Raw genomic sequence first — 144,179 nt, 5'->3', positions numbered from 1 at the left:
AAAACACAATTGAATGTGTCAGAATCACCTGAACCAGACGATCTACACCCAAAGGTGATTTCTGAGCTCTGTGATTAACAAACTTCAACTATTGATATTTCAGAAGTCGCTGGAGACATGTGGTACCATACCCGAGGTTTGAAAAGTGACCACAGTATAACGGCCATATTCAAGAAGGAAGACCAAAGTCCAGCCTAAAACTACAGGCCAGTCAGCTTGACCACTACAGTGGAGTAATAAGGACAAGAATATATAAAAAAAAAAAAAAAAAAAAGAGAACAACCAAAGACAATTAGGATATTTAGGTGGGAGGTCAACTGATCTATAATTACTGTATGCTAGATAAATGGACTTAAGATCTAAACAGAGGAGAAGCCATAAACATTGTCTACGTGGATCTATGAAGGCATTCAATAGAACGCCACACCTCCGACTTATCGAACGGCTTGGATAAGGAATACATGAGAACCTGTGTGAGTGGATCACCATTGTTTTCTTCCTCAATAGGAAACAACATGTTCAAGGCAATGGTACAAACTCCAATTGGCACAGTGTCACTGATGGAATACTCCAAGGATCAGTCCTGGGACCTGTGTTATTTGTGATATTTATAAACAAACTTACCAGTATCTGTTTTGTCTGAAGTGTTTCTATTTGCAGACAAAAGGTTTTTGAGAGATAGATAGAAGGCAGCAGTCATGTTGAAATACTTCAGAGAGATTTGGACAAGCTTTATCAATAGAACGAAAAATGGCTGCTGAAATTCCAACCAGATAAAAGTAAGGTTCTATCTATACACTACAGAGGGAAAAGTGTTGAGAAATTCCAGTACAGCATAAATAACTACGCCGGTGGTAGATGGTGAGAGCGAGATAGATATCGGAGTAACGAATGACAATCACTTCACATTCATTCAAATATACACACTTTAGTAAGCAAGGCCAACCAGATCTTTGGACTGATGACACGTACTTTCATTTACCTTGATAACCGAACATTCTGTCTTTTTATCAAAGCATTCGTTAGACCCCACTTCGAATATATAAGATCTGTATGGTAACCTAACAAGAAAAAATATATTTAAAAAAAAGAATGTGAATGTCCAGATGAGAGATACAAGGATGCTGCTTCCCCAAATAAAAAACATCGATTAAACAAAGTCTGCAGCATCTCAAACTGCCGTCATTGAAATTCGGGAGAATGCTTGGAGACATGATAGACGTTTTCAAGATCATAAAGGTAATATTTGACCATAAAGTACATGTATTATCTCATTTGGTGAAACTGGATGAGGTCAGTAACACCATGGGGACCCTCTGGATAAGGTCAGTAACACCATGGGGGTCTCACTGGATGAGACTAGTAACACCAGGGGGAACTCACTGGATGAGGCCAGTGACAACAGGAGTGACCCACTGGATAAGGCCAGTGACACCAGGGGGAACCTCTGGATGAGACCAGTAACACCAGGGGGAACTCACTGGATGAGACCAGTAACACCAGGAGTGACCCACTGGATGAGGCCAGTAGCAACAGAGGGATTTCGCTGGGTGAGGCCAGTAACAACAGAGGGATTTCGCTGGATGGGGCCAGTGACACCAGGGGGAACTCACTGGATGGAATCAGTGACATCGGGAGTGACCCACTGGATGAGGCCAGTAACACCAGGGGGAACTCACTGGATGAGGTCAGTAACACCAGGGGGAACTCACTGGATGTGGCCAGTAACACCAGGGGGGGACTCACTGGATGAGACCAGTAACACCAGGGGGAACTCACTGGATGAGACCAGTAACACCAAGGGGAACTCACTGGATGAGGTCAGTAACACCAGGGGGAACTCACTGGATGAGACCAGTAACACCAGGGGGAACTCACTGGATGAGACCAGTAACACCAAGGGGAACTCACTGGATGAGACCAGTGACATATGGAGTGAAACACTGGATGAGGTCAGTAACAACAGAGGGATTTCGCTGGATGAGGCCAGTAACAACAGAGGGATCTCGCTGGATGAGGCCAGTGACACCAGGGGAGCCCACTGGATGAGGCCAGTAACAACAGAGAGATCTCGCTGGATGAGGCCAGTGACACCAGGGGAGCCCACTGGATGAAATCAGTAACACCGGGGGTAGAACTCGCTGAAACTAATAAAGCAACATTATACAAGACATTAAGTAGCACAACTTCTCCTTCAGAATGGTGGACACATGGAAAAGTCTTCCCGAAACGTAGTCAGGGCAGAAACAACAAACCAGCTCAAACATAGGCTAGATAGACACTGGAAAAACCATCTGCTTAGGGAAATCTAATCTGATCGAGCGGGATGTATTTCCTTTTTTATTATTACATGTATATCTTTTTTCAGCACCTTAATGTTGAAAAAATATAGTTATAGTTAATAACTGAATATTTTTATAAGAAAGAAAAACACAACTGGCCGGTGAATAAATAAAACCATTGATTGTTCGTGACGAGTCTATATCAATCATGGTTTATTTCACGACAAGTCAACTTAATCAATGTGTTGTCCCAGATAGAACGTACAGGGGGTCTTAATATGGAGGAAGTATAAGAACACAGATAAATGAATCGGCGTAGTTGGAGAGGTGATTTGATTACTTTGCTCGTCCTATCGTGCCCTGGTTGTCTCAGTGAAGGCGAATGCACGCTTTGCCAAACAAATACAGCTATGCTCTTTATTCCGTCGCTGCACACTGTGCATGCCGGGATTTTAAACAATGGTATGGGCGAATTGGTATAATTGGAACTGTCATCGAGCGTAATTTGAAGTTGTTTCCGTTCAGTAAATAAAAATCATTATGGAAAATATGTAAAATCGTCAATGCTTTTCATATTGATTCATACTGTTACTCGACAACCAATAATCTTTTTGATATGTTTATTGACCATTAGCATGTGTGAAATGACGTTTCATTTCCATGTAGAATCTTCTGACAAAATAGGTAAACATATTTGAAAATTGCGTATAACCTGGAAGCTACTAGATGAGTTCCTGGACAAAAAATGTAACAAGGCATTAAACTCAATATTTAAACCCTTATGATCCTGGCTGTTGGTGTCCCTCTAGCCATCTGTCTTCACATGAACCTGGTCGTTGGTGTGAGCTTGCCACTTGTCCTCATATAACCCTATCTGTTGGTATCCCTCCTAGTCACCCGTCCTCATATAACCCTGTCTGTTGGTGTCCCCCTAGTCACCCGTCCTCATATAACCCTGTCTGTTGGTGTCCCTCCTAGTCACCCGTCCTCATATAACCCTGTCTGTTGGTGTCCTCATAGCCACCCGTCCTCATATAACCCTGTCTGTTGGTATCCCCTAGTCACCCATCCTCATATAACCCTGTCTGTTGGTATCCCTCCTAGTCACCTGTCCTTATATAACCCTTTCTGTTGGTGTCCCTCCTAGTCACCCGTCCTCAAATAACCCTGTCTGTTGATGTCCCCATAGTCACCCGTCCTCATATAACCCTGTCTGTTGGTGTCCCTCCTAGTCACCCGTCCTCATATAACCCTGTCTGTTGATGTCCCCATAGTCACCCGTCCTCATATAACCCTGTCCGTTGGTATCCCTCCTAGTCACCCGTCCTCATATAACCCTGTCTGTTGGTGTCCCCCTAGTCACCCGTCCTCATATAACCCTGTCTGTTGATGTTCCCCTAGTCACCCGTCCTCATATAACCCTGTCTGTTGGTATCCCTCCTAGTCAACCGTCCTCATATAACCCTGTCTGTTGATGTCCCCATAGTCACCCGTCCTCATATAACCCTGTCTGTTGGTGTCCCCATAGTCACCCGTCCTCATATAACCCTGTCTGTTGGTGTCCCCATAGTCACCCATCCTCATATAACCCTGTCTGTTGGTGTCCCCATAGTCACCCGTCCTCATATAACCCTGTCTGTTGATGTCCCCATAGTCACCCGTCCTCATATAACCCTGTCTGTTGATGTTCCCCTAGTCACCCGTCCTCATATAACCCTGTCTGTTGGTGTCCCCATAGTCACCCGTCCTCATATGACCCTATCTGTTGGTATCCCTCCTAGTCACCCGTCCACATATAACCCTGTCTGTTGGTATCCCTCCTAGTCACCCGTCCTCATATAACCCTATCTGTTGGTGTCCCCATAGTCACCCGTCCTCATATGACCCTGTCTGTTGATGTCCCTCTTAGTCACCCGTCCTCATATAACCCTGTCTGTTGATGTCCCTCCTAGTCACCCGTCCTCATATAACCCTGTCTGTTGGTATCTCCTTAGTCACCCGTCCTCATATAACCCTGTCTGTTGGTATCTCCTTAGTCACCCGTCCTCATATAACCCTGTCTGTTGGTGTCCTCCTAGTCACCCGTCCTCATATAACCCTGTCTGTTAGTGTTCCCCTAGTCACCCGTCCTCATATAACCCTGTCTGTTGGTGTCCCCCTAGTCAACCGTCCTCATATAACCCTATCTGTTGGTGTCCCCATAGTCACCCGTCCTCATATGACCCTGTCTGTTGATGTCCCTCCTAGTCACCCGTCCTCATATAACCCTGTCTGTTGATGTCCCTCCTAGTCACCCGTTCTCATATAACCCTGTCTGTTGGTATCTCCTTAGTCACCCGTCCTCATATAACCCTGTCTGTTGGTATCTCCTTAGTCACCCGTCCTCATATAACCCTGTCTGTTGGTGTCCTCCTAGTCACCCGTCCTCATATAACCCTGTCTGTTGGTGTTCCCCTAGTCACCCGTCCTCATATAACCCTGTCTGTTGGTATCCCTCCTAGTCACCCGTCCTCCTATAACCCTGTATGTCGGTGTCCTCATAGGCATCCTCCTCATATGACCCTGTCTGTCGGTGTCCTCATAGGCATCCTCCTCATATGACCCTGTCTGTCGGTGTCCTCATAGGCATCCTCCTCATATAACCCTGTCTGTCGGTGTCCTCATAGGCATCCTCCTCATATGACCCTGTCTGTCGGTGTCCTCATAGGCATCCTCCTCATATGACCCTGTCTGTCGGTGTCCTCATAGGCATCCTCCTCATATGACCCTGGCTGCTGTTGTGACCTTGACGCCCATCCTCATAAGACCCTGGCTATTGCGAGGACATTTAACAAAACCAAAACAAAACAAAACCAAAGAACTGTGTCACAATTTCTAACATTAAAGCTTTTAGTACGATGAATCAGAATAAGAGATTTATAACTAAGCACGGGAGAATGCTGTGATAATATTGAGCCTACATAAAAGGTTATTGTATTCTTATTTTCTTTTATTTTTTCTAATTATTCTTCTTTTTATTGATTTATTGATTTATTCTTTTATTTATTTATTTAGTTATTCATTTATTTATTTTCACTTAAAAGTGTTTTCGTTACCGTCTAACCGCCCGTGCATATTAGGGTTGTCTTTCTTTGAACTATTCTACATGTACAGGCTACCTGGCTATCGATATGAAGACAGTATCAAGACCCAGACAGACAATGCCTATTGTTTGGTGAGTGGTTGGCTTGCCTTCGCTGTGATCTCTCATATGTATGTATGCCTTCCAAGATGTTTGTGGTTTATCAAACATGCGATTGTGTTATATTCAAAATTCGATGATGGTGAGCTATTCATATCGCCTATTGGTAGTGGTTCGTCCTGTCAAACAATCTTTCTTTTCACTATTTCTTGCGAAGGACCAAAGGAATCTTTCTCAAATTTCATATGCATGGTCCACTTGACCGATGGAAAAACTAATTGGTCGACAGGTGCTTATTTTTAATTTTGACTGTTAACTTTGCTATAGCAATTTTTCAAAGATCTTTATCAAATTTTGTATATAGGTTCCCTTTAACCTCTAATAACAATTAAAGTTTGTAGTTGATGAGAAGATCAGAACGATATTTCTCAAAACGACCATAACGGGCCTATCTCAGATTTCATACCAAGGCTTCCTGTGGTCCACACAAGTACTTGCGCAGGCTCAATTTTGAGACTAATCAGGCCAAAAAAAGTACAACATGGAACTATCTTTGATTTAAACATCTGAAAAGCTTTATAAGATACAGAAAATGTTTCTATAATGATACTATCACCTTTTCATTTGTTTCTATCGATGGAATGACACAGCGATATTTCTATAATGACTGGGTGATATCTCTATAATGACTGGGCGATATCACTATAATGACTGGGTGATATCACTATAATGACTAGGCGATATCACTATAATGACTGGGTGATATCACTATAATGACTAGGCGATATCACTATAATAACTAGGTGATATCACTATAATGACTGGGTGATATCACTATAATGACTAGGCGATATCACTATAATGACTAGACGATATCACTATAATGACTAGGTGATATAACTATAATAACTAGGTGATATCACTATAATGACTAGGTGATATCACTATAATGACTAGGCGATATCACTATAATGACTAGGTGATATCACTATAATGACTAGGTGATATCACTATAATGACTAGGCGATATCACTATAATGACTAGGCGATATCACTATAATGACTAGGAGATATCACTATAATGACTAGGTGATATCACTATAATGACTAGGCGATATCACTATAATGACTAGGTGATATCACTATAATGACTAGGTGATATCACTATAATGACTAGGCGATATCACTATAATGACTAGGAGATATCACTATAATGACTAGGTGATATCACTATAATGACTAGACGATATCACTATAATAACTAGGCGATATCACTATAATGACTAGGTGATATCACTATAATGACTAGGTGATATCACTATAATGACTGGGCGATATCTCTATAATGACTGGGTGATATCACTATAATGACACAGTGATATCACTATAATGACACAGCGATATCGCTATAATGACTGGGTGATATCACTATAATGACTGGGCGATATCACTATAATGACTAGACGATATCACTATAATGACTGGGTGATATCACTATAAAGACTAGGTGATATCACTATAATGACTGGGTGATATCACTATAATGACTAGACGATATCACTATAATGACTGGGTGATATCACTATAATGACTGGGTGATATCACTATAATGACACAGCGATATCACTATAATGACCGGGCGATATCTCTATAATGACTAGACGATATCACTATAATGACTCAGTGATATCACTATAATGACTGGGTGATATCACTATAATGACTGGGCGATATCACTATAATGACTAGGTGATATCACTATAATGACTAGGCGATATCACTATAAAGACTAGGTGATATCACTATAATGACTAGGTGATATCACTATAATAACTAGGCGATATCACTATAATGACTGGGCGATATCACTATAATTACTAGGTGATATCACTATAATGACTAGGCGATATCACTATAAAGACTAGACGATATCACTATAATGACGAGGCGATATCACTATAATGACTGGGTGATATCACTATAATGACTAGGCGATATCACTATAATTACTAGGTGATATCACTATAATGACTAGGCGATATCACTATAATGACTGGGCGATATCACTATAACTAGGCGATATCACTATAATGACTAGGTGATATCACTATAATGACTAGGTGATATCACTATAATGACTAGGCGATATCTCTATAATGACTAGGTGATATCACTATAATGACTAGGCGATATCACTATAATGACGAGGCGATATCACTATAATGACTAGGCGATATCACTATAATGACTAGGCGATATCACTATAATGACTAGGCGATATCACTATAATGACTAGGCGATATCACTATAATGACTAGGCGATATCACTATAATGACTAGGTGATATCACTATAATGACTAGGCGATATCACTATAATGACTAGGCGATATCTCTATAATGACAGGGCGATATCACTATAATGACTAGGTGATATCACTATAATGACTAGGTGATATCACTGTAATGACTAGGTGATATCACTATAATGACTAGGCGATATCACTATAATGACTGGGTGATATCACTATAATGACTAGGTGATATCACTATAATGACTAGGCGATATCACTATAATGACTGGGCGATATCACTATAATGACTAAGCGATATCACTATAATGACTAGGCGATATCACTATAATGACTAGGCGATATCACTATAATGACACAGTGATATCACTATAATGACTAGGTGATATCACTATAATGACTAGGCGATATCACTATAATGACCAGTCGATATCACTATAATGACGAGGCGATATCACTATAATGACTAGGCGATATCACTATAATGACTAGGTGATATCACTATAATGACTATCACTATAATGACAAAGCGATATCACTATAATGACTAGGTGATATCACTATAATGACTGGGCGATATCACTATAATGACTGGGCGATATCACTATAATGACACAGCGATATCACTATAATGACTTGGTGATATCACTATAATGACTGGGTGATATCACTATAATGACTAGGCGATATCACTATAATGACTAGACGAGATGATATCACTATAATGACTAGGTGATATCACTATAATGACTAGGCGATATCACTATAATGACTAGGCGATATCACTATAATGACTTGGTGATATCACTATAATGACTTGGTGATATCACTATAATGACTGGGTGATATCACTATAATGACTAGGCGATATCACTATAATGACTAGACGAGATGATATCACTATAATGACTAGGTGATATCACTATAATGACTAGGCGATATCACTATAATGACTAGGCGATATCACTATAATGACTTGGTGATATCACTATAATGACTTGGTGATATCACTATAATGACTGGGTGATATCACTATAATGACTAGGCGATATCACTATAATGACTAGACGAGACGATATCACTATAATGACTGGGCGATATCACTATAATGACTAGGCGATATCACTATAATGACTAGACGAGACGATATTACTATAATGACTAGGCGATATCACTATAATGACTAGGCGATATCACTATAATGACTAGGCGATATCTCTTTAATGACCAGGCGATATCACTATAATGACGAGGCGATATCACTATAATGACTGGGTGATATCACTATAATGACGAGGCGATATCACTATAACAACTAGGTGATATCACTATAATAACTATGAAAAGGCACATTCGATCACTACAGTATTGATTTGAATGGATGATATAATTTAGTTAACGGGTTACTATAATGAATGTACAATTATAGCCTTTTGATGAGGGCAATACATGGTTTTATTAAAGTAAAAAATATATTAACTGAGGACGAAGTCTGAGGTTGATATTTTTTCTTGGTAATAAAGCGATGTATTAACCGAATTGAAAAGGCTATAATAGTTTTATTATAAAATGACTGTTTTGTTTTTAATAATCAAGTAATGAATACAAGTAACACTGGTGTATGTAATGCTAGAGACTGATTTGTGAAGTATTTATAAATATTTGATTATATACTTTAACATTACGGTACGCATTCAAAAGTAAACTAATATATAGAATTCCGGATCTAAGACCCATTCCGTTTTCAATATTACAATCAGTAATCAATATCCTGTTTGGACTGCAGAGTTGAAAGTAAGTGTTTTGAATATGTTCGATGTCTCTGTTTTACTATTCAGTTGAATAATATAATAAGAGGTGATGGGTCCTATATGCAAACGCAAGATGTATTTGGTTCAAATCAATTGATCGATAGTCGTGATACGGACACAGCCCAATATTGTACGACGCGCTGGTACTACTTCATTGTCTGGATCTGCCGACCGTTGTTTTAGGACGTTGTAAAAATATAATTTACAAGTATACTGGTTTTGGGTAAATTTGTGTACTGGTCAGGTAAGTCTATATTTGTGTACCGTAGGCCTACTGGTCAGGTTAGTCTATATGTGTGTACTGTAGGCCTACTGGTCAGGTTTATTCTACATGTGTGTACTGTAGGCCTACTGGTCAGGTTTATTCTACATTTGTGTACTGTAGTCTGTAGGCCTACTGGTCAGGTTAGTCTTTTAGTCAATATCAGTCTTCGCATTTGACAGTCTATTGGAAGCCTTCAAATCTGCTATCACTATAAATATATGTGTCATGTTTCTATTGTATAGTGCTTAAATTGCAATATTGGGAGCTGAATTAAAAATAAGTTATATATACACATATCAAAATTTTGAAAACTGATATATTACAAAATCAAGTACATTGCAGCTAAGTGAATGATAAGTTCACACATTACTGATTGTTAATCTGTTTCTCAATGCTGTAACTTTTTTTTTTTTCACTTTGATGTGCATCTTAGCTTCAATACCAAATATATTCTTCACAGAATAAAACTAGCCTGTAGAGTATAGCAGCTGATATTCAATCATGTCTGTAAATTACTCGGATGGCTTGTCTCCATACAACCACAAGGGACGCTGTGGTCTGCCGGAAAAATACGATTCACCTGAAGAAGTTCAAGAAAAAGTAAAACAATTGGCAGAATGGGTTAAAAAAAGCAGTCACTTTGTGGTTCATACGGGCGCTGGAATTAGTACTGCCGCTGGAATCCCAGACTTCAGAGGACCAAAAGGTATGATCGCAGAATACTAACAATTTCCAGTGTATGTATAGTGTAATTTTTGTGTAAGTTTAGATAGTGTAGTGTTTAGTCAATCGCTTCTCTATTGGAATTATTATAGGCAATCGGGACTGAAAGGTATGATCTCAGAATAGCAGTTGAACAAGGAGTTATCAAGGACCAGTGTGTACAATTGTGCAGACAGCTTATAATTACAGATCACATTATAATTACTATCCGTCTTGGTTGTAATATGACTTGAAGGATTCTTGATTATAGTGGATAAATGATTTGTTGAATTGTCAGTAAACTTGGTGTAAAATCCAAGGTAATCAGTTAATGTGATTTTATTTCACATATAGTAATGAGGTCAGAAAAAGTATAAATTGTAAATATTTAAATAAGTTTTAGGGTATTCAAAATCTTAGTGTACTACAAAATATTGTGCAGCTGTGTTAACATTGTAGATTTTAAAAAATGTTGTAAAGGAGAGGTTACAAAAAAACATCTAGTATTGTGATTCAACCTTCACTAATTTAACTTTAACTGATTTAACCTAACTGATTTAACCTTAACTGATTTAACTTTAACTGATGTTGTGACCTCAGAGCTTCACTAGCTAAAATATGTTAAATCTTGGTGTTTAATCTATTACAGGTGTTTGGACTCTGGAACAGAGGGGTGAGAAACCCAATGTGAATGTGACCTTTGATAATGCTCGCCCTACCCGAACTCACATGGCTTTGGTTGCCTTGGAGAGAGCAGGTAAACTTACTGATTTCATATCAACCAAGAAAATGTTGTCTACTATTCTTTTTTTTAATGCAGATGTTTCAATCGAAAGTAAATAATAAGTTAATATATCTCTTAGTACTTCTGAGAAATTATATGAAAATTGGATAAGGTTTTGTATGATTTTTAAGTTTAAATGAACTGTCTTTACCAAATTTATATGTGGATTTCATATGGCATTTGTAATATTTCAATTTTTTTCCAAGTCAGTAATCACGTTTGATTGTTTCCTTTCAAATGATGTCTAGTATTTGTATTTATTGAAGAGTTTTATTTAATCCTAGATTATAGAATCATCATTTTCCACCCTCTACAGGTTATGTAAAGTTTGTGATCAGTCAGAATGTCGATGGTCTTCAGATACGGTCCGGATTTCCTCGAAATCGTCTGTCCGAGTTACACGGCAACATGTTTGTGGAGGAATGTGATAAATGTGGAACTCAGGTTTGTAAAGTTATATGCTGTTTATCATTGAAATTCTGATTATGAAGATATTAACTAATCTGAATAATGCTTTCCATTTTGTTCTGATGCAAATGAAGCAAATGTAGAAATGAAGTTGGTTTACTGCAAACACAACTACAGCTTTAGATTAAAGGCCAATTTGATTTGTAACCATGATTTACCAGGTTAATGTCAGCATGACGTTGAACAGCCCATTCAAAATTATGCAGTCTTATTATAATGCCATTTGAATGACTGGTATGACCTCAAACACATCACTACTTAGTTCCCACAATTTTTCATCACAGATACATTCTCAATCATTTTGGAAATAATTAAAAGCTACATTGCAAGTTATGATACACCTAGTATGTATGCTGAATGCTATACAATGTTCTAGTACACATTTCAGTTTAGATGTCATTGAATAGTGCTTATATTGTGTTTTGTTTTCAGTACATAAGAAGCACAGCTGTACCGACAATGGGTCTGAAACCAACAGGGGGCTCGTGTCTGAAAACCAAGGCAAGAGGAAGTGTTTGTCGGTAGGCAGTTCTTATACACATACATATCTATAAACTGTATTTCTTTTACTACAATAAAAAAACATTCCAACTTACACTCATCACTCTTATTGGTTTAGATGGAAAATGTAAGTTGTCTTACCGTGAGAGGAAACCTTAGTACCCTGAAAAAAATCAGGGAATACTCAAATACAGTGTACAGTTTCTCAGTTTAGTCATTTTTAGCTCGTCTCTTCGAAGAAGAGTGAGAGCTTATGTCGTCGCTCCGGCGTCGGCGTTGGTTTACCAAATGTTAAATTTTTGGTGCATGTGTTGAAAGGCATAGTAATTTATGGTAATATGGTCCCTGTGGGGGTCAAACTATCCCTGCCGGAGTTAAACTAAAAGATTTTTTGGGAAAAAAAAACAGATTTTTGAAAATTTTTGGACTAAGAACATTTTTGCGTTAAGTTTTTGGTGCAAGTGTTGAAAGGTATTAATACATCACTTCATAATTGTACTATGGTGCTGATAATTGGCAATAGAGTCCCTCTGGGGTTAGACTATCCCCTGCCAAAGTTAAACTAAAAGATTGTTTTGGGAAAAAACCAGAATTTTCAAATGTTTGGACTTATAATGCTTATAGTGCTGATAATTGGTAATAGAGTCCCTATGGAGTAAGACAATCCCTTCCTGGAGTAAAACTTTTAAAAAAAATTGGATTTTTTCTTTTTTAATCTGTGTTTTTTTGTTTTTGTTTTTAAATCTTTGGACTTTGTGTTAAGTTTATATTGTGAGTGTTGAAAGGCATAGTAATACATGGTATTAGGTTCCCTTTGGGGGTTAAACTATCCCTTGCCAGAGTTAAACTGAAATATTTTTTTGGGGAAAAAACACATTTAAAAAAAAAAATTGTGCAAATGTTGAAAGCTATTTAACACATCACTTTATGATTGTACTAGGGTGCTGATATATGGTAAAAGAGTCCCGATGGAGTTACACTATCCCTTCTTGGGGTGAAACTGAAAATAAAACAATGTGAAAATGCTCACAATAGACAATTTATACCGGTCCACATTTTTAGCTCGTCTCTTCGAAGAAGAGTGAGAGCTTATGTCACTCTGGCGTCGGCGTTGGTTTTCCAAATGTTAAATTTTTGGTGCATGTGTTGAAAGGCATAGTAATTTATGGTAAAATGGTCGCTGTGGGGGTCAAACTATCCCTGCCGGAGTTAAACTAAAAGATTTTTTGAAAAAAAAAACAGATTTTTGAAAATTTTTGGACTTAACATTTTTGCATTAAGTTTTTGGTGCAAGTGTTGAAAGGTATTAATACATCACTTCATAATTGTACTAGGGTGCTGATAATTGGTAATAGAGTCCCTCTGGGGTTAGACTATCCCCTGCCAGAGTTAAACTAAAAGATTGTTTTGGGAAAAAACCAGAATTTTCAAATTTTTGGACTTAGAATATTTCTGCGTTAAGTTTTTGGTGCAAGTGTTGAAAGGTATTAATACATCACTTTATAATTGTACTAGGGTGCTGATAATTGGTAATAGACTCCCTCTTGGGTTAAACTACCCCCTGTCGGAGTTAAACTAAAAGATTATTTTGGGAAAAACCCAGAATTTTCAAATTTTTGGACTTAGAATATTTCGGCGTTAAGTTTTTGGTGCAAGTGTTAAGAGGTTTTAATACATCACTTTATAATTGTACTAGGGTGCTGATATTTGGCAATAGAGTCCCTATGGAGTAAGACAATCCCTTCCTGGAGTAAAACTTTTAAAAAAAAAATTGGATTTTTTCTTTTTAAATCTGTGTTTTTTAGCTCGTCTCTTCGAAGAAGTGTGAGAGCTTATGTCCGGCGTCGGTGTCGGCGTCGGCGTCGGCATTGGTTTTCCAAATGTTAAATTTTTGGTGCATGTGTTGAAAGGCATAGTAATTTATGGTAATATGGTCCCTGTGGGGGTCAAACTATCCCCTGCCGGAGTTAAACTAAAAGATTTTTTGGAAAAAAAACAGATTTTTTCAAATTTTTGGACTTAGAATATTTCTGCGTTAAGTTTTTGGTGCAAGTGTTAAGAGGTTTTAATACATCACTTTATAATCCTACTAGGGTGCTGATATTTGGCAATAGAGTCCCTATGGAGTAAGACAATTCCTTCCTGGAGTAAAACTTTTTTTTAAAAATTGGATTTTTTCTTTTTAAATCTGTTTTTTTGTTTTTGTTTTTAAATCTTTGGACTTTGTGTTAAGTTTATATTGTGAGTGTTGAAAGGCATAGTTATACATGGTATTAGGTTCCCTGTGGGGGTTAAACTATCCCTTGCCAGAGTTAAACTGAAATATTTTTTTGGGGAAAAAACACATTTTTTAAAAAATTTTGTGCAAATGTTGAAAGCTATTTAACACATCACTTTATGATTGTACTAGGGTGCTGATATTTGGTAAAAGAGTCCCTATGGAGTTACACTATCCCTTCTTGGGGTGAAACTGAAAATAAAACAATGTGAAAATGCTCACAATAGACAATTTATACCGGTCCGCATTTTTAAAGGGAGACAACTCTCATTAGGATAATATTTTGTCAAAAAATTGAAGAAATATGTCCAAAAGCAATTACATTTGTATTTAATATATTCATTTAATCTACAACAGCATAGCTTGTCTCCTGAATATTTGTCAATAAATAATTTATATATATATAAATTGGTATGGTTTTGAAAATTGCATGAATTCACAAAGCATAATCTGATCAAGTAAACAATATAAATATTATTAATGCAATTTGCGAAACCATTCCAATTAAAATATTTTAATTATTTATCGACAAACATTTACGAGACGAGCTACATCGTTTATGCTGTTCTCCAACAGCTCTTGTTTTTCCTTTTGTCAATTTTTGTGCATTAGAAATTGACTGAATGCAAGGAGGTCTATGATATTAGTAAAATGATGTATTACAGTGAGTTTCACTCTCAAGGCAGAGTTATATTTGTCACAATAGGTTTTGCTTTGCCAGAAAGAAGTATGTGAACTTCCAACTCAGTTAGGGTACTGAATAATTGAAATCTCTTGATATAAAGTAAAGTGAAAAGTGGATTTATTGTCATATTATTAATTTAGATTTTGTTTTTTTGTAGAGGTAGGATGAGAGACACCATATTGGACTGGGAAGATGCCTTACCAGAGAAAGATTTGGACATGGCAGATCTGAATTCTAGGTACAATTAAAAATTCATCTTTTGATTTTACAACAATTTCAAAACAAGTTATATTAACAGATATTTCTTGCTCCTAGGTGAGTGTTACCATCAGGCCACCCATCAATTTTCCTGTTATTCATTCATCCCTAAATAATTGATGTTATCATTTTTCTCAGAAAGTGTACGTGTATCTTCGTAAAATTTCATATGCAGGTTAAAGAATGTCTTTGCCCACAGTTGTATTATTTTGTTATGATTGACAAAATAAACACCATGACCAGTAGGTCCCCATCTTGGATTTTGACATTTTTTGAATTTTTATAGCTACACTTAATTGCTCCAACAAACAATAATTTGGCATCAATTTCTCTAAATAGCCAAAAAGTTGTGGAAATGAGACCATGATGTTTTTTTCTGATGGCAAAAGTGTCAATGGTAAACTATCAAGCATTGCATTCAGAAACCTTGCTCAAAGTGTTTGTCAAACTTTACCTGAACTGAGTATATACTAGGGCAGATACAAGTACTGGAGTACCCGAACACAGGTAAATCAATTGGAATATGTGTACCCTGGTACCTGTCAAAATAGGAAACACTGTCATCCTGAATTGGAAAGGCAACAATACCATATCCTGGTCATTCAGTTTGTTTTTACTCATACGATATATGCTTTATCAACCTTGTTATAATTTTCAATCTTACAATCGATTATACTGTGTGAACCTTTGTTCACGTCAGGGGGCCACGGTGGCTGAGTAGTTAAGGTGTCCCTACACTTTATCACTAGCCCTCCACCTCTGGGATGCAAGTTCGAAACCTACGTGGGGCAGTTGCAAGGTACTGACTGTAGGCAGGTAGTTATTCTCTGGGTACTCCAGCTTTCCTCCACCTCCAAACCTTGCACGTCCTTAAATGACCCTGGCTGTTAAAATGAAGTTAAACAAAAATAAACAAACAAAAAAAAAGTTCACGTCAGCTTTCCCAGCCTTTGGATAACACAAGATGCTGTCCGAATGATTATGTCATGCTTCCTGCTTTGCATGCACAATCAATATTTCTTCATTCACCGCAAACTTTTTAACTAATTTAATGCATAGTTTTACAGTTACATACTGTCAATTAATGCATCTGTTATAAACAACATGACTGGTGTATGGTCAAAATATGTCATGTACCCGAGTATGGGTTGAGTATTAAAATTCAGGTACCTGGGGACACAATTCTGTACCAATGACAGCCCCAGTGTATACTTAGATAATGTGCATTTAAGTGTATAACACACTTAATAGGGTAATCATCATGTCCTTCTGTCCGTCAGTCTGTCCGTCAGCACTTTTAGTTCCATGCAATAACTCAAGTTTCCTTTGGAAAGTGCGTGCATGGGATAGCATTTCTATGTCAAAGGTCAAGGTCACAGTTACTACAAGAAGAAAATCAGTTTCCAAGCAATAAAATGAGTTTTCCTGGGCCTGTGTAACTCAAACTTCTTAAAAGAGTTTCCTTAGAATTGCTTTTCAGTGTCAAAATTCAAAGGTCAAGGTCACTATAACTAAGTATTCATAAACAAATCACCTTCCATGCAAAATCTAATGTTTGCTTTGGCTCATCAAATGAATAGAAAATAAGTTTCCTTAAAGTAACATGAGTTTCTTTTTCGCCTATCAAACACAAACTTCATTAACAGTGCTTTCTTTTTGAAAGTACTTGCTTTTCTGTGTCACTGATCAAATGTCACTGCTGCTAAATATAGATAATCAGTTTTCATGTAATAACATGAGTTTTTCTTTTGTCTCGAAAACTGATACCGCTTCTTTCTTAAAAGTGTTGCTTGCAATTGCTTTTCAGCTTTGAAGGTTAAAGGTCAAGGTCTCACTTGTTTTGTTGACTTTGATGGCAGGGTGTAACTTAAGGTTTGCCAGTAATATAATCTGTCAGTCTGATCAGCCATCCTGAATTTTGACTTAAATATTTAGTGTGCTGTTGTTCATTGAAACTTTAACCTGGCGTTACACTGATGTGCAGATATGCAATAAGGGTTTAAAAAAAACTTAGGTCAAGGTTACTAATATTATAACCCAACATATTATACTGTCAAAAATCAATATCTAAGGCCCTTTACTGAAGTTCAAACTTTCTGAAACTTTGCATGATAATTATTTTAAGAAATGCAACTAGGAAATGCTGATGCACATTATAGGTTTGAAAACTTCCTTAAGGTCAAGGTCAAGGTTGCTGTTACTCAAAATATAACTAGGAATATACTTTAAAGTACATCATATAAGGCCCTAAAGGAATGCAACATTGTAAGGTCAAGGTCATAGTTTAGTTTGTGTATTTGCAGTGTATGAGTTGTAATTCTGTGTCAGTGTATGAGTTGTAATTCTGTGTCAGTGTATGAGTTGTAATTCTGTGTCAGTGTATGGGTTGTAATTCTGTGTCAGTGTATGAGTTGTAATTCTGTGTCAGTGTATGAGTTGTAATTCTGTGTCAGTGTATGAGTTGTAATTCTATGTCAGTGTATGAGTTGTAATTCTGAGTCAGTGTATGAGTTGTAATTCTGAGTCAGTGTATGAGTTGTAATTCTGTGTCAGTGTATGAGTTGTAATTCTGTGTCAGTGTATGAGTTGTAATTCTGTGTCAGTGTATGAGTTGTAATTCTGTGTCAGTGTATGACTCTGTTTTAGTTCAGGTTTAGAGACACATACATGGTTGGGCCTCATTGAAGTGTCAGTAATCTATAGCTAGTTATTGATGTAATATACACATTTGATGTTGGAAGGGAAATTTTCAGTATTAACACTGAATTCAGTATTTTAAAAAGATTTCCTCCTGTTTGTGTCAATGTTATTTTTTTTTTTTTTCATTATTTCTTTATTTTTATACTTAGAGATGCCTCAAAACATAAATGTTTAGCTTCACTTCTTAGAAAGTACCAGTGTTCTATCAACAAAAACTTGGAATGTGTTTACATTTCAGTATTCATTAGACATCACAACCTGTGTTAAAGGTGGCATGGATTCTATTTTTAGTTGAAGTTCCTGGATCAATGAGAATTGACTCTACACACAGGAGTCATAGCTTGATCAATTTTTATGTTAAATTAGACACATATATATTTCTGTATCTGTTTTAATTTTGTCTTTCTTGGATTTTCAGGAAAACTGATCTAAGTCTGTGCCTAGGAACATCTTTACAGATAATACCTAGTGGAAATCTACCTCTTCTTACTCGCAAAAATCATGGCAATCTTGTCATCGTCAACCTTCAGGCAACCAAACATGATCGTCATGCAGATTTACGAATACATACTTATGTTGATGATGTAATGATGAAGTTATGTGAAATCATTGGAGTAGAAATTCCAGAGTATGAGCAACCAACTGTCAACCTGGAATCAATTCACACAGTTAAAGGTGAAAAGAAATGGAATGTCCTGATCAAAGATGCAGTCTTAAAGTCAGAAAATGTAAAATCAGAAAAAAAAGTGAAGAAAAGACATTTGGAAACAAAAACGGACACCCAAATTAAAAATGATACCGTTAACGTTGAAGTCAAGCAGGAAACACAGATTCCGAATATCAAGTTAGAAGAAGTGAAATCAACTAGTGTGACTAATTTAAATGTTCAGAACAAAGCTGAGGACTTGTCTGGGTCTGAAGATAATAAAACGGATCTCGCCATCTCAATAGGTACATGTATAGAGGATTCTGAATCTCTGTGTTGTCTCCCTTCAAGTACAGATGTTGGAGATAGCACAACTAACAATGAACAACAGGCAAAATCACGAGACTTTGGATCAGACCAGGGACAAGTCACTCCAGATTTACACAGAGATCTTGATGCTCCAGTTACAAAATTCAGGAAACTTGATGACATTTGATTTCAATTTTTTATCCTGTAGATATGAATATCAATAAAAAATACATCTATTTTATCATAGATGTATTTCTTCACTATATACATCCAGTCTCCGTCCATCCTTCCACCTGCACAAAGCTTGTGTACAAGATATGTCATGAATCCTAGATCAGGTTCATATCCACACAATACCTGGTTATATCATCCCAACAGAATCCTATATCAGGTTCATATCCACACAATACCTGGTAATTTCATCCCACCAGGATCCTAGATCAGGTTCATATCCACACAATACCTGGTAATATCATCCCACCAGAATCCTAGATCAGGTTCATATCCACACAATACCTGGTAATATCATCCCACCAGAATCCTAGATCAGGTTCATATCCACACAATACCTGGTAATATCATCCTACCAGAATCCTAGATCAGGTTCATATCCACACAATACCTGGTAATATCATCCCACCAGAATCCTAGATCAGGTTCATATCCACACAATACCTGGTAATATCATCCCACCAGAATCCTAGATCAGGTTCATATCCACACAATACCTGGTAATATCATCCCACCAGAATCCTAGATCAGGTTCATATCCACACAATACCTGGTAATATCATCCCACCAGAATCCTAGATCAGGTTCATATTCACACAATACCTGATAATAACATTCCACTAACAAAATCTACATCTGATTAGATTTTAGCGGTTAAGGTTGAAGGAGAATCTGTATTTTTAGTGATATACATGATGTTTAAAACTTGCTAGGAATGACTTGTGATGGTTGTGATCAACTGTTGTTATTCTTCAAACTGGTTCATATTTTAACATGGATGATACAGCAGCCATTAGTTTTAAGATTTGATTGGCAATCATAGTTTTTGTAAGAAATATCCATTTCATACTTCTTCCTTAGTTCTATTGATTATATTTTACTAGGAGTGATTTCGAGATAGTTCTGAACATGTATAAAGTTATTTTTTTGGAACAACATACAGTTTTCGGTACCCAAGATACCCAGAGTGATGATATTTTGTCAGAAGCATGGCGGGATGAAAGGCTATCAAAGCATGACATTGACCTACTTTAAAGGTAACAAGGGTCAAATTGGTTAAAATATCTTAATTACTTATCAATAATCAATAACCAAATAAGCAAGAGGCCCAGGGTCATGATATTGGGACAGTGGCATGCTTTGACAACCGACTGAAAAGTTTGTTCATCAATTATCAGTATGTATTTCAGACCAATAAGGCCTATTGCGATCTTGTCTACTTCAATATTTTTAATATTGTTTTTTCATTTCTATGAGAAATAAAGCTTTTTACAATACTATCAGCACCTCAAAGTGATAATTTCTAACAACTTAAAAATTCTTTAACAGAGAATGTGCATGTTCAAAATTTCATGCCAAAGAAAAGAACATTTGTACACTTTCTCTTCCCAATCTGCAATGAAACATCTACTGATTAATCACATTAAGCTAGGCGGACCTTTATAAGATTATGACAAAAAAAAAACCCGAAAAGATTGAGGATAATTCATATCTAAATTCAGGGTTCAAAAACAGTATCTGAGAGTTAGTTGTAAGAGTTGTCTTTCCTACTCTAAGAACTAGAAGTGCGGCAAGATCTAGATCGCTCATCACAGAAAATGTAAATACTTTTAATTCTGACGAGGAAATACACATCACTTAATATAAAACTAACAGGAAGTATAAGAATTGTTTCCTTTACATGCATTGTTCCAAATGCAGTTTTAATACATTTTTGTCCATAACATGTTTCATTCAGATACGTGAACTGCCCGAATGTCCGTCATGATCAGCTGTTTGAGTAGAACTTGATGTAAACAAAATAAAACTGCTCCAGAGAATTGACATAATTCAATTACAACAAAATTACTAACATAATAACGAAACCATGATTTGAACTAGAAATCGATTAAACGAGGGCAATGTATAAACAAAACGGTAAATTCGGGTGGAGACTCATGAAAAAATACAAGGAAAACGATAACGTGTACCGGAGGAGCAAGCGTCTTCTGCTTCATCGACCATACCCGCTATACAAATCTAGGTCACGGCGACATCCCACATATAAATCTAGGTCATGGCGACACCCACTATACAAATCTAGGTCACGGCGACACCCGCCATACAAATCTAGGTCACGGCGACACCCGCCTTACAAATCTAGGTTACGGCGATAACTGCCATACAAATCTAGGTCACGGCGACACCCGCCATACAAATCTAGGTCACGACGACACCCGCCATACAAATCTAGGTCACGGCGATACCCGCCATACAAATCTAGGTCACGGCGATACCCGCCATGCAAATCTAGGTCACGACGACACCCGCCATACAAATCTAGGTCACGACGACACCCGCCATACAAATATAGGTCACGACGACACCCGCAAAACAAATCTAGGTCACGACAACACCCGCCATACAAATCTAGGTCACGACAACACCTGCCATACAAATCTAGGTCACAGCGATACCCGCCATGCAAATCTAGGTCAGGGCGATACCCGCCATACAAATCTAGGTCACGACCACACCCGTCATACATACATGTATATAGGTCACGACGACACCCGCTATACAAATCTAGGTCACGGCAACACCCGCCATACAAATCAAGGTCACAACGACATCCGCCAAACAAATCTAGGTCACGACGACACCCGCCATACAAATCTAAGTCATAGCGATACCCGCCATGCTGATCTAGGTCAGGGCGATACCCGCCATACAAATCTAGGTCACAACCACACCCGTCATACATATCTAGGTCACGACGATACCCGCCATACAAATCTAGGTCACGACGACACCCGTCATACAAATCTAGCTCACGACGATACCCGCCATACAAATCTAGGTCACGACCACACTCGTAATACAAATCTAGGTCACGGCGACACCCGTCATACAAATCTAGGTCACGGCAACACCCGTCATGCAAATCTAGGTCACGACCACACCCGTCATACAAATCTAGGTCACAGCGATACCCGCCATGCTGATCTAGGTCAGGGCGATACCCGCCATACAAATCTAGGTCACAACCACACCCGTCATACATATCTAGGTCACGACGATACCCGCCATACAAATCTAGGTCACGACGACACCCGTCATACAAATCTAGCTCACGACGATACCCGCCATACAAATCTAGGTCACGACCACACTCGTAATACAAATCTAGGTCACGGCGACACCCGTCATACAAATCTAGGTCACGGCAACACCCGTCATGCAAATCTAGGTCACGACCACACCCGTCATACAAATCTAGGTCACGGCGATACCCGCCATACAAATCTAGGTCACGTCGATACCCGCCATACCAATCTAGGTCACGACCACACCCGTCATACAAATCTAGGTCACGGCCACACCAGTCATACAAATCTAGGTCACGGCGACACCCGCCATACAAATCTAGGTCACGGCGATACCCGCCATACAAATCTACCTCACGTCGATACCTGCCATACAAATCTAGGTTACGGCAATACCCGCCATACAAATCTAGGTCACGGCGATACCCGCCATACCAATCTAGATCACGACGACACCCGCCATATAAATCTAGGTCAAATTCGGGTGGAGTCGATTCTGAATTGAGAGTTGGTATTTAACATAACGGAACCTGTAGGCATATCATCAAGTTTCAAACACGTGTAACTTCATATCGTCTTACAGAATATTTATAGTTCATGATAGATCATGATGTCGGCCATATAACGTTCCTATACTAGTCATTATCCTACATGTACATCTCTCGATTGTTTTGTGAAGTTTTCCGCCAGTAATCGACACCTGTCACGGAGATCTGGTCCCCAAGCTCAACAAAGACGTCGATCAGAAACTCAGGTTTGCTGACAATTTCATCTTCGGTGTACTTATCGCCATTTGCCTTACTTGGGCAATAAATCTTATTATAAGAGAATGAAGGCGTTATTTTAGTTTCGTATGTGAAATCGTAGTGTAACACTTGTACGTTTTTCAAAATCACCTTCCATAAATTCAAATTCTAGAGTAACTGATATCCAAATATGACTATAATTGTATAAGAATGGTCGTAAGAAGTTTAGATAAAGGCTTAGTTGAACAAATAAGCAATATCATTGCCAAAATCATCCCTTAGAATATTGATGTAGGAGTTGAAGCGCGCCACTGAAATATCTCACCATTTCTTCTGAGAAATATTATATATATTTGATATTTGACGAGTTTCAGCGACCTTTACACGCGTGCCCTTTACATTAGAAGAAAAATGTGTTTTGAGATTGAAGTCATACAGTATATCAGTATATATATATGGTTCTGTTGAATTTATATGAAATAGCTTGATACCGACCCTAATGATGCCGACTATAACCGGATATCTTACACTACATACAGTATTAAAGCAGACAACCCGAACCATTCCGACTGTGTTGACCCATGCACGACTTTCTAAGTGTTATTTCGTGTTCTTTGCGCTGTATGTATTTATGTCTAGAAGTACAGACTGAAATCATTCGTCGATAGTTTTGACCCCTCGGACTAAGTGTTCAGTAGGCCCGTGGGGCTATTATTTCCTCCTTATTAGGGGGTTCATGAGTATTGACCTTTGGTTACAAAGGACACGTTTTTTTGTTTTTTTTCCCTTAACCGTCCAAATGTTAGGTGAATTCGAATTAATTTCTAAATATCAATGGCAAACGTGAATGTCAAAAAAATGTTATAAAACCAAACTCAATTTTCTATAGTACAACGAAATGTTAATTGTCTTGATATTTTCCCATCTAGATACTGTAAACGAATTATTCTTGCGGAATCCAAATCTAGGCTACAGTCGAATTCAAACGGATTAGTGCAGTGAGGAATTGCGTCGTAATTTAGCGGAATGCTTTCAGTGCGAAAAACAAAAAAACTAATAAAATAACATTACCTCTTACTATGTCTGTTTACAGTACTTGGCATTTAAACTCAAAATTGACTTTGGACGTACAGACAGAGAATTCTTGTTCTGACTTGTTTTATACTGTAAGTTGTTGATGATATAAATATACCTCGGTTGGTCCTTAATGGACATAGTTACTTCAGCAGGTGGCAGATCTGGACTGGTACACCGACATATCGATCATATCATAACAATATCACCGACATATCGATCATACCATAACAATATCACCGATATATCGATCATATCTATAACAATATCACCGATATATCGATCATATCTATAACAATATCACCGATATATCGATCATATCTATAACAATATCACCGATATATCGATCATATCTATAACAATATCACTGACAAATCAACAGAAATTAAAACAAAGGCTTGGTATCTGTTTTACCTGTTTATTACATAACGAAACCAGATCACAACTACTTATTTAACAACAACATATCGGGATGATGACTGTCAAAATAATAACTATGTCAATTAGTGAGCGCGTGGTCCTTCAGCGATAGATTACAATCATATGTACAGTACCACTAAACACTGGACATGTTTATTAATGTTATACTACGTAGTTATAGCGATACCTTATACATGTATATATGATTCCAGGAAATATAGGAATAATGTGTCAGACCCTAGTCCAAAAATAGAACAGATCACAAAAAAACCACGGAAATGTGTTCATGTTTTTTAATTTACAAATGTGTGCCTACAATAAAGCTCGCAATGTTTTAAATGTTTTGTTTACGTCAACTAGATTATATTGACGGCACACTCCAGTGATTATGTAGGCAATTGTGTCCTTTTGTTTTTTAGTTTCTAATACTGATACTATCGACGGCCAAAAGACTCCTAAAATTATATGAATAGATAAATGTAGAATAAACCATATTAATTGAATAGAGCGACATTATTTTTGTTATAGTTATTTTGTGTGAATAAAATATAAAATCAGCTACCAGTTAATAAAGCATATTTTTGTTTGCAAAAAGTACAATTAAATTATAGAAGTTTACATGTTATATCCTCTATATATATACTACAATGTAATGGAAAATAGAAACGCTAGTTATTTTCGATACTTACATATTGTATAATTTTATATAATTCTTTGATGATGAGCTCATGGTGTCGGTTTCTCGATTATTTCATCATTACTGAATACATGGTTATGGTTTTTGTTTTCCTATCGTAGACAGTGTTTGAGTGAATGCCGTTAAAACAAGGGTACCCTACGCCGTTTCCTGATCTAAATCAGTAGCGTGGGTACCCACCCCTTGAATCAGTCACTGTGTTTATTGCCTTTGAGGGATATTATTCCACTCCTGAATAGGTGCCTGCGTGAGTTGAGCGACGTTATATGGGACGTTGACGCGCTTCCTAACCCCCGTCTCGCTCGTCCCACAAATGCTCAATTGGGAACATATCTGGACTGTATGGTGGCCAATCAAGAACTGGAACCCTACCGATACGGGGCCTCGGTTAGCCATGCCGCCACGTAAGGTCACGTTTATGGATGAGAGAAAGAACGTGTGGTCTCGAGACCTGATCCCGATATCTTATTGCTGTAAGATTTTCACGCCTTGAGATATACCTGCCCATACCATAACGGACCCTCTCCCGAATCTGTCGCTTTCCGTTAACTACACAAGGGTCAGCATATCGGTCACCATCTGACCTGAAAAGCATAAAACGAGACTCGTCAGTGAACGACACGCGTCTCCAATGGGCCAAACGAAACCGATTAGATGCAAGCAGCCACTGCATTCGACGTTGGCGTCGCCTCTGTGTAAGTGGCGGACCAACATAGGGACGTCGTGGCTTTAAATGAGGCTCCCGCAGCAGATTTCTAACAGTACTTAGACACACTGGTCGCCATGAGTGCCGACAATTTGACGTGTCGTCTCCGTCGCCTTGTGAAGTCGGTTACGTCGATGCGAGAGACGTATACCTCTATCTTGACGTCACGGCGTAATGCGCGGGCATCCGCTCCTGGGGCGGTCATCCAATCTCCCCGTGACTCTGAGACGCCCAACTAAACGGAATATTGTTGTTTTTTTTTGTACACCATATTGATGGGCTACATGACGTTGCGAATTTCCCTACTTTATCAGAACAATGGCTCTACAGTACCCCTATCGACTGAACTCAAACACGGTATTTCGCTGTGCAATCGCTCCCAAAAGACATTTACCAGCACCTTTGGTGCAAGAGTACCCCGGATGCACGTTTTCTTGAAAAAATTGCTGAAAGCATGCAGCGTCGAGCGGGGTCACGGTCGACTGAATTTTATCTGAAAAACATTTTCAAAATTAATTCACGGAGTTAGCTCAGTGAGAAATTTAATTGAATTTAGACCACGTGTCTAAAAGTTGTATTAGAAAAATCTGACTTGCGTCTCTTTTTTCCGCTAGTGTAGATTGCCTGAAATGCTACAATTTCTATGCATAACGATTGAATTTTTCAAGATTGTTGCGAAGACGATGCCGTGATGAAACATACAATTAGCCGATCAGATACTCTCACAAAGGACCCGTGACAGGAACAACGCAATTATGTCCACGAACCAATTTGACCAAAACCATAACTTACAGCGAATCAGACTCATTTAAGATCATTTTACTGCGTGTGGCATTTTGGTTTGAATAAAAGATGTATAAACTGTAATGTACAAGTCAGCTCTGTCGTACACCTATGGTGAGTAGCACTAAGTAGGCCAGAGCACAGGCCCCTGGGGACTTTTGACTTTAGTAAACATACCTCATTGGTTGTCACTAAGGTTGCTATAAATAGCACAGGATTTTTTTCTAATTGGTTCCATCGTTCGTGTAACAACTCTTCACATTTTCAAACAGATGCCGGATATACGTGATAATTTGTTTGCAAAAAATATATTCAGATATGTCAAACAATAAGCAGAAAATGCAGTGATGACTAACTTGACAAAATAATTTAGAGCAAAGATTTCAGAAAAAGAAAGAAAAGAAAGATAAATTATATAACCGTTTTAAATATGTACATGTACATGTACATACAATGAAACAGTATATATATAGGCTTGTTACGACGTACAGATCAGGTTCTAACATCCATCAAGCTCAACTATATACATATTTACATTATGAATATTAACATATTTGTAAGCAGAGCATTTGGATAACTTGAACCACAGTTCTCTACACATATTTAGATTTACGTAACTATCTTCTCGTGAAGACGCTAAACCAGAATATTGTTTTAATGTAAAAACCTCTATAAAATCCTCAAGTTCCAGACACATTCATCATCGCTTTCAAAGTAAAACTAAACGAGAACAAGGTTTCCGAGTAAAATGTACATTGTCATCATTCAGCCATACTGGGTCTCGTTTATTTACTGTTAGGATTTGTATTTACATTATGTCATATTTTAGATTATTTCTAGGATTGATGAATAATCATGATAGTGTAAATAGTTTAAACTAAATTCGTAGGGACAATTAAATCCGATTAAACACACCCTTTTGCTTCAATTTCGCCGATAAAATCGTTAAAAAGATATGTAACGTACATTGCAAAATATATACAATCGAATATAGACATGTACAGTAAGCAAGACAACAACTAACCGATATCAGGTGTTAAACGATATTTGTGAAAAGGAAACACTTCAAACAGATTAGACAGAAAAAAACATTGATGTAATAATAGAAATAATGATGAAAACATGTCTGACATCTAACAGGATTAAATGTGGAAAAATATGATAAGTTTTAACATTAAAACGCATGAGGAAAACACACTCAAACTTACATAATATACACTCTTTCACTCCACACACCTAGTTCTGTAAATAAGGAAATGTCCGCGAAATTTATATTCAACTTCTTGCATGGAGTTGGTATTCAACGATTTAGTGTTTTTTGTTCATTTCATATCCAACTTCACGTATGGAATTGGAATGAAGGAACGAGTATTCTTATTTTCTTTTTAAATTGATCTTTAACATCTTGATAACTATAAGCATTGTTATGATCATATCTTAAACGTTGCACATCTAGTTTTGGTAGTCGTACGTCAAAAGATATCATTCCATACGGATTAGTTAAAAAGATATTCACTTTTGGCTAAGTTTTTATGGAACAACACAAATTCAACGGGCATTGAATCTCATTATAGTAAAGAAACGTATCAATAATTTCTTAGCTTATTTTGTTTTTCAAAAATATTTGTATCGCGAATATTTCTAACTGTACAATGAACTCATTATTAGATACCATTAAGGGCTTGTTGTGCTTATAATATCAAATTCATATTTACACAAGAACCGATAAAAATTTGATTATAGCCGTAACACATTAGGACTATAATGTATAAACTTGAATTAGCAATAACCACAACATTTAAATTTAACAAAATGCACAACGTCAACTAGATTTTGGTTTTAGGTTTCCAATATATGCTTGGTCTGATACATATATTACATTGATAGGATCATTTCCTTGCCTGAAGATACGAAATAATTCTGCATCTTCAAAAATGTTCGAGGGTGGCGTTTTATGGGCGTTCGTTATTCGTCCAGTATGCGCGCGCCACGGGTATCATATTCTCAATTCTAACACTGTTTATTGTAATGTATATTGTATTTTCACAAAATTGGTTAAAACACTGATTTGATTTAATTGTCTATTTAATGATCACGTATACGATTTGTTTTATCATTGCTAGACAACATATATTGTAATTTTGATATTAATTGTACTTGGTACATATATACGTAAGTCACTTTCCGGTTTAGCACGCGCTAGCCGGAAGTATTGATGTTTCTGTTTAGTGGTGAAGAAACACTGATATATTAACCATTACTTTGTCAATGTGATTCTCTCAATAGAACATTTCGTTTAATTGGACCACATACAGCGCATGCTCAGACAATATCTCCCTTTCTGGAGCCAATTACTGATCACTTTGTTCCCATTTCTTCGTTTTAATTATAATTAGTTATAGCCATGGATAAAAGACAATACAATTCCTACATTGCTATATCTACATTATCTTTAACAATATATACAGGTATATGCTTTATATTATCACGATTTTTAAACAATTGACAAAGATAATTTCACAGGTAAAAGATCAATTATTCGACATAGTGTGAACTGTAGACATTCAAACAAAGGAAGCATTATAAAATTATTCTCATTTACTACATAAAATATATTGTGATTGTCAAATGTATCAATTATACACACAGGCCTCCATTAAAAAGCTAATGTTTACATATAAATATATATCTATATTATAAAATAGTTCCCAATCCATACAATAATGTAATCCATTATCGATAGACAATACTAACTAAAAGTAATGAACCTACACTTTAGACGAACTATCGACAGTTACCCTGCGAAATTGTGGCATATTTCCATTTTCAGACTTTTGGACCAAACTACTAGAATGGCACGACAGCACTACCCATATATAGAATACATATATACATATTTACAAATATCTTATATGGTTACAATGAGCAAAATCATATCAGCTTAAGTTGTTTTAGACGAAGTCATTAAAAATTGAAATCTGCCGATCTGGTTCAATAAGTTCCAACGTACATTTTTTATTACTCCCTATATAACTTAACGTAGCCTTGACATCCGATATAAGTTTACAATGTAATTATGGTCTCTGCAGCAGGTAATTGGGTTATCAAATGACGCACAGCAATTCATATTCCATCAAACATAACCGAAGCATTAAACGACCCTTACTACATGACAAAATTATTTGCCTTACACATGTACATAGATCCAATTGATATAAGTAGTTATTTTTTGCGCAATAATTGGACGTCAAAGTTTTACCTTTCTGTTTTAAATAAGATTATTATAGACTAAACTAGAGAAAGAATGATGACAATTCCAAGAAATACCTCCATGTCAACGAAGTCTTCTAACAAAGAATAAACAAAACGAAGACGAACTATGACTAGAATATATATTGATATGGACGCATCTGCAAAACGTAAAGGAAAGTAATGCGAGGTGTTCCGTAAGGATAGGTAAAGTGAGATTAATGCGAGGTGTTCCGCAAGGATAAGTATAGGGAGACTTATATCAGGTGTTCTACAAGGATAAGTATAGGGAGACTTATATCAGGTGTTCTACAAGGATAAGTATAGGGAGACTTATATCAGGCGTTCTATAAGGATAAGTATAGGGAGACTTATATCAGGTGTTCTACAAGTATAAGTATAGTGAGACTTATATCAGGTGTTCTATAAGGATAAGTATAGGGAGACTTATACCAGGTGTTCTATAAGGATAAGTATAGGGAGACTTATATCAGGTGTTCTATAAGGATAAGTATAGGGAGACTTATATCAGGTGTTCTATAAGGATAAGTATAGGGGGACTTATATCAGGTGTTCTATCAGGATAAGTATAGTGATACTTATATCAGGTGTTCTATAAGGATAAGTATAGGGAGACTTATATCAGGTGTTCTACAAGTATAAGTATAGGGAGACTTATATCAGGTGTTCTACAAGGATAAGTATAGTGAGACTTATATCAGGTGTTCTACAAGGATAAGTATAGTGAGACTTATATCAGGTGTTCTATAAGGATAAGTATAGGGAGACTTATACCAGGTGTTCTATAAGGATAAGTATAGGGAGACTTATATCAGGTGTTCTATAAGGATAAGTATAGGGAGACTTATATCAGGTGTTCTATAAGGATAAGTATAGGGGGACTTATATCAGGTGTTCTATAAGGATAAGTATAGGGAGACTTATATCAGGTGTTCTATAAGGATAAGTATAGGGAGACTTATATCAGGTGTTCTACAAGTATAAGTATAGGGAGACTTATATCAGGTGTTCTATAAGGATAAGTATAGTGATACTTATATCAGGTGTTCTATAAGGATAAGTATATGGAGACTTATATCAGGTGTTCTATAAGGATAAGTATAGGGATACTTATATCAGGTGTTCTATAAGGATAAGTATAGTGATACTTATATCAGGTGTTCTACAAGGATAAGTATAGGGAGACTTATATCAGGTGTTCTATAAGGATAAGTATAGTGATACTTATATCAGGTGTTCTACAAGGATAAGTATAGGGAGACTTATATCAGGTGTTCTATAAGGATAAGTATAGGGAGACTTATATCAGGTGTTCTACAAGGATAAGTATAGGGAGACTTATATCAGGTGTTCTACAAGGATAAGTATATGGAGACTTATATCAGGTGTTCTATAAGGATAAGTATAGGGAGACTTATATCAGGTGTTCTATAAGTATAAGTATAGGGAGACTTATATCAGGTGTTCTACAAGGATAAGTATATGGAGACTTATATCAGGTGTTCTATAAGGATAAGTATAGGGAGACTTATATCAGGTGTTCTATAAGTATAAGTATAGGGAGACTTATATCAGGTGTTCTATAAGGATAAGTATTGGGATACTTATATCAGGTGTTCTATTAGGATAAGTATAGGGATGCTTATATCAGGTGTTCTATAAGGATAAGTATAGGGAGGCTTATATCAGGTGTTCTATAAGTATAAGTATAGGGAGACTTATATCAGGTGTTCTATAAGGATAAGTATAGGGAGACATATCAGGTGTTCTATAAGGATAAGTATAGGGAGACTTATATCAGGTGTTCTACAAGGATAAGTATAGGGATACTTATATCAGGTGTTCTATAAGGATAAGTATAGTGAGACTTATATCAGGTGTTCTATAAGTATAAGTATAGGGATACTTATATCAGGTGTTCTATAAGGATAAGTATAGGGAGACTTATATCAGGTGTTCTATTAGGATAAGTATATGGAGACTTATATCAGGTGTTCTATAAGGATAAGTATAGGGAGACTTATATCAGGTGTTCTATAAGTATAAGTATAGTGAGACTTATATCAGGTGTTCTATAAGGATAAGTATAGGGAGACTTATATCAGGTGTTCTACAAGGATAAGTATAGGGAGACTTATATCAGGTGTTCTATAAGGATAAGTATAGGGAGACTTATATCAGGTGTTCTACAAGGATAAGTATGGGGATAATTATATAAGGTGTTCTACAAGGATAAGTATGGGGATAATTATATAAGGTGTTCTATAAGTATAAGTATAGGGAGACTTATATCAGGTGTTCTATAAGGATAAGTATAGGGAGATTTATATCAGGTGTTCTATAAGGATAAGTATGGGGATAATTATATAAGGTGTTCTATAAGGATAAGTATAGGGAGACTTATATCAGGTGTTCTACAAGGATAAGAATAGGGAGACTTATATCAGGTGTTCTACAAGGATAAGTATAGGGAGACTTATATCAGGTGTTCTATAAGGATAAGTATAGGGAGACTTATATCAGGTGTTCTATAAGTATAAGTATAGGGAGACTTATATCAGGTGTTCTACAAGGATAAGTATATGGAGACTTATATCAGGTGTTCTATAAGGATAAGTATAGGGAGACTTATATCAGGTGTTCTATAAGTATAAGTATAGGGAGACTTATATCAGGTGTTCTATAAGGATAAGTATAGGGATACTTATATCAGGTGTTCTATTAGGATAAGTATAGGGATGCTTATATCAGGTGTTCTATAAGGATAAGTATAGGGAGGCTTATATCAGGTGTTCTATAAGTATAAGTATAGGGAGACTTATATCAGGTGTTCTATAAGGATAAGTATAGGGAGACTTATATCAGGTGTTCTATAAGGATAAGTATAGGGAGGCTTATATCAGGTGTTCTATAAGTATAAGTATAGGGAGACTTATATCAGGTGTTCTATAAGGATAAGTATAGGGAGACTTATATCAGGTGTTCTATAAGGATAAGTATAGGGAGACTTATATCAGGTGTTCTACAAGGATAAGTATAGGGATACTTATATCAGGTGTTCTATAAGGATAAGTATAGTGAGACTTATATCAGGTGTTCTATAAGTATAAGTATAGGGATACTTATATCAGGTGTTCTATAAGGATAAGTATAGGGAGACTTATATCAGGTGTTCTATTAGGATAAGTATATGGAGACTTATATCAGGTGTTCTATAAGGATAAGTATAGGGAGACTTATATCAGGTGTTCTATAAGTATAAGTATAGTGAGACTTATATCAGGTGTTCTATAAGGATAAGTATAGGGAGACTTATATCAGGTGTTCTACAAGGATAAGTATAGGGAGACTTATATCAGGTGTTCTATAAGGATAAGTATAGGGAGACTTATATCAGGTGTTCTACAAGGATAAGTATGGGGATAATTATATAAGGTGTTCTACAAGGATAAGTATGGGGATAATTATATAAGGTGTTCTATAAGTATAAGTATAGGGAGACTTATATCAGGTGTTCTATAAGGATAAGTATAGGGAGATTTATATCAGGTGTTCTATAAGGATAAGTATGGGGATAATTATATAAGGTGTTCTATAAGGATAAGTATAGGGAGACTTATATCAGGTGTTCTACAAGGATAAGAATAGGGAGACTTATATCAGGTGTTCTACAAGGATAAGTATATGGAGACTTATATCAGGTGTTCTATAAGGATAAGTATAGGGAGACTTATATCAGGTGTTCTATAAGTATAAGTATAGGGAGACTTATATCAGGTGTTCTACAAGGATAAGTATAGGGAGACTTATATCAGGTGTTCTATAAGGATAAGTATAGGGAGACTTATATCAGGTGTTCTATAAGGATAAGTATAGGGAGACTTATATCAGGTGTTCTATAAGGATAAGTATAGGGATACTTATATCAGGTGTTCTATTAGGATAAGTATAGGGATGCTTATATCAGGTGTTCTATAAGGATAAGTATAGGGAGGCTTATATCAGGTGTTCTATAAGTATAAGTATAGGGAGACTTATATCAGGTGTTCTATAAGGATAAGTATAGGGAGACTTATATCAGGTGTTCTATAAGGATAAGTATAGGGAGACTTATATCAGGTGTTCTACAAGGATAAGTATAGGGATACTTATATCAGGTGTTCTATAAGGATAAGTATAGTGAGACTTATATCAGGTGTTCTATAAGTATAAGTATAGGGATACTTATATCAGGTGTTCTATAAGGATAAGTATAGGGAGACTTATATCAGGTGTTCTACAAGGATAAGTATAGTCAGACTTATATCAGGTGTTCTATAAGGATAAGTATAGGGATACTTATATCAGGTGTTCTATTAGGATAAGTATAGGGATGCTTATATCAGGTGTTCTATAAGGATAAGTATAGGGAGGCTTATATCAGGTGTTCTATAAGTATAAGTATAGTGAGACTTATATCAGGTGTTCTATAAGTATAAGTATAGGGAGACTTATATCAGGTGTTCTATAAGGATAAGTATATGGAGACTTATATCAGGTGTTCTACAAGGATAAGTATAGTCAGACTTATATCAGGTGTTCTATAAGGATAAGTATAGGGATACTTATATCAGGTGTTCTATTAGGATAAGTATAGGGATGCTTATATCAGGTGTTCTATAAGGATAAGTATAGGGAGGCTTATATCAGGTGTTCTATAAGTATAAGTATAGTGAGACTTATATCAGGTGTTCTATAAGTATAAGTATAGGGAGACTTATATCAGGTGTTCTATAAGGATAAGTATATGGAGACTTATATCAGGTGTTCTATAAGGATAAGTATAGGGAGACTTATATCAGGTGTTCTATAAGGATAAGTATAGGGAGACTTATATCAGGTGTTCTATAAGGATAAGTATAGGGAGGCTTATATCAGGTGTTCTATAAGTATAAGTATAGTGAGACTTATATCAGGTGTTCTATAAGTATAAGTATAGGGATAATTATATCAGGTGTTCTATAAGGATAAGTAAAGTGTGACTTATACCAGGTGTTCTGTAAGGATAAGTATAGTGAGACTTATATCAGGTGTTCTATAAGTATAAGTATAGGGATGCTTATATCAGGTGTTCTATAAGGATAAGTATAGTGAGACTTATATCAGGTGTTCTATAAGGATAAGTATAGGGAGACTTATATCAGGTGTTCTGTAAGGATAAGTATAGTGAGACTTATATCAGGTGTTCTATAAGTATAAGTATAGGGATGCTTATATCAGGTGTTCTATAAGGATAAGTATAGGGATACTTATATCAGGTGTTCTATTAGGATAAGTATATGGAGACTTATATCAGGTGTTCTATAAGTATAAGTATAGGGAGACTTATATCAGGTGTTCTATAAGGATAAGTATAGGGATACTTATATCAGGTGTTCTATTAGGATAAGTATATGGAGACTTATATCAGGTGTTCTATAAGGATAAGTATAGGGAGACTTATATCAGGTGTTCTATAAGGATAAGTAAAGTGTGACTTATATCAGGTGTTCTATAAGGATAAGTATAGGGATACTTATATCAGGTGTTCTATAAGGATAAGTATGGGGATAATTATATAAGGTGTTCTATAAGGATAAGTATAGGGATACTTATATCAGGTGTTCTATAAGGATAAGTATGGGGATAATTATATAAGGTGTTCTATAAGTATAAGTATAGGGAGACTTATATCAGGTGTTCTATAAGGATAAGTATAAGGAGATTTATATCAGGTGTTCTATAAGGATAAGTATAGGGAGACTTATATCAGGTGTTCTATAAGGATAAGTATAGGGAGACTTATATCCGGTGTTCTATAAGGATAAGTATAGGGAGACTTATATCAGGTGTTCTATAAGGATAAGTATATGGACACTTATATCAGGTGTTCTACAAGGATAAGTATAGGGAGACTTATATCAGGTGTTCTATAAGGATAAGTATAGGGAGACTTATATCAGGTGTTCTATAAGGATAAGTATATGGACACTTATATCAGGTGTTCTATAAGGATAAGTATAGGGTGACTTATATCAGGTGTTCTACAAGTATAAGTATAGGGAGACTTATATCAGGTGTTCTACAAGGATAAGTATTGGGAGACTTATATCAGGTGTTCTACAAGTATAAGTATAGGGAGACTTATATCAGGTGCTCTATAAGGATAAGTATAGGGAGACTTATATCAGGTGTTCTATAAGGATAAGTATAGGGATGCTTATATCAGGTGTTCTATAAGGATAAGTATAGAGTGACTTATATCAGGTGTTCTGCAAGTATAAGTATAGGGAGACTTATATCAGGTGTTCTATAAGGATAAGTATAAGCAGACTTATATCAGGTGTTGTATAAGGATAAGTATAGGGAGACTTATATCAGGTGTTCCGCAAGGATAAGTATTGGGATGCTTATATCAGGTGTTCTATAAGGATAAGTATAGGGAGACTTATATCAGGTGTTCTATAAGGATAAGTATAGGGAGACCTATATCATGTGTTCTATAAGGATAAGTATAGGGAGGCTTATATCAGGTGTTCTATAAGGATAAGTATAGGGAGACTTATATCAGGTGTTCTATAAGGATAAGTATAGGGAGACCTATATCATGTGTTCTATAAGGATAAGTAAAGGGAGACTTATATCAGGTGTTCTATAAGGATAAGTATAGGGAGACTTATATCATGTGTTCTATAAGGATCAGTATATGGAGACTTATATCCGGTGTTCTATAGGTATAAGTATATGGAGACTTATATCAGGTGTTCTATCAGGATAAGTATAGGGAGACTTATATCAGGTGTTCTATAAGGATAAGTATAGGGAGACTTATATCAGGTGTTCTATAAGGATAAGTATAGGGAGACTTATATCAGGTGTTCTATAAGGATAAGTATAGTGTGACTTATATCGGGTGTTCTATAAGGATAAGTATAGGGAGACTTATATCAGGTGTTCTATAAGGATAAGTATAGGGAGACTTATATCAGGTGTTCTACAAGGATAAGTATAGGGAGACTTATATCAGGTGTTCTATAAGGATAAGTATAGGGAGACTTATATCAGGTGTTCTATAAGGATAAGTATAGGGAGACTTATATCAGGTGTTTTATAAGGGTAAGTATAGGGAGACTTATATCAGGTGTTCTATAAGGATAAGTATAGGGAGACTTATATCAGGTGTTCTACAAAGATAAGTATAGGGAGACTTATATCAGGTTTTATAAAAGGATAAGTATAGGGAGACTTATATCAGGTGTTCTATAAGGATAAGTATAGGAAGACTTATATCAGGTGTTCCGGGAGACTTATATCAGGTGTTCAATAAGGATAAGTATATGGAGACTTATATCAGGTGTTCTATAAGGATAAGTATAGGGAGACTTATATCAGGTGTTCAGGTAGACTTATATCAGGTGTTCTATAAGGATAAGTATAGGGAGATTTATATAAGGTGTTCTATAAGGATAAGTATAGGGAGACTTATATCAGGTGTTCTATAAGGATGAGTATAGGGAGACGTATATCAGGTGTATTATAAGGATAAGTATAGTGAGACTTATATCAGGTGTTCTATAAGGATAAGTATAGGGAGATTTATATAAGGTGTTCTACAAGGATAAGTATAGGAAGACTTATATCAGGTGTTCTATAAGGATAAGTATAGGGAGACTTATATCAGGTGTTCTATAAGGATAAGTATAGTGAGACTTATATAAGGTGTTCTATAAGGATAAGTATAGGGAGACTTATATCAAGTGTTCTATAAGGATAAGTATAGGGATACTTATATCAGGTGTTCTATAAGGATAAGTATAGGGAGACTTATATCAGGTGTTCTACAAGGATAAGTATTGGGAGACTTATATCAGGTGTTCTACAAGGATAAGTATTGGGAGACTTATATCAGGTGTTCTATAAGGATAAGTATAGGAAGACTTATATCAGATGTTCTACAAGGATAAGTATAGGGAGACTTATATCAGGTGTTCTACAAGGATAAGTATAGGGAGACTTATATCAGGTGTTCTATAAGGATAAGTATAGGGAGACTTATATCAGGTGTTCTACAAGGATAAGTATTGGGAGACTTATATCAGGTGTTCTACAAGGATAAGTATTGGGAGACTTATATCAGGTGTTCTATAAGGATAAGTATAGGAAGACTTATATCAGGTGTTTTATGAGGATACGTATAGGGAGACTTATATCAGGTGTTCTACAAGGATAAGTATAGGGAGACTTATATCAGGTGTTCTATAAGGATAAGTATAGGGAGACTTATATCAGGTGTTCTACAAGGATAAGTATAGGGAGACTTATATCAGGTGTTCTATAAGGATAAGTAAAGGGAGATTTATATCAGGTGTTCTACAAGGATAAGTATAGGGAGGCTTATATCAGGTGTTCTATAAGGATACGTAAAGGGAGATTTATATCAGGTGTTCTACAAGGATAAGTATAAGGACACTAACATCAGGTGTTCTGCAAGGAATCTAGTTCGAATCGAAGTAATGTCATGTTCTCAGAATGAGAGACGCGTCGGTGACTATTGAACTACGAGGCATACGTCTGATATTCCGTGGCTGGTAAACAACTCTCTTTATTTGAACTTTTAACCATTATACCCACAGAGTCCGATTTACATTATAGAAATATACATCTCTATACATATATATTCACATGTACTATAAACATTTATGTACTATTATGACTATGCTTGTACAAATTTTTTTTCTTTAACACATAGCATGTTTATATCATTATTCATGCAAGTATGATGAATACAAAGTTATGTACAGCGGCATTATCACACATGCGTGGTAAAGGTATGGTTATATATAGATCAAGTAAATATATTCTATAAACACATATAACTTGTCACGTGGCAGGTGCAACAATCTATCTGCTTTTTCATTCCATATCATGTACTGTTTTCAGATAAGATTGTAAATGATAAATATTTTTCTATATATTGGCGATGAGCTGACATACTGACATCTTTTGCTCGAGGTCATCTTAAATAAGAAAAACGTACACTGATCATCCACATTGTCAGGAATTCTCAGACAACCGACATCTTTGTCCTTCCCTCATATACAATAACACAGGGAACTCATTATAGAATACTTTATCGTTGGTGCCAGGGGCCATCAAAGTACGGTCGCCGGTAATTGGTTCTCCTCCTTGGTAGATCCTTTTTAACGAAACGTAAAACTTATTACGAAATATGTTTTGGAAATAAACTCTCAGAAACTATGACTTAAAGCAATTCGTTGTCAAAAAGTAAAAGCACCTCGGTTTTGATAATAATTTTTGTTTAGGCAATATTGTTCTATAAAACGTGAAAGCATACGGGTCCAAATATAACAGTAAAGCAAACACACGGATGTGTGCAAATGACGAGACGATTCACCGGGAGAATTTTATATATGGACGTACTTTTGATATATGAGAATTGTCTTTTTATACATATTCCGGTAGAGAATGCGCGGTAGCAGAACCGCAGCTACTTTTTTGAACATATCTCATCATTCCTCGAACTCTTTCCCGGAAGCGTCTGTTCAAAAGCCAAAACATGACTGGATTTATTGCACTATGGGCATGTCCAAGCCAGAGGGAGAAAAACAATATATATAACAGCTGACTACCGTCTGTCATATCGGAGAACAGCGACGCGATGTTGTATGGAAGCCAACACACCATGAACACAATCACCAGTATAATGAGCATGCGCGCAGCCCGCTTCCGGGAAAATAGTCCACGCGTACTGCTATCTGATCCTTCACGTGGTATTTCATTAGTGCAAAGCGTTCTCCCGACGTTGACATAACATATGGCAAGCGTCCCGGCAGGAATCAGAAATACTACGAAAAGCAGAAAAAGGCCATATGCTTCGCGATCTCGGTCCTGGGGCCAGTCTTCAATGCAGAACGTTAGAGGAGGGAGAGTTGGCATCTCGACGACGGAGACATCCCTGATGTACAAAAGAGGACCCATGAAGATCGCCGAGATAACCCACATGCATCCAATGATCAGCAAAGCTTGCGAAGAAGACATGATTCTGCGCGCAGCAACCGGATGTTGTATGGACACGTAGCGGTCGACGCTCATAGCCGTCAAGGAGAAAATGCTGACAGCAACTGACACACCTGAAAAATATAAGTATATCAGATATGATCTCATTACCAGTTCAAACATAATCAACCATAAGGCTCAAATGTACCCAGGGTAAGTCATAAATAGCGGTATCATTTCTAGCGCTTTTGGAGTTTAAAACATTGCGCTCATAACTCTATTGATGATCAAGCATGTACAAGTAGTTAAATACATAAATAAAGAAAAAATCCCAACAGTCATATTTTTCTATTATAGATACACGCTTATCTACCATGTCAACCATATAAATCATGTATATAAGTAAAAATATGCAATCATTTTAAGCATGGTATTTACATTTCATGTATGATTGGCCTTATTTTATCATGATGAAAGTGTAAATATTTTAACATTAAATGTATGGGTTAAAACCACGATATATCACCCAAGTGTGATGGTTATGTAATGTGATTTAGAAGCTAAAAGTAAGCATTAGTCGAAGCTTCCTTTATAAATCCCGCTATAAACCAGTACATTTCAGTATGTTCTAGCAAAGTTAGAAGAAGAGAATACCGAGTTGCTCCCGGTAATCATTGAAGCTGATAGCTATCTGTATCATCTTAATGGATGTTCCTGACGTATCTGGTGACACAAACTAATAAATCTTATTTCTAATCTGTACTCTTAGCGATAACCCGAAGAACAAAGGGAACACAAGCAATATTAATGCAGCCTACGTTTACCGTTTGTACCTAAAGTACAACTAAAGAATAAAACAACAAAAACCAAAAATCAAAATTGTACACAATGATTGTTTCAAATCATTCATGTTTTGCTTGGTGGTTTCCTTTCAGCTACATTGACCTTACTTACTTCATTACTGTTTATATACTAAATGTAATACGTAGCCAGTCACGGAAGTCTATACCGTAATATCTCCAGTTGTCCTGTCATTTCTGTTATCATATGCAGGTAAATGTAGCTATATTTGTTTATTTTGTTTTTACATGAATTTTCTGTTGCGTCAAAATGTCAATACGTATCAACTTGGCGTGCTATTTTTTCGTGTTATTTATTATTATTTTATTTTCGTAAAGTTTTTGTTATTTCATAGTGTTTTCGTATGATTTTTGTTATTTTATTGTGTTTTCGTATGATTTTTGTTATTTATATTTTATTTGTATGGATTTTGTTGTGTTATTGTGTTTTCGCATGATTTTTGTTGTTTTATTATGTTTTCGTATGGATTTTGTTGTTTTAATGTGTTTCTTGTGATATTTGTTGTTTTATTATGTTTTCGTATGGATTTTGTTGTGTTATTGTGTTTTCGTATGATTTTTGTCATTTTATTGTGTTTTCGTATGGATTTTGTTGTTTTAATGTGTTTCTTATGATATTTGTTGTTTTATTATGTTTTCGTATGGATTTTGTTGTGTTATTGTGTTTTCGTATGATTTTTGTCATTTTATTGTGTTTTCGTATGGATTTTGTTGTTTTAATGTGTTTCTTATGATATTTGTTGTTTTATTATGTTTTCGTATGATTTTTGTGTTTTCGCATGATTTTTGTCATTTTATTGTGTTTTGTTTTGTTATTTAATTATGTTTGTTAGGATTGTTATTTCATTGTGACTTATTCTTATGACTTTTGATGTTTCGTTGTGTTTTTTGTGTGGATTTTGTTGTCTTATTGTGTTTTTGTATGATATTTGTTGTTTTATTATGTTTTCGTATGAGTTTTGTTATTTTATTGTGTTTTCGCATGATTTTTGTTGTTTTATTGTGTTTTTGTAGGATTTTTATTATCTTATTATGTTTGTTAGAATTGTTGTTATTTCATTGTGTATTCTTATGACTTTCAATGTTTCGTTGTGTTTTTTATGTGGAATTTGTTGTCTTATTGTGTTTTTGTATGATATTTGTTGTTTTATTATGTTTTCGTATGATTTTTGCTATTTTATTTTATTTTTGTAAGGATTTTTGTTAGAAAAAAATTATACATATATATATAAATCTTTTTATTTCATTATAAGATTTTTTTATTTTTTTTTTGTCTTGTTATTTTGTTTTGTATTCTTATGACTTTTGATGTTTTATTGTGTTTTTCGTATGGAATTTGTTGTTTTATTGTGTTTTGTATGATATTTGTTGTTTTATTATGTTTTTGTATCATTTTTGTTATTTTATTTTATTTTTGTAAGGATTTTTGTCTTTTTTTTTTTTATAATTTTTTTTTTAATTTTATTATAAGATTTGTTTTGTCTTATTGTGTTTTCGTACGATTTTTGTTATTTAATTGTGTTTTTGTAATGATTTTTGTTATTTTATTGTGTATTCTTATGACTTTTGATGTTTTTTTGTGTTTTTCCTATGTAATTTGTTGTTTTATTTTGTTTTCGTATGTATTTCATTGTTGTATTGTGTTTTCCTATTATTTATGTTATCTATAGTGTTTTTGTATGGATTATGTTGTGTTATTGTGTTTTCGCATGATTTTGGTTGTTTTATTGTGTTTTCGTATGGATTTTATTGCTTTATAGTGTTTTCGTATGGATTATGTGATTTAATCATGTTTTAGAAAGAGTTTTGTTATGAAATTTTTGTATTGTTTTAATTGAGTTTTCACGTAACAGTTGTTTTCATACCCTTTACTGTTTTTCTAACTAATGACCTATTTACTCTGTTCGTATTTCCCGTTGGGAAGTATCTAAAAATAGGCTTCTCCTTCCGTACCATCTGATTCGTGGCGGATAAGGTTTTTATGCCCTATATTTCAATTTTACATTTTTGATACTTCCTGTGCGTTTGCCAATTCCTTTTAAAATGTCAGCGGGAGAGAACATAACTATGGCAGTGTCGTAAGTTGATTAACGGATCAGATGGATTTTCTACAAACAAAAGTGTCAGGGCTGAGAAACAAGGGATAGAATGTGTTCTGTGAAGGTTGATGGTATCCGGAAATTATTCTCTGTAGTTTGCAACATGACAGGACGGGAACACCTAACACTTAAACAGCTCTAGATACTGATGAACATTGAAAATGACTTGGTAATTCTGAGGGTGATGGATGCATCTTCGGTTGAAATGGGTGCAAAACTGAATCGAATACCATCTTTGGGATTGGCATTTTTTTGAGTGTTGTAAATGTAGATGCAAAAATAAAATAAAATAAAATAAAATGAAATGAAATAAAAACTATTTATTTTACAACATAGTTATACTAATAAAGCTTGTTGACTCGAATGGAAGTACGCGGAGATCTTATTGGTAGCGGGAAAATATGTTGTATTTACTGTAGTTAATGTTAAGAGGAATTATTTATAACTAACACATATCACTCTGTCCGATGCGCTATGTAACCAGGGCGATTATACAATAATTAACCATATTAAAGAGAGGTTGTGCACAGTATCACTTCTTACCACCAACAGGGAGATATCAAGCATATATTGAATATCTATCGTCCATCGTCTGTCGTCTGTCAACTATTTACATTTTAATCTTCTTCAAAACTACTGTGTCAATTTTTAATAAACTTGACGTGCGACATTCCTGGGACATGGATAGATGAGTTTATGAAAATGTTTGGGCTAGTGTCCAGGGGGCTTAAGGGATAGGATAGGTAAAAATTCTTTTTTTCACTTCCAAAAGTAGCAGAGAGAAAAGGCTCATTTTATTATTATCATCAACACTAGCCCTCTTTTGAAATTATAAGATTTTGGGCTCTTGAAACAATGAGTCTTAGTGGTAGGGTGGGAGTCAGTATTGCGTACTTGCTATGTACACTAAATGTAAGTTTTTGTAAGTATGTATCCATGCATTTAAACCTTCTTCTTCAAAACTACTGGCAAACTTTTGACGAAATTCGACATAGAACATTACTAGAATATTGGTTGCGCCTTCAGGGGCTTTAGAGGTGGGCCCCAATGGGGATAAAGATTGCAAATTCTTTCAAATTGCGACTTCTGTAGTAATATAGAGATTTGGTCTTTATTTGGTTTTTGGTTTGTAACATCCTTTACTGCAATATCCAGGTGAGCGATACAGGCTCTCTGGGCCACTAGTTTAAGATAAGTTTTTCAGCAATTTTTTACGCATGCGACACCTGACGGAATCATTTCAGAGGGCTAAATTAAGACCAGAAGAGCTAAATTCAAACTGGTCGATACCGAGATATTTCTTGATACGTACAAGTCATATAATACCCATCATGTTCAACAAAAGCTAATGTGTGCTGTCGAATCTCGAGATAGATAGCATTATCACCAAACCCATTACCGCCTTTTACGTAAATTATCAGACCGTATAAGGTCCCAGGCACACACATTCAGCACGAAACCCTAGCACATTTCTATCAGGTACACTGGTGGAGTAGATAAAGAACTGTTTTCTGCGTCTTTTGTCAAATATGCTATATTTTTTCTTTAGATAAAAAGAACATGTATAAACCTTGCCGATCATATCATCATAGAATCAAACAGAAAGACATTTCAGACACGCGATATTAATAAAAAGTGACATCTTACCTAATACACTACATGTTGAACGTAATAGGCGCTGACTGCCGACGGGAAGCTAACGGCACAAGGTGATATGCATTATGATAGGAGGGCACAAGTTTTACTATCACCTTCAATATGTTAATGGTAATACATGTATTTCCTTATGTGTAAATATTCTTAATGGTTCATTTGTCACTACCACGATTCTCTATAGGAAATGTTGCGAACTGCGGGCATACTACCGTATACGCAGTCAAAATGAGGTACAATCTTTGAGTATTTGAATTAGACATGGCGGACTCTATCAACAGGCAGAAGACATTCCAGAATCTATATATTATTCACTTTGTACCTTTCTAATGCTCTGTTCACATGTTATTATCGTTTTATAGATTTTAAGGATTAGACTTGGCTCTCGCGACAGTATTCTTTTATTGTTTACATATACCAGACAAAATGGACATGGTCGGAGCCAATACCCAGGTTGGACAATACTGCCTTTAACATTAATGTTCTCAGTCGATTCTGGCAAGCCATTTTGTATAGTGTACGCATCAATCAGTATATCTTATGACGATATTTCAAACTTCATTCTTGATTCACCTTTATCTATGCATTTTTATTAACAAAAACAAAATCAATTAATTTTCTTTTATTCATTCCGTGTAGCTCGACCAAAGAGTGATTGTCACATGCGACATGATCTAGTGTAAATCAAGTCGTTCGGAATTGAATCCCACATTCATGTAAATTGTGAGTGTGTGGAAGAGTGAAGGATCGCCAATTTATACGTGAAAGGAAGGCAGTATATATCATTGTTTCTCTTTCTCCTGACAACTACCATCCATGTCTTGATATGAATTCGGACCAATGTCACCTATCTCTTATACGGGAATCGATCAAGAATAATTGTTTCTTCTAGTTCTCCACTGAAACAGAATGTAAAGTAGGTCCGCCATCATCAATCGAGCATAAGCGATTTTCACAGTTCGACTAGCCTCACAGAGGAAATCTGCTAGAAGGCTAAAAATAGACCTCAGTGCCATCTGTAGATTGTCTATACGTGATTTCAAAAATAGTTTCCTAAGCTGGCGTAATGCAGTTGTGTTAGCACAGATAATAATTCCAGTACCGTCAAAGTCGAATTGAACATTATCCAAGTAAATTATTCGGGAAAATTCACAAGCTGGACTTATCTATAACTCCAATATTATATGTATAAAGGACGGGTTTCTGTCTAAGAAGATTCTAGGGCGTCTGAGCACGTTTGACATTTTAGGAAATGTCATTTGCGTAATTCGATAAGATACCGCACAATTTAATTAAAAAGTCGTCGCAGAAGCACATGGCAATAGGAACGTAGTGATTTTATATCCCAGTTGTGTCCTGTATTTATGTATGAATGTAGAAATCGACGAGGTAGGAATACCACACATTAATCACCAAAGTATATAAAGGCACACTGACATTTAGGGACACATAGCGACACAGGTATTGCTTACGGAGAAACGTTAGTATTTATTTCACTGGTAGTTAAATCAAGCCTATAGCAACACAATAAGAGAGAAAAATAACGAAAGTAGTGTAAAAACTGTCAAATGTAGCCATATAAGAGATCATAAAAATAAAGAAAACCAGGTGTTCTGAAATTTCAAATAAGCATATTCAGCAAAATTGCAACCAGGACAGATACAATGTACATAAAAGCCACAGAAAATACTTCTTGGTATATTAAAATTAGGCTCGACTTCAATTTCACACGAAAAATAACATATTTCACAATAAGATAATGGTGTAAGATATCAATCTAAAAAAAGGTTACATTCACAGCAGGCTATAGCAACACCGTGAGAATCAAAGATATTAAAACCAAGAAAATGAAAGTTCACAATCGAAACATAGCAATCGCTAAGCATTCATAGTCCTGTTTACTAGCATGGCATGCTATTCAATGCCGACATCACCTACATCATACGTAACCTATGATAGATTTATCAGAATGATGATAAGGTTTGGTGAGGGGTTACTAGTGAACATTTTCATCTAGCCTACGGTTAATGTAAAGGTATACATGATTGTGTGGACAAAATCAAGTGCAAAATTTATAAAATGATAAAGGAACACATTTGATGTTCCATCCTTCTTAAGAAGTGTTACTCATGGTATGATGTTTAATTGTTTATAGTTCCTTTATTAACGAAACATGCCATAAACAGCCTAGTTAGGTATTTCTTAATTTTTGCTTCCTGGTAATTGTAGCAGTGGAACTCCAGATAAATATTATATGTATTGGAAGCGATATTAAAACAAAAGACATTTTCTCAAGCTATTAACAGACTTCTGTCTAGTAGGGAATACATATGGTGACGGCGGCGCCTAATAAGACCTACACGGGGAAACAATAAACTCTAGTCCCGATAATAACGTCCAGGGAGAATACAGGTTAACATGATGGCTTTAGTTTGAGGTTGGAACTGTGATACAATAACGTGTACATGTGTTTTATGACTTTGTCGCTATCGCGTGAACCATTTCTATTTTGTTTGTTGACACACTTGTTTATTGAAAATGATTTACATTATTTTATCTTTGACTGTGTATATGATATGTATGTGCTCTTTCTTTTCTCATTTTCTGCGACGTTTGGCATCTATCACTACTGACGAATCCTCAGATCTATCACTACTGACGAATCCTCAGACCTATCACCACTGACGAATCCTCAGATCTATCACTACTGACGAATCCTCAGATGACTGAACAGTAAACTGTTTGGGTCTTAATCTTTATTTAAAATTGCATCGGCTCAGAATATATCCACACATTTTTGTTCCTCCAACATTATCAAATATAAAAATAAGCCCAATTGAATGAAGCATTTGTGTGCGTGTGTGTGCGTGCATCTCGATTCCAATATCGGTTTAAGCCAGGTATGATTTCCGCAGCTTTCCTTATGGTCTTCCTTATGGTTGACCCTATCAGCGTGTATTTATTTTAGAATAACGAAATAGTTTCAATAATACACGAGGCTATTGCTAACTTGTCATTTAATGGAGCGTTTTCATTTGTCCCTTTTTTATATAACCAAGACAGAGGAAGGAATATGTTCATGCAGAGTCGTAGCAGCTTAACTGAAAATCAAAACATTTAAAATTGCAACGCTGTGGTTTTAGTATGAACGAGGAAATAAATGAAGTCATGAAAATATTGAAAATCATATTTCACACCCGCAAACGTAAATAAATCACTGCGTTAGATATCAAAATAAACTAAAATAAGAAAACTTTGAATGTTTTGAAACACACCGAAATATTGGCAGAAATGTGCGTGCTAATTAAAGTAGATCAGTAGCGATGATGTATAACCATCGTCTGTTGTCAGTAGGAAAACGATAACTTCCAATTATCTTTGAGTGTCGGTACACACTAGGGTTTAAATGGCTGTATCGATTCCAAACTTTATCGTGTGTTTTGATAATTTGTCGTTGGCGGCAGAGTTCACAGAAATTGTCAGTTATCATGAAATTGACATCTTTTATCTCAACAACCTGATTAATGAGCTAAGACTTGCAATGTGCGAAGATCACGCCTTTTGAACACAAATAATACGACTGGGTTTTATTGTTTTAGATTATGTATTACAAAAATATATTTACACGGCCCTTGAAATATATATTAACAAGGCACCGTGATATATATTTATACGGCACCAAACATTTCTTCATACGGCCCGTGATATATATTTACACGACACCCGACATTTCTTTATACGGCCCGTGATATATATTTATACGGCACCCAACATTACTTTATACGGCCCGTGATATATATTTATACGGCACCAAACATTTCTTTATACGGCCCGTGATATATATTTATACGGCACCCAACATTCTGTATACGGCCCGTGATATATATTTATACGGCACCAAACATTTCTTTATACGGCCCTTGATAAATATTTATACGGCATTGCTATTTTGAATTTGAATTTGATGATACATCGGCCGCACTTTTTAAATTAATGTTGTATAAGACTATTAGATAGCGATTGTTACGCCACTCATTCAGGATGAGTCTTTTCAGAAAATTTATAATTTTTGACGTCACATCTCACTGAAACTTTACTGACGTCACCTATTAACGAACCACGATTCTAGATAATAACGACTAAAGTCATAGCATTGTTGATATTTCCTTTTCAACTGCTGTAACAAGTAAGTGTAGGATGTAGTTATGTAATCGTTCTGTGTTTCCAGTTTTGCGGTAATAATTGTATGCGATGTATACCAACAGCTGAAAATCTAAAAAGAAAAATTCAGGTGATAAATCAAGGACGGTTCAAAATGATTTTACATTGTGGACCACGATACAACACATTATACTCGGAATCAGGTAATACGTAGTATCCGGGATCAACATTTATTCTTCCTATAAACATACGTAAAATCCTCTTACGGGGATGTTTGCTTAGTATAGGTATTGATGCCATTGTTGTTATAAGTAAAGCATAAAAATTTACATAAACTATTGTTATGAATGGCTCTCAGACATGCATCATTACTTTTTTCGGGTTTTGCTCCCTTTCATAGCTAATGTTAATATCGATCGACGCCCCCTGACAGTAAAACCAGTCTCTGGGCGACAAATCGACGACATTTTAGTGTCAAAAAACGTGCAGGAAAACATCAGACATGAACTCGTCAGTATTTAGATACAGCATATTTTCTTACGGCACATTACGACTTTACCGGTCGTTACCAACACGACACCCACGGAAGACGAGTAACTTCAGAGAAGACATCACTCCAATTATTGATTTCGATGTTGATATTGTCAGAAATGGACTAATGAAAATGCATCATATGCAAGGAAATACATTGCTTTCTTGGCAGATATAGAACGAATGATCAATATTCATAATTTTACTTTCAGAACTTTAGAAGATATCTGTCACTCACTGATTGTATCAAACAGAAATTAAAAAGCTGAAAATTGCGCTTATAGTCTGAATTATTTTTAAATCACGAGTATACGACAATGTGATAAGGCGAGAACACTGAACAACAACAACATCAAAACAACAACAACAATAACAATAAAAACAAAAACAACATCATCAGAACAACAACAACAACATCATCAAAACAACAACAACAACATCAAAACAGCAATAACAACGTCAACAACATCAACAACATCAACACCACCAACAACACCACCACCACCACCAACAACAACAACAGCAATGACATCAACAACGGTAAAATTTGTAGGACAGAAGGAGTTAAACAGGGCAAACAAAAACGGTAAAATGTACTATAATGTTCTACTTTGGCATTAACCCTCTTAATGGTTCCGTTAAAATCTTCAACACATTAGATATTCGGGTTTATTGCATCTCCAAATAGTTTCTGTTGTAAGCCGTTCGCCGTATGGTACCAGTAATAGTTTAGTTTGTGGTATACAAAGTGAAGCCTTTATACAGGCACAGAGGACAGATATAGAGAACATTTCCATCAAACATTGCATATCCAAGGGTACGGAATCTGGGTTAAAACCGAATCTTTGTCAAGAATTTCCCAACCATCTATACCTACAGTGTAACAACAATCACGCAATTGACTAGCGACTTTTAAACATGAATTTAGCAACAATTACAGCAAACTTCTAGGACTCGTTAGTTATGTTAGGGACACTATACAGCTGTTTCGCCCTTCAATTACTCATCAGTGATGTTAGGGACATCATACAGCTGTTTCGTCCTTCAATGACTCGTCAGTGATTTAGGATCATCATACAGCTGTTTGGTCCTTTAGGGACTCGTCAGAGATGGTAGGGACACCATACAGCTGCCTTGTATTTGTAGGACTCGTCAGGGACATCATACAAACTTTTTAATCCTTCTAGGACTCGTTAGTAATGTTAGTGGCATCATCCAGATGTTTCTTCCTTCTAGGTCTCATCCGTGGCGAAACGGACCAAAAGGGAGAAATGCAAGATTGAAGTTAGGAAAATTAACTTGGGCACAAACAAATGTTAAAAAACAAGTATAGGGATGCAACAAACCCATCATTGAATTAATTGTGTATTCATTTATCTTATTGGATCATTTTAAAAGCGCATGAAAAAAGCGATATATTCCTTACTAGTTCCGCTGTTCATCAGAATTATTCATTATCATTAAATAAATTTCCTCCCCTGGCAGTACATGACGTCATTCCGTGATCATTAAGTGTCCAGTCTACAACCCAAACAGCCATTGTCATAATGTAAATCCCTTAAAGAAATTGTTATTTCCACGATCGACTTACGTGTGCGTCATTGATTGTTTATTGGATACAAGGCACATGAAGCAGGTGTATCTTATTGTAAAGTGTCATCCAAAATCGCTTTAGGCTGTGTGTCGGAGAAATCTACAGACGTTTGCATTCATTGAAGGAATAATATATCTTAAGCATTGTCGTGATTCGCCATCGCTTTTTTGTCTATTACATAGGAAACGTCAACCACTGTTCAATATTTTCATCCAATAATTCAACGTGTTCACGAAAAGTACATGTTCATAGAATTTTTTCTCCAATAATAAAGGTTACAAAAAAGGAAAATTAACAGAATGAAACGCGTTATATGTGTTTATTAATTTCTTTCGATTAAATTAATCAAACATCCGACATTACTTGGTATAGAATCAACAACTGCTACTATAAAGTACAATTTTACGGTATACATACTGTGGTGCCGGTATAAAATCAAATGTATTTCCCCTCCAACCATCCAAATGACGGAATCACAGATACAATTGGCTCTGTCTCTTATGTAATCATCAGGTCACACAAGTCATTGACTTTTAAACATTTCTTTAAATGCTACGACTTAAGGACTAACAAAAATAATGATTTCATCAAATATTTCATTCTAGCGAATAGTAACCCTTCCTATAAATCCAAAAACTTGTAACGCTGGCCAAGTCTGTACCAATTGTTTTGTTGCTTTTTTCAAATTCGAAGGTCTTGGTCGATACCCATTGTTTTGTTGCGAACCTCCACTTTTGAAGTTTAGGTCTGTACTCATTGTTTTGTTGCGTACTTCCACTTCCAAAGGATAAGTCTGTATTCAATGTTTTGTTGGGTACTTTTTTACTTCGAAAGTCTAGGTCTGTATCCATTGTTTTTATGCATATTTCTCTTGGAAACAAGTCAAACAATGTCTGTTTGCCATTGTCATTTCCAAATTACTGTCCTTGATATAACTGCTGTTTCGCTGCGCCATTTTCCTTCAATTTCTCCCCCGACAGATAATCGCAGAACATCTCACTGTCAACAGTGAAGTTTTTACCGGATAAATGAACACATCACTCAAGAGTTTTAATCATCTCAGAACGCTAGTGCTCATATATGGACATCGTCATTGTCAAACGATATTTTAAAAATACAAAGGTATTCCCTGTATGTACACTCCAAATTAGTAGTAAGTTATATAGAGAGTTTGATCTCCAGTTTGATCAGGTATTGGATTGTTTACTGCCAAATTTGTTTTTCTGAATCTTTAGATACTTCGTTGAGTCGATGGCGGCAATTAGATGGTCATTATACTTGTAGACGGTTATCTGGCAATAATAAACCCCTTCAGAACACCAAGAGAATTTTGGGATACATTGCATAAACGGAATTGTAATTCTAGCTCAAAATCACAAACACGACAGCAAACTATAGGCAAAATTAGAGTACAACATAGGGCATAGAAAAGGTATATGGAGGAAAAGATAGAGGTGTTGTTCAAATTTTGTTCAAATACAGTCGATGCCTGGATATGTTGCGATGTATTACAAACACCTGTCATTGACCTGAAATAAGGTATGTTAATTCATTTCATCGTTAGCTTTTGACTAGTTAATGACTACATCTAATCGATTGTATGGCGATTATTGTCAGGACGAGTAACACGTAATTGACTTCCTTCTAGGGAAATCGCATTAAGTAGCAGACGACACCCTGAAGCAGTAGGTCATGACTTTAAGTCTAAAACGTTGTGCAACTCTGTGATCAATCAATTTCAGTGGTTTGAATTTTGTTTTGTTTTTGTTTGTTTTCCAATCAGCAGATTTAATGTAAACATCAATACAATGCACGTAATCACGTGACTTAAGACCGTGGTAATTATTTGTTGTGTGCTTTGCTGATTAGCCTCTTGCGTGAGGGATTATACCTGAAGATAAACAGGTTGCGTGATACGTGTGATCATTAAAGAGATTCTGAACATCACTTAAGGTATTTGTCTATATAATTAATATGGCACGTGCCTTAATTTTTTTTCTAAATCCCCCAAATGAATATTTAAAGATAAGCTAGACCACATGTACAACCAAACAAATATACCGAAACAATAAAAGCAAAGTGAGCAGGGTTCACGAAGATTTACACCCTTCCTCAGCCCATCCATAAAGCAGATACATGTAAGTCCAGGGGTTCATCAGATATCATTCAAAATGCAGTCTTTGACCTTTAAACTTGATCAATGACAACCAAAAGTCTAATCGGGTGTATAATTTCATGTTGTAATGTTATGATGTGAATATAAACTAATTCTTTCCAGAGGTTCAAGAATTATCGTGTACACAAGCTCTTTATTTCAAAATGCTCAATTGTGACCATTGACCTTTGAACTTCTCCGATGGCAATTGGAATTTAACCAAGCGTCGAACTAGACGCATTGATGCTATGGAATGAAAATAAACTAAATCTGTCAATGAGTTTATAAAATGTCGTACACACAAGATTATCATGGACGCATGCAAGGTTGCACGTCTCGAACAAAAGACAAAAACTAGTATATACCCCTTTATGTTGAGGGGAGGGGTTATAAAACAACTACCATCAACATAAATAAAATGAACTGTATATTGTCCTTGAATGTACAGTATATTGCTCCATATCACATAAAATGATTCTCCGTTGATGTACGATTTCAACGTAATCAACGCAAACCATTTGTGCCTTTATACCAGAGCTCGCGTGTGAGCTGGTGTTTGAACGGATTTAGGCTTGTTATTCGTGTATAGAAACCCTTTATAGTGTTTCGTTTGATTTAAATAGTATAGAACATGGACACAACACTCTGAAGTACATCACTGATTGTGTTATGCGCCGCATGTTGGGTCGACCGTCTCTATATCACTACTGCAGAAACCAAACATAACGGTATTCACTCCATACTTTCTTGCTTAAATCGATGCTTATTATGTGGATATTGAAACCCCATTAGGGTCGTTTATAATAAGTAAAGCGTTTAATTAACTGTAAGTGAACTCAATTTTCTCTTAAACTTGCGCCTGATCAAAACCTTATTAGGATAATGACCAATCAGCGATGATTCACCAGCTATTATATACGATTATAATCAGTGAGATGTCTTCTTAAAGATGACCCGAACATTGTATCGATTTTGGTCAGAGTTTGGTCAGTGTTTGGTCAATGACTGGTCAGTGGACGTAAATATAACATACAATGATGATAATAAGATATGAAGGTATGTCAATCATATCGGATCAAATGCCATTCTTCTATTGTTGTGGTCAATAACAGCATCCTTTTCAATTAAATACAATCTCTGTGTACATAAATGTAATTGCACATGTATTTCCAATACAGATCTTAAAGAGAAAATCATCTCTGTGGTCTTTTATATTTGTTATAAGAAATGATAGTTGCATTGTCATATCATTAGACACAATTCTTTCTCCTAACGAGTCGATGTGTTGTTTCGTGGGAGGATATTTTACTTATAGACACACGAGTAGGAACGCAACTATGGGAACATTGTTGTGATACGTCAGGACAAAGGTAATATAGAGTGTTAGAAACAAGACGAAATTTACCAAGGGAAATGCATACACGTCAACTTAAAAGACCGGCTTACCGAGGGTTTTATTATACAAAGCTTCGTAAAAGAACCATTCTAACAACCACGGACAAGCCCAAAGTTCCAAGAACCCTTGCCGTGATGACGTAGATGAAACCCTATAGTGTAGTTGATGGTTTTGGGTCACAGGAGTGCCGGGCAGTCCACACAGAAAACAACACATGAAAGTGGACTTAATACAAAAGGAACGATATCAAATATCAATTGTGGCAGTAGATCACTTGTTGTTTACTCGGTTACAGATAAGTAGATGACACTGGTTCTGATTGGGTCACAAAATTTAGTCGCCGGCTACTGTCGCATGCTAACAGATAAGGAAATTTCATCTTGATTGTCTAATATCCCATACAAAGAAGCAAATGAAGGAGAATGTTTGATCCCGAGGATGCGTCGAGGTGGAGGAAAAGAAGACACTTCCTCTCAGGAACACCTGGTCTTTTTCTACTTGTATTTTTTTCAAAAGTCTTATGATAAGGCTGAACTCGAACAAAATCCACCTCCCAACCTATGCTTTCAAAGGGTTTACAAAATAAAATGACACCAAAAAACCTTCAAACAGCATATGCAATAGCAGCTGTGACAACGACAGCTCAACAGTGCTAATGCTAACGTGCTTTCGCATCATATGTGAATAATTATGGCATACTCTTTAAGTATACACCTTCGTCAACAGATGTCAAAACAGTTGAATACGCCAAAAGTATTAGATTTCATCCATGTTGTATTGCCTCCGTACAAGTCCTGCTTGAGACATCTGTCGCCATCCAGCATGATTTATCACTTACTGCATACAATACTCAGATCTCAATAGTTATTCAACCACTGAAACAGTCTCTCTTTGAAATTGAAGCCTGTCTTTCTGATAATTGAGTAATTGGATGAGTTCCAACAAGCTCAAAGTGAACCAAGACATGACTGGGCTCATCATCTCTTCAGTCACCACACCGTGAAGATGACATGTTATACTATCGATTGAATTTAAAAACAAAACAAAAACAAAAAAACTTACAAGCTGTGGCTTCGTCACGAACTTGATTGTGTATTTTCAAACTCATATATTAATGCAAAACAAGTGAAGGTTGTGTCTAAATCGTACTGTTTACCAGGCAGAAACAATTGGCTATTAGGCAATTTATTGCTACAGACGCCTGCGAAATTATTGTAACTCTCTTGAGACCTTGCGGCGTGACTACAGCAATGCTTTCGTGAGAGCCGTTTCCGGAAATGTGTTAAAACAGATTTTAGAGACTTCAGAATTTGCCTATTCGTTTAGTCACGCGTTCCAGAAAACGTCAATACATTGGCTTTGTATTGAGTATTGTCCTCAAGATTCTAGTGTAACTCGAGGTTACTGTAACATGTCTCATATTCCTTAATTTGAACACAGACCGTATATGTTTGACGTACTTTTGAAATCCAATATTGCAAATTATTATGTTTATCAAACTACATGTATGCGGCTCCCCGTCCATATTTTGATATTTCCTTTGACTTATTTGAGTTTCCTTTGTCGTCTTGGTATCTTCACGAAGGGGACGAAACAGCTGTATGATGTCCCCTTTACATCACAGACGAGTCATAGAAGGACGAAACAATTGTATGACGTTCCTTACATCACTGATGAGTCATAGAAGGACGAAACAACTGCATGATGTCCCTAACATCACTATTGAGTCCTAAAAGGACGAAACAACTGTAAAATTCCCTAACATCACTGATGAGTCCTAGAAGGACGAAACAACTGCATGATGCAGTTCATCTCTGTTTAGAGCTGTAGTTCGTCTCTATATACAGCTCTACACCTTTTTCCTAATGAATGAAGGACGAGTTGTCCGAATACTTAAAGTGGAATACAATCAATGTATATTAAATCTTACTCGGCAATGGCGAATATTTCAAGACGTGCAGTTGTAAGATTGTTGTGCGCATATCAATGAGCCTCAGCGAAACTTTTCTTGTCTCCGTCGAATAAATGTCAGTTCCAAGCTAAGCTAGCAATGACATTGTGTTTTAATCTATTCAATACTTCACCAGATCAACTTTCTTATATAAATCACTGATTGTTACGGAAATGGCAAACACGGCAATAAATAAGAAGTGTACATTTATGAGATAAGCATCCGACACAATGCTTGGAATTAGTATCATACAACTGCTTTTTGTCGTAACTAGTTTCAGGAACGTAAATGTTTTACACCTCCATGTAAAAGTTGCCTAGTTTGGATAACATTTGTATTATTTCGACCAATCAGAAGTTATATGGCAGACATGCTTAATGTTCATGCTCGTCGATAATCTTGAGAATTTGAATAAGTGGCAAACAACTGAGCTTGGTAAAATGATATTATGTTCCAATTGTATTTTTGCAATCGGAGAGGAACAAAGGAATACAACTACCAGACCGGGACTCGAACCTTGGACCTCTGAACTCTGGACGGACGCTCCAACCATTATTACTACTTGGCCTCCGACGTCCAGTCCATTCCAATTAGAAACTGATTCTGTTATTATTTCCTTCCTCTCGTGTTTTTCCTGTGGTATTTGTAGGCCATTACTTTGTTTAAATTACACTAATTTTAACACTAGAATGAACTCGACCTACCGTTTGTGTATTCTGTACATATAACATTGTACCTAAATCGAATTTCACATTATGTTTTTATTATCCAATCATTTGCAATTCAAGGTCAATGTCTACGCATTTAGAGTCATATTCCGTTAAACAAATGTCCCTATTGCCTGCTATACATACTTTTGATCATAACAACATGGTTGTTTTGTAGAATACATGTGATCCATACGAGCTAATTTCGTTCTCCGGAAACATGCGTTTTTCGCATGTTTTGCCAAAATTTACATAAGAGCTTATCAAATTACACGACAAAAGCAAGGTATGTAATTAGATTTGATGTATACTAAGAATTTATTTTTTAATTTGTTAGATTTGGCTCGATTAATATAAGGTTATATACTAGTAGTTCCCAGGCATTCTTCTATATAGATTAACCTTACGTTCATGTAGAAATGCTTCCATTCTTAAAGTCTTGCGTCTTTTATTACCAGTATCAATACCTTTTGATGTCAGTATAAATATCATATTGTTTGTATCAGCATCCGTAGCCTAGAAACCTGAATACGTGGATAAAATATCTCGGAGTTTGATACTGAAAATGATTAGTGATGCTTCATCACTATGGCAAAACAGAGTACATCGATTTCGTTACTTTTACATGTGGATTGACTTTCACAAACATCGTTTTGATATCTTCAAGTGATCCATCTCTTCGAAGGATGTAAATTATCATGTATATATCAAATCAGCACCTGGTTCCACAGCTACATTCAAGGTAACAGACAAACCTAGACTGGGTTCACGGGTAGGGCGTAAATATTGTACCTGCTGCCCAAGAACCAACTAAATTTGGAATCTTACATTGTATCTTATCTCCTTCATAATGTCTCGATTGACGATGTCTGCAATTAAACGCAGAAAACATATAGATTAATAAAATAGGGCTTGTTAAAAAAAATAGAAAAAGACCACGGCACACGTCATATTAATCCATGTCACACGGAAATCTCTCGTTCTAAAACCGGAATGGTGACAGTTGAACCGCAAGGCACTGCATGTCGCATCGAACACACCCAACTGCATATCGCATCGAACACGCCCATCTATGAGGGTTCATACCACCAAGGGATTAGAATTTTGCCGACCATATGTTTTTTTGTGTGTATTTTTTTTTTTTTTTTTTCCAGGCCTAACTACAAAATATCACGTGCGTGTACTTTAGAGGACTTGACAACAACGCATGTAACCGATTGGTACGCGTGAATATCCCTTTGCAAGGAACGGAGATTATTTTATTTTGACCAATGGGGAACATCATTCGGACATAATAAGCTACATTATGTTGTATACATTACTCGTAGCTGGTAAATAATCTGTGACAATCTTTATAAATAAAATACTTCAATTGATCCTAATATAGAATAACTATAAGCTACACGTAGATTTTATTCTAATAGATAGCCCCGGTTGATTTTGGAATCGTAACAAAAATTAATCAGATTATACACTCTATGTTACATCACCGCTATAAAAGGTGCTATGAAGACATAAGACATATCTTGGAATCTTCGAAGTAAGCTATAAGTTTTCATCAATTAAATTTTCCCAGATCCGTCATAAAAAACTAATTTTGTCTAATTGACGATTCTTATACATACTAAATGATTAAACCGCGGCGAGGATAATTACGTGAATCATCCCGAAATTACCCTATCGCAAATAAAAATCAGGCAAGTAGAGAAATGAACCACGCTAATTTCTTCCTTATCTCTCAAACGGAAACCATGGACGAAGCCTATAAACGACTTCTACAACCTGCGTTTTTCCTTTAATTAGCACGAATTGTATTCGTAGGTATCGCTTGTGCATCTGTAAGGGAAGATGTGGAAGATATGTGAAAAATGAGATTATTTCTCCGATAGGAATTAAGTGGACGTGGATCAATATTTGATTGCCTACAGTATGTATTTGGTATACTACCAGACGTGACACGCTGTAAACCAACCTATTTAATAAAGCCTACCAATTAATTAGTCAGACTGGAGGGGCTTCGTCGTGACGACATTCTATCTGTATAGGGTTTTATGCCAACAGTTAATGCCACATGGAAACGGACAGGGACGTTCGAACTGTTCATATTCTATTTTCCATGCGTACATAAGATATTACCTCTTTTCAATACGAATTTAAAGTTAGGTACAGAAGAACCTAAATGAATTAAGCTTGCAACTTATACTTACTTCCGGGGCTACCAATGACGCTAAGCACCAAATACTATGAGATGTTGATACCTATAGAAGGTGCCCGACAAAGCTTTAAAGAAAAAAAGTCTAGAGAAAGGTCAAAATCTCAAAATCTGGACCATATGTGTGCTGTTCTAGAGGATGTTTTAATAAGTTTCCCCTCGAAGTCACAAAAATGCGTTACGCAGATATTTTTTAATCTTTATCTGTTGATGAGCAATAACATTATATTTAACCAGACCACGGTGTCTTCAACTTCCCTTAACTTCGGGAAATTCTTAAACTTGATTTGTTTTTCATAGAGAGACATTACAGAGTTAATTAACGATTTCTTACGACGATGGTTTTCTTACATCTAAAAAATCATTTCCTCTGGTAGTTTTTAAGTAGGGGAAGGAAATGAGGCAACAAGATTGATACAAAATCCAGGTATTATATCAATGCTGAAATATTTTGCCCTCGCTGTGTTGCTTCTTCAAATCATGGACATGACCATAGCAGAATTACGTCGGCCGATGTTCGGCGGCACTCGTTTAGGGACAAAGTGCTCAGGTACAGGTAACGAAAAAAACACGACCCTGATGAACGCTCCCTGAAAGCTTTCAGTTACATACATGTATCTAAATGTCAGATGCTCGCGTGTACGTTTACATCATGTCGATATCAATGAGTTTATCGAATAGGCTGAAATGATTTCCATCAGGTTTTATTTATTTATTTAAAACCATAGCTGAATCAAGTTAATGAACCTCAAGTCCAATAACGATGGTCAGAATGGATTATATTTAATGAATTTGTTGAGGAAAGCTGTATCCGTGGAACAACAGCGTGTTTACGTGGATACGCTGTATGTACAAGGTGTATTTATATCTAAACGTCAGCTTCGAGTACAAGCAAGCAATAATGTTATCTCAAGAGCCAGGAATTAAGAGGCTTCATTTAACGTTACATACATATGTAGCATTATAACATTGAACATGGTAATTATATACTTGCGACAAAACACACACTAAGTATAAGTCAAATACCGAATTAACGGAAACCATGAATATATGAACAAGACAACAATTCAAATCAGGTACGCTGTAAATATTGCAAATAACAGCAGTATATTATGCTTTCACTATTTATGCAAAATAAAAAATTAGAAATTAAAGAATATTAGAAAATTTGATAGTTAACATTTTGATGTCACACAAGTGTTACAGAAAACAGGTTACGACACTCTACTAGTACATGTATAATGTTCATATATGTTAAAGTGTGAAAATGTACAGAATGTACATACATATATATTATTTTATTGCATAATGCGTTTGATTTACCTTAAATATCCGCATAAGCTATATTTTGAACTAATGCACGGCTAAAATGACTATTGCACGGTCGCGTGCAAACTATTGAACACCTTTGACATTTAGGAATTTAGTCACGTGCGAACTATTGAACATCTGTCACGTTTCGGAATTTCGTCCTACTTTTTCAAGTGTTGAAGTCATACAGATGTCAACACTGCCAGACGACAGTCATGGCGACTTTTAGGCCTACAGGAAAGTCAAGATTTCATTGATTCTAAGAGCGTTTTAGTGATTATGTATTAAAACAAGTACATTACTACAGGGAAAAACAGAAATCCGCACACACGCTGCCACAAACGGTAACAAAAAGATGACTTTTTTTTCTAATCTGTCATGTGAAAGTGATGAAAAGAACATTAGATTAAAAATGCTATCAACGCATAAGGACAAACTGTTAGCGCAACATCAAAAATAAACCGTAACCAACACGGAATTGCAACCAGAAAAGAAAATATCCGAAAATAGAGCGTTTCATTATCAATTGCATCAAATGGTTCATATTTTCTTTAAATTGAAAAACACACGCTTGCAAAGGTCATAAGGTCATGGGAAACAATTAACAAGCTGGTGTCTTTAGAAGCGTCCAGAATCCTTAAGTGTGCTCGCGCATGCTTAATCAAACAATTACCCGTTTACGTACTAAAATGTCAATGTAAAGATAGGTCAAAGTGTACCAGTGTTTTCAATCAATGTATTCAAGTTGCACTCAAATAATATATCTTCATATGTCTATTCTTTAACTTTATCTGATGTTATCTACATTTTTTTTGTATATAGTACGAAAAAGCACAACATACTTGTTGTACATTTTAACATCGATTTTTGAACTCTTTTCAATAATTGCATGGCTCCAAGAAAGACTCCGGTTGTAATTGCTGTTTGTGATTCGCTACACCGACGCCAGGTTTAAATGTCCCTTGAGAACATATCTCTCTGTTTTTTGTTTCAGAGCCCGGGATCATACGGGCCAAGTTATCCACAGCCACCGCAACACAAGATGCTACAGAATAGTCTCAAATGTGCTATCAATACACGACACAAAAATACAGCAACGTCGGCACACAAAGTGGAGAAAATGTCAAGAGGTATTGAAAAAAATTATAAAGTGGATGTGTAAAGAAATAAGATACTAGCTCAAAATTTATCTAACGGGGATGAACATAAATATAGGTAAATAGGAAAACGAAATGTCAGTAGAGTGTCTTCCGTTATATTGATATCATCTGGCTTGTATATATAGGTCAGACACAAGTATAATCACACTCTAATGTAAGATTATTTGTAGAAACGAAATGCTATACAACTCACCAAACATCCTAAACACAATTAATTGAAATCGTTCTTTATTATACCAGGAAGTTAAATATTCTCTAATGTCCATACCTTGTCTACACATTTATCACATCCATACCTTGTCTAAACATTCATCATGCCCATACCTTGTCTAAACATTTATCACGTTCATACCTTGTCTAAACATGTATAACGTCCATACCTTGTCTATACATTTATCACATCCATACCTTGTCTAAACATTTATCACGTTCATACCTTGTCTAAACAATTATCATGTCCATACCTTGTCTATACATTTATCACATCCATACATTGTCTAAACATTTATCACATCCATATCTTGTCTAAACATTTATCACGTTCATACCTTGTCTAAACATTTATCATGTCCATACCTTGTCTATACATTTATCATATCCATACCTTGTCTAAACATTTATCATGTCCATACCTTGTCTAAACATTTATCAAGTCCATACCTTGTCTAAACATTTATCATGTCCATACCTTGTCTAAACATTTATCATGTCCATGCCTTGTCTAAACATTTATCACATCCATACCTTGTCTAAACATTTATCATGTCCATACCTTGTCTAAACATTCATCATGTCCATACCTTGTATAAACATTTATCACGTCCATACCTTGTATAAACATTTATCATATCCATACCTTGTCTAAACATTTATCACCTCCATACCTTGTCTAAACATTTATCATGCCCATACCTTGTCTACACATTTATCACATCCATACATTGTCTAGACATTTATCATGTTCATACCTTGTCTAAACATTTATCATGTCCATACCCTGTCTAAACATTTATCACATCCATACCTTGTCTAAACATTTATCACGTTCATACTTTGTCTAAACATTTATAACGTCCATACCTTGTATAAACATTTATCATATCCATACCTTGTCTAAACATTTATCACCTCCATACCTTGTCTAAACATTTATCATGTCCATACCTTGTCTAAACATTTATCACGTTCATACTTTGTCTAAACATTTATCACATCCATACCCTGTCTAAACATTTATCATGTCCCTACCTTGTCTAAACACTTATCATGTCCATACCTTGTATAAACATTTATCACACCAATACCTTGTATAAACATTTATCACACCAATACCTTGTCTAAACATTTATCAAGTCCATACCTTGTATAAACATTTATCATGTCCATACCTTGTCTAAACATTTATCAAGTCCATACCTTGTCTAAACATATATCATGTCCATACCTTGTCTAAACATTTATCATGTCCATGCCTTGTCTAAACATTTATCACATCCATACCTTGTCTAAACATTTATCATGTCCATACCTTGTCTAAACATTCATCATGTCCATACCTTGTCTAAACATTCATCATGTCCATACCTTGTATAAACATTTATAACGTCCATACCTTGTATAAACATTTATCATATCCATACCTTGTCTAAACATTTATCACCTCCATACCTTGTATAAACATTTATCACATCCATATCTTGTCTAAACATTTATCAAGTCCATACCTTGTATAAACATTTATCACGTTCATACCTTGTCTAAACATTTATCATGTCCATACCTTGTATAAACATTTATCATGTCCATACCTTGTCTAAACATTTATCATGCCCATACCTTGTCTACACATTTATCACATCCATACCTTGTCTAAACATTCACCATGCCCATACCTTGTCTAAACATTTATCACGTTCATACCTTGTCTAAACATGTATAACGTCCATACCTTGTCTACACATTTATCACATCCATACCTTGTCTAAACATTTATCACGTTCATACCTTGTCTAAACAATTATCATGTCCATACCTTGTCTAAACATTTATCACGTCCATACCTTGTCTAAACATTTATCATGTCCATACCTTGTCTAAACATTTATCACATCCATATCTTGTCTAAACATTTATCACGTTCATACCTTGTCTAAACATGTATCACATCCATACCTTGTCTAAACATTTATCAAGTTCATACCTTGTCTAAACATTTATCATGTCCATACCTTGTCTAAATATTTATCACATCCATACCCTGTCTAAACATTTATCACGTCCATACCTTGTCTACACATTTATCACGTCCATACCTCGTCTAAACATTTATCATGTCCATACCTTGTCTAAACATTTATCATGTCCATACCTTGTATAAACATTTATCATGTCCATACCATGTATAAACATTTATCACGTCCATACCTTGTCTAAACATTTATCATGTCCATACCTCGTCTAAACATTTATCATGTCATTACCTTGTCTAAACATTTATCATGTCCATACCTTGTATAAACATTTATCATGTCCATACCATGTATAAACATTTATCACGTCCATACCTTGTCTAAACATTTATCATGTCCATACCTTGTATAAACATTTATCATGTCTATACCTTGTCTAGACATTTATCATGTCCATACCTTGTCTAAACATTTATCATATCCATACCTTGTCTAAATATTTATCATGTCCATACCTTGTCTAAACATTTATCAAGTCCATACCTTGTCTAAACATTTATCACATCCATACCTTGTCTAAACATTTATCACATCCATACCTTGTCTATACATTTATCACATCCATACCTTGTCTAAACATTTATCATGTCCATACCATGTATAAACATTTATCACGTCCATACCTTGTCTAAACATTTATCATGTCCATACCTTGTATAAACATTTATCATGTCTATACCTTGTCTAGACATTTATCATGTCCATACCTTGTCTAAACATTTATCATATCCATACCTTGTCTAAATATTTATCACGTCCATACCTTGTCTAAACATTCATCATGTCCATGCCTTGTCTAAACATTTATCACGTCCATACCTTGTATAAACATTTATCATATCCATACCTTGTCTAAACATTTATCATGTCCATACCTTGTCTAAACATTTATCATGTCCATGCCTTGTCTAAACATTTATCACGTCCATACCTTGTCTAAACATTTATCATGTCCATACCTCGTCTAAACATTTATCAAGTCCATACCTTGTCTAAACATTTATCACATCCATACCTTGTCTAAACATTTATCACATCCATACCTTGTCTAAACATGTATCACATCCATACCTTGTCTAAACATTTATCATGTTCATACCTTGTCTATACATTTATCACATCCATACCTTGTCTAAACATTTATCATGTTCATACCTTGTCTAAACATTTATCATGTCCATGCCTTGTCTAAACATTTATCACGTCCATACCTTGTCTAAACATTTATCATGTCCATACCTTGTATAAACATTTATCATGTCCATACCTTGTCTAAACATTTATCACATCCATACCTTGTCTAAACATTTATCAAGTCCATACCTTGTCTAAACATTTATCATGTCCATACCTTGTCTAAACATTTATCACATCCATACCATGTATAAACATTTATCACATCCATACCTTGTCTAAACATTTATCATGTTCATACCTTGTCTAGACATTTATCACATCCATACCATGTATAAACATTTATCACATCCATACCATGTATAAACATGTATCACATCCATACCTTGTCTAAACATTTATCATGTCCATACCTTGTCTACACATTTATCACATCCATACCATGTATAAACATTTATCACATCCATACCTTGTCTAAACATTTATCATGTTCATACCTTGTCTAGACATTTATCATGTTCATACCTTGTCTAAACATATATCATGTCCATACCTTGTCTAAACATTTATCAAGTCCATACCTTGTCTAAACATTTATCACATCCATACCTTGTCTAAACATTTATCACATCCATACCTTGTCTATACATTTATCACATCCATACCTTGTCTAAACATTTATCATGTCCATACCTTGTATAAACATGTATCACATCCATACCTTGTCTAAACATTTATCATGTTCATACCTTGTCTATACATTTATCACATCCATACCTTGTCTAAATATTTATCACATTCATACCTTGTCTAAACATTTATCATGTCCATACCTTGTCTAAACATTTATCATGTTTATACCTTGTCTAAACATTTATCATGTCCATGCCTTGTCTAAACATATATCATGTCCATACCTTGTCTAAACATTTATCATGTCCATACCTTGTATAAACATTTATCATGTCCATACCTTGTCTAAACATTTATCACATCCATACCTTGTCTAAACATTTATCAAGTCCATACCTTGTCTAAACATTTATCATGTCCATACCTTGTCTAAACATTTATCACATCCATACCCTGTCTAAACATGTATCACATCCATACCTTGTCTAAACATTTATCATGTCCATACCTTGTCTACACATTTATCACATCCATTCCATGTATAAACATTTATCACATCCATACCTTGTCTAAACATTTATCATGTTCATACCTTGTCTAAACATTTATCATGTTCATACCTTGTCTAAACATTTATCATGTCCATGCCTTGTCTAAACATATATCATGTCCATACCTTGTCTAAACATTTATCATGTCCATACCTTGTATAAACATTTATCATGTCCATACCATGTATAAACATTTATCACATCCATACCTTGTCTAAACATTTATCACGTCCATACCATGTATAAACATTTATCACACCAATACCTTGTATAAACATTTATCCTGCAACTGCCACCGCATTGTCGGAATATACCCACCGTATATATTTTTGCTGTATACGGCAGTGACGGAAAACAGCTGTATTTTGGAATCTTAGTACGTGTGTCAATTCGATTGACCTACTGGGAAATCTCAACCCCAAAGGGGTGGGGGGGGGGGGGGGGTGACAGGGAATCTCAACCCGAGGGGGTGAGACAGGGGAATCTCAACCCGAGGTGGGAGATTCTTGAGTTGCCAACTCTCCGATCGCTTTGGGAAATTATCATTGCTGGAGATTTGTATATCGTAGTGAATGTCAAACATTCAGTGTGTTCACTATGTTTAATGGAAATGAAGGATATAACATCTAAATGTCTGTGACGTCTACTGTAATCAATTATTTAATTTGATATCGATAAGATGCGTATCCAAGAAGGGCGTTAGGATTGTAGCTGCCGCAGTCATTGTATTGATCGTAAGAGGCAACTAAATTTCAGATCTTATCTTTTCTCTTCCTTCTGGTAACTTTATACTTCCTTATGTCCCCCTTGACACTGTCTTACTTTTAAGCCTTGGATTGGGTATTCACCAGTGTAGTGAAGACTTTCTGTCAGACTAAGACATACCAGGGTCTCTAAAAATGGTAGCTGCTACTCTTGGTTAACTCTGACCATTTTGTGAGTTGGACCACTGGTTCTTCATTGGCGAGTATAGTGTGACTGGAATGAAGTGTCCTGACACATGTCTTCGGCAGTATTCTTCAGTGAGGTATCACTATAAATTTGGCATCAATTCAGACATGCTTTCAGGACGCAAACACGAACATACCGAAAGCTTCAAGAACACACACATATAGTCACTACTTGAACAGATACACATAGTCACCATTATAACACTGGTTTGTTTTTGTTTAACGTCCTATTAACAGCCAGGGTCACCATTATAACACACAGTATACAGTTAAAGTATGTGGTTGAGGGATATAGCAAGTTTCTCGTGTCCCGAGGCCATGTTTATTTCCCGAGGCGAAGCCGAGGGAAATAGGCATGGTCAAGGACACCACATACTTTAACAGTTTTATTATACCGATACAAAGTGGAGAAATTATTTTAGCAGATTTTGTTTAAAACCATAAGCTTTCATGTGATTGTCCCAGCCACCATTTTGATACACTGTAGCGAAGGGGCCAAGTGATAATATGCCTTTTTTCATTCAAAGCAGGGAACATAATTTCAAATATTTCCCATAACAAAACTTAATGTTCATTGAGGTAGCCATCACCTGCTACATGGGATATACCACCTGAAATTCAGCATGACATTTTGTTTACAGCTAATCGCATTCGGCAGACTGACAACTGTCAATCTCCTCAATTGTTTTGTCCCTTTCCTCCAAACAATGCACCAACACTGTCACAGAGGCATTCACTGTTTTCCTAGTGCTTTTAGAATCTTTTTCTTCAAGTAGGGACTTCAAATCACTTTCATCTAGCTCCCAAAATCTTAACAGTGCCATTTCAGTTGATCGGTCGTCTGCAACTAGGCGGCGCGTTCAGTAGCAAGCTCCGCCCACTTGGCAACGCTAGTTACTAACGTCATCTTCGGAAACAAGCTCCGCCCACCTCGCGTCTGATTGGCTCGGCAGAAATACCCGAAGATGCAGGTGTGTGTTAGCTCAGGGGTGCGCTAGTTCTCAAGACTAACGCACAGGACTAGCGCACAGCAAAGCGAGGTTAAACAAAAAAAGGAGGGAAGTAGTCTATTTAACCAGTTAACTTGTATATAGAGTAAATAAATGAGGTATGATACTCACCACTAAAACACACACACATAGTCACAACTAGAACTCAGCTATCACACATTGGTGGCCGTTAATAAATTACCATAGCGGTTAGAAAAACTGAAAACAAACTATGAGAAAATAGGAAATTTTCTTTGAAGGATTAAGTTCAAAATCATTAGCTAGCTATTGTTTATATCGTGTAATGTATTACTGTATTTTGTCCTGATGCAGACTGGGGTGAGTTTCCTTGATCTTCTATTTAGATAGATTTCAGAAGCGACTATCTCTGGGAAAAGGGATCGAACAAACAAACTACAATAGGTTGCCTCCATTGTATCAATTCTAGTGTTTCCATAGTGCTGTACTTGTTTTCCGTAGTTAGTCTCCCCCTAGACACCCACCTACGTATGTGTTGTGTTTAAACCCCAATGAAACCGGTGTATGGTTACACGGTGACCTTATCATCAGGCGGCTTAAAATCTACATCAAAATGACATTTCATCATTGCCAGACGTCAGACACTATTAGTTGTCTGAAAACATCTGAGATTTCACGTCAAATGTGATTTATTGGCTATAAGGCGACCTTGAAGCAATATTGATAAAAATTAACACATCAAAACCTCGATCATTTTCACTTGGCTTTTTTCAACTAAATTCATATACGTATTCGACAAGTTCACACAAACAGCCACCGTAATGAATTCCAAGTTTACATTTGGACGGTCTAATATTGACTTGACAAATAGATGTTATAAAGCAGAACGGCATGCTTTAAAGGACAAACAGGACTTACATTAGTCAGCGAAAATTAACCGAGGCAAAAAGCTTTTTTAGGATCATTGATCAAATTTATCGCAGACAATCAGCTACATTATACTGTATTAAGTGTCTGGCCATTAGCAACATTTTCCTATTTGTTTGGAAAGGTGCTGCAACCTACAGCATATTATCGAGTGTTAAATTGGTAACATACTGCCGTGTGTTACATTGATATCATACTGTCGTGTGTTATATTGATAACATACTGTCGTGTGTTATATTGATAACATACTGTCGTGTGTCACATTGGTGACGCACTCGACCACAGGTTAACAAGCATGGTTACTATAAGTTGATATATAATAGCGGGGAAAAAACGCAACGTCGTTTTTTTCTACTATAACTTTTAGGTACGTGGTCTGAATTCAATTAAATTTTACACTGAGCTAACTCCGTCCACTAGTGAAAATGATTTTCAGATAAAATGCAATCGACCGTGACCCCGCTCGACGCTGCATACTTTCAGCAGTTTTTCTAAGAAACGTGCATCCGGGGTACTCGTTCAACATATGTGCTGGTAAATCATTACAAATCAAACATTGGAACAGTACAGATCAGTAACACAGTATTTCTTCTCGAAGCGATCGCACAGCGAAATGCCGCTTTTAAGAAATGTCGATAGGAATAGAGCCAGTCCCTCCCCCTGATATACAGGGGCATTCTATATGAGACAACTTTGTTTTACCCTGGTCAGGGATTTCCACAGTTTTACCGGGATTTTCTTATCTCAACCTAAGGAAAAGACAAGCTACACGTGCTCTTTGAATGTGACTCTTGTTCTCTGGCAAGCCTCGTGTTTGGGAACTTAACAATTTCCCCCTCGGGTTGAGATCCCCCTATCTTACCTCAAAAGGTGTTAGAGGTTTCCATAAATCCAATGTAGGTGGGCGTCTCAAGGTGACCGACCAAGGAGCGGACACCCGCGCATTACATTGCGACGTCAAGATAGAGGCATACGTCTCTCGTACCTCCGTAACCGATTTCAGACCGCAGCGGAGACACGGCACGTCAAATTGTCGGCACTCACGGTCAGCCAGTGTGTACAGGAACGGTTAGAAATCGTCGGTGGCGGGAGTTTCATTTAAGGCCACGACGTCCCTATGTTGGTCCACCACTTACGTAGAGACGACGCCAACGTCGACTACAGTGACTGCTTGCACATGCACCTAATCGGTTTCTTTCGTTTGGCCCATTGGAGACCTGTTTTGTTCACTGACGAGTCTCGCTTTACGCTTTATAGGGAAGATGGACGACAACGTGTCTATCGACGTATTCTGATGCATGCGTAACGGAAACGACTTATTCGGGGGAGGGTATGTTATGGTACGGAAAGGGATATCTCGATGTGTGAAAAAAAAACACCTCTAGTGGTTATCCATGGTTATCTTACAGCAATAAGATATCGGGATCAGGGCTTGAGACCACATGTTCTTCCTCTTATCCATCAACATAGCCTTACGTTGCAGCAGGACAATACGAGGCCCCGTGTTGCCAGGGTTTGTTGTGACTTTCAGGCTCAAAACAACGTTTCAGTTCTTCTTGATTGTCCACCATACAGTCCAGATATGTCCCCAATCGAGCATTTGTGGGACGAGCTAGACAGGAAGGCTAGGAAGCGCTTCAACGTCCCATATAACGTCGCTCAACTCACGCAAGCCCTTATTTAGGAGTGGAATAATATCCCCAGACAGCAATAAACACCATGGCTGGGCCAATGTTAAGGAAAGTAAGAGCAGCGATTGTCGGGGTCGGCACACACGCTACTGATTTAGATCAGGAAAAGGCATAGGTTACCCTTGTTTTAACCGCATTCACTCAAACACCGCCTTTGATATGACAACAAAAATCATCAAAAATGTATTCAGTAATGATAAAATAATGGGGAAACACACACCATGAACACATCACCAAACAATCATGTTAAATATTAACTATCGAAAATAAACTTGCGTTTTTTTCACTAGAATATGTTGCTTCCCAATAGCTGTAAATGATCAAAGTTTAAAGTTTAGTTATTATAGTTTTATATAGAAAAAGAAGTATGCGTCCATCAAACTTAACTTGCCAACCAAATGTTTATACTGAGGTTTTATGTAATTGGTATGAGTAAACACCCATGCAATATTGAATTCAATGAAGTGAAATGATTGACGGTCACAAATAAAGCTGGGAAGTTTAGTCTAAATCAGGCTACTGTAGTAATCAAAACAGATAGATGAACTGCACAAAGACATTGACGAAACAGTTTCTGAAGGCTTAGCATATCAACATGAAATGACATTCCTGTATTGAGAAATGTTATTGTTCCTTGTGACATTACATCAAAGTTTATTAATTGTTTTACCACAAATGAAACAATTACATTAAGATGTGATGGTACGGACTTACAATAAGATAATATCTGTAGAAGACACTTGGTCGACCTGTTCATTATTACGACATAGTCTCTCTGACAAAGGATTGCTTAACGTAAAGGCACAGAATTTACCTGACACCTGACTCGGCGGATTCCTAAGATTGATACGGCTCTTGATTTGAAATGTCTTCGGAATATCACCTAAAGTAAAGTTTTATCGAAGTTGAGCTGTTTCGCTTTCTTACAATTCCACGGGGAGATTTTAACCAGTTTAAATGATAAATCCGTTAAACTCTTTCTATCAGGTAGAATTACGGTGAAATAAGAGGGTTACAATTTTTAAATATTTTAACAACACCATAATTTACACGTTTTCCTCGGGGTCTTGGCACCGTTTCAAGGCAAGATAGGATTCACCATCGTTTTATAATCGATACGTAGCACGCAATATCCTTACGTTTGTAGTGTGATGGGACTTCTAACAGGGAACAGTATTTCGTGAATATTGGGTGGCCTGGTGGCACAGTGTTGTAACATAATCCCGCGCTCTTCCATCTAGGCGAACAAACATGATATACCGGTAATTTGTGTCTCAAAATTGTTGTAAAATAATAAAAAGATACATTTCTCGGAATCCGTAAAAATGAACCTTTGGTATGCCAAACTCAACTTATATTTCTGTCTAAAATAAGGAAAATGTGGCGCAATGATCGAAAACCTCGTGTTGTGAGGTATAACTGTTTTTCCTAACTGACGATCTCTGAACACTATCATATACCTATCTCAAATTGTACAGGGGGGGGGGGGGGATCCAATAAGGGTTCTAAATCGAATAAGTAGAAACATGATTATGTTGTTGACAAAATACGGTGTCAAGCCATGACGCACTGAACGACGTGACCATCAAGGTCAAAGGTCGCCGATGTCATTTAAGAAGATATATGGTAGTAGTCCATTGCAGTATCACGACTCCAGAACGAGGTTTTATACCTTCTGTCGTTCTTTAGCACCAAATTATGACCCTGATACGTATAAATGTGTCAAAGCCTCTAATACAAAAGAAAGGACAACAGCGATATCTACTGAAATGTATCGTGAGCCCAACCAGTCAGGAGGCACACCCTGATACATAGTGTGTCAGTATCTAAGTAACAGATAATTAGTAGTCACTGCCTCGGCATTACCCGGTGGATTTACGTCATAGCTGGGTTTTTTGGGGGGTTTTTTTTCTTCTTCTTCTTTTGCGTGTTGTTGATAGTAAATCTATAACCCCAGAAAAAAGCCAAACTTCCAATTGTAAATTTAAATTTCATTGAAACAAATCAATGAAATTCGTCCTGTAGCACTCCAAATATACAAAACAATCTCTTAATATAACTTCACTGAATGTAACAGATCTTTATCATTAAAACGCTTTTATTGTACATGTCCAGATAAAACTTCAAAAGACTCTGATCACTGATCCAGATTACTTGCGATGGATTGCTTTCTCTGTTCTAATCTTTTGAAATAGTCAGAGTTCGATAGAGACCGGGGCGATAATTACTTCTGAAGATACACGTGTTTCAGTAGAGACATTATTTACCATCATATCTGTAAAAACCAAATTTCACCTAGAACTATATTGATAGAAAATACCACTATTTGTAAGGAGAATAAGGTAACTGATTTCTGGAGAGAACTAGGTTTTTGTGTAGAATCCATAAACTGTCTTTATTTCTCAACAGTACTTTGTTTATCTTCAAATGATATGGTATGGACTGTCGTGAAATTTGATTACCAACAATGAACTCGACTGATTATTGGCAAAAATTAAATGTGACTACTTTGCTACTACGTCATCACATTAATTGTATAGTAAAAATGTACATGATATCCGATAATGTTATAGAGAAACCACACAATATCCTAGAATTGTTACAGACACCACTCGCTGAAAGACAAAATTGCTTCTAAATAAGTCTCAATATCTTTCCAGAGATGCAAATTGCAGTAAGATTAAAAACTACTGGTTATCCTGGAATCTATATATGTCTCTATGACCCTGTATAAGGGTGCCATGAGACAATGATTGGAGGTCTGTACAACGCTCCTCTAACCTAGTCTCGTCTTACCACTCACGTAACACAGACGTCAGTGAATGTCACTAAATTAAGTTAATTTCATCAAGGATATGTCATAGAGTATACCAAACGTGGAATCAGTAGTGACGTAATTCACGGCCGACATGGTCATCAGCGATATACACCAATAATATGTCAAGATAACAAATTCGTCTCGTATCGACTTTTGGGGTTCGGAATTCCTCCTGTTTGACCCAAGTATCGCCGAGACGTCCTAGCATGGCGAGCGGTCTACTGCTACAGTTTTATATCCATTCCTCTATATATGTCTCTTGTATTACTACCTAATTAAGTTGTTGTGCCATTTGTACCATCTTGTATTACTACCTAATTAAGTTGTTGTGCCATTTGTACCATCTTGTATTACTACCTAATTAAGTTGTTGTGCCATTTGTACCATCTTGTATTCATTTCGCCGGGTCACATGTATGTTCCATTTTTTAGTAAATTAAGGTATACTTATATTCCTTAAATCAAGCGTTTTAAACAATGGTTTAGAAATACCTACATTTGTATGTTTACGGAGAATGTTAATTTGGCGTGTCTGTTGTATTCTTATGAGAATATACCCTTTGTTTGAACCCAAAGCTTTCTTCTGTTCCGACTCCTGACCCCAGTCATTACGAGAACATTGCTGTAGCATTAATGCTGTTGCCAGGGAGACAATGAAAGTACCTCCAATCGAGATATTAGCAATTAAAACGAGGTGTACGGGGTTGAAAAACCTCGCAACAGCCAGGGTCATATGGGAAATAACTAGAATGACAATTTATATTCATTCACTTCTATTTTAATCAACACAACATACACTGTATTTCTATTTATGTCCAATTCTTTCTCCCAAGAGAGACTGAAGCATTGGGCGGTTTTTTTTAAAGCTATTCTAGTCAAATCGTTTGATATTAGTCAAATACAGCGATTTAGTAAGAGCTGAGAGTGTTCCGAATCGTCGCTGATACTTATTCGCTGAAATTGACTTTTCTTGCTATGGTTAGAGATTATCTTGTTATGGTTAGAGATTATCTTGCTATGGTTAGAGATTATCTTGTTATGGTTAGAGATTATCTTGTTATGGTTAGAGATTATCTTGTTATGGTCAGAGATTATCTTGTTATGGTTAGAGATTATCTTGTTATGGTTAGAGATTATCTTGTTATGGTTAGAGATTATCTTGTTATGGTTAGAAATTATCTTGTTATGGTTAGAGATTATCTTGTTATGGTCAGAGATTATCTTGTCAATTATACCGACTTCGGAGATTTCATTAACATTGTTAAGGGGACATGTTATAGCATCACTTCCCTATATCATATAAAAGAATGATATTGAGCGAATATACATGTACAAAGGCAGAGAAACTGTCATTTTTATCATTGAACAAGAAATGCTAAGAGGCTTGACGCAATATTTCAGTAGTAGGCTTCTTCGTTTTGTATTAATAACTGTTTTGCTAGTTTTGTTTAGTTAGATATTGTTTATATAACATACTTTAGTTTGTTTGTTTTTGGGGGGGGGGGGGGTTTGTTTTTTTTGGGTTCTTTTTTATATTGTTTACAAATTAAATTGTTACTAAGTCTGAAGATAAATAAACCACAGGGTTCCACAATGACCTTCTACAGTGACCTTGTACAGTGACCTTCTACAGTGACATTGTACAGTGACCTTCTACAATGACCTTCTACAGTGACCTACAGTGACCTTCTACAGTGACCTTCTACACTGACCTTGTACAGTGACCTTGTACAGTGACCTTCTACCGTGACCTTCTACCGCGACCTTCTACAGTTACCTTCATCAATTCTGTCTAAAAATCCATCCTAGTGACGAATCACAGGGTTAGGGGTAAGACAGATATGGTAAAATGGAGACTTTCGTAAAGGTTTCCGAATTTGTACAGAAACAACAGCAATCCTTTTATTTATTTATTTGTTTATTTATTTATTACGATTCTGCACAACACAATGAAAACACAGTAGGCCATTATCTATACCTCTCAGACGATTATTACACACCACCTAAAGCCAGTACACCTCCTTAATTTAACCACGAGGTGATTTATTGATCAAATAAATCTGTTTCAACGTATTAACCAAGACGTGTTAAAAGACTTAGGGGTGTTTTTAAAACATTTTAATTCAAGATAGAAACTATCATTTTTGTTTGTAACACACGATAATCAATTCTTATCCAAGCAGAGCATGCGTGTATTCGTACCTTTCTCTCTGTAGTGTACTATTTCCAATATCTCCAGGCCAATTAACGAATTTTAAAAAGACATTACACTTTGTGTAAAATAAGCTTTAAAAGGAGGTATTAATTTAGCGATAATTTTAATTTGGCGTTTTTCGCTCAGGGGGCATTGCGCAAAATTATTATTGTGCTAATTGAACGTTCCGTATTTGATTGTGCCAATTGAACGTTCCGTATTTGATTTCAAAGTCAATACTGTGGTTGCGTCAATTTGCCACTGTGCTAATCAGTTGGAATTTGGTCCTGGGTTAAAATTTGAGTTCGTCGAAATTAGTACACTAGAAATACTATGTTGTATAAACACATCAACATCATACTTTCTCGATTCATATGGCATTTGCGAAACGGATATATCAGAAGGAAAGGACAGACAACGATGAAAGCAAGACATGGCATGAGATATGATGAACATCGAACAGCTGAAAGTATGGAAAAGTGTAATGTTAACAAATGTCAGCTGAGTCGAGAAAGATCACTCACTCTGTCTAAAAATAATATTTCAAAACTTTCTTGTTAAAAATGTTCTAACTATTCTTCAAAAATTGTAAATTAAATTGTAAATGAAGGAGACTTCTAAATTCTCTTCCTCCATTTCCCTCTAATTATCACCATATCTCTACTCTTCTTAAACTCACATTTTCAAAAATAAAATCCCATTATGTAAATTCTAATGCCATCTTGTGTAAATATTTGTGTTGTACAATGCTTTTGGGAAAGGGCTTTATATAAGTTGGAAAACTGCCCGATCCCTTTGTATATTTATGATACAATAAAACATGTTTAAACTAAATTCATACAAACAATTTTTTTTTCATTTCAGCAAACTTTATTGTTAAAAAACAAATGGATTGGACAACAGGCAAGTCTATTTACGTCCCTCTCTAAAAGATACCACAGATATACAAACCAATTATGATTTTACATTAAAGGAAATGGTATGGTCTGAAAACCTACATATATGAAAAAAAATCAAAGATCGAAGTTGATAACTCCAATGAAAAAGCCACATGCATTGCGCTTTGTTTTTAATATTTTTAGAAAATGTCTGATCATTTGGAGCGTAGTTAAATAAAGATAAAAATGAGGCATATGACACGGATTGCTGCATTTCGATGAAGCACATTTACATAATTATATAATTATATCATGAATTGTACAAAAGATATTAGCACTTTTGAATACAAATTAGAATAGGATAAATGTATTAAACTGTATAGTTGTTCCGTCCTGCTAGGCACATCTGTGTTACTAGGGACATCATACAACTGTTTGTCCTTCTAGGATCCCGTCAGTGTTGTTCGGGACGTTATACAGCTCTTCCATCCTTCTAGGACTCGTCTGCGTTACCAGGGACATCACACAGCTGTTCCGTCCTTCTATGACTCGTGAGAGATGGTCGGGACATTATACAGCTCTCCAGTCCTTCTAGGACACGTCTGTGCTACTAAGCACATTATATCGCTCTTCCGTCCTGCGTGGACCCGTCTGTGTTATCAAGGGCAGAATGTGTAGATACATGTACTAAGGAGGCGACGCGGGAAACTCAAAATAAATGTCAAGATCCAGTTGGGGAGTAAGCCATACTAATTCAGCTTGAATGGCAAGTCCCTTTTAAAGCTGAAAGCTTACCTTGTGTTTTCCGTTTTTTGTCGTCATTTATCAATTAAAAATCAAATTGAAACAGAAGAAATGTCTTTTGTGGTGATTGAATTTCATCAAAACTCAAACGACCATAAAATGTTAAAGTACAGATACTAGTAAAACCATTTAGAACACGATCATGTAGCAGTCACATTGCCTTTGAAAGATCGTATATCTATTCGCGTTCATACTTTATCTGATATATAACCTTTTTATTTAGTCTGCATACTCTTTCTCGTCTAGACCACCAAGATTGAACAGATAATTTTGATATAGGTTGCTGCATTGTCCCTCCACTCACTCGAGCCCTTAACCTGGTCGATAGAGTCTAACGTTACTGATATGTGTTCCTGGCGTCTTGCTAACGCCTTCAGCAACCCTGGTTTACAGAAAGTCGTTGGGAATTGCTCATGCAAGTTTATTCTTTTAATTCTATTACACACAAATGAAATTTCGTGGAATGGAATCTAGACATCGCTAGATACTGCTTGGCATTTACCGAGCAATAACTTACTGGTCTGAAAACCACTAGTATATTATGAATGTACTATAAAAAGGGTACATGTAAATAAAACAAAAAACTTGATGTGCAGTAGAGAGAACAGATAATTGCAAATAAACATAAAATTGTTATATTTGTACAGCGAAATATTCCACAATGCTATGAACGAAACCTTTTTTTTTTTGTATTTAGGGGCTAATTTGATACCCATTGTTATTTTACCGAGCCTAGAAACCACTACTAGTACATTTGTATGTATGCATCATGGCTAACCACGGGCCTTGCTTTAGACATGGAATTATCTAAGACATTTGTTAATTTTGGCAAAACATGCGATACGATGGATAATTGTTTGTTAGATGTTGATGTTTACATAAATGTCGCTTATAAATGACAGCATCACTTTAACCTGGTTCGTCCATCACAGATCATGAGAACACAGATCGTGCTCCGATAGTAACACTGTAATACCCATCACATGACTGTATATACAATCCGTACCCACTCATTATAATCGTACAATATAAAACACAGTTTATACCCAAACATTTGTCATCATAACAACTGAAATACATAAAACCCAATAGGTGTTTTTCTCTTTAAGACACTTATACAGAAGATCACTATTATTGATTCCCTGAAGTACAATAGGAATCTACATAAGACAGCGAGACACTTTTAGTTAGGGTTACCACATACATATGTATATTGTACTTCTGGGGGAAACAAGTACGTATATAGCTGTATATCGATTTCTACAAAAAAAATGTTTATTTGACGAAAATATAGAATTGTGGTATAACAGTAAAAATCACGTGATTTATTTGTGCCGGCGCGGCTTCCATCCAACAGTTAGCAACTAAACGATTTTTTTCTTGCGCTTGTACTGTGTGATGAAATGGCAATTTCGTCATTCCAAGCGAAGGAATAATCTTTCTCATGTGTCGTGTTTTTTCCGCTAATAAAAGGTGTCATAATATAAACCCACATGAAATAAATGATATCTGCAGGCAACGGAAAACAAGGCTTGTCCTCCTTTGATAGCGTTTGTCTGCGTGTTATATATCATATGACAACAGCTATGTTATAATATACCGAAAACAAAGGTTTGGTGCCAATGTCAGCAAAATAAAAATATGGTAAAACGGGTCGTAAATCACTGAGTCTGATCCATGTGTCTGCTTTGGAATTTGAACAGTTATCTCAAAAATCATTAATTGTATACCATCTACCCAAACACATACATCATTTGTCTATTGTTACATGACTGCGAAAACAATACTCGACTATAAGCATTTAATATAGCATGTTCGGTTTCTTAATTCGTTTAAGATGGAATCGTGATATACACATTTATATTAAACCAATTGAATATTGCCCCAGAACCGTTTCTGTTTGTGTTAGATCAAATGTCAGGACATATATACAGGTAAAGGTCACGTTTACTGCTCGGTTTATGATAATTCAGAATAGATATGAAAACAAGCGCCGAAGCGGAAGGGATTCATCAATAGGTTCCTACTAACGCAAGCGCACCGGTCACTACGATTAATACCATCACAGTAATGGTTAATACCATCACAATAATTCCTAAATATATCTCAAAACGTGTAGATGTAAAGGTCAAATGATAAAACTAAGCTCATCTGTAGCTGTTTTTACCCTGAATCCTTGTCGAATCATCACGGTATTATTGAGCTTCACTAAATATGATGTTTTAAGAGGGTTTTCCACGGAGGATTCAAAGTAACATGAAAGTCCTACTCTCATTCAGAGGGTTTTCGAATACCTGTAGATTATTTGGAATGTTGTTTAGACATTCGGGTGGTGTAGCTCTAATGAGAATAGGTAAAACAACCACTCATTTGTAACCAAGCAAAGCTCTGTACTTCTTGATTCCCATCTTCAGGTCACAAGAATTGATCCACATGATGACTATTAAACAGAGCCTGCTTGTAAAAGATAACGAGATAGGCTTGTTTGGTACCAGAGAAACAGTCTTTCGGTAAAACGCCTGTGGATTTTATGTTCGCGCATCATGGCCATATCCTCATTCATTATGTCTACTGATGATGGGGACACTGAAAGGACATTTAGATAACCCCAAGGCAGATAGAGCTCCTTATTGTCTCCTTTAACGCCTAATTAGTCCTTACTGTCTCCTATAACGGGCTAACTAGTCCTTACTGTCTCCTATAACGGGCTAATTAGTCCTTACTATCCCCTATAACGGGTTAACAAGTCCTTACTGTCTCCTATAACGGGCTAATTAGTCCTTACTGTCTCCTATAACGCCTAATTAGTCCTTACTGTCTCCTATAACGGGCTAACTAGTCCTTACTGTCTCATATAACGGGCTAACTAGTCCATACTGTCTCATATAACGGGCTAATTAGTCCTTACTGTCTCCTATAACAGGCTAACTAGTCCTTACTGTCTCCTATAACGGGCTAATTAGTCCTTACTGTCTCCTATAACGGGCTAAATAGTCCTTACTGTCCCCTATAACGGGCTAACTAGTCCTTATTGTCTCCTATAACGGGCTAAATAGTCCTTACTGTCCCCTATAATGGGTTATTAAGTCTTGTCTCCTATAACGGGCTAATTAGTCGTTACTGTCTCCTATAACGGGCTAACTAGTCCTAACTGTCACCTATAACGGGCTAACTAGTCCTTACTGTCTCCTATAACGGGCTAACTAATCCTTACTGTCTCCTATAACGGGCTAATTCGTCCTTACTGTATCCTATAACGGGCTAACTAGTTATTACTGTCTCCTATAACGGGCTAACTAGTCATTACTGTCTCCTATAACGGGCTAACTAGTCATTACTGTCTCCTATAACGGGCTAACTAGTCCTTACTGTCTCCTATAACGGGATAACTAGTCCTTACTGTCTCCTATAAGGCGCTAACTAGTCCTTACTGTCTCCTATGACGGGCTAACTAGTCCTAACTGTCACCTATAACGGGCTAACTAGTCCTTACTGTCTCCTATAACGGGCTAACTAATCCTTACTGTCTCCTATAACGGGCTAATTCGTCCTTACTGTATCCTATAACGGGCTAACTAGTTATTACTGTCTTCTATAACGGGCTAACTAGTCATTACTGTCTCCTATAACGGGCTAACTAGTCATTACTGTCTCCTATAACGGGCTAACTAGTCCTTACTGTCTCCTATAACGGGATAACTAGTCCTTACTGTCTCCTTTAATTAAGGCGCTAACTAGTCCTTACTGTCTCCTATGACGGGCTAACTAGTCCTTACTGTCTCCTATAAGGGGCTAACTAGTCCTTACTGTCTCCTATAACGGGCTAACTAGTCCTTACTGTCTCCTATATCGGGCTAACTAGTCCTTACTGTCACCTATAACGGGTTAACTAGTCCTTATTGTCTCCTATAACGCGCTTACTAGTCCTTACTGTCACCTATAACGGGCTAACTAGTCCTTACTGTCTCCTATAACGCGCTAATTAGTCCTTACTGTCTCATATAACAGGCTAATTAGTCCTTGCTGTCCCCTATAACGGGCTAACTAGTCCTTACTGTCTACTATAACGGGCTAATTAGTCCTTACTGTCTCCTATAACGGGCTAACTAGTCCTTACTGTCTCCTATAACGGGCTAATTAGTCCTTACTGTCCCCTATAACGGGCTAACTAGTCCTTACTGTCTCCTATAACGGGCTAATTAGTCCTTACTGTCCCCTATAACGGGCTAACTAGTCCTTACTGTCTCCTATAACGGGCTAACTAGTCCTTACTGTCTCCTATAACGGGCTAACTAGTCCTTACTGTCTCCTATAACTGGCTAACTAGTCCTTACTGTCTCCTATAACGGGCTAACTAGTCCTTACTGTCTCCTATAACGGGCTAATTAGTCCTTACTGTCTCCTATAAGGGGCTAACTAGTCCTTACTGTCTCCTATAACGGGCTAATTAGTCCTTACTGTCTCCTATAAGGGGCTAACTAGTCCTTACTGTCTCATATAACGGGCTAATTAGTCCTTACTGTCTCCTATAACGGGCTAATTAGTCCTTACTGTCTCCTATAAGGGGCTAACTAGTCCTTACTGTCTCCTATAACGGGCTAATTAGTCCTTACTGTCTCCTATAAGGGGCTAACTAGTCATTACTGTCTCATATAACGGGCTAATTAGTCCTTACTGTCTCCTATAACGGGATAACTAGTCCTTACTGTCTCATATAACGGGCTAACTAGTCATTACTGTCTCCTATAATGGGCTAACTAGTCCTTACTGTCTACTATAACGGGTTAATTAGTCTTGTCTCCTATAACGGGCTAACTAGTCCTTACTGTCTCCTATAACGGGCTAATTAGTCCTTACTGTCTCCTATAACGGGCCAACTAGTCCTTACTGTCTCCTATGACGAGCTAACTAGTCCTTACTGTCCCCTTTATCGGGCTAACTAGTCCTTACTGTCTCCTATAACGGGCTAATTAGTCCTTACTGTCTCCTATAACGGGCTAACTAGTCCTTACTGTCTCCTATAACAGGCTAACTAGTCCTTACTGTCCCCTATAACGGGTTAATTAGTCCTTACTGTCTCCTATAACGGGCAAACTAGTCATTACTGTCTCCTATAACAGGCTAACTAGTCCTTACTATCCCCTATAACGGGCTAATTAGTCCTTACTGTCCCCTATAACGGGTTAATTAGTCCTTACTGTCTCCTATAACGGGCTAACTAGTCCTTACTGTCCCCTATAACGGGCTAACTAGTCCTTACTGTCTCCTATAACGGGCTAACTAGTCCTTACTGTCTCCTATAACGGGCTAACTAGTCCTTACTGTCTCCTATAACGGGCTAACTAGTCCTTACTGTCTCCTATAACGGGCTAATTAGTCCTTACTGTCTCCTATAACTGGCTAATTAGTCCTTACTGTCTCCTATAACGGGCTAACTAGTCCTTACTGTCTCCTATAACGGGCTAATTAGTCCTTACTGTCCCCTATAACTGGATAACTAGTCCTTACTGTCTCCTATAACGGGCTAACTAGTCCTTACTGTCTCCTATAACGGGCTAACTAGTCCTTACTGTCTCCTATAACGGGCTAAATAGTCCTTACTGTCTCCTATAACGGGCTAACTAGTCATTACTGTCTACTATAACGGGCTAATTAGTCCTTACTGTCTCCTATAACGGGTTAACTAGTCCTTACTGTCTCCTATAACGGGTTAATTAGTCCTTACTGTCTCCTATAACGGGCTAATTAGTCCTTACTGTCTCCTATAACGGGCTAACTAGTCCTTACTGTCTCCTATAACGGGATAACTAGTCCTTACTGTCTCCTATATCGGGCTAACAAGTCCTTATTGTCTCCTATAACGGGCTAACTAGTCTTGTCTCCTATAAGGGGCTAACTAGTCCTTACTGTCTCCTATAACTGGCTAACTAGTCCTTACTGTCTCCTATAACGGGTTAATTAGTCCTTACTGTCTCCTATAACGGGATAACTAGTCCTTACTGTCTCCTTTAATTAAGGCGCTAACTAGTCCTTACTGTCTCCTATGACGGGCTAACTAGTCCTTACTGTCTCCTATAAGGGGCTAACTAGTCCTTACTGTCTCCTATAACGGGCTAACTAGTCCTTACTGTCTCCTATATCGGGCTAACTAGTCCTTACTGTCACCTATAACGGGTTAACTAGTCCTTATTGTCTCCTATAACGCGCTTACTAGTCCTTACTGTCACCTATAACGGGCTAACTAGTCCTTACTGTCTCCTATAACGCGCTAATTAGTCCTTACTGTCTCATATAACAGGCTAATTAGTCCTTGCTGTCCCCTATAACGGGCTAACTAGTCCTTACTGTCTACTATAACGGGCTAATTAGTCCTTACTGTCTCATATAACGGGCTAACTAGTCCTTACTGTCTCCTATAACGGGCTAATTAGTCCTTACTGTCCCCTATAACGGGCTAACTAGTCCTTACTGTCTCCTATAACGGGCTAATTAGTCCTTACTGTCCCCTATAACGGGCTAACTAGTCCTTACTGTCTCCTATAACGGGCTAACTAGTCCTTACTGTCTCCTATAACGGGCTAACTAGTCCTTACTGTCTCCTATAACTGGCTAACTAGTCCTTACTGTCTCCTATAACGGGCTAACTAGTCCTTACTGTCTCCTATAACGGGCTAATTAGTCCTTACTGTCTCCTATAAGGGGCTAACTAGTCCTTACTGTCTCCTATAACGGGCTAATTAGTCCTTACTGTCTCCTATAAGGGGCTAACTAGTCCTTACTGTCTCATATAACGGGCTAATTAGTCCTTACTGTCTCCTATAACGGGCTAATTAGTCCTTACTGTCTCCTATAAGGGGCTAACTAGTCCTTACTGTCTCCTATAACGGGCTAATTAGTCCTTACTGTCTCCTATAAGGGGCTAACTAGTCATTACTGTCTCATATAACGGGCTAATTAGTCCTTACTGTCTCCTATAACGGGATAACTAGTCCTTACTGTCTCATATAACGGGCTAACTAGTCATTACTGTCTCCTATAATGGGATAACTAGTCCTTACTGTCTACTATAACGGGTTAATTAGTCTTGTCTCCTATAACGGGCTAACTAGTCCTTACTGTCTCCTATAACGGGCTAATTAGTCCTTACTGTCTCCTATAACGGGCCAACTAGTCCTTACTGTCTCCTATGACGAGCTAACTAGTCCTTACTGTCCCCTTTATCGGGCTAACTAGTCCTTACTGTCTCCTATAACGGGCTAATTAGTCCTTACTGTCTCCTATAACGGGCTAACTAGTCCTTACTGTCTCCTATAACAGGCTAACTAGTCCTTACTGTCCCCTATAACGGGTTAATTAGTCCTTACTGTCTCCTATAACGGGCAAACTAGTCATTACTGTCTCCTATAACAGGCTAACTAGTCCTTACTATCCCCTATAACGGGCTAATTAGTCCTTACTGTCCCCTATAACGGGTTAATTAGTCCTTACTGTCTCCTATAACGGGCTAACTAGTCCTTACTGTCCCCTATAACGGGCTAACTAGTCCTTACTGTCTCCTATAACGGGTTAACTAGTCCTTACTGTCTCCTATAACGGGCTAACTAGTCCTTACTGTCTCCTATAACGGGCTAACTAGTCCTTACTGTCTCCTATAACGGGCTAATTAGTCCTTACTGTCTCCTATAACTGGCTAATTAGTCCTTACTGTCTCCTATAACGGGCTAACTAGTCCTTACTGTCTCCTATAACGGGCTAATTAGTCCTTACTGTCCCCTATAACTGGATAACTAGTCCTTACTGTCTCCTATAACGGGCTAACTAGTCCTTACTGTCTCCTATAACGGGCTAACTAGTCCTTACTGTCTCCTATAACGGGCTAAATAGTCCTTACTGTCTCCTATAACGGGCTAACTAGTCATTACTGTCTACTATAACGGGCTAATTAGTCCTTACTGTCTCCTATAACGGGTTAACTAGTCCTTACTGTCTCCTATAACGGGTTAATTAGTCCTTACTGTCTCCTATAACGGGCTAATTAGTCCTTACTGTCTCCTATAACGGGCTAACTAGTCCTTACTGTCTCCTATAACGGGATAACTAGTCCTTACTGTCTCCTATATCGGGCTAACAAGTCCTTATTGTCTCCTATAACGGGCTAACTAGTCTTGTCTCCTATAAGGGGCTAACTAGTCCTTACTGTCTCCTATAACTGGCTAACTAGTCCTTACTGTCTCCTATAACGGGTTAATTAGTCCTTACTGTCTCCTATAACGGGTTAATTAATCCTTACTGTCTCCTACAACGGGCTAACTAGTCCTTACTGTCTCCTATAACGGGTTAATTAGTCCTTACTGTCTCCTATAACGGGTTAATTAATCCTTACTGTCTCCTACAACGGGCTAACTAGTCCTTACTGTCTCCTATAACGGGTTAACTAGTCCATACTGTCTCCTATAACGGGCAAACTAGTCCACACTGTCTCATATAACGGGCTAATTAGTCCTTACTGTCTCCTATAACGGGCTAACTAGTCCTTATTTTCTCCTATAACGGGCTAACTAGTCCTTACTGTCTCCTATAACGGGCTAACTAGTTCTTACTGTCTCCTATAACGGGCTAACTAGTCCTTACTGTCTCCTATAACAGGCTAACTAGTCCACACTGTCTCATATAACGGGTTAACTAGTCCTTACTGTCTCCTATAACGGGTTAATTAGTCCTTATTGTCTCCTATAACGGGCTAAATAGTCCTTACTGTCTCCTATAACGGGCTAAATAGTCCTTACTGTCTCCTATAACGGGCTTATTAGTCGTTACTGTCTCCTATAACGGGTTAATTAATCCTTACTGTCTCCTACAACGGGCTAACTAGTCCTTACTGTCTCCTATAACGGGTTAACTAGTCCATACTGTCTCCTATAACGGGCTAACTAGTCCACACTGTCTCATATAACGGGCTAATTAGTCCTTACTGTCTCCTATAACGGGCTAACTAGTCCTTATTGTCTCCTATAACGGGCTAACTAGTCCTTACTGTCTCCTATAACGGGCTAACTAGTCCTTACTGTCTCCTATAACGGGCTAACTAGTCCTTACTGTCTCCTATAACGGGCTAATTAGTCCTTACTGTCTCCTATAACGGGCTAACTAGTCCTTACTGTCTCCTATAACGGGCTAACTAGTCCTTACTGTCTCCTATAACGGGCTAATTAGTCCTTACTGTCTCCTATAACGGGCTAACTAGTCCTTACTGTCTCCTATAACGGGATAACTAGTCCTTACTGTCTCCTATAACGGGCTAACTAGTCCTAACTGTCCCCTATAACGGGCTAACTAGTCCTTACTGTCTCCTATAACTGGCTAACTAGTCCTTACTGTCTCCTATAACGGGCTAACTAGTCCTTACTGTCTCCTATAACGGGCTAACTAGTCCTTACTGTCTCCTATAACGGGCTAACTAATCCTTACTATCTCCTATAACGGGTTAATTAGTCCTTACTGTCTCCTATAACGGGATAACTAGTCCTTACTGTCTCCTATAACGGGATAACTAGTCCTTACTGTCTCCTATAACGGGCTAACTAGTCCTAACTGTCCCCTATAACGGGTTAATTAGTCCTTACTGTCTCCTATTACGGGCTAATTAGTCCTTATTGTCTCCTATAACGGGCTAATTAGTCCTTATTGTCTCCTATAACGGGCTAATTAGTCCTAACTGTCTCCTATAACGGGCTAACTAGTCCTTACTGTCTCCTATAAGGGGCTAACTAGTCCTTACTGTCTCCTATAACGGGCTAACTAGTCCTTACTGTCTCCTATATCGGGCTAACTAGTCCTTACTGTCACCTATAACGGGTTAACTAGTCCTTATTGTCTCCTATAACGCGCTTACTAGTCCTTACTGTCACCTATAACGGGCTAACTAGTCCTTACTGTCTCCTATAACGCGCTAATTAGTCCTTACTGTCTCATATAACAGGCTAATTAGTCCTTGCTGTCCCCTATAACGGGCTAACTAGTCCTTACTGTCTACTATAACGGGCTAATTAGTCCTTACTGTCTCATATAACGGGCTAACTAGTCCTTACTGTCTCCTATAACGGGCTAATTAGTCCTTACTGTCCCCTATAACGGGCTAACTAGTCCTTACTGTCTCCTATAACGGGCTAATTAGTCCTTACTGTCCCCTATAACGGGCTAACTAGTCCTTACTGTCTCCTATAACGGGCTAACTAGTCCTTACTGTCTCCTATAACGGGCTAACTAGTCCTTACTGTCTCCTATAACGGGCAAATTAGTCCTTACTGTCTCCTATAACGGGCTAACTAGTCCTTACTGTCTACTATAACGGGCTAACTAGTCCTTACTGTCTCCTATAACGGGCTAACTAGTCCTAACTGTCCCCTATAACGGGCTAAATAGTCCTTACTGTCTCCTATAACTGGCTAACTAGTCCTTACTGTCTCCTATAACGGGCTAACTAGTCCTTACTGTCTCCTATAACGGGCTAATTAGTCCTTACTGTCTCCTATAACGGGCTAACTAGTCCTTACTGTCTCCTATAACGGGCTAATTAGTCCTTACTGTCTCCTATAAGGGGCTAACTAGTCCTTACTGTCTCATATAACGGGCTAATTAGTCCTTACTGTCTCCTATAACGGGATAACTAGTCCTTACTGTCTCATATAACGGGCTAACTAGTCATTACTGTCTCCTATAATGGGCTAACTAGTCCTTACTGTCTACTATAACGGGTTAATTAGTCTTGTCTCCTATAACGGGCTAACTAGTCCTTACTGTCTCCTATAACGGGCTAATTAGTCCTTACTGTCTCCTATAACGGGCCAACTAGTCCTTACTGTCTCCTATGACGAGCTAACTAGTCCTTACTGTCCCCTTTATCGGGCTAACTAGTCCTTACTGTCTCCTATAACGGGCTAATTAGTCCTTACTGTCTCCTATAACGGGCTAACTAGTCCTTACTGTCTCCTATAACAGGCTAACTAGTCCTTACTGTCCCCTATAACGGGTTAATTACTCCTTACTGTCTCCTATAACGGGCAAACTAGTCATTACTGTCTCCTATAACAGGCTAACTAGTCCTTACTATCCCCTATAACGGGCTAATTAGTCCTTACTGTCCCCTATAACGGGTTAATTAGTCCTTACTGTCTCCTATAACGGGCTAACTAGTCCTTACTGTCCCCTATAACGGGCTAACTAGTCCTTACTGTCTCCTATAACGGGTTAACTAGTCCTTACTGTCTCCTATAACGGGCTAACTAGTCCTTACTGTCTCCTATAACGGGCTAACTAGTCCTTACTGTCTCCTATAACGGGCTAATTAGTCCTTACTGTCTCCTATAACGGGCTAATTAGTCCTTACTGTCTCCTATAACGGGCTAATTAGTCCTTACTGTCTCCTATAACGGGCTAACTAGTCCTTACTGTCTCCTATAACGGGCTAATTAGTCCTTACTGTCCCCTATAACTGGATAACTAGTCCTTACTGTCTCCTATAACGGGCTAACTAGTCCTTACTGTCTCCTATAACGGGCTAACTAGTCCTTACTGTCTCCTATAACGGGCTAAATAGTCCTTACTGTCTCCTATAACGGGCTAACTAGTCATTACTGTCTACTATAACGGGCTAATTAGTCCTTACTGTCTCCTATAACGGGTTAACTAGTCCTTACTGTCTCCTATAACGGGTTAATTAGTCCTTACTGTCTCCTATAACGGGCTAATTAGTCCTTACTGTCTCCTATAACGGGCTAATTAGTCCTTACTGTCTCCTATAACGGGATAACTAGTCCTTACTGTCTCCTATATCGGGCTAACAAGTCCTTATTGTCTCCTATAACGGGCTAACTAGTCTTGTCTCCTATAAGGGGCTAACTAGTCCTTACTGTCTCCTATAACTGGCTAACTAGTCCTTACTGTCTCCTATAACGGGTTAATTAGTCCTTACTGTCTCCTATAACGGGTTAATTAATCCTTACTGTCTCCTACAACGGGCTAACTAGTCCTTACTGTCTCCTATAACGGGTTAATTAGTCCTTACTGTCTCCTATAACGGGTTAATTAATCCTTACTGTCTCCTACAACGGGCTAACTAGTCCTTACTGTCTCCTATAACGGGTTAACTAGTCCATACTGTCTCCTATAACGGGCTAACTAGTCCACACTGTCTCATATAACGGGCTAATTAGTCCTTACTGTCTCCTATAACGGGCTAACTAGTCCTTATTGTCTCCTATAACGGGCTAACTAGTCCTTACTGTCTCCTATAACGGGCTAACTAGTTCTTACTGTCTCGTATAACGGGCTAACTAGTCCTTACTGTCTCCTATAACAGGCTAACTAGTCCACACTGTCTCATATAACGGGTTAACTAGTCCTTACTGTCTCCTATAACGGGTTAATTAGTCCTTATTGTCTCCTATAACGGGCTAAATAGTCCTTACTGTCTCCTATAACGGGCTAAATAGTCCTTACTGTCTCCTATAACGGGCTAATTAGTCGTTACTGTCTCCTATAACGGGTTAATTAATCCTTACTGTCTCCTACAACGGGCTAACTAGTCCTTACTGTCTCCTATAACGGGTTAACTAGTCCATACTGTCTCCTATAACGGGCTAACTAGTCCACACTGTCTCATATAACGGGCTAATTAGTCCTTACTGTCTCCTATAACGGGCTAACTAGTCCTTATTGTCTCCTATAACGGGCTAACTAGTCCTTACTGTCTCCTATAACGGGCTAACTAGTCCTTACTGTCTCCTATAACGGGCTAACTAGTCCTTACTGTCTCCTATAACGGGCTAATTAGTCCTTACTGTCTCCTATAACGGGCTAACTAGTCCTTACTGTCTCCTATAACGGGCTAACTAGTCCTTACTGTCTCCTATAACGGGCTAATTAGTCCTTACTGTCTCCTATAACGGGCTAACTAGTCCTTACTGTCTCCTATAACGGGATAACTAGTCCTTACTGTCTCCTATAACGGGCTAACTAGTCCTAACTGTCCCCTATAACGGGCTAACTAGTCCTTACTGTCTCCTATAACTGGCTAACTAGTCCTTACTGTCTCCTATAACGGGCTAATTAGTCCTTACTGTCCCCTATAACGGGCTAACTAGTCCTTACTGTCTCCTATAACGGGCTAATTAGTCCTTACTGTCCCCTATAACGGGCTAACTAGTCCTTACTGTCTCCTATAACGGGCTAACTAGTCCTTACTGTCTCCTATAACGGGCTAACTAGTCCTTACTGTCTCCTATAACGGGCAAATTAGTCCTTACTGTCTCCTATAACGGGCTAACTAGTCCTTACTGTCTACTATAACGGGCTAACTAGTCCTTACTGTCTCCTATAACGGGCTAACTAGTCCTAACTGTCCCCTATAACGGGCTAAATAGTCCTTACTGTCTCCTATAACTGGCTAACTAGTCCTTACTGTCTCCTATAACGGGCTAACTAGTCCTTACTGTCTCCTATAACGGGCTAATTAGTCCTTACTGTCTCCTATAAGGGGCTAACTAGTCCTTACTGTCTCCTATAACGGGCTAATTAGTCCTTACTGTCTCCTATAAGGGGCTAACTAGTCCTTACTGTCTCATATAACGGGCTAATTAGTCCTTACTGTCTCCTATAACGGGCTAACTAGTCCTTACTGTCCTCATATAACGGGCTAACTAGTCATTACTGTCTCCTATAATGGGCTAACTAGTCCTTACTGTCTACTATAACGGGTTAATTAGTCTTGTCTCCTATAACGGGCTAACTAGTCCTTACTGTCTCCTATAACGGGCTAATTAGTCCTTACTGTCTCCTATAACGGGCCAACTAGTCCTTACTGTCTCCTATGACGAGCTAACTAGTCCTTACTGTCCCCTTATACGGGCTAACTAGTCCTTACTGTCTCCTATAACGGGCTAATTAGTCCTTACTGTCTCCTATAACGGGCTAACTAGTCCTTACTGTCTCCTATAACAGGGCTAACTAGTCCTTACTGTCCCCTATAACGGGTTAATTACTCCTTACTGTCTCCTATAACGGGCAAACTAGTCATTACTGTCTCCTATAACAGGCTAACTAGTCCTTACTATCCCTATAACGGGCTAATTAGTCCTCCTTACTGTCTCCTATAACGGGTTAACTAGTCCTTACTGTCTCCTATAACGGGCTAACTAGTCCTTACTGTCCCCTATAACGGGCTAACTAGTCCTTACTGTCTCCTATAACGGGTTAACTAGTCCTTACTGTCTCCTATAACGGGCTAACTAGTCCTTACTGTCTCCTATAACGGGCTAACTAGTCCTTACTGTCTCCTATAACGGGCTAATTAGTCCTTACTGTCTCCTATAACGGGCTAATTAGTCCTTACTGTCTCCTATAACGGGCTAATTAGTCCTTACTGTCTCCTATAACGGGCTAACTAGTCCTTACTGTCTCCTATAACGGGCTAATTAGTCCTTACTGTCTCCTATAACGGGCTAACTAGTCCTTACTGTCTCCTATAACGGGCTAATTAGTCCTTACTGTCTCCTATAACGGGCTAACTAGTCCTTACTGTCTCCTATAACGGGCTAAATAGTCCTTACTGTCTCCTATAACGGGCTAACTAGTCCTTACTGTCTACTATAACGGGCTAATTAGTCCTTACTGTCTCCTATAACGGGCTAACTAGTCCTTACTGTCTCCTATAACGGGTTAATTAGTCCTTACTGTCTCCTATAACGGGCTAATTAGTCCTTACTGTCTCATATAACGGGCTAACTAGTCCTTACTGTCTCCTATAACGGGTTAATTAGTCCTTACTGTCTCCTATAACGGGTTAATTAATCCTTACTGTCTCCTACAACGGGCTAACTAGTCCTTACTGTCTCCTATAACGGGTTAACTAGTCCATACTGTTCTCCTATAACGGGCTAACTAGTCCACACTGTCTCATATAACGGGCTAATTAGTCCTTACTGTCTCCTATAACGGGCTAACTAGTCCTTATTGTCTCCTATAACGGGCTAACTAGTCCTTACTGTCTCCTATACGGGCTAACTAGTTCTTACTGTCTCGCTATAACGGGCTAACTAGTCCTTACTGTCTCCTATAACAGGTCTAACTAGTCCATCACTGTCTCATATAACGGGTTAACTAGTCCTTACTGTCTCCTATAACGGGTTAATTAGTCCTTATTGTCTCCTATAACGGGCTAAATAGTCCTACTGTCTCCTATAACGGAGCTAAATAGTCCTTACTGTCTCCTATAACGGGCTAATTAGTCGTTACTGTCTCCTATAACGGGTTAATTAATCCTTACTGTCTCCTACAACGGGCTAACTAGTCCTTACTGTCTCCTATAAACGGGTTAACTAGTCCATACTGTCTCCTATAACGGGCTAACTAGTCCACACTGTCTCATATAACGGGCTAATTAGTCCTTACTGTCTCCTATAACGGGCTAACTAGTCCTTACTGTCTCCTATAACGGGCTAACTAGTCCTTACTGTCTCCTATAACGGGCTAACTAGTCCTTACTGTCTCCTATAACGGGCTAACTAGTCCTTACTGTCTCCTATAACGGGCTAATTAGTCCTTACTGTCTCCTATAACGGGCTAACTAGTCCTTACTGTCTCCTATAACGGGTTAACTAGTCCTTACTGTCTCCTATAACGGGCTAATTAGTCCTTACTGTCTCCTATAACGGGCTAACTAGTCCTTACTGTCTCCTATAACGGGATAACTAGTCCTTACTGTCTCCTATAACGGGCTAACTAGTCCTAACTGTCCCCTATAACGGGCTAACTAGTCCTTACTGTCTCCTATAACTGGCTAACTAGTCCTTACTGTCTCCTATAACGGGCTAACTAGTCCTTACTGTCTCCTATAACGGGCTAACTAGTCCTTACTGTCTCCTATAACGGGCTAACTAATCCTTACTGTCTCCTATAACGGGTTAATTAGTCCTTACTGTCTCCTATAACGGGATAACTAGTCCTTACTGTCTCCTATAACGGGATAACTAGTCCTTACTGTCTCCTATAACGGGCTAACTAGTCCTAACTGTCCCCTATAACGGGTTAATTAGTCCTTACTGTCTCCTATTACGGGCTAATTAGTCCTTATTGTCTCCTATAACGGGCTAATTAGTCCTTATTGTCTCCTATAACGGGCTAATTAGTCCTAACTGTCTCCTATAACGGGATAACTAGTCCTTACTGTCCCCTATAACGGGTTAATTAGTCTTACTGTCTCCTATAACGGGATAACTAGTCCTTACTGTCTCCTATAACGGGATAACTAGTCCTTACTGTCTCCTATAACGGGCTAACTAGTCCTTACTGTCTCCTATAACGGGATAACTAGTCCTTACTGTCTCCTATAACGGGCTAACTAGTCCTTACTGTCTCCTATAACGGGCTAACTAGTCCTTACTGTCTCCTATAACGGGATTACTAGTCCTTACTGTCTCCTATAACGGGCTAACTAGTCCTTACTGTCTCCTATAACGGCTAACTACTCCTTACTGTCTCCTATAACGGCTTAATTCGTCCTTACTGTATCCTATAACGGGCTAATTAGTCCTTACTGTCTCCTATAACGGCTAATTAGTCCTTACTGTCTCCTATAACGGGCTAACTAGTCCTTACTGTCTCCTATAACGGGCTAATTAGTCCTTACTGTCTCCTATAACGGGCTAACTAGTCCTTACTGTCTCCTATAACGGGCTAACTAGTCCTTACTGTCTCCTATAACGGGATAACTAGTCCTTACTGTCTCCTATAACGGGATAACTAGTCCTTACTGTCTCCTATAAGGGGCTAACTAGTCCTTACTGTCTCCTATAACGGGCTAACTAGTCCTTATTGTCTCCTATAACGGGCTAATTAGTCCTAACTGTCTCCTATAACGGGATAACTAGTCCTTACTGTCTCCTATAACGGGCTAATTAGTCTTACTGTCTCCTTTAACGGGCTAACTAATCCTTACTGTCTCCTATAACGGGCTAACTAGTCCACACTGTCTCATATAACGGGCTAATTAGTCCTTACTGTCTCCTATAACGGGCTAACTAGTCCTTATTGTCTCCTATAACGGGCTAACTAGTCCTTACTGTCTCCTATAACGGGCTAACTAGTCCTTACTGTCTCCTATAACGGGCTAACTAGTCCTTACTGTCTCCTATAACGGGCTAATTAGTCCTTACTGTCTCCTATAACGGGCTAACTAGTCCTTACTGTCTCCTATAACGGGCTAACTAGTCCTTACTGTCTCCTATAACGGGCTAATTAGTCCTTACTGTCTCCTATAACGGGCTAACTAGTCCTTACTGTCTCCTATAACGGGATAACTAGTCCTTACTGTCTCCTATAACGGGCTAACTAGTCCTAACTGTCCCCTATAACGGGCTAACTAGTCCTTACTGTCTCCTATAACTGGCTAACTAGTCCTTACTGTCTCCTATAACGGGCTAACTAGTCCTTACTGTCTCCTATAACGGGCTAACTAGTCCTTACTGTCTCCTATAACGGGCTAACTAATCCTTACTGTCCCCTATAACGGGTTAATTAGTCCTTACTGTCTCCTATTACGGGCTAATTAGTCCTTACTGTCTCCTATAACGGGATAACTAGTCCTTACTGTCGCCTATAACGGGCTAATTAGTCTTACTGTCTCCTTTAACGGGCTAACTAATCCTTACTGTCTCCTATAACGGGTTAATTCGTCCTTACTGTATCCTATAACGGGCTAATTAGTCCTTACTGTCTCCTATAACGGCTAATTAGTCCTTACTGTCTCCTATAACGGGCTAACTAGTCCTTACTGTCTCCTATAACGGGCTAACTAGTCCTTACTGTCTCCTATAATGGGCTAACTAGTCCTTACTGTCTCCTATAACGGGCTAACTAGTCCTTACTGTCTCCTATAACGGGATAACTAGTCCTTACTGTCTCCTATAACGGGATAACTAGTCCTTACTGTCTCCTATAACGGGCTAACTAGTCCTTACTGTCTCCTATAACGGGCTAACTAGTCCTTATTGTCTCCTATAACGGGCTAATTAGTCCTAACTGTCTCCTATAACGGGATAACTAGTCCTTACTGTCTCCTATAACGGGCTAATTAGTCTTACTGTCTCCTTTAACGGGCTAACTAATCCTTACTGTCTCCTATAACGGGTTAATTCGTCCTTACTGTATCCTATAACGGGCTAATTAGTCCTTACTGTCTCCTATAACGGCTAATTAGTCCTTACTGTCTCCTATAACGGGCTAACTAGTCCTTACTGTCTCCTATAACGGGCTAACTAGTCCTTACTGTCTCCTATAACGGGCTAACTAGTCCTGACTGTCTCCTATAACGGGCTAACTAGTCCTTACTGTCTCCTATAACGGGCTAACTAGTCCTTACTGTCTCCTATAACGGGATAACTAGTCCTTACTGTCTCCTATAACGGGATAACTAGTCCTTACTGTCTCCTATAACGGGCTAACTAGTCCTTACTGTCTACTATAACGGGCTAACTAGTCCTTACTGTCCCCTATAACGGGCTAATTAGTCCTTACTGTCTCCTATAACGCGCTAACTAGTCCTTACTGTCTCCTATAACGGGCTAACTAGTCCTTACTGTCTCCTATTACGGGCTAATTAGTCCTTACTGTCTCCTATAACGGGATAACTAGTCCTTACTGTCTCCTATAACGGGATAACTAGTCCTTACTGTCTCCTATAACGGGCTAACTAGTCCTAACTGTCCCCTATAACGGGTTAATTAGTCCTTACTGTCTCCTATTACGGGCTAATTAGTCCTTGCTGTCTCCTATAACGGGATAACTAGTCCTTACTGTCGCCTATAACGGGCTAATTAGTCCTTATTGTCTCCTATAACGGGCTAATTAGTCCTAACTGTCTCCTATAACGGGCTAATTAGTCCTAACTGTCTCCTATAACTGGCTAATTAGTCCTAACTGTCTCCTATAACGGGATAACTAGTCCTTACTGTCTCCTATAACGGGCTAATTAGTCTTACTGTCTCCTTTAACGGGCTAACTAATCCTTACTGTCTCCTATAACGGGTTAATTCGTCCTTACTGTATCCTATAACGGGCTAATTAGTCCTTACTGTCTCCTATAACGGCTAATTAGTCCTTACTGTCTCCTATAACGGGCTAACTAGTCCTTTCTGTCTCCTATAAAGGGCTAATTAGTCCTTACTGTCTCCTATAACGGGCTAACTAGTCCTTACTGTCTCCTATAACGGGCTAATTAGTCCTTATTGTCTCCTATAACGGGCTAATTAGTCCTTACTGTCTCCTATAACGGGCTTATTAGTCCTTATTGTCTCCTATAACGGGCTAATTAGTCCTTACTGTCTTCTATAACGGGATAACTAGTCCTTACTGTCTCCTATAACGGGCTAATTAGTCCTTACTGTCTCCTATAACGGGATAACTAGTCCTTACTGTCTCCTATAACGGGCTAATTAGTCCTTACTGTCTCCTATAACGGGCTAACTAGTCCTTACTGTCTCCTATAACGGGCTAATTAGTCCTTATTGTCTCCTATAACGGGCTAATTAGTCCTTACTGTCTCCTATAACGGGCTAATTAGTCCTTATTGTCTCCTATAACGGGCTAATTAGTCCTTACTGTCTCCTATAACGGGCTAACTAGTCCTTACTGTCTCCTATAACGGGCTAATTAGTCCTTACTGTCTCCTATAACGGGATAACTAGTCCTTACTGTCTCCTATAACGGGCTAATTAGTCTTACTGTCTCCTTTAACGGGCTAAATAATCCTTACTGTCTCCTATAATGGGTTAATTCGTCCTTACTGTATCCTATAACGGGCTAATTAGTCCTTACTGTCTCCTATAACGGCTAATTAGTCCTTACTGTCTCCTATAACGGGCTAATTAGTCCTTACTGTCTCCTATAACGGGCTAATTAGTCCTTACTGTCTCCTTTAACGGGCTAACTAATCCTTACTGTCTCCTATAACGGGTTAATTCGTCCTTACTGTATCCTATAACGTGCTAATTAGTCCTTACTGTCTCCTATAACGGCTAATTAGTCCTTACTGTCTCCTATAACGGGCTAATTAGTCCTTACTGTCTCTTATAACGGGCTAATTAGTCCTTACTGTCTCCTATAACGGGCTAACTAGTCCTTACTGTATCCTATAACGGGCTAATTAGTCCTTATTGTCTCCTATAACGGGTTAATTCGTCCTTACTGTATCCTATAACGTGCTAATTAGTCCTTACTGTCTCCTATAACGGCTAATTAGTCCTTACTGTCTCCTATAACGGGCTAATTAGTCCTTACTGTCTCTTATAACGGGCTAATTAGTCCTTACTGTCTCCTATAACTGGATAACTAGTCCTTACTGTCTCCTATAACGGCTAATTAGTCTTACTGTCTCCTTTAACGGGCTAAATAATCCTTACTGTCTCCTATAACGGGTTAATTCGTCCTTACTGTATCCTATAACGGGCTAATTAGTCCTTACTGTCTCCTATAACGGGCTAATTAGTCCTTACTGTCTCCTATAACGGGCTAATTAGTCCTTACTGTCTCCTATAACGGGCTAATTAGTCCTTACTGTCTCCTATAACGGGCTAATTAGTCCTTACTGTCTCCTATAACGGGCTAATTAGTCCTTATTGTCTCCTAGGGGAGACATGTACTAGCGACTGTCAGTGAGACATTTTTTACGGATGACCGTCAGTGATGCTCATACCTGCCCTTCCAGTGCCCGTCAGTGATATCAGGGACAAAATATGGAAATCTACATTTAAAACAGAAAACAAAATTGAATTGCTTAAAACGAATACGTTCAGGTATATGTGTACATTATAAATGGTTAACCTCGGGGACATACAGTCCACCAGTAGCGTAACGGTAAAGTAGGGTAACGGTAAACCTCGGGGACGTACAGTCAACCTGTAGGGTAACGGTTAACCTCGGGGGTTAATAATACACCCAAAGGATAACAGTTAACTTCAGGAGCTTACAGTCCACCTGCAGGTTAACGGTAAATATCATGGACTTACAGTCCAATCTCTCAAATGTACAAAGTAATAGGTAAACCACCCAGGACAGTATAAAAGGTTTGATCAACCCTGTCTCTGTGGCGAAACTACAAAGACTAGCCATCCATCACCCTGCTAATGGCAATGATAATAAGATACGAGCGGTGAGGAATAGACCATTATAGATGTTAATTGTCTTCGTCTCTAGAACTACTCGACAACTTCTGATTATATTGTAGTAAAGGGACAAATATATCTTAATGCTCCTTACATGTTGTTTATTAAATAATACAAAAATATCGTATTTGATACAATAGAAGTTTGATAAGAAAGCCTGATTTCAAAGTACAAAACATTTTGGAACTCCAATCACACTCTTAAAACGTTGGAGTTTTTCACATTGACAAATATTGTATCTTTCGTGTGTATCAAACTTTAAAGGTTCAAGTGGTTGTAATCACGAGATCCGATAAATAACATAAAACAGGACCTATATAATGGTCATGTGACATTGCACTAACTTTGGCTAAACTAGTTCTCGACTCCTTTAGTTAGCATGCCCCTCCTCGTCGTGTCTTTGTTTGGACTATCATACATGTATATTATTTACGGATTTGTATGTTATTTATGTTCAACCACGAAACAAACAAAATGAAACCCCACGAAAATGAATGGTTTGGCAGTAATAATTCCCGGAATAAATATTCGCTTCATTAACATGTAAATAACCTTTAAATGAAAATTTGGAACATGAGCGGTTGTTTTAAGGGTGTATGCTACCTTATCATGAAACTAATTTAGTTCCGGAAGAGTTCCACACCCCGAATTCCTAAATGTATTTATGAGTAATTAGTTTGATTTAATTGACTATCCACAGAAATGTAATTTAGAACGCAAGCATTGATAACATGTGCAATCGTTCTATTGGTCAAATATTTTCAATTCATGGGAGATAACTGATTTTACTCGAATCGTAGATGTAATGTCACAGAGAATTTTTAAAGTGAAAAAGAATGGTTAAGGACATTTATGCCTGATAGTTTGAACAAACGTTTATACGTACCTTGTAAGAAAGCCGTAAATTTACACAAGAATCTTCCATAAATCCAAAGTCGATAGACGATGGTACCCACTGTAGTCGGCATACAGAATAAAGTCACAGCCAAATCAGCCAGAGCTAAATTAGCCAGAAAGAAATTCTTAGTTTTCTTAAGTTTTGTCTCGCGAACAGACGAGATGATGATCAGAATGTTTCCACAAAGCCCGACCATAAATATTGGTACGTACAGCGTCAGTAATATAACAGTAGAGTATTGGTGAACAGTATACAAATTACTGGTAAACTCCTGAAATATTCCTTCAGCTCCAGAAAAGTTATATGGTGGTATGAAATATCTGCTAAAATTTGTGTTCCGGAAAAGGTTCTTGTAAGACCGAAGTTCTGTCAGCTGGTCCATGTTCAAAACTATCCTCTTTGGCGGCTGAAAAATCAACGAAAGCTATTAAATATATACATAATATATAAAATATAAATATGATCACATAATAAAAAAATAAATGATCAACCGAAAAAAAAATCTTTTTTGGTATGGTTTAGAACAGAAAGAAGTGTAAACGTACATGCCGCTTTCGAGATGACTGCTGAAATCTTGAAGTGGAAACAACAGATTCCCTTTTTAAAGTTAAATCCTTCTTTTAAATTCAGCGTCCGATAACCTTAGTTGTATGTGTACACATATGTATTTTTATGGAGAACACCTATCCCAAATATAGTGTAAAGACGCTCTAGGAGAGCTACACGCGACGAGCCATCACCAAACCGCAGTACCACATCCGATCATACTCATGTCTATAATTAAAGTCGGATCGATTTCGAGCGGCATTTACGAAGGAGGCCCCAGAGTTACTCAAGCTCTCCCTCTCTCCCTCTCTCTGACTATTGAATAGCTGACCCTTCTAACACTAAGGTACCGCCTTCCTAGCCTTGATACAAATGCCGATACAGGTTAGCATGTACAGAAGTCGACGAGCAAACATTGAACCTTCGAGAGACATGAACAGATGTTATAGTATGGCCATTACATGCATTGCTCACTCGGGTTCATTCTTTTCCTGTTCTATTTTTTGTGCAGTTTCGACATGACGTCCCACTGGTATTTTCAATATTGATATTTCAATAATGAAAGTGAAATATGTAATTGCCATTCAAATAAAATCTCATCCACTTTGACACCGTGCGGCTAACAAGGTATCCCCATACAAAGTTGTTTTGCTGTATATCATTAGCGTATGTTCGTGTTGAAGTATACATAGTTCAAAGACTTGGGTAAAAGTAAGGTGCTAAATTACGTGTTACGGAGGGCTTTCAGACACACAAACATTAACCTTTCCCAAGAGAAGAGAACCATGTTTATCTCTATAAACACGCAATGGAATGGGTTTTTTTATTTCAAAGTTCGAGTTAGTGGTACATGTGTTTCATGAAATGCTTTATCGTAGATTTAAGTGAGAGAAACGTTTGCAGTAGTGATTGTGCTTGTTTGTGGTGAGATTTGCTGCTCACCTCCGTTGTTAACGAAATATCGATCAAAATTATATGGAAAACTTAAAGTCAAAGGCGACTGATTTTTTTTTTTTTTTCATTTTTTTTTTACAAAATCTCCGACGTAAAATCACCGTTGATATGAATCGAATATATTTTCCATGTATGCTGGAGCCCGACTTCAATGTAAATTAATCGATCAATATTTACATTCCAAATCCATTATTATTGGTGTTCTAAATATAGACATGCTTTAACATTTGCGGTTCACCACCAGTGTCAACGATATTTCTGTACCACTTATACTGATCACCACGGTCTCGCGTGATGCGATGAGAGAAGGCTCACAAATGTAACTAATTTAGTTGTGATGCATTCACTAGTCCTTTAAATGCAAAAGTCTTCTAATGTTTCCATATATGTATATAAACATGTATAGTTAAGCGAATCGTTCAACGTTGTTTGTTGTGTACAGTTCGCTAGCGCCAGATGTTGTCCGCGCGAGCATAATACCATTGGATTGTGTGCTTATCTCTCCAGCGATCGATTGATACATTTAAGAACATAATACTAGATTGTATTCTGATGACGTCATAAACAAAAACTTCATCTACAGGATAATGCATAATGTATCACTTGATCAGACGTTCCTATGTCGCATACAATTTCTGAGTGTTAACCGCCTTGTTTGTGACTTCAGACTGGAAAGCGAAGGGCGCGAGTAAATTTGTCATGCCTCTTCTACATCAAACTCAAAAGGCGTTTGATACAAATTCAGTTTTAACCCTGTTGTTAGATAGTAACGATCTACTTTCGTGAAACAGACTTTATCTGAAGTTTTAGTTTCACTTCATTCAGTTTTTAAACAAAAATATGACAATACTTGACATAGCACTTAGTTCGAAATACGATAACTTGACAAGGTCGGTGAGGGACTTTCTGTTGTTATGTCATTCTAAGATTTTTTGTCTAGCATGTCATTTGTGACAATGAACTTCCGCAATTTTGTTTCGATAGCAAAATTCGAGAAAGCAGGAGGCAAGCGAAAGAAAACCGAATTACACTTATTATTTTGAGTCGTATTTCACATGGAATGACGACACACCTGTCGTGTTCTTTCCCGGGAATTTTGGAGATTTTGACAGTTCTACGTTGGCAGGAGATAACACTACAATTTCTATTATAACACAGTGGAGAGATCAGTACAAGAGGGAGATCAGAAATGTCATAAGGATGCCAAATTATATACAGCATCTTACAGCTGTTTAGACCTTGTCAGTGATGCTAAGGGCTAACTTATGATTTAATATAACGCCAACAAACACACACACACCGTACCTCAACACTGGGTTGTTTGTCAGTTGTTTTCAAATGGCCTCTTTGTAAATCAATATTTTTTTCTTAACATTCCTCCTCATTTTATCGGACTGAAGTAATCAATACGATATTGTTTCCATGTTGATATCCTCTGTTGGTTTGTTAACCAATCAACTATATCAATCGTGTCTCAGACATGGGCCATGTTAGCAATAACCTGTTACCGAATGTGATGTATTCATTTTTTCGGATGTTTATTGCGAATACAATATCAGAACGAAACTCATATCGTACATACAATTGCGAAAGGTGGCATGAGATATTTACGACTCGATCAGTATTTTTTTTTTTTTTTTTTTTTTGTAACTGAAATATAAATATGCCGATCACAACATATCAAAGGTGTTTCCCAATCTTCAAGTTGTATTGTATTGGTGTGTATAGCAGGAATTTATTACATCCAGTTTAAATCCCAGCAGCATATCATTATAGCGGTACCCTATCGACAGTAGACCTGTTAACGATAGAGCAGGTTTAATTCGTGGTTTCATACTTTGCTTTTGCTAATCAGAAATAAAGACTGTTATTCCTACCTTAGTTGCTAGGTTCCCTACCTTAGTTGCTAGGTTCCCTACCTTAGTTGCTAGGTTCCCTACCTAAGTTGCTAGGTTCATCCTGTCTGAGGTGAAATCTCGTATTCAGTTCTGACTAGTGCTGAAATTACTTTGTAAATCTTTGCAAGAACCTTGAATAAATATAAGGTAGAATACTGACTTGATAACTCAGTAATAGGTCTTTGTTCTGCGGTAAGCTATCATTAGTCAAAGCCTTCTCATCTAAACGGCTTCACACTACCGATGTGACTTTAGTAGCATTGATATTGTCTAAGGCGACCAAACATCAGCCCCATCTGTATGACTTACTCTGACTGGAAATCTTTGAGAACACGTTTACTGATAACAGACATGGAAGTCTCGTCAAAGCGTTGTGACCTACATTTACTTCAGACCTAACAGTCTCTAATTAGCTTTGACTGACCTATCCACTTCTCCTCACCTATTTAGATGTTTAGCCCATTGATCTCATTGACCCCTGTTATCCTTAATGCATTGATCTACCTTGACCTAAAATCGATCGACTTATCATCGACCGTCCTTGACCGCATGTCATCTATTATTGATCTGCGCTAATCACAGATATGTCAATCTGACAACACTCTTTGCTGTTAGAGCAGTTGGTGGCTTTTGTTGATCACAAATCTATAGAATGTGTTATTGACATTCGCTAATATTTCGTCTTCCAAGTAAACAGCTGTAGGTGGTTCAATATTTTTTCGATAAAGAGGTCCGTGCGTATTTCAGACTTTGTTCTCTAGTTTTTCTCTTCCTTGCTCTGTAATTACGCAATAAAAACCTTAACAACAAGCTTGACGTAAAAAGGTGACGCCATGAGAAACTAATGCTAACCCTGAGAAGAAAGGCCGTCTTTGGCATTATGAGTCACACGCAGCTGGAGAGATACGTCGGCCTTATTTGGCCGTGTTGATTTTGTTGTTTGTGTGATACAGTGACGTGTAATTGCTAGGGCCGGAAGGTACAATGCAAGGCGACGTTCACACTTCATATAAAATAGTATAAAGAATATTTCTGAATGTACATAACTAACTTTGAGGGTCCATATGCTTGAAAGATACAATTATCAAGTAGAATCAGAGCGAACATGTTTATCAGCAACACTACTGGTATGTAAGGGACAAAGATCAGCATCGAGCTTCACGTAAATACATTGATTATGTCGCTCAGAACAATCCACTTTTCTATGTGGAGGATTCGATACCAAATGCGGATTTTCATTCATGCCTTTACTAGGTTTCGTATTACTATTTATTTTGTTAACTCAATGGTGATCACAGCCCATTGACCGTAGCCACATTTATCTATACGAGACAATACGGTAAGATCACGGAATCAGCATACACAGACAGAATCGGATAAAAGTCAATATGAGAGACGGCAACAGGAACGAAAATGTAACCAACATAACGGTGGAGAAAAGCAGAGGGAATAAAGAGAGAAAACCAACGTATACAGTATTTGTAACCGATGTTTAGTATTGTTTAACGTCCTATCAACAGCTGAGGCCATTTACGGACAGCCTCCCCTGTGTGGAACACGCCATTCCACCCTTAAATGTCGAGCGTCAATTTAAAGACTAGTATGCCAGCCAGGAGACAGAATTCAAAGCCTTCCTCACATGGGCGAGCGCTGATCAACTGAACGCAAAAACTGAGGCAGTCAAGGGAAACATTACGGAGGAAGATTGTAAATATGATACACAAGATATTAACACCTTTTAAACCTGAAATTGAGAGTTAGATACAGTGGAGTCAAATGTATAAAGCTACACTAAGAAATTATTTAGAAAGAAGAGACAAGATCCCAAATTATGTAATGGGGCAACAGCTACAACGCTTGGGCAGTAAGCTTCGGGCACGTTTGATAATGAGTGGTAAAACTAATCAGAAACGGGTAAAACCAGTTTTATATAAGACCATTACATTCTATGTTCGACTGAAATGCTATTTACCATGTTCAACTCCTTAGAACGGCTGTTCTTTGCTTCAGCTTTTAATCTATTATGCATTTTTTTACGTAATTATATACATGAAACTGCTAAAAAAAATTTTTTGTGGTAGTTTAAGGAAATTTGAAGATTTTTTTTTTTTTAAATAGCCTATGACCAGATTTCATTCCGTCAGAATCAATAGAAGAATAACGCGCCCTCTGAGTGGTATACTGCGGTGTAATATTTCACTAGTCAGTAAAGCAACCCTCGTTAAGCTATACTCCCGATATTGAACTGGGATACCAAAGCTTCGGCAGACAAAAAAAAACCACTTTCAGTTTCTGCCGAACTACCGTATGGCCTGTCAAAAATCCAAATTCATTTTTCGATGTAACACACACCAGTCTCCGCAATCGTAACATCGGCCAATGATATGCAGTCAGCTACAAGCTTGAGAAGAAAGTGGTTTTCGGTACTTGTGACCCAGACGGTGCTCGGCCAATTAGCCCAGCATCAGGAAACGCAAATAACCTTGTGCTGGTACTTATATAATAGAAATCGTCTCTAGAATTTGTCATCGCTCTTTCACATACCAGGCACTCACACACTTTATTTGCATATATCGACTCTCTGAAACTGGTGGCGTATTGGCAGGAAAGTTACGTCATTTTATAAGATTTCGGTGAAATTGCATTCGAAAATATCACAAAAATATCAAAACGATAATTTAGGTTTGATAAGGTTTCAAAAAGGGAGATCCTTTTAGCTTCGGTTATATATATCATCAGTAAGGCTTCCTAAATAATATAAAAAATATATATAGAACTTGGTAAAAACATCATCGGTAGAGACACTTTATTGGTTTCCTATCACAACTTATTCGTCAAATATTAATCGATAACCATTAATAGATAATGAATTTATTCATCGTCTCGAGTCATAATGAGACCAACTGGTCGGTAACTTGTAGTGATTATACAACATCATATATAACAAGGATTTTGTATGATGACTACAAAACGCACAACTTCAAAAATTAATGTATTAATAAATGCATGTGTACCTGTACATTATATGCCGGACTAAATAATTGTTTTGGTAGTATATTTAATATCTAAATAGATATAAATACATTTTCCATTTTAATGAGTCTTTTAAATAAAGCCATATCTGATACGGTTCCTAATGTACTTTTGAAATCCAACATCAGAAATTGTGAAACGCGTTTTATTATGTGGCTCATTTCTAAATTCTAAGTATCAACACTTTGGACTTTCGCATCACTGACAAGTCCTAGAAGGACGAAACAACATTATAATGCCGTTTCATTAATTTCAGGCTCAACTGAATCTAACTCACGGTTTTTATTGGAAGTTAAAGATATCTTGTGTGTATTTTTTACAGTCCTTTGATAAACCACCCGTGCTTTAGAAGTACATGTTCTTTTGTTAATGTTGAATTAATCTGTGTATCAAGCCGTGCTCCACCTTAGTTTATAATGTTCTTAGTAATTATCACAAATATATTGTATAGAATATTGTAAAATTGTATTACCGTACGCCACGTATAATTGTTATTATATATATGTGACCTCTTGTTACACACGTTATTGTGTCAGAGTGATATCAATAAAACCTTGAAACCTTGAATGGGAAAATAAGAGTATCTTATCAGTCCTTAATAACGAGTTCGTGAAGCATGAGCACGTCCCCAACATAGTCGGTAAACGTCTGTATATTTTTTCCTTATCCCTACAATAATTCCACGACAGTACGTCCATTCCCTTGTGACTCTCGTGTCACTGTCGTCCATTTGGGTATAACATTGCCAGTGGCTTCACGACCATCCATCTATCGTTAGGCTGGCGTTAGACACCGCGGCTCTCAGGAGTCGAAGTCCTAATTATAGCGAACCAAGATCAAAACAAGTAAAATGGATGGCAAAGGGTCTTATATCAATGATAGCTCTTTATAAGAAACGTGTCAAGTGTATTATGATAATAAGTTTGTACTTGTTGACTTGTGTATTATAGATAGATTATTCAGAAAATTGTTATGACATAAAGTCTTTTAAAAGATATGTACTCCATTGCGAATACAAGGACAAAATCAGCTATGGACTCACATCACGATAATACATCAAGATGGCAATACAACAAAGACCAACGCTAACACACCAGGGACATTACACACCACAGCGCCATAACACCCGGGTAAACAGGTATGTATCATAACGTCGATAGACAAGGACAAATATAGCACGGCGTCAACAAGGACAAATATAGAACGGCGTCAACAAGGACAAACAAGAAAATGCAGCAAAGCTGCTGGATAGATTCATTAAAAAATATCTTCAAAGACATGAAAATCATGTCGTTGTTTTATGCATCACTAATGACTAATCTCAAGAGATATTTACCATTCAAAATTTTGTCCTACGTATACTCGGACGTCTTTAAAGCTACATGCTCCCGAACAACCTGAAATTCTAGTTGCACACATGCATTAATGGCAATCCAAGATGCTCATTCACGCTCTCCTAACATTAAAATGACTACTGGCCTGGACGCTTGACCGAGGGAGTCCAAGAGACATCAGTGTATAAAATAGCCTAATAATGCTTTCATTTAAACATATTAACAGAATATTCACGTAATACACAGGTAACTGAACAAAATAAACAAACATAGTTAACATTTAAATCCTTTATTCTATAATGTAGTAAAATGCAAACACCATATATGAATAAAATCATAGATCGGTAAAGTTGACAATGTTCAAAAGCAAACCAGCAATCAAATAGACGTCCAGAAAAATCGGAATTCGAGTCTAGTCCGTTTTCTTCTCTCATTAAGTTCCAGTGAATCATTTCCTTTCCTAAGAAAATACTTGGGTTTTGCATATTCCACACAATTTTTTCGTCTTTTTTTTTTTTTTGGCAGAATCTGTCTGCGTTTTTGCAGTTCCACGCTTGCGGCGTTCCGCCATTTTGTATGGACTGTAAAACCAGCCGTTGCATTGTGGGGCTAATTTTCAGAAAAACTTGGTCCAGCAGCCACAGTTATTATTTTTGGGAATTCCCCGTATACTTTCATAAATATACATTTTCTTTAAGTTTCTGATTCACATCAATCTGGTAGGTATGCATCAAGTCCGAAAACTGTAAAAAGCTCAAAATGTAAACATTGATATACCGGTACAGGGGTATGTGGCTTTAAGTGTATGTCCATCCTGTAATTACAGTAACTTTTCTTTTTTGTTGAATCTGCAAAATACAAGTTTTAAATTTTTAACTTTGCAAGCATATAAGTGTGTTATAAAGATAAAACTATTAATTTCAAATGATACAAAATTTCTCTTTGGATTCATTAACCTTTTTAAAATGACTAATCAATATAGTGGAAGAAGTCAATCATCAAATTATCTCTTTAAAAGTATATATGTTCTAAACTGTGTAATTTAGTGGTAATCCGAGCGCCATAGGTGCGAGCAGAATGTTTTTGGCCAGGGGTCTGGAGGCTAAAATTTCGGAAAATGAAAAGATTATAGCAAATTTTGCAATCTTTGCAAAATTTCTCGTCCGAAAGAGAAGTTATTTGCTCTAGAATATATACCCAATTTAGATATATCCATTCTCCAATTAACGGCAATACACCGAAATGCATCAAAAACTACAAGCAAGAACTTCTGGACCAACGAAACTGTCGTCTGTTGACTCCAGTAGACATATTCTGTGATGCACACATGACAATTTTCAATGTAAAAAGTTTTAGAAATTTTAAGCAATAATTGTATATAACAAAGAATAACAAAGAGTCTGGATGAACATTTTTCTCCGCACTTTCTTGCTAGACTTCCAGTTATTATTTCAATTAATATTCTATATTCAAATTACCGTAACTGAGCCTTCCGAAGTGTATGTAAACATAAATATGATCGGTTCAGTATCACTTCATTCAATAAACTTTATCAATGAACGTTCAAGTCAGCACAAATAGTCTTCTATCTTACCTGAATAGTCCATTATATCCTTATTTAAAGATGTAAGTGGCATAAGAAGACTAAAATTAGCTGATATAAACACTTATAAACGAACTTACCTTTCAAATTGTTCCCGCAAAACAAACTCTCTCCTCGCTATCACCGAGCGCCTGCTTTCACTACTTGGCAACCATGACACCTTGTCGATTTCCGGCCTAATCTCGAACCGAATCCAACTGTCCGACAGATATTTTTACTAAAATACTATAGAACTTCAACTACACATTTACTTTTATAATAAAATATCTATTGTATGAGAATTCTCTCGATTTTAGCTCTTGAAATCAGTTTATTTATGTTTTTTATTCATAAAACCCGCGAGATCTCGAAACCGCGATTTCCGGTTTACAGTTACTTCCGTTTTAGAGGGGCAAAAACAGATTAAAAGCCTCTCGGCAAAGACCGGCCTCCGGCCGATCTTTGCCGAGCGCGCTTCGCGCGCTGAGGCTTTTAAAATAAAGCACGGCGTCAACAAGGACAAATAAAGCACGGCGTCAACAAGGACAAATATAGCACGACGTCAACAAGGACAAATAAAGCACGGCGTCAACAAGGACAAATATAGCACGGCGTCAACAAGGACAAATAAACCACGGCGTCAACAAGGACAAATATAGCACGGCGTCAACAAGGACAAATATAGCACGGCGTCAACAAGGACAAATAAAGCACGGCGTCAACAAGGACAAATATAGCACGGCGTCAACAAGGACAAATAAACCACGGCGTCAACAAGGACAAATATAGCACGGCGTCAACAAGGACAAATATAGCACGGCGTCAACAAGAACAAATAAACCACGGCGTCAACAAAGACAAATAAAACATGGCGTCAACAAGGACAAATAAAGCACGGCGTCAACAAGGACAAATATAGCACGGCGTCAACAAGGACAAACAAAGCACGGCGTCAACAAGGACAAATAAAGCACGGCGTCAACAAGGACAAATATAGCACGGCGTCAACAAGGACAAATATAGCATGGCGTCAACAAGGACAAATATAGCACGGCGTCAACAAGGACAAATATAGCACGGAATCAACAAGGACAAATATAGCACGGCGTCAACAAGGACAAACAAAGCACGGCGTCAACAAGGACAAATATAGCACGGCGTCAACAAGGACACATATAACACGGCGTCAACAAGGACAAATATAGCACGGCGTCAAAAAGGACAAATAAACCACGGCGTCAACAAGGACAAATAAAATATGGCGATAACAAGGACATATATAACATGGCGTCAACAAGGACAAATAAACCACAGTGTTAATAAACAAGGGCAAATAAACCACGGCGTCAACAAGGACAAATAAACCACGGGGTCAACAAGGACAAATAAACCACGGCGTCAACAAAGACAAATATAGCACGGCGTCAACAAGGACAAATATAACACAGCGTCAACAAGGACAAAAAAACCACAGCGTCAACAAGGAAAAAATTTAACACGGCGTCAACAAGGACAAATCAACAACTTCATAGTGAAGCCTGATTTAATTAACATGAAGACACCTCTGTCAGGCAAAAGGGCATTAATGATAATCTACTGAAATGATTAAAGCCTGTTGATATTGAATTTGTGAAACACTTTTTCGAGATCACTCGACGCCACTGTTGGTGATATGCAGCTCTATAAAGCGTATGTTACGTTCAATCTGATTGGGTGCAATTCTGATAGGAAAATGTGACGGAGCCAATCAGATAGCCTTTATTGAAGGGAGGGTTTTTCACCGAGCTGACCCACAGATAAAAGTGTATCGTACCGTAGTGCAATCAACTGCGGTTATCTGCCGATGTCTCCCTGTGGTGATGTGTTTCCTACCGTGAACTATATCTAATCGTGTGCTATTGAGTCAATCTTGGCCAGTGAGGACAGCTACGTCAAAGGACTGTGAACGCATGTAGTCTTTAAGGGTTTCTGCATTTCATTTTAGAAATATTTGCCGTTGTTCCTACGACATAACTATGTAATCTCTAAAATTGTGGTACAAGTAGCGAGCTTACAAATGTTCTTGTAAAATGATCCTATTTCCCAATTTACAAATCAAACCAAATTTATCAAGGTTTGATGAGTAACCTCCCAGTCTTATATTTGACATCTAATAAGGTCCGTTTAAGATTTTCTGTCTTTTAATGAGCAAGAAATATCCTCTACAGTCGTTCAAAAAGAAAGCATAGTCAGATTAGTTTATATTGATAATGGTTGTTTACATGCACATATTTTGTCTTATGAATAATTTTTGGTGGACCATTTTGAATTGGAATCGTTCATTACTTGCTAGCGCGTTGGTCTGATTTGGTTAGGGGTAGGGTTAAGGTTAGAAGATATTATGTTTTTTGTTTTGTGTAAATGAAATATACTCAGACATCAGCTGGAACGAATTCTTAGGATAATTATGAATTACTGAGGTTTTGGTAATTTGAAGTGTAAAATGCTTAGGCCTTTACCGTTTCGGTTCGACCTACTAGCATTTTTAAGAAAACGAAAGTCTTTTTGTGACGTGAGTGTTCTATGAATAACTTTCATGAGTCTCGGGTGATGGATCTTTTTTTACAGCGTCCTTCGATATTCCTCTTTTGACGTAACCATTAACGAGTGTAGTTCACCCTCTTGGTTTCCGATGAATGAGTAAAATAACTACTTTCGCGAATCTTTTTGGTACTTTCACCAGCATTCATGACATTTATAGATATTAACGAGTTCATGTCAAGAAACATGTATTACGTATAACTAAAAGAAATATCTGCTAAACTTATGAGACATCCCATAAAAAGTCTTTCTTATCAGCAGTTTATAAACCATTAAGAAATCCCACGTAATTTCAATTACTTCATAATTATTTATATATTTTTTTGCGATGCTTTGTATAATTTCAGCCATGTTTTGTATAATTTAAGCATTTTATTGTATTCTTTAATCAATGTTTTGTATTCTTAAAGCAATGTTTTATATTCTTTAAGCAATGTTTTGTATTATTTCAGCAATGATTTGTATAATTTAAGCATTGTTTTATTTTCTTAAAGCATTGTTTTATTTTCTTTAAGCATTGTTTTATTTTCTTTAAGCATTCTTTATTTTCTTTAGGCATTGTTTTGTATTCTTTATGCATTGTTTTACATAATTTAAGCAAGGGTTTGATTGAATTAAGCAATGTTTCGCATTATTTAAGCAATGTCTTGATTTGATTCAGCAATGTTTTGTTTTCATAAGCAATGGTTTAAATTATTTAAGCGATGTTTTGTATTCATTTTACAATGTTTTGCATTATTTAAGCAATGTTTTGAATTATTTTAGCAATGTTTTGCTTTCCTCAAGCAATACTTTGCGTTCTTTAAGCATTATTTGTATTCTTTAAGCAATGTTTTCCATTATTCTAGCAATGTTTTATTTTCTCCTGGCAATGTTTTGTATTCTTTAAATAATCTTTTGTAGTATTCAAGCATTGTTTTTTTTTATTTTTTAAACAATGTTTTGTATTCTCTTAACAAGGTTTTCTTTTCTTTTAGCAATGTTTTGTATTGTTTTAGCAATGTCTCAATTTTTCCGTCATAATTATTTATTTCATGTGTTGTCTTAAACCACAAAATCCTTTTTCCGCTCGTTTTTCGGAAATAGATTATTAATTTCCTTGCAATGCAAAACCTGTTTATTGAGCAGTAAAGAAAACATCAATAAATGAACTAACGTCAACAATCCTACAAGTAAACAACATTATATTTTGCTGCCTATAATGACCCTGGCGTGATGTCTTCCGATCTTCCTAAAATACTTCAGACACCACATATGGTGCCTCTCTCGTCAATCATGCATCCAGCTGTCGGATCATGTCTTAGCTGTTCCGTGGGTTAGCTATATATGTACTGATTGATAAATTATTTACACTCACAGTCGGAAAACACCAGTTGGCGTTTCCGAGATTTCACGTTTGGCTGACTGCACGGTTAAATAAAAATTCTTGATATATGTAATATATTGTTATTGTGAGAACCTGGATAGATACATTTACCAAGATAATTCGTGGATATAATTTATTAAATGATTCTATGACAGCGAGATAATGGTCAATTGCTAATAGTCATTATATTATAAAACACTGGACATATCTGACGTAAAGTAGCTTCCGATCGCTTCATAGGGTGATGGTTGGAAATATTTCGGACATTGACCTGGAATCTTTGATATTGATCTTTCACAACATCCATAGCTAATGATACGCGCCTGTCTGGATACCGACATTAGAATGTTATCACCAAACTAAATACAAACGATTTATAGTCATTAGAAAAGATGACTGCTCTGGATGGGACATTTAGAAACAACTAATCATAAAATACAAATGTTGACTGGGTCGCTCTGAAATTTCTATGCTTTTGTTTTAGCTTTTGATAATACATACAGATGTACAATGAACAAATGAGCAGTTCAAAAAGGTTTTCTACTGATGTATGACGACTTACGTACTTTACAAGCATTCGCGTTTAACTATAGCAACGGAGAAGTACATTTTTCGCAAATTTGCAAATTATGCAATTTTTGAATTTATTTTCATTATAGGGTCTTTTGCACTTCCACATTTAGATTTCGGCTTTTCTTTCAGCCTTGATCGCCACCCTTAGCCTCAATGCCTATGTGCTACATGTGGAAGGACAAAACAACTGTATGACTCAATTAATACATTTTGGCTCCACTGTATCTTATTCTAAACTTGTTTTGAAAGGTGTTGATATAAGGTGTGGATTTGTACAATCATTTAAAGAATTGGTTCATTAAAAATACATTTTATAGACTTCATACACGTGTGACCTTACTGCGTATCATCTAGTGATGTCAGAATTAAACAATGTTATAACAATATGACGAAACATTGATGACATATACCATAACGCCCATCTTCGCGTCTGATTACGTTACACTCCACGAGCCCTTGGCAGATATAGTCGTCAGTTTTTGGGCCCTATGGCGGAGATTCGAAATTACCGCTCTTTACGCATGAAATTTTCGACCAATCAAAATGAGCGTTACCGATGTACGTCATTGGTGATGTTCACAAACACACATGAAGGCTTTTGTTATTTTGATGAGATATGTAATCAACAACTTCTATCAATTGATCAAACACCGTCTCTGTATTTATGTAACATGGCATGACATAGTCGACAAGGTAACTCTGTACTGGGCGCCAATATTTTTGTTTATTGCGAAACCAAACCTGAATGTAAAATGCGATTTGATTGGATGCCCTGAGATTCCAGGGCGCGACGGTTTAAATACGACTATATCTGCCAAGGGTTCGTGGAGTGTAACGTAATCAGAAGCCATGGCTAGCGAAGATGCAAAACGTCTGGTATCTAAGATTTTATGGCGACAAGATTAACTCAAGTTTTCAAAAGTTAACAGCTCTCGTGTAAACTGACACCATGAAACTCCTCTTAAAAGTTTTATTTAAGCCATTTATTCTCATAACTAATTTTCTTAAAATTACTAATAAATAAGGAAACTTTAATGGTCAGACATCATGTCACTTAACACAATCAAGTTACGCCGACTGTCTTTATAACACACTAATAGTGACGTCAAACTTTAATGGTGAGACATCATGTCACTGTACACAATCAATTAACGCCGACTGTCTTTGTAACACACTAATAGTGACGTCAAACTTTAATGGTCAGACATCATGTCACTGTACACAATCAATTAACGCCGACTGTCTTTGTAACACACTAATAGTGACGTCAAACTTAATGGTCAGACATCATGTCACTAAACACAATCAATTAACGCCGACTCTCTTTGTAACACACTAATAGTGACGTCAAACTTTAATGGTCAGACATCATGTCACTAAACACAATCAATTAACGCCGACTGTCTTGGTAACACACTAATAGTGACGTCAAACTTTAATGGTCAGACAACATGTCACTAAACACAATCAATTAACGCCGACTGTCTTTGTAACACACTAATAGTGACGTGAAACTTTAATGGTCAGACATCATGTCACTAAACACAATCAATTAACGCCGACTGTCTTTGTAACACACTAATAGTGACGTCAAACTTTAATGGTCAGACATCATGTCACTGTACACAATCAATTAACGCCGACTGTCTTTGTAACACACTAATAGTGACGTCAAACTTTAATGGTCAGACATCATGTCACTGTACACAATCAATTAGCGCCGACTGTCTTTGTAACACACTAATAATGACGTCAAACTTTAATGGTCAGACATCATGTCACTGTACACAATCAATTAGCGCCGACTGTCTTTGTAACACACTAATAGTGACGTCAAACTTAATGGTCATACATCATGTCACTAAACACAATCAATTAACGCCGACTCTCTTTGTAACACACTAATAGTGACGTCAAACTTTAATGGTCAGACATGTCACTAAACACAATCAATTAACGCCGACTGTCTTGGTAACACACTAATATTGACGTCAAACTTTAATGGTCAGACATCATGTCACTAAACACAATCAATTAACGCCGACTGTCTTTGTAACACACTAATAGTGACGTCAAACTTTAATGGTCAGACAGCATGTCACTGCACACAATCAATTAACACCGACTGTCTTTGTAACACACTAATAGTGACGTCAAACTTTAATGGTCAGACATCATGTCACTGTACACAATCAATTAGCGCCGACTGTCTTTGTAACACACTAATAATGACGTCAAACTTTAATGGTCAGACATCATGTCACTAAACACAATCAATTAACGCCGACTGTCTTTGTAACACGCTAATAGTGGTGTCAAACTTTAATGGTCAGACATCATGTAACTGTACACAAACAATTAACGCCGACTGTCTTGGTAACACACTAATAGTGGCGTCAAACTTTAATGGTCAGACATCATTTCACTAAACACAATCAATTAACGCCGACTGTCTATGTAACACACTAATAGTGACGTCAAACTTTAATGGTCAGACATCATGTCACTAAACACAATCAATTAACGCCGACTGTCTTTGTAACACACTAATACTGACGTCAAACTTTAATGGTCAGACATCATGTCACTGTACACAATCAATTAACGCCGACTGTCTTTGTAACACACTAATACTGACGTCAAACTTTAATGGTCAGACATCATGTCACTAAAAACAATCAATTAACGCCGACTGTCTTTGTAACACACTAATAGTGACGTCAAACTTTAATGGTCAGACATCATGTCACTGCACACAATCAATTAACGCCGACTGTCTTTGTAACACACTAATAGTGACGTCAAACTTTAATGGTCAGACATCATGTCACTAAACACAATCAATTAACGCCGACTATCTTTGTAACACACTAATAGTGGCGTCAAACTTTAATGGTCAGACATCATGTCACTAAACACAATCAATTAACGCCGACTGTCTTTATAACACACCTATGTTAAAACACTTGTAATTAGGCGGTTATTATAACACCTTATCAGGTATTATTAGGTATGATGTACTGTCGTATACAAGCCAGGACGTACCCGGAGCTGAAGACGATTAGCACGTAAACTCAAAGGTCTACACAAAACCTGTACACTAACTACAGATGGATTATATCGTATATCAAACCAGGATTCTTTCCTTTGATTTCTGTTGTGACGTCATTAACGCTCCGGTTATTACAGTAATGGATTAAGGAAAGACATTATCAAAGATCATTCTATTTTTGATCATTTTTTTTTCAGATCGCATGAATAACACTGACTAGCATGGCGCTGGAATATTTGCATTTCCGCCATTAAAATGCTGGTATAAACAGAAACATCCCATATCGTCTACAAACCGTATTGACGTGCGCTAAAGATATTAACAATACCTAGTTACCTGCCTTTGTCTAGCATTAATGAGTGTATTGACACCATTAGCCGTTAGGGAAATCGCCTCTCCGAGAGATATCCAACATTCACTAATGTATTTCCTGTCTGGGGCTTCAACACACTCGTGTCTGGTACTCCCTACAAGTAAGAGAATGTTGGGGCGATTTGCCACTTAACGGTGTATGACGTCTATCTGGCATGGGATGACGACATAAAGCGAAGGTTGATGATAAATAAACACCCGTAGTGTAGATTAATGAGCATCACGGTGAATAAAGAAGTCCAGTACAGGCGACCGCCACCTATACATGGTACATAGTATTGTGAACAAGAGAACAAGTGATATGGTACACTGTGTCCCAGATGATAGATAACATATTGTCTCCAAATCATAATAACCGGTATGTCGGCATAACATTTTTATTTATTTTCCTACCCATTCCTTCAAAGCGTAACGGCTTTTTGATTTTTTTTCTTCCCCTCCCCTTTGAATAATGATAGAATATCCATGTATCATCCTGTCTTATTCCTTTTTGTCATGATAATGCCATATTGTTCTCTATTATTATATTGTATTGTCCCAATTTCTATTTACATATAATTGATTTTTGAATTTCACCAATATGATTAGAATGCTTTCTTATTGTATTTCGTTATTTAACACTATAACCATGGCAGTATACATTAGATAAGGGGCATCACATTATATTACTCTCAGCTGTTTTTTTTTTTTTTACAAACCACAATTGAGATCCTGTCAGGGAACACACAACATACACTGTGTAGACCCCGAAAGTATTACGTAAAATTTGTACCTGCTCCTCAATCCCTCGAAAGGGGGCCCATTTTTTTTCTTTTCGGTTTGTGTCTGACGTGTCCTTGGTAAAGAGCATTCGTCCTTAGTAGGAAGGCTTTGGGCTCTGTCCCCTGGCCGTGACTTACTAATTACACCATACGAGGCTGGCGCTAGGCATTGGAAGAAGGAATAGGAAACAAAAATGGCCCACTGTGCTGGCAGTACATTGGACCGGGAGAAATGTCAAGCCAATGAGCCAGCGACATAGCACGTCAGTGAGATGTCAGCTTGAAACAGTCCCTCAATTGGCTCCATTCAAGTAGAGGCACAACCCTTAGTTGACATCTTGTGTAAAACACATCTACCAGGTAGCATAAAGTTTGTACCGTGCTCTACTGAACATCTACAAGGTAACATGTAGCTTGTACCGTGTTCTACTGAACATCTACAAGGTAACATAAAGATTTATCGTACTCTACTGAACATCTACACGGTAACATAAAGATTTATCGTACTCTACTGAACATCTACAAGGTAACATGTAGCTTGTACCGTGCTCTACTGAACATCTACAAGGTAACATGTAGCTTGTACCGTGTTCTACTGAACATCTACAAGGTAACATGAAGCTTGTTCCGTGCTCTACTGAACATCTACAAGGTAACAGAAAGCTTGTTCCGTGCTCTACTGAACATCTACAAGGTAACAAAAAGCTTGAACCGTTCTCTACTGAACATCTACAAGGTAACAAAAAGCTTGTACTTTGCTCTACTGAACATCTATAAGGTAAAATAAAGATTGAACCGTGTTCTACTGAACATCTACAAGGTAACAAAAAGCTTGAACCGTGCTCTACTGAACATCTACAATGTAACATAAAGCTTGTACTTTGCTCTACTGAACATCTATAAGGTAAAATAAAGATTGAACCGTGTTCTACTGAACATCTACAAGGTAACATAAAGCTTGAACCGTGCTCTACTGAACATCTACAAGGTAACATGAAGTTTGTACCGTGTTCTACTGAACATCTACACAGTAACATAAAGCTTGTACCGTGTTCTGCTTAACATCTACAATTTTACATAAAACTTGTACCGTGCTCTGCTAAACATTTACAATTTTATATAAAACTTGTACCGTGCTCTGCTAAACATTTACAATTTTATATAAAACTTGTACCGTGCTCTGATAAACATCTACTAGCTACAATTCGTAACATAAAGCGTGTACCGTACTCTACTCAGCTATTAAAGTACAAATACAGATGTATTAGTTTCTATGTTTTACACAACGATTATATCAAAGGTTTGGTGCAACACAAAAACAAAAAAGGATAATTCTATTTCGTTAAAAAGGGAAACAAATCTAAAAAATAAACCATTCAAACACCTTCGTCGTAAAATTCACCATTGGATAGTTCATATCACCTAGCACTGTAATGTCACAGATTTGTGGTGGCAACATTTGAACAATATCATCGTTCGTATGCAAGCATTGCATAAAATGTGTTCAGGTTTCACATATGGTTTTGGTAAAGTACAGCAAAATAACTATGCCTATCTTTGTGTTGTTAAAGGGCAAGCGACGTTTAAGTTCTTCTGAGGTCGTAAACCGTCGTTATTTATTTAATACCATTATCAACACGGCAGTTTGAAGAGTACTGTTGATGTGTGTAATTATGGAAGATGCAGGCTTCGAAAGCAGGATGCACTTGCGGAACACAACATACAACAGTATTTTTTTAGTTGTTAGCTATAGGCAGTGTACATGTATATAGCCACCTACGTAATGACACTTGGAAGATGCTAGGATTTTTAGATCGCTGATCACGTTAAAGGCTGATGTCGGTGAGAAATAGCCTAAAAAGGTACAGGCGACTTAGCAATGGCAAGAAGGGTTAAGGGTGCGCTACAATGAACCTGTTTTCCTGGGAGATCAAACGGCGTCCCTCTGTATGTACTTATTAAGTAAACATTGCAAACGAAATGGGAGGAGTCATTTGGGAGTCTAGGAAAGCTTAGCCGATGGTGACAGAAGGATAAATAGCAATACACTTTGTATAGGATCAGTAAGGGTAATTTAAAGAGAATCCTGTGTACTTCACGTTACCATTCACGTCACACGGTAAGTCATTTACATAGGAGTCAACGCATTTCCAAATCGCATTACAAATGCTAAGTAATCTGATAAAGTTATCAACGACCAGATAACTATTCAAAGTAATAAAAAAGAGAAATAATGTTCCCCACCTTGGCATGATCTGTAATTTGTTCGGCTTTTTCCCCTTAAGGATATTCACGGTTATAAAAACTGAATAAATAACGAGCTCAGAACTCAATTGTTTAAATCATCCCTTCAAAGTGAGGTCATCCTCCCATTCTACAATGGACGAAACAACTGCATGGTATCAATTTCAATTTCAATTTCAAAACATTTTATTGCCACAAGGACAATAGGATTGGACAGCAGGCAAAGCCTATATAAGTCCTCTCCCAAAACAGTAACATACACAATGGTACAAACATGGACATAATATAACACATTACATATTACAATATCAATGCTTAACAAAGAGGCAGCTCCATTAGATTACTATTGATTTAGTTTTATGAAGAGAATACTCTAACCTTTTTAAATAGGTAAAGCAATATTTAAAGCAAAAAGACAGAATAGGCATTTATACCCTAATTGAATAAAATTTAACAAACTGTATGGAATAAACATCTGATGGTATCCCTATCAGCACTGACGAGTCCAAAAAGGACCAAACAGCTGTAGGATGTCACTAGCATCATTGACGAGTCCTAAAAGGACCAAACAGCTGTTAAATGCAGATTGATATTCATTATCTGTATGAACTTTATCTGTTATCAACTTCAAATTAACAAAAATACTGTCCATTTCCATCCCCCAACCGCCTTCAGTGAAATCATTGTCTAAGCAGCAATGTGAAATTGAATATCGTATGAGAACCGACATTTATAAATCATATTCTTGTAAAGTCTTGTAAACACAAGTAAACCACTTCAGTTGGTCAATTAGCCGGCCAATTGATGACAATATTGTCGTTGTCCCTGACGATTGGGTGACATTATGGCTGTGTCCAATTGTGTCTCTTGAGAGACGACCTAAATCCATTCCCGTATATAATCTCTCTTATCCGATTTTCTTATCCATTACCTGATCAGTAGTATAGTTCGTTACGGTTTTATGTAAGACAAATGTGATTGGTTTATTCCCTTGGTATATTAGTAAGTCAATGTAGATCTGGCTATAATCGTTCTCCTCTGTCAACTTAATTCGAAAGCTGCTTATGATGTAGGTCATCCACGCGTTAAAATAAAATAAAAACTCTTTTATCCGTATTATCACCAAAACGTTTTGAAGTGTTTGACAGTAATAGAGGATCGTTCATGTGAAGCCAAATTGTCTCTTTTTTAACAATAAAAAGGGTCAAACTTGTGTATTAATGATATGGTAATACATGTACACACATCCATTACATTAGAGGTAATTTAGATTGTACAAAATATACACAAGACATTAACACCTGTCAATATAAATGGAGACAAGAGTATATTCTACTACATCACACAGCTGTTTTGTCCTTCTACGAATTGTCAGTGGTGCTAGGGACATTATACAGCTGTCTCGTCCTTCTACGACTCGTCAGTGATGCTAAGGGACATCATATATCTGTTTCGGCTTTCTACAACTTGTCAGTGATGCTAGGGACATCATACATTTGTTTCGTCCTTCTACGACTCGTCAGTGATGCTAAGGACATCACACAGCTGTTTCGTCCTTCTACGAATTATCAGTGGTGCTAGGGACATCATATATCTGTTTCGGTCTTCTGCGACTCGTCAGTGATGCTATTCAATTCAATTCAATTTAATTTAAATTTTATTTATAGTAGGTACATATAACAAATCAGCATTAGCTCTGTTGAGCTATTAAAACCGACTCAAAAAGTAAGACATACACAGATACAAAATAAATAAAACTATATCAAATTTAGAAAAACATACAAGTGTATTTACCTGATTTGTAAGACATTTGAATATGTTTGGAAAAAATGAATATGAATATAAAGGACAAGTTTGGACACTATAGCACAGGCAGAGTTTTGTGAGGGTTGAGGGGATGGCCCTACCAGCCAGATTTTTCTAAGGGTTGGTGGGGGGGGGGGGGGGGGGGGGTGGCCTTACCAGCCAGAGTTTTCTCTAAGGGTTGGGGGATAGCCCTTCCAGCCAGAGTTGTCTAATGGTTGGGGATGGCCATACCAGCCAGAGTTGTCTAAGGGTTGGGGGGATGGCCTTACCAGCCAGGGTTGTCTAAGGGTTGGGGGATGGCCTTACCAGCCAGAGTTTTCTAAGGGTTGGGGATAGCCCTACCAGCCAGATTTTTCTAAGTGTTGGGGGGATGGCCTTACCAGCCAGAGTTGTCTAAGGGTTGGGGGATGGCCTTACCAGCCAGAATATTCTAAGGGTTGGGGATAGCCCTACCAGCCAGAGTTGTCTAAGGGTTGGGGGATGGCCTTACCAGCCAGGGTTGTCTAAGGGTTGGGGTATGGCCTTACCAGCCAGAGTTGTCTAAGGGTTGGGGGATGGCCTTACCAGCCAGAGTTGTCTAAGGGTTGGGAGGGGGATGGCCTTACCAGCCAGGTTGTCTAAGTGTTGGGGGGATGGCCTTACCAGCCAGAGTTGTCTAAGAGTTGGGGAATGGCCCTACCAGCCAGAGTTGTCTAAGGGTTGGGGGGATTGCCCCACAAGCCAGAGTTGTCTAAGGGTTGGGAGGATCGCCCTACAAGCCAGAGTTGTCTAAGGGTTGGGGAATGGCCCTACCAGCCAGAGTTTTCTAAGGGTTGGGGGATGGCCTTACCAGCCAGAGTTGTCTAAGGGTTGGGGGGATCGCCCTACCAGCCAGAGTTTTCTAAGGGTTGGGGGGATCGCCCTACCAGCCAGAGTTGTCTAAGGGTTGGGGGATGGCCTTACCAGCCAGAGTTGTCTAAGGGTTGGGGGATCGCCCTACCAGCCAGAGTTGTCTAAGGGTTGGGGTATGGCCTTACCATCCAGGGTTGTCTAAGGGTTGGGGGGATGGCCTTACCAGCCAGAGTTGTCTAAGGGTTGGGGGATCGCCCTACCAGCCAGAGTTGTCTAAGGGTTGGGGGATGGGCTTACCAGCCAAAGTTGTCTAAGGGTTGGGGGATCGCCCTACCAGCCAGAGTTGTCTAATGGTTGGGGATGGCCCTACCAGCCAGAGTTGTCTAAGGGTTGGGGGGATGGCCTTACCAGCCAGGGTTGTCTAAGGGTTGGGGGATGGCCTTACCAGCCAGAGTTTTCTAAGGGTTGGGGATAGCCCTACCAGCCAGATTTTTCTAAGTGTTGGGGGGATGGCCTTACCAGCCAGAGTTGTCTAAGGGTTGGGGGATGGCCTTACCAGCCAGAATATTCTAAGGGTTGGGGATAGCCCTACCAGCCAGAGTTGTCTAAGGGTTGGGGGATGGCCTTACCAGCCAGGGTTGTCTAAGGGTTGGGGTATGGCCTTACCAGCCAGAGTTGTCTAAGGGTTGGGAGGGGGATGGCCTTACCAGCCAGAGTTGTCTAAGAGTTGGGGAATGGCCCTACCAGCCAGAGTTGTCTAAGGGTTGGGGGGATTGCCCCACAAGCCAGAGTTGTCTAAGGGTTGGGGGGATCGCCCTACAAGCCAGAGTTGTCTAAGGGTTGGGGAATGGCCCTACCAGCCAGAGTTTTCTAAGGGTTGGGGGATGGCCTTACCAGCCAGAGTTGTCTAAGGGTTGGGGGGATCGCCCTACCAGCCAGAGTTTTCTTAGGGTTGGGGGGATCGCCCTACCAGCCAGAGTTGTCTAAGGGTTGGGGGATGGCCTTACCAGCCAGAGTTGTCTAAGGGTTGGGGGATCGCCCTACCAGCCAGAGTTGTCTAAGGGTTGGGGGATGGCCTTACCAGCCAGAGTTGTCTAAGGGTTGGGGGATGGCCCTACCAGCCAGAGTTGTCTAAGGGTTGGGGGATAGCCTTACCAGCCAGAGTTGTCTAAGGGTTGGGGATGGCCCTACCAGCCAGAGTTGTCTAAGGGTTGGGGGATCGCCCTACCAGCCAGAGTTGTCTAAGGGTTGGGGGGATGGCCCTTCCAGCCAGAGTTGTCTAAGGGTTGGGGGGATGGCCTTACCATCCAGAGTTGTCTAAGGGTTGGGGTATGGCCTTACCATCCAGGGTTGTCTAAGGGTTGGGGGGATGGCCTTACCAGCCAGAGTTGTCTAAGGGTTGGGGGATCGCCCTACCAGCCAGAGTTGTCTAAGGGTTGGGGGATGGCCTTACCAGCCAAAGTTGTCTAAGGGTTGGGGGATCGCCCTACCAGCCAGAGTTGTCTAAGGGTTGGGGGATAGCCTTACCAGCCAGGTTGTCTAAGGGTTGGGGGATGGCCTTACCAGCCAGAGTTGTCTAAGGGTTGGGGGATGGCCCTACCAGCCAGAGTTGTCTAAGGGTTGAGGGATGGCCTTACCAGCCAGAGTTGTCTAAGGGTTGGGGGGACGGCCCTACCAGCCATAGTTGTCTAAGTGTTTGGGGATGGCCCTAACAGCCAGAGTTTTCTAAGGGTTGAGGGATGGCCTTACCAGCCAGAGTTGTGTAAGGGTTGAGGGATGGCCTTACCAGCCAGAGTTGTCTAAGGGTTGGGGGATAGCCTTACCAGCCAGGGTTGTCTAAGGGTTGAGGGATGGCCCTACCAGCCAGGGTTGTCTAAGGGTTGAGGGATGGCCCTACCAGCCAGAGTTGTCTAAGGGTTGGGGGATGGCCCTAACAGCCAGAGTTGTCTAAGGGTTGAGGGATGGCCCGACCAGCCAGAGTTATCTAAGTGTTGGGGGATGGCCCTAACAGCCAGAGTTGTCTAAGTGTTGGGGGATGACCCTACCAGCCAGAGTTGTCTAAGGGTTGGGGAATGGCCTTACCAGCCAGGTTGTCTAAGTGTTGGGGGATGGCCCTAACAGCCAGAGTTGTCTAAGGGTTGAGGGATGGCCTTACCAGCCAGAGTTGTCTAAGGGTTGGGGGATGGCCCTAACAGCCAGAGTTGTCTAAGGGTTGGGGGATGGCCTTACCAGCCAGAGTTGTCTAAGGGTTGGGGGGATCGCCCTACCAGCCAGAGTTTTCTAAGGGTTGGGGGGATCGCCCTACCAGCCAGAGTTGTCTAAGGGTTGGGGGATGGCCTTACCAGCCAGAGTTGTCTAAGGGTTGGGGGATCGCCCTACCAGCCAGAGTTGTCTAAGGGTTGGGGGATGGCCTTACCAGCCAGAGTTGTCTAAGGGTTGGGGGATCGCCCTACCAGCCAGAGTTGTCTAAGGGTTGGGGGATAGCCTTACCAGCCAGAGTTGTCTAAGGGTTGGGGTTGGCCCTACCAGCCAGAGTTGTCTAAGGGTTGGGGGATCGCCCTACCAGCCAGAGTTGTCTAAGGGTTGGGGGGATGGCCCTTCCAGCCAGAGTTGTCTAAGGGTTGGGGGGATGGCCTTACCATCCAGAGTTGTCTAAGGGTTGGGGTATGGCCTTACCATCCAGGGTTGTCTAAGGGTTGGGGGGATGGCCTTACCAGCCAGAGTTGTCTAAGGGTTGGGGGATCGCCCTACCAGCCAGAGTTGTCTAAGGGTTGGGGGATGGTCTTACCAGCCAAAGTTGTCTAAGGGTTGGGGGATCGCCCTACCAGCCAGAGTTGTCTAATGGTTGGGGATGGCCATACCAGCCAGAGTTGTCTAAGGGTTGGGGGGATGGCCTTACCAGCCAGGGTTGTCTAAGGGTTGGGGGATGGCCTTACCAGCCAGAGTTTTCTAAGGGTTGGGGATAGCCCTACCAGCCAGATTTTTCTAAGTGTTGGGGGGATGGCCTTACCAGCCAGAGTTGTCTAAGGGTTGGGGGATGGCCTTACCAGCCAGAATATTCTAAGGGTTGGGGATAGCCCTACCAGCCAGAGTTGTCTAAGGGTTGGGGGATGGCCTTACCAGCCAGGGTTGTCTAAGGGTTGGGGTATGGCCTTACCAGCCAGAGTTGTCTAAGGGTTGGGAGGGGGATGGCCTTACCAGCCAGAGTTGTCTAAGAGTTGGGGAATGGCCCTACCAGCCAGAGTTGTCTAAGGGTTGGGGGGATTGCCCCACAAGCCAGAGTTGTCTAAGGGTTGGGGGGATCGCCCTACAAGCCAGAGTTGTCTAAGGGTTGGGGAATGGCCCTACCAGCCAGAGTTTTCTAAGGGTTGGGGGATGGCCTTACCAGCCAGAGTTGTCTAAGGGTTGGGGGGATCGCCCTACCAGCCAGAGTTTTCTAAGGGTTGGGGGGATCGCCCTACCAGCCAGAGTTGTCTAAGGGTTGGGGGATGGCCTTACCAGCCAGAGTTGTCTAAGGGTTGGGGGATCGCCCTACCAGCCAGAGTTGTCTAAGGGTTGGGGGATGGCCTTACCAGCCAGAGTTGTCTAAGGGTTGGGGGATCGCCCTACCAGCCAGAGTTGTCTAAGGGTTGGGGGATAGCCTTACCAGCCAGAGTTGTCTAAGGGTTGGGGATGGCCCTACCAGCCAGAGTTGTCTAAGGGTTGGGGGATCGCCCTACCAGCCAGAGTTGTCTAAGGGTTGGGGGGATGGCCCTTCCAGCCAGAGTTGTCTAAGGGTTGGGGGGATGGCCTTACCATCCAGAGTTGTCTAAGGGTTGGGGTATGGCCTTACCATCCAGGGTTGTCTAAGGGTTGGGGGGATGGCCTTACCAGCCAGAGTTGTCTAAGGGTTGGGGGATCGCCCTACCAGCCAGAGTTGTCTAAGGGTTGGGGGATGGCCTTACCAGCCAAAGTTGTCTAAGGGTTGGGGGATCGCCCTACCAGCCAGAGTTGTCTAAGGGTTGGGGGATAGCCTTACCAGCCAGGTTGTCTAAGGGTTGGGGGATGGCCTTACCAGCCAGAGTTGTCTAAGGGTTGGGGGATGGCCCTACCAGCCAGAGTTGTCTAAGGGTTGAGGGATGGCCTTACCAGCCAGAGTTGTCTAAGGGTTGGGGGGACGGCCCTACCAGCCAGAGTTGTCTAAGTGTTTGGGGATGGCCCTAACAGCCAGAGTTTTCTAAGGGTTGAGGGATGGCCTTACCAGCCAGAGTTGTGTAAGGGTTGAGGGATGGCCTTACCAGCCAGAGTTGTCTAAGGGTTGGGGGATAGCCTTACCAGCCAGGGTTGTCTAAGGGTTGAGGGATGGCCCTACCAGCCAGGGTTGTCTAAGGGTTGAGGGATGGCCCTACCAGCCAGAGTTGTCTAAGGGTTGGGGGATGGCCCTAACAGCCAGAGTTGTCTAAGGGTTGAGGGATGGCCCGACCAGCCAGAGTTATCTAAGTGTTGGGGGATGGCCCTAACAGCCAGAGTTGTCTAAGTGTTGGGGGATGACCCTACCAGCCAGAGTTGTCTAAGGGTTGGGGAATGGCCTTACCAGCCAGGTTGTCTAAGTGTTGGGGGATGGCCCTAACAGCCAGAGTTGTCTAAGGGTTGAGGGATGGCCTTACCAGCCAGAGTTGTCTAAGGGTTGGGGGATGGCCCTAACAGCCAGAGTTGTCTAAGGGTTGAGGGATGGCCCTACCAGCCAGAGTTATCTAAGTGTTGGGGGATGGCCCTAACAGCCAGAGTTGTCTAAGGGTTGAGGGATGGCCCTACCAGCCAGAGTTGTCTAAGGGTTGGGGAATGGCCTTACCAGCCAGAGTTGTCTAAGGGTTGGGGGATGGCCCTAACAGCCAGAGTTGTCTAAGGGTTGAGGGATGGCCCTACCAGCCAGAGTTGTCTAAGAGTTGGGGGGACGGCCCTACCAGCCAGGTTGTCTAAGTGTTGGGGGATGGCCCTAACAGCCAGAGTTGTCTAAGGGTTGAGGGATGGCCTTACCAGCCAGAGTTGTCTAAGGGTTGGGGGATGGCCCTAACAGCCAGAGTTGTCTAAGGGTTGAGGGATGGCCTTACCAGCCAGAGTTGTCTAAGGGTTGGGGGATGGCCCTACCAGCCAGAGTTGTCTAAGGGTTGGGGGGATGGCCTTACCAGCCAGAGTTTTCTTAGGGTTGGGGGATAGCCTTACCAGCCAGAGTTATCTAAGCGTTGGTGATGGCCTTACCAGCCAGAGTTTTCTAAGCGTTGGGGGATGGCCTTACCAGCCAGAGTTGTCTAAGGGTTGGGGGATGGCCTTACCAACCAGAGTTATCTAAGCGTTGGTGATGGCCTTACCAGCCAGAGTTTTCTAAGGGTTGGGGGATGGCCTTACCAACCAGAGTTATCTAAGCGTTGGTGATGGCCTTACCAGCCAGAGTTTTCTAAGGGTTGGGGGATGGCCTTACCAACCAGAGTTATCTAAGCGTTGGTGATGGCCTTACCAACCAGAGTTTTCTAAGGGTTGGGGATGGCCTTACCAGCCAGAGTTGTCTAAGGGTTGGGGGATGGCCTTACCAACCAGAGTTATCTAAGCGTTGGTGATGGCCTTACCAGCCAGAGTTTTCTAAGGGTTGGGGGGATAGCCTTACCAGCCAGAGTTGTCTAAGGGTTGGGGGATAGCCTTACCAGCCAGAGTTGTCTAAGGGTTGGGGGATCGTCCTACCAGCCAGAGTTGTCTAAGGGTTGGGGATGGCCTTACCAGCCAGAGTTGTCTAAGCGTTGGGGGGATCGTCCTACCAGCCAGGGTTGTCTAAGGGTTGGGGGGATGGCCTTACCAGCCAGAGTTTTCTTAGGGTTGGGGGGATAGCCTTACCAGCCAGAGTTATCTAAGCGTTGGGGATGGCCTTACCAGCCAGAGTTGTCTAAGGGTTGGGGGATAGCCTTACCAGCCAGAGTTTTCTAAGGGTTGGGGGATGGCCTTACCAGCCAGAGTTGTCTAAGGGTTGGGGGATGGCCCTACCAGCCAGAGTTGTATAAGGGTTGGGGGATAGCCCTACCAATCAGAGTTGTCTAAATGTTGGGGGGATCGTCCTACCAGCCAGGGTTGTCTAAGTGTTGGGGGATGGCCCTACCAGCCAGAGTTTTCTAAGGGTTGGGGGATCGTCCTACCAGCCAGGGTTGTCTAAGGGTTGGGGGGATGGCCTTACCAGCCAGGTTGTCTAAGCGTTGGGGGGATCGTCCTACCAGCCAGGGTTGTCTAAGGGTTGGGGGGATGGCCTTACCAGCCAGAGTTTTCTTAGGGTTGGGGGATAGCCTTACCAGCCAGAGTTATCTAAGCGTTGGGGGATGGCCTTACCAGCCAGAGTTGTCTAAGGGTTGGGGGATAGCCTTACCAGCCAGAGTTTTCTAAGGGTTGGGGATGGCCCTACCAGCCAGAGTTGTCTAAGGGTTGGGGGATGCCCTTACCAGCCAGGTTGTCTAAGGGTTGGGGGATGGCCCTACCAGCCAAGGTTGTCTAAGAGATGGGGGATGGCCTTACCAGACAGGGTTGTCTAAGGGTTGGGGGATGGCCCTACCAGCCAGAGTTTTCTAAGGGTTGGAGGGATAGCCTTACCAGCCAGATTTTTCTAAGGGTTGGGGGATGGCCTTACCAGCCAGGGTTGTCTAAGGGTTGGGGGGATGACCTTAACAGCCAGAGTTGTCTAAGGGTTGAGGGATGGCCTTACCAGCCAGGTTGTCTAAGGGTTGAGGGATGGCCTTACCAGCCAGAGTTGTCTAAGAGTTGGGGTGACGGCCCTACCAGCCAGAGTTGTCTAAGGGTTGGGGGATGGCCCTAACAGCCAGAGTTGTCTAAGGGTTGAGGGATGGCCTTACCAGCCAGGTTGTCTAAGGGTTGAGGGATGGCCTTACCAGCCAGAGTTGTCTAAGAGTTGGGGGACGGCCCTACCAGCCAGAGTTGTCTAAGGGTTGGGGGATGGCCCTAACAGCCAGAGTTGTCTAAGGGTTGAGGGATGGCCTTACCAGCCAGGTTGTCTAAGTGTTGGGGAATGGCCTTACCAGCCAGGGTTGTCTAAGGGTTGAGGGATGGCCTTACCAGCCAGAGTTGTCTAAGAGTTGGGGGATGGCCTTACCAGCCAGGGTTGTCTAAGTGTTGGGGAATGGCCTTACCAGCCAGGGTTGTCTAAGGGTTGAGGGATGGCCTTACCAGCCAGAGTTGTCTAAGAGTTGGGGGATGGCCTTACCAGCCAGGGTTGTCTAAGTGTTGGGGAATGGCCTTACCAGCCAGAGTTGTCTAAGGGTTGGGGGATGGCCCTACCAGCCAGAGTTGTCTAAGGGTTGGGGGATAGCCCTACCAGCCAGAGTTGTCTAAGGGTTGGGGGATGGCCCTAACAGCCAGAGTTTTCTAAGGGTTTGGGGATGGCCCTACCAGCCTACTCTGGCTATTTCCACTTACATAGCAATTGATGTATTTCAAACAAAATATAGGTTTTAGAACTTGCAACATTTAACATACTTTTTTGCAGTTGCAGAAGGATTCTTCAGTGATGCTAGGGACATTATACAGCTTTATTTCTATAGCTAGTGTTGATACTTAGGAGGCGAGAAGTTAGAGAATGATAATAAATATATACGTGAGCGCTAACGATTTACTCTGAAAACGACAGAAGAGGAACAACCATATTGCTCCTACTGTGTAGTTCAGTTTAATTCTACTTTGTTTTACAATGCCATCCTGGTGCTATTTCGTAATTAAGGAGATATTGACAACTACATATATTTTGATGATTACTTATCGATTCTCAACAAAAATCTCATTTCTCGCGTAATATTCAAGTGGAAATACATTTTCGTACCTTTTCCACTACACATATAGTTTTAGCAATTAAAACACACGCTATATTGAAAATCGTATGCGTTCAAATACATCTGTACAATCCATTCTTCCCAGTCTACACACATCATAGACTATTGAAAAGCATTTTAAATGTTATGTGTTGCGTCATGATTAAAATGATTCCATACAGGCTGCAATGCCTTTACGTGGCATGTCACCTGCTGTCTATGTTGCACTAGAAGCTTTCGATAAATGAGAGTATTTGATTTTGATATCATTAATGGTGATTATTAGTTTCGTCTGGCAAAATATCGATTTGATGTCTTCGTATTATAGATAATGCTGTGTATGCCGCAATTCATATGATATATCTTTATTGAAAATATTTCAACATCATTCTCGGCGACTTTAAACAGTAAGCGAAATGTGGGTCTTTGATTTCAAGCAACAATCGTTCAGCCTTCTCATTGACAAAATGAGAGGAGTCAAACATGTCTTAAAAATCGAAACAGCTAACATATCCGAACTTTTGAAATATCATAATCATTATAAACAATATCCATGAGTGTGCCAACATATATATTTACATATTCGTGAGTTCAACAACACATACGTTTATATATTCGTGAGTGTACCAACATATATGTTTATATATCCCTTAATTCCCATTGGCCGATTTCTTTTTTCCTCACAAGGACCTATCTGTGAGTAGACCTGTTCTTGCTAAAAAAATAGCTTAGCTGGAAAATTCTCCGAGCATTGCGGACCTGTTCGTGCTTGCTATTTAGCACGAACAGGTTGGCAATCTTTGCCGCCAATCACGCAATGTGTTACTTTGGACAACATCCAATCAGAATGCTGGAGACAAACGATTGTTCGGCATCACTTTGTTTACAGTATGGCAGACGAGATACTCCAACAACGTTTTGCTACAATAACCGAAGAGGAATTACAAGATATTTTGAAGAAAAAAAAGACTTGCTGATCACCCGAAAAAATACTTCAGGTGCAACAAAACTATTCCGGCCATAGTACAGTGCCAAAGGTCAGTCTGTCTGCATGCCGACTTTGAAAACTTTAGTTAACATGATTTCGTCAGGAACCTTGTTTTATTTGGTCATATTAAAAAAACAGTTATTGCATTTTGTGTTGGGTGTACACGAGACTATACGGACCTGGTCAAGAGTACAGTTGTATGAACAAACTCTTGACCAGGTTTATAAAGTCTCGTGTACAACTCCACAAAAGTCAATAATTGTATAATATGGTATCCCGCCCGTTACAAGTCTGATTTATATAATATGGTATCCCGCCCTTTACAAGTCCGATTTATACTATGTGATATCCCGCCCTTTATAAGTCCGATTTATACAATAAGGTATTCTATCTATGGTCTTATAAACATTTTAAAAACAAAAGTCAGCTATAGTGTACAGATATGCCATCAGTACTTTCCTCGCAACGATTACAGACGGATCGATAAGAGAGGCAATCAGGTAAAAACAAGTGGTGAGAAACGCTCTGTCATTTGGTAAATTACCCAGTAGTACTAATCTGTCGATCAAAACAATCAGCTAAGTCTAGATTTCGATAGCATCAGCTCATAAAATACTATTACACCAGCCTAAGTAAATATAGAGTCAGGCAGACAGATTCTGTGTATTGTGGCAATGCATAGATTTTTATCATGATGGTCAGCTACATATTATGCTGAAGTATACTTTTAAAATGAAGTGGTGTCGGTGTCAGGCGATTGGTGATAAATGCCAATGAATTTGCGTTGTATGAAAATACAATAGCTGTTGGCGTAAGAGATCAGGTGAAATGACAAAAGTTGCCGTCGTTCGTTTAAAAATAAAATTGGTTTTCGGCATTTTCAGATTGAACTCTAACTATCATCCGAATGTCTCGATCTTACGAGTCATCTAACAGACTAAGAGAGGGTTTTTTTCTTCACAAAAGCGTAAAACAAACAATGCCTCATGTAGTGAAACCATGCTGATTTCGTGTTAGCATGTCGTGAAAAGTAGTCTTTGTTGCTATACAGAGGCATGTAAGGTTATTCTCTAAAACAATTACCTTCCTTTACTTTATTGATCGAGATACATTCCCTGATACGAGCGACGCCGTATAGATTGGTTTACATCGCACTTTTGAAAGTGATGTACTCACACATTGTATGGCTACGTGCGAGTGATATGTCGGAGAGAAGTTTAGACTTCAGGCATAGTTCAATCAGATCTGAGACTGCCATTCAATACTTCTTCTACCAAGTCATTATATTCAAAAAAATCATACCTGTATATCTGTAATTCATTTTTCTTCCTTAATATTACACGAATCAACTGATAGAGGCAAAAGATAAAGACAAAACCCGTACAATAAAAGAAAACGACCACGTTTCCCGGGGGGTGGGGGTGGGGTGGGGATGGGGGTGGGGGGGGGGGGGCGGGGGGGGGGGGGGGGGTCCTTTGATACATTGACGACTTTCGAAACACTAATACAAACAGATAGTGTTTAAAACTATCAATCTGCCGAGCGCAAACCAAGGCCAGCATGACCACACTGTACATACGAGTAATACACTAGCGGTTTTGTATTAATGATCGATTGAGTAATATATAAAGCCTCTTGAGGATGTAGACACGCTATTTCTCAGCAGCGTAATATATTACTCAAACGAACAATACATTACAAAACCTTCAGTGTATTACTCGTATGTACAGCGTGATTAACTAGATTGTAGACCCGTCTCCTCTACCTAGTGTACAGGGATACATACCCATAAGAGGTAGGGATGCCGACCCGATTGCTGACGAATAGATACATTTGTTACATTTTTACCAGTGAAATATAGATTATTTATGCTATAAAAATATCACTTTTTTCTGTTATTTTTGAAACTATTACTTTTTCTTTTGTGACCAATCAAAACACTGCTTACAAACAACAACGGAGGGATCAAACACTGACCCGGTATATTTTGTTATAAAAATGTAATAAACAGAATATTTAACAGCGTCATCGTCATTCTTTATTTCCTTATTTCCTTCTATTGGAGATAAATAATTTATATTTGAAATCGAGAAAAAAAATTAGATTGTAGAAAATAAAAACAGTTCAGTTGGTAAGATACGAGAGACTGCAAAACAGCTTACTCAATGTCGCGCAGTGATACAAGGGGTTAAAATCAGATAGAACTCCGTGTCGCGCAGTGATATCAGGGGGTAAATCAGATAGAACTCAATATCGCGCAGTGATATCAGGGGGTAAATCAGATAGAACTCAATATCGCGCAGTGATATCAGGGGTTAAAGTCAGATAGAACTCAATATCGCGCAGTGATATCAGGTGTTAAAGTCAGATAGAACTCAATATCGCGCAGTGATACCAGGGGTTAAAGTCAGATAGAACTCCATGTCGCGCAGTGATATCGGGGGTTAAAGTCAGATAGAACTCCATGTCGCGCAGTGATATCAGGGGTTAAAGTCAGATAGAACTCCATGTCGCGCAGTGATATCGGGGGTTAAAGTCAGATAGAACTCCATGTCGCGCAGTGATATCAGGGGTTAAAGTCAGATAGAACTCCGTGTCGCGCAGTGATATCAGGGGTTAAAATCAGATAGAACTCCATGTCGCGCAGTGATATCAGGGGTTAAAGTCAGATAGAACTCAATATCGCGCAGTGATATCAGGGGTTAAAATCAGATAGAACTCAATATCGCGCAGTGATATCAGGGGTTAAAGTCAGATAGAACTCAATATCGCGCAGTGATATCAGGGGTTAAAGTCAGATAGAACTCCATGTCGCGCAGTGATACCAGGGGTTAAAATCAGATAGAACTCAATATCGCACAGTGATATCAGGGGTTAAAATCAGATAGAACTCAATATCGCGCAGTGATACCAGGGGTTAAAATCAGATAGAACTCCGTGTCGCGCAGTGATATCAGGGGTTAAAATCAGATAGAACTCCATGTTGCGCAGTGATACCAGGGGTTCAAATCAGATAGAACACCGTGTCGCGCAGTGATATCAGGGGTTAAAGTCAGATAGAACTCAATATCGCGCAGTGATATCGGGGGTTAAAGTCAGATAGAACTCCATGTCGCGCAGTGATATCAGGGGTTAAAATCAGATAGAACTCCGTGTCGCGCAGTGATATCAGGGGTTAAAATCAGATAGAACTCCGTGTCGCGCAGTGATATCAGGGGTTAAAGTCAGATAGAACTCAATATCGCGCAGTGATATCGGGGGTTAAAATCAGATAGAACTCAATATCGCGCAGTGATATCGGGGGTTAAAGTCAGATAGAACTCCATGTCGCGCAGTGATATCGGGGGTTAAAGTCAGATAGAACTCAATATCGCGCAGTGATATCAGGTGTTAAAGTCAGATAGAACTCAATATCGCAAAGTGATATCAGGGGTTAAAGTCAGATAGAACCCATGTCGCGCAGTGATATCAGGGGTAGTCATGAACCACAGTGATATCAGGGGTTAAAGTCAGATAGAACTCAATATCGCGCAGTGATATCAGGGGTTAAAATCAGATAGAACTCCGTGTCGCGCAGTGATATCAGGGGTTAAAGTCAGATAGAACTCAATATCGCGCAGTGATATCAGGGGTTAAAAGTCAGATAGAACTCAATATCGCGCAGTGATATCAAGGGGTTAAAGTCAGATAGAACTCAATATCGCGCAGTGATATCAGGGGTTAAAGTCAGATAGAACTCCGTGTCGCGCAGTGATATCAGGGGTTAAAGTCAGATAGAACTCAATATCGCGCAGTGATATCAGGGGTTAAAGTCAGATAGAACTCAATATCGCGCAGTGATACAAGGGGTTAAAGTCAGATAGAACTCAATATCGCGCAGTGATATCAGGGGTTAAAAGTCAGATAGAACTCAATGTCGCGCAGTGATATCAGGGGTTAAAGTCAGATAGAACTCCATGTCGCGCAGTGATATCAGGGGTTAAAATCAGATAGAACTCCGTGTCGCGCAGTGATATCAGGGGTTAAAATCAGATAGAACTCCGTGTCGCGCAGTGATATCAGGTGTTAAAGTCAGATAGAACTCAATATCGCGCAGTGATATCAGGGGTTAAAGTCAGATAGAACTCAATATCGCGCAGTGATATCAGGGGTTAAAATCAGATAGAACTCCATGTCGCGCAGTGATACCAGGGGTTAAAATCAGATAGAACTCAATATCGCGCAGTGATACCAGGGGTTAAAGTCAGATAGAACTCAATGTCGCGCAGTGATACAAGGGGTTAATGTCAGATAGAACTCGATATCGCGCAGTGATATCGGGGGTTAAAGTCAGATAGAACCCATGTCGCGCAGTGATACCAGGGGTTAAAGTCAGATAGAACTCCATGTCGCGCAGTGATATCAGGGGTTAAAGTCAGATAGAACTCCATGTCGCGCAGTGATATCAGGGGTTAAAGTCTGATAGAACCCGTGTCGCGCAGTGATATCAGGGGTTAAAGTCAGATAGAACTCCGTCTCGCGCAGTGATATCAGGGGTTAAAGTCAGATAGAACCCATGTCGCGCAGTGATATCAGGGGTTAAAGTCGGATAGAACTCCGTGTCGCGCAGTGATATCGGGGTTAAAGTCAGATAGAACTCAATATCGCGCAGTGATATCAGGGGTTAAAATCAGATAGAACTCAATATCGCGCAGTGATATCAGGGGTTAAAGTCAGATAGAACTCAATATCGCGCAGTGATATCAGGGGTTAAAGTCAGATAGAACTCCATGTCGCGCAGTGATATCAGGGGTTAAAGTCAGATAGAACTCAATATCGCGCAGTGATATCAGGGGTTAAAGTCAGATAGAACTCAATATCGCGCAGTGATATCAGGGGTTAAAGTCAGATAGAACTCCATGTCGCGCAGTGATATCAGGGGTTAAAGTCAGATAGAACTCAAAGTCAAACGCGTTCCGTGTACAACAGTCTTATCAGGAATACCAAATATAATTCACTCGTGCGGCTAATATTTTGATATTTTTCACGAGTGCGCAGAAATATCAAAATATTGGCCACACTGATGAAATAAATTTTGTATTACTGAAGATATTGTTATTTACACAGGCAAAACGGCTTGAGGTCAATTTGACCTGAAAAATATTGACCTGAAATTGACCTGAATTGACATGAAGACATTTTGCCTGTGTATCCTATAGCTCCGTGGTTTTAAACATCTTATTTTATAAATATTGCACCGATTCGAATTCTTGATGAGGCATACTCGCGGTGTAGATGTAGGCATCATTTTAGAAGGCCACTTCTCCAGTCAACACCATGTATGCCGATCGAGAATACACCCTCTACCAATTAATACTTAAGAGTTTTTAAGGAAAGAGGATGGAAATTTGTACGTTGGTCTGCTTACCGGCATCGACAGAGATACGTGACAAGGACTAGGGGAAAAGGTCTGCAGTATCAGATAATTATCCGCATGTATAAATCATCTTCTATAAAGAAATCCACTGCCAAAAATGTCCCCACAAATTTTATCAAAGGATCTGCTTAACTTATATGTACCAGTAACAACTATTAAGGTCTGCTAGGTCTGGTACCTATCCATGCCATTTAAAGTAGCTTCCTCTTTCGATGTCGTATGCCACCCTCCCTAGTGAGTGTTTACTTTACGACGTCAACAATCTATATCAGAACATTATATAGGTAAATGATACCGCCAAACAAATATCAATCCAAAGTATACAATAACAGTTACGTCCTTATCAAACTTTGACATTTACTGACAGTATGATATAAGTCAGATTGACTGATCTATCCGCTGTTTCTTCTAGTTTCTATATTTCGAGAGACTAAACGTGTTTATGTTGACTCGTGGCTACTCGTGATTTTTTCTGCGAAGACATTTAAATCCACTCTGGAGAAATCAAAACTCCATCATGGATTCCAGAACACGACATGTACATATATATAGAAGGTACTTATTCAGCGCTTCCCTTTTAATGGTATATCACGAATATCAAAAGGTTTCACGATTCCAATGCGGTGAATATAAAGCACCGTTCTGATTGGACAAAACTTAAAATTAACACTAGATAAACAATAAACTTTATTCATTTTATATCAAAATGAACAACCAGCTGGTTAAGTCCGAGATCATATCATCTCGGACTTAACACTATTGTTGCCGAGATGGACGCGTGGGAGGGATACCGAGCTGTTCCTCAGTTACTGGTGGAGGAAACCTTTAGGGCGCCGTATTACTATGTATTCCCATTTGGTGATATCACCTATTCAAATGAGTGATATCACCTATTCGAATAGGTGATATCACTTAAGAACTTTTTTAAGTGATATCACCTATTCGAATAGGTGATATCACCTATTCGAATGAGTGATATCACCTATTCGTTTCATTAAGTGATATCAACCATTCGAATAGGTGATATCACTCATTCGAATAGGTGATATCAGTTATTGAAACGAATAAGTGATATCACCTATTCGAATAAGTGATATCACTTTAGAATCAATACAAACGACTGCTCCCAAATAAGTATAATGGTACAGTAGGTGTCCTTGGCTCGATTTTCCATTTTGAATGCCTATAGTTATCCCTAATATTCACTGCGACATGTTACACATGATGGAATTGGGGAGCATACAGTTTTCCAAATTTTATAAGTGATATCACCTATTCGAATGAGTGATATCACTCATTTGAATAGGTGATATCACTCATTTGAATAGGTGATATCACTCATTTGAATAGGTGATATCACTCATTCGAATAGGTGATATCACTTAATGAAACGAATAGGTGATATCACTCATTCGAATAGGTGATATCACTTATAAAATTGCATAAGTGATATCACCTTTTTCGAATGGTGATATCACCTATTCGAATAGGTGATATCACCTATTCGAATAGGTGATATCACCTATTCGAATGAGTGATATCACCTATTCGTTTCATTAAGTTTTCACCAATTTATTTTTCAAATATGTGATATCACCTTATAGGTGATATCACATATTTGAAAAATAAATTGGTGATATCACCTATTCGAATAGGTGATATCACCAAATGGGAATAAATAGTAGAACGGCGCCCCATAGAAACCAGAGTACCCGGTGAAAACCACGTGGTCAGACAGTGGGCCCCATACCTTTCCACTTCGGTTGGGAAATCGAGCCCTTGTCGCCGAGGTGAAAGGCGAGCGTCTTACCATCGCGCCAACTGGTCACTCATTGAACTTATTAGAAATTAATAGAAAATGGATGTTTTCTGATGTTCCACATTGACATATATCAATGTTTATCTTACATGTTGACCCTTGCTTGTGAATTACGCTTGATATTCTGTTTCTCCAGCACAGTATTTTGTTAGTATTATCATTTTATGATATTTCCACTTTACATACATTTATTTTGTCTCTATTATATACAGTACAACAAATGATACATCAATAACACACATACAATAATAACATACATAAACAAGTACCTATTATAATGGGAAACCCTTACAGAAGACCCCCAAACGCCCCCGCAGTCGTACCATTATGTTCGGCATCCCTCAATATCCCTATATAACAAATTTCATTGAAATCGAACAACATCTAAAGTTTGACCAATCAGAAGCCTCCGTATGGTTGCTATGGTAACGAAACCCATTCAGTTGATTTTGCAGTCCCCTAATACCCCTACATATTAAATTTCATCTTCATCAAAATCGGACAAAATGTAAAATTGGACCAATCAGAGGTCAGGGAATGGCGGCCATTTTGTGGATATATGAAAGTGAGATTACGAGAGTGCCCGGTGTCCCATGATGTACATACAAATGTACATACCAAATTTCATCAAAATCGGACTATATCTAAATGTCGACCATATACAATCAGAAGCCTCCATTTCGTTTCCATGGCAACACATGTTTTCGAAAGTGGTACCATTGTGTTCGCCTTCCCTCAAAACCCCTATATGCATGTACCAATAAACATATATACGTCAATATTAACATTCAATATACTTAAAAAAAACATTGGCAAAACCTGTATTAATTTCTATAACAACATTAGCCTCATCACAATGTGTGTAGTAACGTCAGGGATCGCGTTACCACGGGTAGTACTCTCCGCCGTTTTCTTCTTCTTCGTGTGTCCTTTTAAATAAATACGATCCGTGTAACATAAATCCAATGTTGTTACAGTCTCCTAAATGTTCAAAACATAAAAATCACTCCAATTATCTCAAGGAATAAGTGTTGTAGAGTGAAGTACATTTTGTTTGTTTTGTTGTCGGTTGACGATTACTAAGACCGTGCCTAGAACTGTCCGACACTTTCCCGCGAAAATGGCTCTCTGTGACGTCACTCCCAGGTTAAACAAATGAAAAATGCTTTTTTTAATTATTTGATGCTTAAAAAGATAAAATAAAAAATAGTCATAAAGTTTATATTAGGAATGATATTATTTTTTCAACATTCATGAGGTCATAACAACATTGGCTTTCTGAACATATTTACCATGAATTGCTAACATGTCCAGAAGCCAATGTTCTTATAACCTCATGAATGCTGCAAAAATAAATTTCATTCCTTTAAGTATTTTTGAAATCTTAAGACTTGTTTTTGACAAAATACTCACTTGACATTAGCTTTTCATGCAGAGATTCTCCCATAACAGAAAGAAAACGCTTAAATTGCGTTGATCAGTCCTTTTAAAATAACCCGTCAAGTTGACGTGGAGTAACGTCACAAAGAGAGGACGTAATTGTGTACGTTACTGATTCCCGCACTTTTTGACACTATTTTCGATGTTTTATTTTTGCTTCTTAGCATAAAAATGCAATAAACTGACGGCTTTGAAAATGACAATGGCAAATAGAACCAGGCCATTTCAAACTGCGAGCAGAATGACAAAACACATCCTGACACGAGTCTAAATCGGGGATCCTAAGAGCCCCATCATACTTTTTATTTCCCTCGGTACGCATTGGTCACATTCCCGGCAACACTAATGTCAATTAATGACTGGCGTCATGTGACTTCCGAGAACTGAGTCTGCGGTCAAAGCTAATTCAGATCAATCTTAACCGGCATTACAAATATGTTTAAGGTCTCTGTGTCAGATACCTCAATGTTCTTAAAGGTCAGAGAGTAGGATCTGTGTGTCTAGAGAGAAGAAAAGATAGTAAAAACCAGTGTAGCTGAAATATAGGATTCCAGCATACACATAATCATCGCTCGGGAGACATTGTATTTTATGGAAACAATAGTCTTTTAGTTTAAATCCACACTATCTACTAGAAAACCATTTAAGGTAAATTCTACACAGGTAAGTTCTCTATCTTTACTTTCTGTCCTTTTAAGATATTTTCATAACAAATTCTGAATTTTCTTACCGTTTTCTTTCCTTTTGATTTAGACACAAATAGATTTGTTTACTTTTTGATGCCTAGTTATTTGTGTAATTAAAGAAATATGTAATATGAGGTAAGGAAAGCTAGCTGATATTTTAACATTTTTCATTTAAAAGTTTAGTTTAGGGGGAAATGATATTCAGTTTGACAAGAGAAATGTGATAAACATGTCACAAGGCATGATACAATCTGAAATAAAACATGTCACATGACATGGTACATGCTAAAATAAAAACATGTGACACGACATCATACAAACTAAAACAAAACATGTGACATGACATCATACAAACTAAAATAAAACATGTGACATGAAATGGTACAAACTAAAGTAAAAATATGTGACATAACATGGTACAAACTAAAATAAAAACATGTCACATGACATGGTACAAACTAAAATAAAAACATGTCACATGACATGGTACAAACTAAAATAAAAACATGTCACATGACGTGGTACAAGCTAAAATAAAAACATGTCACATGACATGATACAAACTAAAATAAAAACATGTCACATGACATGATACAAACAAAAATAAGACATTTGACATGACAGTATACAAACTAAAATAAAAACATGTCACATGACATGGTACAAACTAAAATAAAAACATGTCACATGACATGATACAAACTAAAATAAAAACATGTCACATGACATGATACAAACTAAAACAAACCACGTGACATGACATTATATAACTATCAATCGTCAATAGTGTTAGTATACAATACATGGACACAAGATTTGCATTAATTACGATAATTGCAATATCTCCTTTTTGTAATTATTACTGAAGTGTGGCTTGTGTCATATCAGGTATAGTTAGGTCATCTGATAAATAAGAAAACAATTTTGTATTTGAAATACGCCAAACACTAAAAACTGTAAAATTAGAAGGGGACCAAAAATGTTAAATTGTTGGCTAAGATTAAAGCGAGCTATTTCTCCGTTAATTGGTGTGACGTCAGGTTTTACGTAAAACATGGATACTATCTATTGCTATAAAATTCAATACGGTTCATATTTCACAAGAGACCAACTGCTCTTGGTAAAAAACCGATGGTTTTGTATGTTTCTTACGACTGTGTTGGATGATTCGCTTTATTTCAGCAGTATATTGCCGTGTGGTGATGAGGGTAGCAGTTTTAGTCTCCCCATACCCTTATCCATCGAAAAACGGAATGGAAGACGTATGCGGTCTAAATTACCTATTTCCCGCAGGTATTGTAATATCTGTTTTATGTCAAAGAAATAATGAAATCGTTTTGTGTTATCGGCAGCTGTGTATTATAAATGGCATTGGAGTATACACATACTGCCCCCTATCTCTGTAATATTAAGATTATAATTGAAATTGAGCTTTGTAATTTTAGTCACTACTATACGAAATGGCTGATTAAGTTCCAAACAAGGGGCGATAATCTTGTATTAAAATTTATCTCGGAAATTCTGTACAAAAAATGGGGCTGGTGACCAGTCTACATATAGTAAATGTAGACCCATCAATCTGAACTGCAACAAGAGTGTCATTTATACAGGAAATTGGTGTGATCACCATAGCAACAGATCCCGAGACGATGATTACAATAGACTCAAATTGAACTGTTAACACATTAAACATGTATTTTAGCTCAGTTTTTGTTCCCCGTGAAATTGTTTGTGATTTCTAAAAGCTTTGTGTTAATACCATATTAGACCAAATGAAATTTTAACAACAAAATACTATTTTGACGATATGCTGTAGTTAATCGTAACTATTTTGACAATATGCTGTAGTTAATTGTATCTATGTTGACGATATGTAACTTTGACAAAATACTTTTTATCACACTTTTGTCAGTGATGAAATACATTTTACCCCTGCGATACGAGCGTTGTTTACTTTACAATTATAGCCTTTTAATAAGGTTAACACATGGTTTTATTAACCTGAAAAAAATATTAACCGAGGACGAGGTTTTGACCGAAATCAAAAGGCTATAATACTTTTATTATAACATGACTGTTATGAATAATAACCTCACAATTAATGCAATAACCACTTGTACATGTAATGATGAAGAATGACTTGTGAAGCAATTGTAAATATTTCATTGTATATTTTAAACACTACACAATAAAAAGTAAACAGATACATCTGACGACAATTTTACATTCTAACAATCAGATATTGCTGGTCAAGTTTCAAAATCGTACAAGATATTTCAAACTATTGGGCAATGCCAAGGGGAGGTAATTCATAATTAAATTATTTTTAGAAACACCCAGTTTACCAGCGCTTTTTACCAGATGTATTGTACGGCCGGCCAATAAGACAATTTATCGGAAATCATGTAATACTATATATTTTAGCCAATCAGAGAGTGTGAAATATATGATTTTATGATAATTGGTCTTGTCAGAGCCTGGTCCGATAACTTGATATGACAGTTGTCATGGCAACCGTGCTGATCTTGTTATCAACCTGAGCTGATATCACGCCAATTATGACGACAACATAGACGGTGTTGTTGATGAGCTAAGATAACGTTATACGCCCGTTACTTTACACATACCCAGATCTGTACCTTCAACTTACAAAAATGTACATATAACAGCTAAAATAACTTTTAATTCGCCAACTGCTTGTAAGGCGAACTTGCCGGATAGAACGAAAAAAATAGACATCGATGAGAAAGAAACGGGAACGTCGAATATCACAATATTTGTTCATAACTCTACCGCTATAATTATCAACTTGTTAAATTCTTTTATTTACTTTATTGTTTTGTTTTGTTTTTTAAATGTGTGATCAAAAGGTTATGATATGACTATTTTAATATTATACCCTTTAGCAGCCCGATACAGGCCCTTGTTGACTACAAACAACATTGACTATTCGTGTGCAACCCTAACTACAGCTGCTGTAGGTGCATTTTGTTTTGTATATATTTTTTTTTTAATCTTAGTAATGCATCAAATGCGATTAAATGGTTGAAGGGAAATAACTACAATATTTAATGAAAATGATCATTTTGTTTTAGTTTTATACGAGTGGCCTCCCTTCGATCGATTTCTGGATTCT

At 38.2% G+C, this 144,179-nt stretch overlaps 2 protein-coding genes across 2 annotated transcripts; one reads left to right on the top strand and one right to left on the bottom strand.

Moving 5' to 3' along the window:
- The first annotated feature begins 9,521 nt into the window (after window positions 1–9,521).
- On the top strand, window positions 9,522–19,449 carry LOC117334826 (NAD-dependent protein deacetylase sirtuin-6-like). The gene is made up of 7 exons (XM_033894643.1): window positions 9,522–9,567; window positions 10,310–10,555; window positions 11,201–11,308; window positions 11,652–11,779; window positions 12,236–12,324; window positions 15,425–15,505; window positions 18,644–19,449. Exons 2-7 carry the CDS (start codon window positions 10,351–10,353, stop codon window positions 19,365–19,367), a joined length of 1,335 nt encoding a protein of 444 aa, XP_033750534.1. The 5' UTR covers window positions 9,522–9,567; window positions 10,310–10,350; the 3' UTR covers window positions 19,368–19,449.
- A 19,369-nt stretch (window positions 19,450–38,818) lies between these two features.
- Window positions 38,819–100,309, bottom strand: LOC117334944 (gastrin/cholecystokinin type B receptor-like). The gene is made up of 2 exons (XM_033894803.1): window positions 99,916–100,309; window positions 38,819–40,362 (listed from the first exon to the last, which is right to left on the bottom strand). Exons 1-2 carry the CDS (start codon window positions 100,307–100,309, stop codon window positions 39,677–39,679), a joined length of 1,080 nt encoding a protein of 359 aa, XP_033750694.1. The 3' UTR covers window positions 38,819–39,676.
- Between the last annotated feature and the right edge of the window lie 43,870 nt (window positions 100,310–144,179).

Source organism: Pecten maximus, chromosome 9 (assembly GCF_902652985.1).
Source record: "Pecten maximus chromosome 9, xPecMax1.1, whole genome shotgun sequence".
NCBI lineage: Eukaryota > Metazoa > Mollusca > Bivalvia > Pectinida > Pectinidae > Pecten > Pecten maximus.
This window is presented reverse-complemented; position numbering and strand designations above follow the sequence as displayed.

Excerpts from the sequence above, each read along its gene's own strand:
- LOC117334944 (XM_033894803.1), bottom strand. The coding sequence starts at position 100,309 with ATGGACCAGCTGACAGAACTTCGGTCTTACAAGAACCTTTTCCGGAAC. Across the intron at positions 40,363-99,915 it reads ATTTACGGCTTTCTTACAAG|GTGTGTCAGTTGCTGTCAGC; the intron begins GTACGTATAAAC and ends TATATTTTTCAG.
- LOC117334826 (XM_033894643.1), top strand. The coding sequence starts at position 10,351 with ATGTCTGTAAATTACTCGGATGGCTTGTCTCCATACAACCACAAGGGA. Across the intron at positions 10,556-11,200 it reads AGACTTCAGAGGACCAAAAG|GTGTTTGGACTCTGGAACAG; the intron begins GTATGATCGCAG and ends AATCTATTACAG. Across the intron at positions 12,325-15,424 it reads GCAAGAGGAAGTGTTTGTCG|AGGTAGGATGAGAGACACCA; the intron begins GTAGGCAGTTCT and ends GTTTTTTTGTAG.